The following is a 131,418-nucleotide window of genomic DNA, read 5'->3' on the forward strand; positions in this document are numbered from 1 at the left end:
ATTTTAAAATTACGTTTTTAAATATGACCTTCAAACAATTACAATTTAGACTAGCCTTGGGCGAAGGTTTTTTTTATTGCCGGGTTGCTGGCTTAACGATACACCCATTTCAGAATTACTACTTGATGAGGGTCTAGAGCTAAATCTGCTGACTAATGGGTGTATTTCTAAGTTGGCTTTCTAAATTTTTATTGCGATTTCCGGCCAGGCTATTGACTAATTATTTAAGGTCTAATAATATCCGACTGCCGCCTTGCGTGTAAAATCACAGAGACAAATGCTGGAGCACGTGTTCACTTTGGTCTTTCTGTGAATTCAAGTCACGTAGATACCTAGGGACATATCAAACAGAGAGATAAATTATAATCATATAAATCGGCAGCACTTTTCTTTTGTTGAGAGGGGTTAATCGGGTTGGAGGTCTGTCGTTTAAAATACATACAAATTATAGGAATCAATAAAACCTAAAAGATTACGACCAGAACGGTTTGTTAATTCATTGCCCCTAGAGGAAGAATGAGCGTTAAAGTCACCCAGTAACATAAACGGGGGACGAATCTGAGATATACATGATGACAGTAGAGGGAGCGATATATCTGAAAATTGTTAGAGAGAGTGTGAAAAATGATTTGTTTGAAAGGGATGAAGAGTCATGGATAATTAGAGCAGCGCCACCTTTACCATCCAGTCTACAATGTCTAAGACGATGATATCCAGAATTCTTATGTTGATACAAGGGTTTCGTTTCGGAAATGGCGGCAACTGACATGTCATGTTCATTGAGTAATTGTACAAGCTCAAATTTATTACAGAATAGACTTTTGATATTCCACTGAAGTATTCTCTTCAGTTTCGGTGACATTGGGAAGACAGGAAAATAAAGATTTAATACAATCGGCAGCGTTGAACGGTATATTATTGTTTTTTGAAAGAATAGAAATTAAGAGGGTAATTAAAGTCTGAATAAATAAATTAGAATATTCATTCACCACTTTAGTGAAAATAGGGGAATAGGGGGAACTATTTAAAGCACTCCCATTGAGTGTCTGAGATTTATAATTCGCATCCGGGTTAAACAAAATATCATTATGTTGATTTTTATCAATAGAAGCAACCAAATTTGTTTTGATTTTAGTGGTTTAAAAATTGTTTCCCTGTGGGAAGATGATGGAAGAGGTTTAGGGTAAGATAGATTGAAAAGAATTGAGGTAGTTGTTTTTTTTTTTTTTTTTTTTTCCATTATTTCTGGCTTTCACCCTTCAAGGGTGTTCTTGGCCATCATTTAAAATTATTGAGAAAGGTGTATTGAAAGGTGAATTTAAATATTAATTTTATTTAAATAGGCAAATTTCAAAATTATAATGAAAATTGGAGTCGAGTTCAGACTTAAAAGAGATGAAATGTTGAATGGAGGGGAGGCAATTTTAGTTAAGGCTTGATAGAAGAGAGGATATTTGTTTAGAGAGGGACAACCAAAAAATATGTGATCTAAAGTTCCCACTTCTAGACCACAGAATGTACAATCTGGGGAGTCAAGGACGTGAATTTTAAAAAGATGGGAAGGAACGGAACAATGACCGATCCTCATTCGAATGAGTGAAGAAATTTCTTTTTTGGAAAAATGAGGGAATTGCTGAAACCACGGTTTTGATGGTATAGTCCTTTGTATTGAGGCATAGCAGGCTCCCTTGGATTGACTAGCAATGTGCCAATACTCTGACCAAACATTGCGGGATCTTTCTTTGATGATGGAAAAAATGTCAGATAAGGGAATGTGGTTTACGAGGGTAACAACAGGGTTGGACGCTCCTTGTTTTGCCAAGGCATCCGCAATATCATTACCCATGATACCAACATGTCCAGGAATCCAAATCAGGGTTACAGATTTACCAGAGCTTTGAATGGATGCTATCATCACTCGAATAAGGCATACAAAATGATCATCAGGATGAAGAAGAGGACTGGATTTAAGTTTTTGGAGGGAACTGAGAGAGTCAGAGAGAACGAGGGAATGTTCAAAATTATTTTTGATTATATATTTGAGAGATTCTATTATTGCAACGCACTCAGCTGAAAATATTGAAAATTGATTTGAAATTGAATGAAATATTCTATCATTAGAATTATTGTGGTAAACGTTAATACCTATACCACAGTTAGGAGAGTCGGGAGATTTGGATCCATCAGTAAATAAAAGAGAAAAGTTGGGCCATTTAGATAAAATAATGTCATTGAACATATTATTGACAGTTCGGGCCGGGAGATTGGAATGACTTTTAAAGATTCCGATCCCTTCTAATATTGTTGGGGATAGGGTGACGTGACTATATTTTAGTTTGTATAAGGGAAGTAGATCATTTTGGATGATGTGGAGCTCTGAGAGAGACTTAAAATTTTTACAGATGTCAGGAATAGGTTTAGTTGAAGCTCTGATTGTAGATGAATGGTTTGAGTCAATGAACAAAGAGACGCTGGGGATAACCTGATGACATTTAGAATTTAAACATTTAAGAACAAATTTGTCAGCAAATAGTTGACGCCTTAAATAAAGAGGATGATCAGAACATTCTACTTGAAGGGAATTGATGGGTGACGATTGCATCGCTCCAGTTATTATTCGCAAAGATTTAGATTGAATTTTGTCTAATTTATTAAGTACATTTTTTGAGGCAGTACTAAAAAGTGGGCAGGCATAGTCGAGATGGCTTCGAATAAGTGCATTGTAAAGCAACTTAATGCAAGTAGGGTGAGCTCCCCACCAAACGCCAGATAATGATCTGATGATATTTAAATTTTTTTCGCATTTAGTAACTAAATTATTAATATGGGAAGACCATTTAAGTTTCCTATCAAATGTTACTCCCAAAAATTTTACTTCAGAAGCGTTGGAGATTGGAGAATTTTTAAATAAAATTTGAACGGGGGGGTTTTTATGGCGGTTTGAGAAGGTGACACACTGAGCCTTTTGGATTGAAAGTTCAAGACCATGTAACGTGAGCCATGTGCAAAGGGCATTCATGGCTTCGTTAAGATATTTGACGGCAAGAGGGATGATTTTGGATGATAAGAAGAAAGCTATGTCATCTGCGAACTCGATAATTTTTATTTGTGGGGGAATAGTGACATGCATATCATATGTGTATATATTATACAGTAAGGGGGACAATACATCGCCTTGTGGTAAACCCTTCCAAATAGACCTACTTTGAGGAGAAATATCTGGAAGTTCAATGAAAATTTTTCTATCTAGAAATAGATTAATAATTGATTGGACAAACATGGGGGGAAGGCCAAGGCCTAGAAGTTTTTTTTTCAGGATTGGGATGGAAACATTGTCAAAGGCGCCTTCTATATCTATAAAGACGGCAAGACAAACTTCCTGTTTAGAAATTGATAAATTAATATCAGTGCTGATGATGGCAAGGTTATCCTGAGTGGATTTTTTTTTCCTAAATCCAAATTGAGATGGAGAGAGAAGCTGTTTACTCTCGACAAAAAATTCTAATCGGTTTTTAATTAATTTTTCATAAAGTTTACTGAGGGTGGATGAAAGAGCGATTGGCCTGTAGTTGGATCCAAAATTTGGAGATTTGTTTGTTTTTAAAATAGGGATGATTATTTGAGAACTCCAGTCATCAGGCATTATACCAGTCTGGAAGATTTTATTTAAGATGCTTAAGAAGTGGTTTAGAACATTATCATTACTATTTTTGATTATGCTGTAAGGTATACCATCTCTGCCTGGAGATGAGTCCTTGACTGTTGATAAACCATTTTTTAGCTCAATTAAGGTGAATGGAGAGTCTAGCCAATGATTAGACATGGGAGTATTATAGATGGGCGTTATTTCATCTAAGTTAGGAACAGAAGGGGGGGCAATTTTGTCCAAGAATTCATCTATCCATTTAGAATGAGACGCTCGAGGAGATGGTGAACTGAAGGAGGATCGAAATCTTCGGATCATAGACCAAACTTCCGAAATTGGAGTGTTCGGAGATACTGAACTGCAAAAGTTGTACCACCCGGATCTTTTTTTTGACCTCAATACCCTTTTGGCATTGGATTCAGCGTTTTTGTATATAAGATAGTTCTCCATAGTCATATTGTAACGATAGGAAAGAGATTTAGCTTTCCGAATTCTTACTACTTTGGAACATTCCTCATCCCACCAGGGAGTTGGAGGGAGTTTTTTGAGAGATTTAGTTTTAGGGGGAGGATTTGATTTATTTATTGCAGTTATGAGCATTGATTTGAAGTTATTATAATCATCTTTGACGGAAAATATATCGGTGGCGGGTGAATTTAGTAGGAACTTGTCCATATGAGAGTTAAATTCATCCCATTTGGTGTGTTTCGTTTTAATCTTTGTCGAAATATGAGACTTGTCTGATTGGAAAGAAGTTTGATAAGTAATGATGATCGGGAAATGATCACTGGAGCAAGGGTCGGGGGACACCACCCACGAGGAGAGAGAAGCCAGACTAGTAGAACATATCGAGAGATCCACTGCACTGGGGTTTGTGCTGGGGCGTGAGATCCTAGTAGGAGATCCGTCATTCAAAAGGAAAAGGTTGGATTGATCTAGGAAATCCATCACACTTCGACCATCTCGGTCGGAGAAAGCAGAACCCCAGACGGGGGAATGGGCATTAAAATCGCCTAATATAAAGAAAGGAGGGCTTAGTTGACTTACAATTTGCAACCAAGTTTGTTTATTGAAGTGGGCTGTTGGGGGAAGATAGACTGAAATAAAGGATGTGTCCTTTATTTTAGCTGCAACCATTTGGAAGTCAGCATTGGGGGGTTTGATATTATTTATTGGGGAAAATGATATGGATTTTTTAATAAAAAGGGCAGCACCGCCGCCCGAACCTTCCGGGCGATCGTCGCGGAGACAGGAATACCCTCCCACATTAAAGTGGGTGGATGGAGTAAACCAAGTCTCCGAGATAGCAGCCAAAGAAATAAAGTTGGAATTTAATAGGTTAAGGAGATCAGATTTGTTAGAAATAGCACTTCGGCTATTCCACTGAAGTATTCTGACATCCTGAAGAGCCATTTTGAATAAATGATTTTAATGTGGAAATAATAGTAGCAGCGTTGGACGGTGAGGTAGTTGTTATCTGTGCAAATATTTTTTTTGCAGGTGGAAATAATTTTGATGCCTGTAAATAGGAAATGTTGTCTGAAGCCATTGATTGTTTAATATTCTTTTGTCTGGTCAATTCAGGACAGGCCACACTAACCGCTGTATGATTGCCCTTGCAGTTAATGCAATATGGATCATTCGATGATTTTTGGCAAAGATCAAAAGGATGGTCCTCTCCACAATGAAAATCACGTGGAGGGGAACGACACATGGGTTTTGAGTGTCCAAAACGGCAGCAGTTAAAACATTGGATCGTCGGGAATTTATATACTTCCACAGGGAGTGCGATGTAATAAATAAATACCCGAGATGGCAAAGTTTGGCCTTCAAAAGTAATAACAATCATCTTATTTCCATCAATCATACTTTTGATAAGGACACAGGGGTTAAAATTCTTCACCGTAATAATAAAAGCAAAAGATTGGATAACTTAGAAGCTCTTGAAATCAAAAAATCCCTAAATAATAACGCTAGTATATTGAATAACAAAATAAATTTATTGTTTAGTCCCATTCTAGATATATTTCCAGTAAACCGCTCTGTTATTTCTGGAATTCCCCCAATTACCCGTCCCCCTTTGTTAACCTCCCACTCAAACACCTAAATTATATTTTTTGTGTATATACCTGTCAATATTTTATATCATAGGTTAGTTTTAATATTCTCCTGACGAAGGAAGGGTGCTTCCGAAACCGGTAGAGTACAATTAAAATTAAAGTGGTCTAAAACAAATTTATATATTTTATTGTAATAAAAACCGATTGCGAGGGTTTCCATGTAGTGGTTCCATTAGATATATCTATCTATGTATCTTTGTAAATTAATCTACGTGCTTTTAATACCTTGTGGGTCAGTTGAGAATCATTAAGTGCATCTACACTTTCAGATTCTGAGAAATCGGTTGGTATACCTCTCATTCGGCCCATTCTTGTAAGGTTGTATGTCGGAATATATTTGAAAGTGCATCAATGTTTTTAACAAATTCATTTGAAATTTTAGCGGATTTAAATTCCGTGGATAATTTATAACGGCCTTCCGATTTAATCGATCCGTTAACTATGCCAAGGTTACTGTTTTTAGAACTACAAATGAATTTCCCAAAATCACGATTTTCCCTTGTTCAGTTCTTTGGACATCAACAATGAATGGAGCCGAGGAGAACAGAGAAGAAGTTAGTTCAGTATTTTTAGTTTCTGGTATTATGGTATCCTTACGATTTCCCTAAGAGTTTGAAGTTTCATTGGATTGAGAAAGAGATTTAATTTTGGGTGGTACATCAGGACAGATCGATGGTCTTCGTTTTCTGTAAGGGAGTGTTGTAGAAACATGACAGCATCAGATTCACAGCCATCTCCAATATTAAATATGGACTCGGGGCCAGGAGGTCCATGTTTATAAATTAATTAATCAGAAAAATTATAACAATACAGTATATTTGATTGACTCCAACACGAATTTATCGAAAACTAAATAAAACAAACCAAAAATGTAACAATAATTTGTTATCTGTGTAATGTTTCGTCTTTTTTTTGGTGTATAATTCTTTTTCTCCTTTTGAGGTTTTAGAAGGCTTCAAACGTGAGCTTGGCTGGGGAGTGGAAATACCACCTACCCGGTCCACATATGCTCTCGTATGAAACCATTCCTCCCTCGTCGCGCTCCACCATTATTCAGTATGTAAATTAAACACCCTTATTTGAGACACTCCCTTGTTTAAGCAGAGACCCCTAACTAAGATCACATAGTTACGACTTTTAACGTAATCTCTCATGTGGTCATTATTTTTGCATAATTAAATTTCTCCACTACGTTGTGTTTATTTTTTGTTTCAGTTGTTTATAACTTAATTATCATGTTTTGTGGTAACCTTGGTTCTTTTCAGGTTAGTGATTGACGCAAGGAGGTGGTTTACGTCGAGATATTGCGTACATCGGTATCATTTAACCTAACTAAAGTCTGCCCAAGAATCCCTATCTCCTAACGCTAGTTCCTTTCGAAACCGTTGATCCTGTGGAAGGTACATAACATTTAAGCTAATGCCATAGCATACATATATAGTTAAATCAATCGAATATAGGTTAGTACAATATTAGTTATGAATCATATGTTCTCCAAAATTCTCTCCAGTCCTACGACGACCTGTGGGGTACATACATGTAAATTTAATTTTTGTAAGTGTGGTTAGTGTTTATCTTTATTTTCTATCTTCCTCTGGTTATTATGTTTCTTTAAATTCGTTCCCATTCTCATGTGATGTGTGAAAACCTTCCCGATATAGTATTATTGTTGTATCTACCTGAAATCAATCTCATAGTACTGTTATTCTCGTGTATATTCTAGTTCTTGTCAATCTTTCAGTCTGTATGCGTCCTTCCTTCCAAGACCAAACTTTCTATTTAAATTTCACTTGGAAAACAGAGCTCAAATGTTTTCATTTATACCCTTATGCGAAATTTATGTACTCATTGTTAAAATTCAATATCCTGTGTATTCCAATATCATTTCTCTCAGTTTTCTTATCGCGCAAAATACGAACAGTTTATTATTACTTTCTCATTTATTGAGGCGGTCTACATTTCCCTTCCCCGATCTCTGCTGTAATTCTGCCTCCAGCCACATGTGTAACATATTCGAGACTCTATGCTAATACCTATTCCCTTCTAGGAGTCCTGTAATTCTTATCTGCCCTATTATGTGGTATAATTTAACATTAGGTATTGTGCATAGGCTCTCCCACACCTACCTCAGGTTAAGCGTACAAGGCAGTACTTCTAAGCATCTCAATTCTTTATCCACTTTCATGTCATTAGACCTGAAATGAACATTATTTTTGCCCTTTTCACCGGTTCGCCACTGTAAAGTAATTAAATATTAAGGTGTTACCCGTATTGCATCTTGTTCTCTCAAAAATAGTCATTAATTTTTGATTAATATGGAGCCATTATCATGAAATTTTTGTACCTCAGTCATCAATCCTAGCTAATGTGTCTGCCTGTCATTTTAATGTATTTGGTTTTATGTAAACAGCCTCATACATGTTGTGTAGTTTAAATTGCTCTATTTCAACTTAATCATCTCCATAACGACCGTGGGTCTTGTATTGTTTATTTCAATGTAAACACGTATTTTTATGAATCAAGCTATTGTATTTACTGTCACCGATCCAAAACCTTTTGTTCCTTGTCTGATAATTGTCTAGTACGAACTTCTCAGATTTGCATATCGATTGTGCGTGTTTCTTATTGATCTGTAGGTGTAGTTTCCCCCCATCATCCCAAACTCCAAATAAATCACTTTGTTTTGTTTTGTTTTCACTTCCCAACACAGTTTTTTTCAAGCTCTCCTGAGTCCATTTCACTCCCACGCGTCAATTTTACTAATTAATTAGCCTATTGCTTTCTCTAGATAACAGTTTATGGTACTTTATTCGATTTTAAATTACAATCAATCCTTTTTTGTCATTTTTATCAATCTCTCCTCGTTCCTTATACCGCAAGTTTTCGACCAATGGATTCTCTATGTGAACTTGTTTAGGTTATAGTATGTTGACCTCTCAAGTTGATTCTAGCGTTCCCTTGTCATAAATAATGTAGCTTACTCCTTTGTCCTGTCAAAAGCCCTCCATGATTGGTTAATTTTAATCATAAATCTGGATAGACACATCCCACTAGACTTAAGACGTTTTTAAGCCTTCGAAGCCTACCATGGGGAAATACCCGTAAACAAGTGCGCCCTCTGTATGTAGATGAACTAAGTTACGTCAGTCCCTACATACAGTTTCCTACACGTCAATTACAATCCCTCCATAGGTGTCTCTAGTGTAATGATTTCTACGTAATTGAGGTTTAGCTTTCATTCAATACATTTTCTTTTGGGGAAAGTCTATTTCATCACATCTGTAAGAAGTCCGTAACAGTAGGTAGGTAATTCGTCAAACACAGAGCACGACTATCTACTACTGTGGTTCGATGACTAATCGGTAAATAAGTAAATAAGGTAAAGGAAAAAAATATTCATTTATGGGAAAATATTGTCAAAAGAGAGATTAATAGAGATGTGGGGGGGGGCGTTGATAAAAAAATATCTGGAAAGTGGGTGGTGATCCCGATAAGGTTGGGAACCTCTCCTCTACTGAGACCACACCATCCCCTTACCTCACTCCCACCATCTCATCCCCATAGGCTAAAGTAACTCCTATCTCTTTAAAATTTATTGAGTAAAGATACATAAGTGAAAACCTTTTATTGTTTCAATTAATGTACATATTTTACCTTATAAAATATTGAAAATTGTTGTTTTTTTCCAATAAAATAAAATAATTATAAAACATTTAATTAATTCATTTTTCGGTAGAAATTGACGCTTTCGTGGCCAACTGAAGGAAGTCATCTTCGACCTGAAATTAAAATGATCTAAATTAATCCGTATTCAAATAATATAATAATTATTGTAACAAGTATGATATAACTACACGAAAATACAAGGAATTAATACATTTTAGTAGTATAATGTCAAAGGTGGCAATCTGACTAACGTAACCGTCAGTTTTCAACAGACTAAAAATAAAAAACACACTCATAATACTTGAAAAAAATCACATGTTTCTTTTGCTTTTGTGTAGCATATTTTCTTTCTGGTTAAGGCGACGCACTACGTAGTAATTCAAAATCATGTGTTTTTGGTTTGAAAATTTGGTCGCCTAGAAATGTTTCAGATGCTTTAATTAAATACTGCGAGTAGAATACATCTTGACCTTTCAAATAATCGAGTATTTTTTAGATAATTTTTTTAAAGCCAAGAAAAAAATAATGTCCTATGAAAACTGCTTTAAAGTTCAAAATCTCCTACTTACGAACCCATTTTGGCAAATTAAGTTATTTACAAAAAGGTCGGAAAAAAATATTTATGCCTGAACATCCACAAAATAAAATAAAAGGCACTTTTTGGCCATGTTTTTTTCTTGCATAAATCAAAACAGGCGGATGGTGTTAAGCGGGAATTTAAACCTTATCGCCATCTACGTAAGGGGTGTTATTGAAAGCGGCTCGATTTAAGATATTACACTACGCAGTGCATCGCCTTAATTTAAAAGTTTCTTTGCTGATGAGGTATTTTTACAAACTAAGAATACCGTTGAAAATGTATGGAAGATTTAAAGTTTATTTTTCTGTACGCAGATAATGTTGGTAATTTAAGTTTTCCGTTTTCATATTTTGTTTGAAAACTTATATTGTCTTCAATTATTAAAATTTCAATTTGAGGTTTTACTCATTAAGTTATTCCAAAAATAAACAAATTTTAAATATTTAGAACTTTATGTTTTCATTCATAATTATTGATTTGAAAAACCGAAATTCCGAAACGGTTCCAAATGGCTACAACGTTATTACGACATAAAAATCGCTACTGGCTGGTACGACGGCTGTCACCAAAGATGCTAAAACCAGCATGTCAAAAAAAACCTTTTTTAATCCTAATTTTTTTAGAGAATAAAAAAACAGTGAAAATACCTTTTACAGTGAATTTGTGTTAAAAAAATCTAAAACAATTTCACAGAATGCCGTCTTTGACAGCGACATTCATTGCCGTATTTGAAAGCGACATTCATTGCTGACTTTGACAGCGACATTCATTGCCGTCTTTGACAGCGACATTCATTGCCGTATTTGAAAGCGACATACATTCATTGCCGTCTTTGACAGCGACATTCATTGCTGTATTTGAAAGCGACATTCATTGCTGACTTTGATGGCGACATTCATTGCCGTCTTTGACAGCGACATTCATTGCCGTATTTGAAAGCGACATTCATTGCTGTATTTGAAAGCGACATTCATTGCTGACTTTGATAGCGACATTCATTGCCGTCTTTGACAGCGACATTCATTGCCGTATTTGAAAGCGACATTTATTGCCGTCTTTGACAGCGACATTCATTGCCATATTTGAAAGCGACATTCATTGCCGTCTTTGACAGCGACATTCATTGCTGTATTTGAAAGCGACATTCATTGCTGACTTTGATAGCGACATTCATTGCCGTCTTTGACAGCGACATTCATTGCCGTATTTGAAAGCGACATTCATTGCTGACTTTGATAGCGACATTCATTGCCGTATTTGAAAGCGACATTCATTGCCATCTTTGACAGCGACATTCATTTCCGTATTTGAAAGCGACATTCATTGCTGACTTTGACAGCGACATTCATTGCCGTCTTTGACAGCGACATTCATTGCCGTCTTTGACAGCGACATTTATTGCCGTATTTGAAAGCGACATTCATTGCCGTCTTTGACAGCGACATTCATTGCCGTATTTGAAAGTGACATTCATTGCCGTCTTTGACAGCGACATTCATTGCTGTATTTGAAAGCGACATTCATTGCTGACTTTTTTAATAGCGACATTCATTGCCGTATTTGAAAGCGACATTCATTGCTGACTTTGATAGCGACATTCATTGCCGTATTTGAAAGCGACATTCATTGCCGTCTTTGACAGCGACATTCATTGCCGTATTTGAAAGCTACATTCATTGCTGACTTTGACAGCGACATTCATTGCCGTCTTTGACAGCGACATTCATTGCCGTCTTTGACAGCGACATTCATTGCCGTCTTTGACAGCGAAATTCATTGCCGTATTTGAAAGCTATTTACTAGAAAATGCACAAAGAGACCTAGAAAAAATTAACAGCTGGCTCCAATCAAATATCCTAGTTATGAATGTTAAAAAAACAGGATACATGATTTTAAGCTCGACCCGTAAAATCATTCCTCCTCATGTACCCTTAAAAATTGAATATAACCTAAATGCTAACAGGAGAAATATCTTGGACTGTGCATTGATAAACACTTCAAGGTATTAAAGATAAAATCACCCCCTTAATTAGCGTATTTATCTGGTTATCATATCTTTTACCTAACAAAATTTTAAAAAGGTCTATATTATAGTCTCGTACATTCACATTTAAACTAATTGATTGAAATCTGGGGAAACGCACATGAACAGACATAAATGAACTACAGGTAACACAAAACAAAGTAATCAAAAAGCTATTTCACTTCTAACCCAGAACATCCATAAAAAAAATTATATATGGAAACAAAACTGTTAACATTAAGAAAACTATATGAATATAATACATGTCTCCTTATATACAAAATAAATAATGAATTCATATATACAAACACAGAATTCATTAAAACGTCCCTAGTACACACACACGGCAACACGATAACATAATTTATTACACCATACATATTCACAATTGCAAGCAATCCATTGGTTACGAGAGTGGGAACATATATAATTGCCTTCCAGACAACATTAAAAATGAAAAAGTGTAGACACATTTAAAAAAAAATTGTTCACTTTTATGATCAATCAGCAAAACACTGAAAGTTTATAATATTGTTATGTTATGTATTTATGCGTAATGTAATTTAAAAAATGTATTTATTTTAGTTATTTCTAGTTAAATAAGTGAAAATGTAATTTTCGTTTATCCGGAAAAATAGTGTATGCTGGTTGTGGAGGATATTTTTACAGTATTGTATAACAGTTTTTAGTTTTCAATGAGATTTGTTTCTGCTTTCAAAGCCATCATTAGAACCTACTAAATCTTGTACCAATTATTTATACTGAATACCATCATCAATACTTGAGACATTTATCCTTATTCTTCCAATTCCATGGCCAGTTCCATTAGATTCTTTTTCTTCTCCGGCTTTGGACGCGCTGCCTCTAAGGCGTCGGCCATAGCGTACAGTTCATAGCAGGTGGAGGTGGGCTGCCAGGAGTTTATGGGGACCAGGAGAGATCGGGAGGGATTTTATGAAATTAGATACAGGATTAGAGAATTACAGTTCATTCTTATCTCTGCCCAGGGCAATCAGCTATTTTCTATTGTTGATAGGAGGGACCAGGAGGGATTAAATGAAATTAAAGGATAACAGCTTATTCTTATCTCTGCCTGAGTCCATCTGCAGCTATTTACTATTGTTGATAGGAGGGACCAGGAGAGACCAGGAGGGATTATATGAAATTAAAGCATAACAGTTTATTCTTATCTCTGTCCGGGTCCGTCTGTAGCTATTTACTGTTCTTTACAGGAGACCAGGAGAGACCAGGAGCGATTATATGAAATTAAAGGATAACAGCTTATTTTTATATCTGTCTGGGTCCATCTGCAGCTATTTACTATTGTTGATAGGAGGGACCAGGAGAGACCAGAAGGTATTATATGAAATTAAAGAATAACAGTTTATTCTTATCTCTGTCCGGGTCCGTCTGTAGCTATTTACTGTTCTTGACAGGAGACCAGGAGAGACCAGGAGCGATTATATGAAATTAAAGGATAACAGCTTATTCTTATATCTGTCTGGGTCCATCTGCAGCTATTTACTATTGTTGATAGGGGGGACCAGGAGAGACCAGGGTGGATTATATAAAATTAAAGGATAACAGTTTATTCTTATCTCTGCCTGGGTCTATCTGCGGCTATTTACTATTGTTGACAGGAGGGACCAGGAGAGACCAGGAGGTATTATATGAAATTAAAGAATAACAGTTTATTCTTATCTCTGTCCGGGTCCGTCTGTAGCTATTTACTGTTCTTGACAGGAGACCAGGAGAGACCAGGAGCGATTATATGAAATTAAAGGATAACAGCTTATTCTTATATCTGTCTGGGTTCATCTGCAGCTATTTACTATTGTTGATAGGAGGGACCAGGAGAGACCAGGAGGGATAATATAAAATTAAAAGATAACAGCTTATTTTTATCTTTGCCTAAAGAAAGAAGAAAAATTGAGTCGATACCTCCTAGATATAGTAGGTGAAATGTTTGTTATTTCGGATTCCTAAATCAGGATGCAGAACAGTATCAAACAAGTAGACGGTTGGAGGTGAAAGGAAGATCCAATCTCCAGCCAAACTAGAAAATGGTCTCTGGTGGACTAAGAGTTAGATAGGTACAAGCATGAGTTCTACTAACTGTGGGCTGGACACTGAGGACATGTAACAAGAATGGGAGAAAACCTAGGCCTAGTTGTGTGTTGTAGGTATACTTTGAAATGCCCACCATAAGTTGATTGATGTAATGCTCGAATGGTATTGTATCCGTTACCGGGTCGAGTGCTACCTGCATCATCTCGTCGTACTCCTCCTGAAAATCAAATATACTTGTTATGAAGACGGTCGGTAAGCTTTTGAGTTGGACTAACCAGAATAAAAAGATTTCGGCAAGTCCACAGATTGAACGCCGCCGGAATAAAGAGATGAAGATAAATAAATAAATAATATTAAAAAATAGTCCTTACAACAGACCGACAGAAATGGTCCTCACTCTTAAACATACTCAAAGACATAGTTAAGAAACTAACAGATTTCTAATGTCTTAAAGAAAGACGTACTTTTTCTTCTGGCAATCAATAATTCAACATGGCATTGTAAGATGGGGTGAACGAGGAAAATATTAAAAAAGAAAACATTTTCAAATCATAAAATAAAAAGACAAGTATCAATTTATATCTGAAAACCGTACTCGACTTAAATATATTTTTCCATGCCCAAAATTAAACACTTCCTTTGCACAAAATTATTACACTTACCGAGCAAGATTTTTTTTCAATCGAAGAAATTAGAAACATTAATGATAACATCCAAATAATAAACACTGTGAAAAAATATTTTAAAGACAAACTTACAAAAAAATAAAAATGTTTCCAATTGAATTAATGTTAAGAATAACTCACTTCAAATAAGTTTAAAATCATTTTATTTTTAATTACTTACTTATTGTAATAAAACAATGTACACTCCTCTTCCAGCCACAAGCTAATGCTTCTATGGAAGAGGAGTCTTGAAATATTTGATCATATATTGTAACAAATAAATAAAAATGTACTTATATAATAATTATAATAAATAAAAAAATAAAAAAAAAATAAAAAATGACAGGAAACCAAAATTTCATATACATTTTTTACTCCAAATAATGTCAGGAATCACTGGTAGGTCCTTTAAGGCGAAGCTTAATGCCAAATCATTATTTTGATTAATCTTTATAACGAATTGGTGAACATTATGAATACCAAAAAATATGCTTCAGATAAATTGAAGGTTTTTCTATCGCTTCGCTTGAGTAGAATACAAATAAAATAATAATTTACTAAAAAAAAACATAAATGTAAACTACAAAAAAAAAAAATATTTTTCAATAGAAATTTATGAAGGCATAAAGGAAACGACTTTCAAAAAATACATTATTATAGCTTAGATTATCTGTGACAGTTTCACTTGATTAACTTTTTTGCTTTCTTATAAAATTATTTAGAAAATAAATTAAAAAAAAAGTTTTTAGCTTGAAATCGAACGCTTTTAGACTCCGTTTGTCAAGCGATTTTAATGCCTATTACCTACAATATAAGGTATACCAAGAATATACACATTTTTGGCTTGAAGCTTTCTCTTAACACCCTGTATAAATTGTAAAATATTTTTTTGTAAATGATGTAGCATGACTTTTATGAATAAATATATTGTAAAAACATGTGTAGAACCTGTGTAAACATTTCTTCTTCTTCCATGATGAGCTGAGTGATTCTCTCCTTGGTGATGCGTTCCTTATCTCCGTCTTCTAACACCTTAAAGGCCGCCAGGAGCGTCTCAGGGTCTGCTGGGTAAAACCTGACGACACAAATAAATACATTCCAAATTGTATCGGACGAGAGCTGTCGCGTTTTGAGGAACAAACCCAAATACCCAGCGATATACGAGTATATAATGATAATAGATTATCATTATATACTACTCCATGTTGCAGATTGGAAGACGACGGCCGAGGACAGAGGGCGGTGGAGGCTCATGTTAAAGGAGGCCAAGGCTCGAAATGGGCTGTAGCGCCATTGAAGAAGAAGAAGAAGAAGAATGATAATAGATTAACCTTCTCATACTTATATTAAATCTAAAAATAACACCGCCTGTAATCGCAAGGCGAATCAAGAATGGACTGTAAAATTAATTGTGAACATGAAGTTGACACAACGATGGTTAGAGATGGTGAACAGGAGGGAGTAAGGAAGGAATCCGACTTACCCCTTTGATGTTCGTCAACGATGTTGCTGGTTGGTTTAACTCACAGGAGATGATTTATTTCACACGCAACTTCTACAACATCTGGGTTGGATAAGAAACACACTGAGGGAACTGAATATGTTCACGTCACAGTATTTTACCCCGAGTTGATATCAATAAAAGCAATGATCACAAAGAGATGTTCATCAAACCGGCTTCATCAATAAACTGATTTGACAGTTACGTTTATTGTTGTAAATGTCACACAAACGTGGGTAATTCCATAATACAACTAACTCCCCATCAAATTCCGATGTTTCTACAAATCCCATGTTGTAATTTGTTAATTTTATCGGCCAATAGCCAGCCTGAAAGGCATCGCGTCACAAGATATAGAGATGAACAATCTAACTCGATGTGAACTTGTTGAACAAGCTTTTAAAAACGTAATGTGTAAAACCAGCGAAGATCGTTCATTTTGTGGCAAAAGTGTCGTCGTAATTTATTGCGTGACGTAGTTATTTTGCTAGAAATAAATGTAAGATTTTCTATCAATGATTTAATCGATGCGCCGCCTGGTAGCTATCTACATAGTGGTGAAGTAATATTAATATTCACATATCTGATCATATTGTTAATGATAAAGTCCACTAGAGCCCCCACCTAAAATATTTCAACTGCCTGAAATTCGTGTTTGAAAAATAATCTTCACAACTAGTCTATTAAGCATTGGGACGAACTTGCTTGAAGACAAATTTGCTCCGTGCAGACCAACAAAGTGTAAAAAGCAATGCTTCTTCCGATCTTTCGACTGTGAGATAATGCATTTTCTTTGTTATAAATGATTTCTTACTTATATTTTTTGCTTCGGTATCAATTTTAATATACTGTCTTGGTCGACCCAAATACCCAATTGATATAACAGTGGAATATTGATGCAGTTCATGACTTTGAAATCTACGTGACTGGTACTACTTACATGTCTAGTGCTGTCTGCTGCGCAGAATTCTTCCGCGCTGAAGCCTTCAAGGTGAAGATCCCCGGGATTGGAACGGACGGGACAGAACAGGGTCGGAACCGGGACGGAACCGGGACGGAACCGGGACGGAACCGGGACGGCACCGGGACGGAACCGGGACGGAACCGGGACGGAACCGGGACGGAACCGGGACGGAACCGGGACGGAACCGGGACGGAACCGGGACGGAACCGGGACGGAACCGGGACAAAGGGAACGGAAGAAGAATAGCACACACTTGTACAAATAAACATGATTACCTGTGTTCCGTAATCTTTTGACACATGTAAGGGAGGAAATTGGAAAGATGGACGCTGCCGGTCGCCTCTTTTTCCTCGGTCGCCAGCAGGACTTCTTGAATTTCCTCTTCCGACGGGCAGCAGCCTTAAACAATCATTTACTTAATATTTATTAAATAAATACATTGCTAAAGTTGCCGAATTCCGATGCACGCTTACGAAGTAAACATTATATCTCTAAAAAACAAAATTTTAATATCATACACGAACATTTTAACAAATTGACTCGAAATGTCCATAATTATGGATATGTTCAGAACACATTCTTTTTGTGTAGGGAATTAGTAAGAAAACGGTTACTTCACTTTTAATGCCTTTCATACAATAAAAATATAAAAACAATGTTTTTTAACTTTCAATAAAAATCAATAAAAAAATTTCGCCAATTTGTAATAATGCCTTTCACAAGTTTTTGCATTTTAATCATAATATCATGTACAAATATTTGAGACAAACTAAGAAGAATAATTAATTCTAATTAATTTATCTTTACAAAGACGAACAAATCACATTTCTACGTATTATTAAAAAAAAAAATACTCTTATAATGTATGGATGCCCCGGTCAGATCTGTCCTTAAGAGCCTCTAATGGAGTATAAGGTTTGTGGCTAGTAATGTATGGACGCCCCGGTAAGATCTGTCCTTAAGAGCCTCTAATGGAGTATAAGGTTTGTGGCTAGTAATGTATGGACGCCTCGGTCAGATCTGTCCTTCAGAGGGTCTACTGGAGTATAAGGTTTGTGGCTAGTAATGTATGGACGCCTCGGTCAGATCTGTCCTTCAGAGGGTCTAATGGAGTATAAGGTTTGTGGCTAGTAATGTATGGACGCCCCGGTCAGATCTGTCCTTCAGAGGGTCTAATGGAGTATAAGGTTTGTGGCTAGTAATGTATGGACGCCCCGGTCAGATCTGTCCTTCAGAGGGTCTAATGGAGTATAAGGTTTGTGGCCGGTAATTTATGGACGCCCCGGTCAGATCTGTCCTTCAGAGGGTCTAATGGAGTATAAGGTTTGTGGCCAGTAATTTATGGACGTCCCGGTCAGATCTGTCCTTCAGAGGCTCTAATGGAGTATAAGGTTTGTGGCCAGTAATTTATGGACGCCCCGGTCAGATCTGTCCTTCAGAGCCTCTAATGGAGTATAAGGTTTGTGGCCAGTAATTTATGGACGCCCCGGTCAGATCTGTCCTTCAGAGCCTCTAATGGAGTATAAGGTTTGTGGCTAGTAATATATGGACGCCCCGGTCAGATCTGTCCTTCAGAGGGTCTAATGGAGTATAAGGTTTGTGGCTAGTAATGTATGGACGCCCCGGCCAGATCTGTCCTTCAGAGGGTCTAATGGAGTATAAGGTTTGTGGCTAGTAATGTATGGACGCCTCGGTCAGATCTGTCCTTCAGAGGGTCTAATGGAGTATAAGGTTTGTGGCTAGTAATGTATGGACGCCCCGTTCAGATCTGTCCTTCAGAGCCTCTAATGGAGTATAAGGTTTGTGGCTAGTAATGTATGGACGCCTCGGTCAGATCTGTCCTTCAGAGGGTCTAATGGAGTATAAGGTTTGTGGCTAGTAATTTATGGACGCCCCGATCAGATCTGTCCTTCAGAGGGTCTAATGGAGTATAAGGTTTGTGGCCGGTAATTTATGGACGCCCCGGTCAGATCTGTCCTTCAGAGCCTCTAATGGAGTATAAGGTTTGTGGCCAGTAATTTATGGACGCCCCGGTCAGATCTGTCCTTCAGAGCCTCTAATGGAGTATAAGGTTTGTGGCCAGTAATTTATGGACGCCCCGGTCAGATCTGTCCTTCAGAGCCTGTAATGGAATATATGGTTTGTGGCTAGTAATGTATGGACGCCCCGTTCAGATCTGTCCTTCAGAGCCTGTAATGGAATATATGGTTTGTGGCTAGTAATGTATGGACGCCCCGGTCAGATCTGTCCTTCAGAGCCTGTAATGGAATATATGGTTTGTGGCTAGTAATGTATGGACGCCCCGTTCAGATCTGTCCTTCAGAGCCTCTAATGGAGTATAAGGTTTGTGGCCAGTAATTTATGGACGCCCCGGTCAGATCTGTCCTTCAGAGCCTGTAATGGAATATATGGTTTGTGGCTAGTAATGTATGGACGCCCCGTTCAGATCTGTCCTTCAGAGCCTGTAATGGAATATATGGTTTGTGGCTAGTAATGTATGGACGCCCCGGTCAGATCTGTCCTTCAGAGCCTGTAATGGAATATATGGTTTGTGGCTAGTAATGTATGGACGCCCCGTTCAGATCTGTCCTTCAGATCCTATAATGGAGTATAAGGTTTGTGGCCAGTAATTTATGGACGCCCCGGTCAGATCTGTCCTTCAGAGCCTGTAATGGAATATATGGTTTGTGGCTAGTAATGTATGGACGCCCCGTTCAGATCTGTCCTTCAGAGCCTCTAATGGAGTATAAGGTTTGTGTCTAGTAATGTATGGACGCCCCGGTCAGATCTGTCCTTCAGAGTAATGATAAAATTATGACGAATATTTCGGTGAGATTGGAGTACGTAATTAATTAACTAAACCTCATATTTGACATTTGTTATTGCTAGCCACCTCGGCGTCTAAAAAATATTCTGCGACTTACCAAGGCTTAAGCGGCCGATTTAGTACACTTAAAATTTACGCGAGGAATGTTGCACATAGCGACGATACGGACTGACTGGGACTGACTGATATACCGGCCCATAAATAAGCCACTCGCTATTTAGACAAATTTTAATTATAGGCCAGTGCAATTAGCGCCAAAAAGGGGGTCGCGATCGTAATTATTCCGCTAGTCCCAATTTTTTAATATGTTTTTTAAACTTATCCCCTGATATAAAATCTGAGTTTCCGACCTTGGCGCATCTCTGCTCGCCCCGCCATTTTGAAAAAACCGGCCGAAATCGCGCCAAAATCTAATTTTTCCAAAATATCCTATTTCCAATGCTAATTTCGGCTAAAGTAGCTTTACAAGTATAATAGAACATAAAATTACCTACAACTTTTTGAGAACAATTTTCTTCTATCTTTAATAGGTACCGAGCATAGACATATGAATATTAGGTAGACCTGCCCTAAGTGATTAAAAGCGTATTATCCCCACTCCCCATACCGGTTCCATTGAGCCGGCTGGGCTCGCGTACGGCCTCAAGTGATATTTGAAAACGTGACGTCATCATTCTTGTGCGAACTATGGTCGAGGCATCATCGGTTCATTTTACGAAATAACACGGCAAAATGTTTACTTGTACTATGAAAACTGGTAAAAATAGATGCGAAAAAAGAGAATAAACCCAATTGTCGTATTACATTCCATATATAAGCATTATTTTATTTTATTTTAAGCATATTCACATCGTATAATATGAATCAGTTGTTACTATCACATCGAGAAACGTCTGGACGCGAAACACAAAGCTGGTTGGTTGCTGGGAAGTAAATTATGAACATTTATAAAAGTGTCTTAACTAAATACTCTGAAACTAACTACGACTCTGAATATAGAAGCTGCCTTACTTTGCCGAATTTGGACTTCGCAAATTTGTTCATAACGTGGCGAGTAATTTGCGCTCCCATGTAAAAATGTCTATTCATTCAAAGCAGATTTTACTTTTAAGAAGTAAATGGTGATATTATAATGCGAGATGCCTATTTACTGTCAGATTGATTTATTGACGAATCACAGTCATCTTCACTCCCTTCGTTCTTCAATAGTTGATTTTACCCCTCGCCTTTATCTTCTCGTCTATTAATTCCTATGTCTGTGGTACCGAGGTAGAAAGTCGTAAAGGTGCGTATATTTTTGAAAAAACATTTTTTTGCGCTACTAGATTTGGTTTTTTGTAAATATGTACATCGTTTCCAGTGGAATTTCATTAAAATTTTATTTTATATCTTTCTTATTATTTTTATCTTTCAATTGCGCTATCGTTGTTTCCGCGGAATTAAAGCGGGTAACCTCTTTTTCTGTTACACGGTTCTTATGAAAGAGAGATCAAACCACGACGGGTTTTCATTGCTGGATAGCCAAGGGCTGTAAAGACGTCATTAAATAACCATAGAAATTTCCGTGTTCTTTCTTCGATTTTAAATTTGTATCGGAGTTATACCGCCTGTACTAGTGGTGGTCGGTTTACTCGATCTTTTTGTTCATCGAAATATTTCTATTCATTTTTACATCCGAGACAATCGTTTTAAAACGTCATCGAACAATGAATCGATTCTGTCAAAAATCATCACGTAGTCCGAGACAATTGTTTTAAAACGTAATCAAACAATGAATCGATTCTGTCAAAAATCATCACGTAGTCCGAGACAATCGTTTTTAAAATAATTCGAAACCACAGCCGTCACGTCATTGGTCAGAATTCCAGTAGTACATTGTGTTACGTACTACCTAATATGATTTGATATCCACTGGGAACTGGGATTACGAAATTATTCTTTGCTAATTGTCAAACGTTTAATTATGAAATTATCAACCAACCAAAGAAGCTACGAGTGTGTTAACAATTCATTCATATTTTAGGTTGGGATTTGCGACGCCCGTGCATGTAGTGTGTGTAAGAAATGGCGTTTTGATTTTTAATAAGTTGGAAAGGTTATTAATAAACATAAATCATTTTATATCCTTTTTGTGAAAAATCACCTAGAAGGTGCTCCGTAAAGAATCTTGTTGAATGTATTTTAAGGTTATGTATGTATTTTATGTGAAAGATGCAATCGGCTCGATATATAAATATTATGTTTGGTATTGTTTTATTGTCCAAGTTTTTATGTCCGCGGGAATATTTCTTATATTGAAGAATTACTTCACGGAATAATGAGAAATAACACGACCCACAATATTTTCGTGTCTTCTAATGCATTGAAGACAAAAAATTCCGAAAAAATTTTGAATATTTCAAAATTTTTACCGAACATATTAAAATTTCCCTAGAATATTTTAACTCCCCACAATTTGCCCTTATTCGTAATTTCCCTAGATTTTCGCGTATTTTCCCTTTTCTATATAAATATATTTTTCCACTAGATCTAGAGAAATTTGTCTAGACATCACATCCCTGTGGGCAATCCAGATACCTTACCAGCGATATGGTTCAGGCCACGGGCTTGGTAGAGATGAAACTTACAATAGGTAGTTAACAAGAATAAGTGAAGAAGTTACCTAAGGATCTGATGATGGTGCCGATTTCTCTGACATCCACAGTTTGTTTGCCGGAATGATCAAATATTTCGAAGGCCTCAGCGATTTTTTTCTCCAAATCGTTATTGATTATTACTGAAAGAAATAGCAATGTGTTGTTAATAATAATCTTAAAAATAGCACTATTTTGCCTCTCCCCTTACTGAAATAATCTTTTTTTAAATTTTCATTAAGTTGAATGAAAGGTTTGTTTTTTTTAATGCGTATTCAAAACGGTAGTTGTAGGTAAAAGTTAAGGCGAAGCTTAATGCTAAATCACTATTTTGATTTATCTTTATAACGAATTGGTGTACATTATGAATACAAAAAAATATGCTTTAGATAAATTGAAGGTTTTCTTATCGTTTCGCTTGAGTAGAATACAAATAAAAAAAATAATTCCTAAATAAAAAAAATATAAATGTTATGTTTTTTAATAGAAATGTATGAACGCGTAAAGGAAACAACTATTAAAAAATGCAGTATTATAGCTAAGAGTATCTGTAACAGTTTCATTTGATTAACTTTTTTGCTTTCTTATGAAATTATTTACAAAATAAATAAAAACCAGTTTTGTGCTTGAAATCGAACGTTTCTAGACTCCGTTTGTCAATCGATTTTAATGCAGATATTTATAGCCCAAGATATTTCTCCTGATACAGGAGAAATATCTTGGGCTGTGCATTGATAAACACCTAACTTTTAAACAGCATATTCAAGATATTAAAGATAAAATCACCCCCTTAATTAGCGTATTTAGCCGGATATCATATCTGTTACCAAATAAAATTAAAAAAGGTCTATATTATAGCCTCGTACACTCACATTTAAACTACTTGGTTGAAATCTGGGAAAATACATGTGAAACAAATATAAATGAACTACAGGTAACACAAAACAAAGTAATCAAAAAGCTATTTCACTTCAAACCCAGAACATCCATAAAAAATATATATATGGAAACAAAACTATTAAAATTAAGAAAACTATATGAATATAATACATGTCTCCTAATTTACAAAATAAATAATAAACTCATACATACAAATACAGAACTCATTAAAACGTCCCAAGTACACACATACTTTACACGGCAACACGATAAAATACATTTAAACACCATACATACTCATTATGGCTAGCAATCCATTGGTTACGAGGGAAACAACATATATAATTGCCTCCCAGACGAAATTAAAAATTTAAAAAAATAGGTACATTTAAAAAAAAATTGTTCAGTTTTATGCTCAATCAACAAAACAATGAAAGTGAATAATATCGGTGTGTAATATATTTATGTGTAATATATATGTTATTACTAGTTAAATAAGTGAAAAATGTAATTTTCTTTTATCTAGAATAAAAAAAATATTTTTAAAAAATGCCTATTACCTACAATATAAGGTATACCAAGAAGATACACATTTTTGGCTTGTCGCTTCCTCTTAATTTAAGTTAAGTGTAGGTACCAGCTCCATCGTCACACTGTACCTATAGGTCTCGATACGAAATCGACAATAATCGGAGACACTGCAAATAAAAGTTTCACCATGGCTGCCCCACGAATCGTTCTGAACTTTATTTTTCTGCACAGGGTCTACGATTTTTATCGATTGGATACAAATACCGACCTAGAGGGACAGCGGGGAATTTTTGGCCAAATATTGTTTTAACGAAAGAGATGAGATAAGAGATTATGCCTTTTGGATCTATCACAGTCACAAGCGGTTTGGACATTGACAAATAATAGAGATCTGCATTTGAAGAGGTACGCTTGTTATGTATGTTTGAATAGGTGCGATATAGGTAAATATTAAATATGAATAAGTATCACTGATTTTCAATACCTTTTGGTGGATCTGTTGCCATTTTTTACAAAATAACGAACGAACGAGAATTTACTAGATAATTTTATTATGATTATCGACCAAAGAGTGACATTGCGTATCCATGACAACCAAACCAATAAAATAACTGAAATAAGCTCGACAATGAAAACTTTGTAGGCGGGCAGAAGAAGAACTAAAGACGCCGATTTTATTATTGCTGTACAAAAATATTTTTATTTTTGGAATAACTTAATGAGTAAAACCTCAAATTGAATTATTTATGCCGGGATCACACGAGGACGGTACAATACTGCTTTGTCCCAGCTCCGGACCCATTGTCCTAGTGTGAACAGTAATTTGCAAGACGGGACATTGGAGGGGCCCCACCATTTTTCCAACGACGGTATAAGGAAACTGATTGTTTACCTCTTTCGTCGTACACATAACTATTATTAACGACTCTAGACCCTCCAGTGTCCTTGCATCCATCGTTTGTTATTACATCTAGGTACATATTACTCGATAACAAATGTACAGTAAATAAAAACAATTTTAATAATTTCTCCTCACTATTGCCGGATCTAAAAAAAACAAATGTAAAAAGTTTAAGATTAAATTTCAATGCACATTTTAAAAGTAAAAAGAAGATAGATAGGTCAGTTTAATTCACTATCACAGGGCTGTTCCGTCGTGAATATGCGTTGGAATTAGCCTGGACTGCCTAGTAACGAACAAATCTAATGCTTACCCCCTAAAACCAGTTCACCGAGAGTTGTTATGAAGAAATCTGAATTCACGAAGAGGACAAAGACTCCTGAAAACTAGGGGAAATATAGTGATTCTACAAGACATGACAGCAAACCAAGACACTGTCACAGAGATAGACTGGCAAGCTATCTTCGCAGGGTAGTGCCTTACCCCCACCAACGAGCCCGTGTTGCGTGTCTGCGTGTTGACAATACACGCGTTTTGACAAGACAGTAGGATACATTATTTATGGAACGATATTAGCCAGCCATTTCGACTTAAAAACGTCGCGTAAATGGAACACTACACCTTGGTACAAAAGATCTAATATTTTTCCTGAATTCGCTGGTAACGCGTATCGTCGTGTATCAACAATATTCGCAGCGTTTCGCTTTTGAACTACGATAGAATTGTCCCATTGTCCTGCTCTGTGCGGTCGAGGCTGTTCATGCAGCAGGTACAGGACAGTATTGTACTGTCCTCGTGTTATCCCGGCATTAAAAATTGAAGAAAACATTAGCTACTGAAACGAAAATTTGAAAAAGACAAATCAGAAAAAGATTCGATCATATCTAGAAATGCGACTCTAGGAATGCGGCCTAGCAATGCGACTTCAAGTGGTACGTACACATTTGCGAACCGAACGCGAGCCGAGCCACACGGATTACGGGAAAGGAACGAGGCAACTGTATGCGGCGTTTCGCGCCATTTGCGGTTGCTTTGTTCCTTTCGCATAAATTGAGGTTCAGATCGACAGTTCGACTCGCGTATGTGTACGTAGCATAAAAATGTGAAATCTAGGAAAGCGAGCAATTCGTAGATGTGACCGAACCTTTTTCTGTAGGAAATTAGTGGTTCCATGATATTTCATCAAAATTCAACACATCTTTGAAAAGTGACAGATTCATTAAAAATGATGAAACAAAAACTACGTAACCTATTTAACCTAGTTTTTGTTTCATCACTTTTTATGACGTTGTATGGCTTTTTCTGGGTATTTTGAATTGTCATTTTGATGATATACCCGGTCACCCAAATTAGTTAGTTCTTATTCGAAGTATGATACAGTTAAATATGACCGAAGGGGATAGGGTCCCATTAGCTCAGTTGGTAGAGAGGTGCCCCGGCAAGGCAAGGGTCCTGGGTTCGAGTCCTAAATGTGACCGTTTCTTTTCTGATTTTTCTGTTTCAAATTTTCGTTTAGGAATCGCTAATATTGTCTTTATAATAGGTTTTACACAAAAGTTATTCCAAAAAATAAAAATAAATTCTGCTCAAAGCTCTAAAAAGATAACGCGCTATAAGTGTGGTTCTGAACTTCGCTAACCGAATTTATTTTACGTAACCGCTCTCGACGCGATATTTGAAAAGTTATGCGTCCCCCTCTCCGCCGTAAAAAGGAGAGGGGGTCATTTTAATTACGGAGCTACCAACTAAGTTCCGTGTTCCCTTTGACAGCCATGACATAAGCAGCCTAATAATGCATTTCTTATTTATTATGTTAGCTCATATCGTCATGCGTGCTAGTAAATTTAGAAACATAAAAAAAAACTTTATTTGGCAAACATACTTAACATATATTTAAAATATAAATATAATCAATATTTGAATTTGACGTAAACAAATTTTCGTCCTTTCAAAATTAATCATATTTTTAATCTCAGTATGTTTATATGGTAATATCATTCGGTTTTTTGATCAAGTTGGACGGCCTACATAGAGAAGCTTCTAGTTTGTTCGTTTGTTGATTGTTTTCATTGTTGTCCAACAGATCCAGCAATAGGCGACAAGTATCATCCATTTCGAAAACGTGCTCAAGCTGTCAGTAAGTAAAGTTGTCACTTTGACAGATGAAATTATGTTCCTCGGCCGCTCTCGAATTCAACTGACCCCCTCTCCTACCATAGGAAAAAATATTTGATAGCGTCGTGTGTCGGTAGAAAAGATGATGCGCTGTACATTAACTTTTGATGTGAGCTTTGCGTGTGGCAGCAGCTTCAAGATTATAAACAAACGAATATTAACATTTTTATTTATATAGATAGTGTTTTTTGTAGAAGTCGTAGAGACCTGAAATTTGGTGTAACTCTACATTTTTAAATAGGTTACCTGTTACCGAGATATGGGGTCGATTTTCGAGTTGTTAAACTTTACACCCAAGGCTCATCAAAAATATACTTTTTTATATTAGCTCCACACAGAAGATCCTGATGAAAATAATTTCCTTCAGGGCCTATGTCATCTTTGGGGATGCTGTGTGGAGGGTGTTTTTAAGGAGAGTAATGAAAGGACGTTCTGGGAAGGAAAAAGGTATGAGAGGTGGGTAGGAATCTAGGGATTAGTGTGTTCGGGAGTGACGGACATATGAACATATCCCCCCCACTATGGCGCAAAGCAATGGATCGAGAGACCTCCCCAAACCAGCCTCTTCCGATCTGGCACGCCACGCAGCTGGTGGGCAGGCTCATCCTGAACCCACCTCACCCGATGAACCCCGGCACCCCTGCTAAATCACCAAACGCAGCAAACCACTTGGGGTGACCTATGGCAGAGGTGTTGGTTATCCAACAAATGTTTCCCAGGGCGGCGGTACCCAAGCCCACCTCCCAAATTGTAAATAATTTTAATTTTTTTTCTACAAACCTTGCTGTAAGGAGAAAGGAAGTTTTTTTGGAAAAAAGTAAGAAATCTGGGATATTGTGTCCCCTAGCAATGGCAATCTGTGAGCAATCTGTGATAAATTGCAGGTTTTCCCATCGTTTTGCTTTAGTAGAATACAAATAAAATGATAAATTAATAAAAATATAAATGTAAACTACTAAAAAAAAAAAATTCTATAGAAATGTATGAACGCATAAAGGAAACAACTTTTAAAAAATACTCTATTATAGTTTAGATTATCTGTGACAGTTTGACTTGATTTACTTTTTTGCTTTCTTATAAAATTATTTACAAAATAAATAAAACCAAGTTTTGTGCTTGAAATCGAACGTTTTTAGACTCCGTTTGTCAAGCGATTTTAATGCCTATTACCTACAATATAAGGTATACCAAGAATATACACATTTATGGCTTGTAGTTTCATCTTAATATTAACTGGAATGGTTTGTGTTCATGAAATATTACATGTTGGTAAGGGGATTTCCAATGTTTTCATAAACTCAACTGACTATAGCCCGGTATCTCAGTATTTTTTAGTAATGGTATCACTAGGCTTATCTTGCCAGGGCTCCTACCAGAGAGCAACTTGACAGACGTGTATCTCTCTCATGGCGAACATAAACTGGGCCGGTATATCAGGTGCATTTTAAGTTTTGTTTGAGAGATATTTACGTCTGTCAGGTTTTTTTTATCTGGAACCGTAGCAAGATAAGCCTAGTGAACCATAGTAAAGTAAGCCTAGTGAAACATAGCAAGATAAGCCTAGGAACCATAGCAAGATAAGCCTAGTGAAACATAGCAAGATAAACCTAGTGAAACATAGCAAGATAAGCCTAGGAACAATAGTAAGATAAGCCTAGCGAAACCATTACAAAAAAATACTGCCACCCCGGTTCTAACCAGAGATGTGCAAAATGGGTACCCAAAACCATTTGAAATGCAAAATGGAAATGGGTCAAAACTTTTCCATTTGAAAATGCAAAATGCAAAATGGTTTTTAGAAAAGCATTTCAAATGCAAAATGCAAAATACCTATTTTCAAAATGCATTGAAAATGCAAAATGGTTTCTCAGGTCAAACAATTAAAATAATTATAGAATTTTTAAACAATTTTGTCATTTAATAATGGACATCAATGTAGAACAAACATATTACATGATGGTAAATCCAAAAACATCACGACTACAGATTATGAAACCACAAAAAAATTGCGCGGGACTAATGTTGCCAACGTAAAAACATAGAAACTGCTATCTAACATTTAATATTACAGCGTCATGGCCCCATGTTCAGTATTTGAATCAGTATTTTTTGTAATGGTATCACTCAATTGCCAGGGCTCCTACCAGGGAGCAACTTGACAAATGTTAATTATCTCTCATAGCGAGGTTGAGGACCGACTGATATTTGGGGCTTATGAAAAAAAGATGAGTGGAGATAGTAGGAAGAATGTTGCAAAAAAGCATTTAAAATGGAAAATGCATTGAGAAAAGCATTTAAAATGCAAAATGCAAAATGGTTTTTAGAAAAGCATTTAAAATGCAAAATGGAAAATACCCATTTTGCATTTTGCATTTCCATTTGAAATGGATTTATTTGAAATAAAGCACATCTCTGGTTCTAACTTATTATATTTTTGTAATTTTCTTTGCTCCTTTTACATTTAATTTTAATGTACCAACAGTTTTTTTTTGTGTATTACAGACTGTGTGTCCATTTACAATACACATGTAACATTAACTACATATAGATGATACGAAACAATGAAATAAAAAAGAATAGAAATAACAAGTTATGAATAGTGATTTTTGGCATTGACATGCCTCTTGAATTCTTCAAGGCTACTATTAAAAATATCTATAGTCTTGGAGGCGTTGTTTAACAGCGCCATACCTCGTGTCATGCTATGCCGAGCCAGTACGTCCGTTCTGCCACGTGGGATACATAGCAGATCATGGTGCCGTCCCTGGCTGTAGTTGTTCGGTACGTATAACTTATATCATTCCAGAAGGTATGGGCTATCTATTAAATTATTAAGAATTTTGTACGCCGTTACTGCAAGGGCCCCACTCCTCCTCGAGTGGAGACTTTGGTAGCGCGTTTCGGCTAGCAAATCTTCGTGATGCATGAATCGCGGGTACTCTACGTGCATTCTCAAATACATGTATCTCAAAAACTTTTTTTGAATCTGTTGAATTTTTCAATGTATTTTTGTTGGTATGGGGCCCATACAGCAGAGGCGTATTCAATTTTAGACCTTATAATGCAGTTGTATAAAGTTGTTTAGCACGACATATACAATATACATATTCAAATGTTTGTAAGAAGTATTAACTTTCATTATAAAATTTATTAAAATTATTTAAAAAAAATAAATTATACCACATGATATATGTTCATAATTAAATTCATATGTAACTTTGATGTAATATTAATTTTCTTATAATTAAATTATACATAATATTTAAATGAAATCCTCAGCACGGGAGATCCCAGTGAGGATATCATTATATCTATTTGTTACACAAAAATATATAATAAAACACTATTATTATTATTATTGTTTTGCAAAAATATTAGGAAATAAAAGATTATTTATAACAGGAAAAAATGTATACCCCCCCTCCCTCCCCCGACGGTCGAATTGTCAGTCCTACCCAATTGGGATTTGACTCGGTTGTTAGTGCAGTTGGCTCCAGTCTCTGGGAAGGAAGGTTCAGTCGAACCAAAAAATATACATTTTAAGTTTTATAAGTCATTTTAAAAGTTCACATCAGTTAAGAGCCAGTCCCTAGGGATGAAGGTTCTACTTCTATGTGTATCAGGTAAGCGACACATTACGCTTTACGCATCATGGCTACTTCAGCATATCGCTCGCCATACACTACCAATGGGAATGTATGGCAAGCGATAAGCTGAAAAAGGCCAAGCAACTAAAATATAACAATTATTTTTATAAGCAATAATTATTAGCCTGAAACACTCATCCACATTGAAAAATCTCATGATAAAAGATACATGACGCCAACGGGACTCGAACCCGTGTCCCTTCGATTTCCGGTCGACAGCTCTGACCACTGAGCTATGGCGGCTTATCTCTTATCCACGAAATAATTCAATATATACTAGTGATTCATTCAACAATTACTGCTTATTACATTTTTTTTATCACCTGAAAACAACCAACTTTATTTTATATGAGAAAATATTGTAATTGCTAACTCTCTCACTAGATGGCGTCGAGACAAATTGTCTAAATAAAAAATCTTGTCTTAAACATTAGTTTACCAAAAAATAATAACTAAAACATAGCTTGGTTTTTATGGATTAATTTTTTACTTCAAGTAACCTCAGGAATCACTGATTAAAGTAATTCAGGTATGTCTCTCCCTGTATATAAAGAAGAGTGTCCCGGATTGGCTATGTTTTTTATACAAATTTACAGTTTTATTCCCAGATTGATGAAATTTTGCTCACTTTCATCTCGTACACCCCATTTTTTTTATTATTGACGTAGACCACTTTGGGAATGACTGCTTTAAATCATCCCATCTGAAGTTATTTTTACTGAAACTGACTACAGCAACTGAATTAATTGTTGTACGAACTTGTCCTGAATTAATTTATTTAGTAAAAATAATATAACTTTTTGTTTTTGTATTTATTTAATAGAAATTTTATATATTAATACAAAACAAATTGAATTAATTTTTAAAAATATAAGAATAAATGCCGTAAGATGGCAAGGCATAATACTTTTTACTTAAAAATAAACTATAGAGAATTAAATTGTGGCGGCTAGGACGGAATGGGTTAAATATTAAGACAATTTATTTTTTTGAGCCCGTACATACGCTATGTAAATATGAATAAATAGTTATGTCCGTATAAAAACTTATTTCTTTCAAGAAAGGCATACAGATACAATATTGTATTGGTGATTCAATTCAATATTGTACGCCTTATACTCCTTGTTACATATAAGATTTGTAACAAGGTGTGTGTGCATCACTTTACTTACATCGCATCTATGGTCTTGGTGTGTGGGACCTTTAAGTACCTACACATTGTCATTTTGCTATTGTAGTCCAGTCAGTGGGGGATAAAAAAGGTCTCCACCTTGCAAAAGGTTAGGTAGTAGCGATTTTCACATATGTTGTTAAGATTGGGACTCTAAAGAAAAAAAATAAGTTTTCGACCTTCGAATTTTTTTTTTTGTAAGACTAATAAGTAACGAGTTACAGTGGTTGAAAGAAGAAAATTTTGACAAAAAATTGTAAAACTCCAGTTTTCTTGATAAATTTTGTATGAACATATTACACAATATCATTTTAACGTATTTCTACGTTACAATATACTTATATAGCATCATCCGTTTGCTCAATGACGTTGATTTGTTATAGTGGGATCCTAGTCTACAGCTGACTTGGCAACACTGATTGAGTCCTGGTTACAGGACGTTGCCTGGATGCTCATGTCTGCAGATGTTCTTTTCGATGAAACAATGCCAGTTCAAGTTTCACAAGAACGATTTTTAGCCAATGAAAATAACAAAGTCCGTCTGATTTCGATGCTTACAAAGCAATTTATACAGGATAATTTTACAGTTAAGCAGGCTGAAGAAGATGCTGATTAGTTGATTGTCAATACTGCGATTTCCTTGTGTTCATCATATGACGCTGTTTCCATTATTGGCGAAGACGTTGATCTCCTAGTTCTGCTGACAGCATTAGCACCACCCAAAAGTAGTATATATCTTCGCAAACCCGGGAGAGGCAAAACTTTTGAAAGACTGTATTCTGCAAATAGTGTGAAATACAAAGAGGCGGCTGAGAATATTCTGTTTCTTCATGCCTTTAGCGGCTGCGATACAACATCGTCCTTCTTCAACCAAGGAAAAACAAAAATTTGTTCGCTTGTGCAAAACGACACAAGACCCAATGCCATGATAGGAATCTTCAAACAACATGATGCAACACCAGAAGACATAGCAGTTGCAGGAACACGCTTTCTTGTTGCTTTGTACGGGGGTGACATGGATAAGGAAACTTTGGAAGAAGTCCGCTACAAACGTTTCGCAAAGTCGACAACAAAAAGCAAATTCAATCTTGCCTCTTTGCCACCAACGAACGACGCTGCACGGTACCATGCATTTAGAACGTACCATCAAGTCCAAAAATGGTATGGAATACAAAAAAATCCAGAAAACTGGGGCTGGAAACGTGACACCAACGGGCTTGTTCCAGTAAGAATGACAAAGAAACCAGCACCCGAGACTTTATTAAAATTTATTTAATGCAATTGTAAAAAAGGATGCGGCGTAGGAATGGATGGAAGGATGTAGCTGCAGGAAAGCTGGATTGAAGTGTTCTATTGTATGTGGGTGCTGTAATGGTCAAACATGCCGAAATTCGCCAGAAGTTCACACATCGATGTCGAGGACGAAGAAAAAGAGATTTTGTCAATGGAAGCCCAGAATCTCAGTATCACAGGCAATGAGTTAGATGATGACATTGATGACGAAGACTGTTATTAAGTAACATAATTTATAGTAACATAATTCATAGTAATGTAACATAATTTCGAAATCTACCATCGCTGGTATATCTGTGGAGTAGACCTACTGGGGATACCACAATAAAAAAATGCGCCATGTTCTCTACCTCATGGTGATGTGGAAATGAGTTAACAAAATTATTATAATTATGTAATGAATAACCCGAAAAAATTACAAAGTTGGGAATTTCATCATTTTTTTGAAAAATATTCACATTTCCGCGACTGTAACTCGTTACCTATTAGACTTACAAAAAAAAACTTTCTACAAAAAAATGTAGGTAATTTAGTTGTCTTTAAGTTTGCCTTCAACAATTTGGTTGTAAAAACGACCACTTCACAATTATTTTGAAAAAAACAAATTTTGGCACCTTCAATCCAAGATGGCGGGTCGAGCTCGACCCTCCCAAGGTTGAAAACTTTTTTTTTTCCTTAAGAGTCCCAATCTTAACAACATATATCAAAATCGCTACTACCTAACCTTTTGCAAGGTAAAACTCCCCACTGACTGGACTATTGGTCAAATTGACAGCCCTGGAATTCTGACTTGGAGAGTTGACAAACCTGAGGGAGCAAGGATCTGTGATTTGCATTGGAAGCAGTCGTCATTCTTTGATCACCAGCCCAGAGCAGCAGGCATTCCTCTTGGCTGAGGTTCGACGAACACATTCGCCAATTTTTGCGAGCACCGGCTTTGCATATGGAGCATTGACCATTGGATTGATGGAATCGGATGGCATCTGCCGATCCTCATTGGTTAAGAGGGACCCTTTTGGAGACCAGCAGCGTGAGGCTGTTTTGCATTGGACTACAAGATTATTTTTTGGATAAATTATAAACTGGGAGCTGCTGTGAAGAACCGGAATCTACTACTTCTCATCAAGAACGAACTGGTATCACACCTTCATTTTACCTATGCAAGCCCAGCGCCAGAAAGATTATACACGGTGTCCGGAAACTCGTAGTACAAGCGGGAAACTGGAGAATCTACACCACATGGGGAACCCAAAAAAACATAAAGTTTTTTTAATTTGAGCATTTTCAAAAAAAAAAAAAAAAAACCAAAAAAAAATATTTTTCGGCTATTTTAGGGTTAAAGTTTTTTCTGGTGTTTAGGGTTGAATAACAGATGTTTTAACCCTGCAGAGCAGAAATATTTTATGATTACACCGGATTAAATGAAGGGTGATTTCAAAATAATGCTTCAAATCCGAGTTTCTTCATTTGTTTTACTTTCAAATAGTTTTAATTAGTTGGGTACTTTGATCTTCAGTAATAATTTATAAGAATTTGATTAAAAAAAAAAATCAACTTCAAACTCGATTTACTCGATAACGAAAGCTCAAATAAAAAAAAAAATACTACAAAATCGACTCCAAATGTGATGTAGATTCACCAGTTTCCCGCTTGTACTACGAGTTTCCGGACACCCTGTATATTAGGATGCTAATTAATTTCTTTTTTATTATGTCTTTTTTGTGGTAATACATTTTTAATATTTTTAAATACTTTTTTATTTCTAGATAATAAACCCATCCTTACTTTTATTTGTTGCCACTTAATCATTTAATTACACGTAATCAATAACAACAATTCAAATACAAAATAAAATATTAGAATCAATAATTTAATAAAAACCCCTTTGTAACTACGTCCTCCAACTAAATGCATTTATTTTTCATATATATATTTATAATATTGTCGTACCTGTACCTACTCATTCTATTATCTATCTATTGACTCCATAGTTTAAAGTGTATACAACTTTGTAATTTGTATTTTGATTTAGTTATGCATGTAAATATTCTTTGAGTATCTGTATACGTCTGTCTCGACACAGGTGTACCCTAGTGAGACAGATGTCGATAAATACACGTAAAAAACTTTATATTGATAGATAAATAAATAAAAAATAAAAATTCCCACGGTAACAGCCTTTCTTGAAAGAATTGAGTTTTTATACGGACAAAACTATTTATTTATATTCATATTGCGTATGTACAACGGCAAACAAATAATTGAATCCTATAATTTCTATACCCGCTATATCCGATTTTTTGACAAAATAATCTGAATATGACATCTTGTTCACATTTTTGCGAGCAACAAGAGGAGCCTAAAATTGAGTTTCAAAACCCTCCTTATCATAAACCACCATCACCCTCACCACCAAAAACCATGTTAAAACTGCGAGTGAGAAACCAAATCCGCTATATCAAACAGAAAGTTACTATCAAAACGCGCTATATCGGATTCAACCAATCACAAGCAGTTATTTTGCCAAAATACAATATGGCCGCCGCTCTGACGCCACGCTCGTGTGTCAAAATGATCTACGTGTGTGTTTCTAAACCCGCCATGTCGGCTCAGTTGACTTTCGAAAGCTTCTATATCACGAAGTGAGTATCAAAATCCGCTTTATCCATTTTATTTATCGAAATAACTTAATTATTGCTAGACATATATAGAAAAATAAATGCTTTTCGAAATTTTACTACTCCAATTCATATAAAAAATTGTAATGCAATTACTTATGTACGCTAGAGATGTGACAGTTTTTTGCGGTTTTCTCCAAATCAATGAAAGTTGATATAGCGGGTATAGAAATTACACGACTCAATTTGTCTTAATATTTTAAAGCATAACTTGCAAAAAGTGTAGTTTCATAAAATAAATTAAATTAACATCATCTATGAATGCTTATATTACATTGTACGCTACATTTACCCCGACTCTAAATGAAAATATTTAATCATCAAATGAGTGATGAGGGAGGTTGAGTTGGGTTAGGTTAGGTTAGGTTGGGAAAGGAATCAAATAAAAGTGCAGTAATTTGTTTGTAAATATATTTGAGGGGTGATTTTTGTTTGTTATTCTGTGATCATGGCCGCCTCGGGCCCTAGTTCCCCGTCTCGACACTGGGCGCTCTGCAGTTCTCTTCTTATCTGCAAAATTAAACACATAGGTTATAAGCAGACAATCAGTGTATTATCGCCACACCCTTACATACAGTCGTCAACTCCGGATGACGAATGAGAAAATACGCTCTACAATTCAACTGCCGAAATAACATTTTTAAGAAGAGATGCACGAGTTACAAATTAGAATCGAATGAGAAACTCGGCGATCCAAGACCGAAATAACATTTTTAAGAAGAGATGCACGAGTTACAAATTAGAATCGAATGAGAAACTTGGCGATCAAAGACGAGCTTAAGGCTCCGTAGTAAGCGTTAAAATAAAAAGGAGATAATGGTTTGAAAGAGTGATATGTAAATACAAATGTTAGAGGGAGCGCACTAATATTAAAAAACGATAATAATTGAGCGTAAATTGTGAAAATATTTAATAAAACACGACTCGTTTAAAATAGTTCAAAAATATCTAGACAAATGCCTAAGTTGCATTTAAAGATACACTGTGAATTTTTTCATGATGTGTTTAATAACGGGACAAAATGTGTTTTTAATAATTTTCGGAGCACACTTTGCGATTTTTTTCTATCGAGGGAATTTTATATAATTACTGTTTCGGCTTTACAAATGTATAAAAATTATTTTCAAAAACAACATAGTATATTTTATGGGGAAGTTAAAAACTTAAATTGTTCAAGAGAAATGTGTTATAAATCGGTATGCGGGGCTTAATATCAAACCTTGATAGAAAAGTCGCTGAGATAAACTGAGGTGGCTTGGTAATGAATTAAGAGATTCGGTTATATTATTTTTATGTGAGACTATGGCATCCTCAATTGGGTGAGGCTGAAGGTAGCGGAGAGGGGAGGGAGATGGGGGAGAGGAAGGTGGGGTTGTACCTGGCTATTCAGATCTGGTCACCAAACATGGTCAAAGCCATTTTAAACAACGTTTTAATTCTGAATGGTGGCCTTACACCAGGGCGATACTGAGAGTATCTTCCACTCTAGAACGTGCCACAAATACACTACATATATTATTTGAAATAAGTCTTGTGAAAACACAATCGGGATTTGCACCCGCAACCTCCAGGTTGCTAGTCGAGGCCTTACCCCTTGACCACATACAAAACTTTTGTTAATAATGTTGTTCGATTTGCAAAATTACTGGCTTATTAAAGAACGGAGGCAGACTAACGAAGATCGTAGAATTGAAAAATTTTATATACGCAATCATGTATGTATCTTCGTTTTAACATACTTATTTTATCTAGTCTTAAATCCTGTATTCGTCTAGGATAACTTGAAACCTGCAAATTCGACTGTCCTAAAACGGGAATCCTTCCTAGTTGGACAGTCAAAAGCATAAAATGTAATCAATATTATAAAAAAAAATTTATCCGTTCGAGCTTAGATAAATGAATTCAGAAAGTTGTTCAGAATGTTTTCAGAAGTTACGGCTAAAGAGCTCATTGACCATTTAACTCCCTTTTTGTGTTTAAAGCACATTCAGACTGTCAATTTATGTTAAAGTGAGTGTATTTCAAAACTGAATCAAGGTATACAGGGTGTTTAAGGGACGTACATGACTGCAAACTTTAACCAGTGATTCCTGACATTGTTTGGAGTGAAAATGTTAATTAAATAATCTAACTCTGTCATCGGAAACTCCAATTCCCCTATGGTGCCAATGAAGGTTCAGATCTGGGTCTGGGACAACACATTGTGGAATCAGAAGATGATAATTTGGATTTCTGATCATTTGCAAACAGTAAAACATAATGAAAGTGACTCAGGCCATTATACAAATGGCCTTATACTAACAGCTCGTCCGGTAAGGTTTTGTGCTAAAAGCCGGGCGATGTAGAAACGAGATGAGCTTTACGAAAGCCACTAGTTCACTGCTACGGACTATGTAAAGTAGTTGGTAGGTTGGTGGCTCACCTCGGCAGTGATGGTCGGGTGGGACTGTTTCCTCAGCAGGGCTAGCAGCGCCTCCCGCTGCTCCAGGGAGATGTCGGCCTTGTAGCGCTGCGAGAAGGTCAGCAGCGCCTGGTGCCACAGGACGGGCAGCTCGCGCTTGTCTCGCTCGAATCTGCATTACATATTTCAAAACATTTAACTTTGGGTTTATAGTTACACCTGACAGGCAATTTCAGTTCTACTTAAGTACTTTAATCACAGACATATGAATATATAGACTAGAAATTAAAGGTGAGGGGTAAAATCAACTGTTGAAGAACGAAGGGGGTAAAGCTGACTGTGATTCGTCAATAAATCAATCTGACAGTATATAGGCATCTCGCATTATAATATCACCATTTAGTTCTTAAAAGTAAAATCTGCTTTTGAATGAATAGACATTTTTACATGGGAGCGCAAATTACTCGCCACGTTATGAACAAATTTGCGAAGTCCAAATTCGGCAAAAAAAATTTCTTCTATTTTCAGAGTCGAATATTTTGTTTACGTATTTAGTTAAGACACTTTTATAAGTGTTCATAATTTACTTCCCAGTAACAACGATGCGCACACTTGAGAATCGCTGCATTCGACCAATGTTGGCTCGATGTGATAGTATATGTTTCTACAACTGATTCATATATTATACGACGTGAATAAGCTTAAAATGATGCTTACATATGGAATGTAATACGACAATTGGGTTTATTCTCTTTTTCACATCTATTTTTACAAGTTTTCATATCACAAGCCACTATTTTGCCGTGTTATTTCATAAAATGCCTCGACCATAGCTCGACGCTAGTTCGAACAAGAATGATGACGTCACATTCTCAAGATTCACGGGAAGCCATACGCGAGCCCAGCCGGCTCCAATGGAACCGGTATGGGGAGTGGGGAATAATACGCTTTTAATCACTTAGGGCAGGTCTACTAATATTCATATGTCTATGACTTTAATGTATTTTAAAATGTGAAGTCTTTTGTGAGAAAGAATATTTTATCAAAAAAGAAATTATTTAAACACATAGAAATACTAATTTAAAGTAAATATATAATTAGCCATGAATTATAAAGAGCGATGCATACCTCAAGAAGTGGAAGACGGAGGCATCTACTACTCGGTAGGGCAGCGCGTACTTCTTGTCGAAGAATACGCGCAGGATGATGGAATTGGCTCCTGTGTAGTCCATCTCTGCCACCTTCAGCAGCGCTGCGCACGAGTGCAGAATAGGCACCGAGTTGCGCGCCAGCACCGACCCTATGATGATGGCTTCCCGAAGGGTGCAGTTGCCAGACTGGAAATCAAACAATCAAGATATAATGTTTTCGTGAAAGGGGGTAGCGTGCAAGCGAGGGAATTTTTCTTCCGTATATTTTAACAAGCCATAAAATTTTTATATTTTATATCTATTTTAATGCCCTTTGTAGGCAGAGTTACGTAACTGTGACGCAACCACAAGTAGCAACCGATATGCTACTCTTTAAAACTGATTTCCGTACTCGGCGCTACCCGAATTATGTATATTGAACTTGATCATTTTTTCAAGTGCAGTCGTTGAATTAATACAATGTCAAGTGACTCTAGCGATGAAGACAGTAATATTGTTCTCGCTACCCGCGTCTGTCTGTTTTTGCGCTTAGTTCTTCTAAACTATGCAACGGATTTTGATAGGGTTTTCACTATCATTTAGAGAATTTCTTCCGGAAGATTTATGTATATTATAAATGCATATTATATTTGTAGAAAGTAGAGAAAAGTCCATGTTTTTTAATCAAGTGGTAAAAATATATATTTTTGGGCGCTTCCATTGCTAACGCTGGCTAAACCTTATGAGATACATCAAAACAATGTACTACGGAATTGTATATCTTAAAAAGAGCTACAGAAAAGTCCTTAATAGCATACGTCTATCTCCTAAGGTTAACCTCCAGCAACACCGTGTACACGTTAGCTAGTCGTTAAATAAACAAGAATATTTCCCACACCTACAGAACAAATTTAGCATTCAAATCATGTTCGGATGTGTAAGTACCTCAGTATAAGAATGGCCTAAAACTATAATAATATTCTATTAACTACAAACCAGAATTTGGACTTCACAACAATGAGACATTTTAGCAAATTATTTAGACGCCATGAAAATTCTGGCAATATTCCCCATTTAAGGCCCCGTAGTAAGCGTTCAAAAATGGTTTGAGAGAGAGATATATAAATACAAATGTTACGGGAATGCGCTAATAATTAAGCGAAAATGGTGAAAATATTTAATAAAACACGACTCGTTTGAAATAGAGCAAAAATCTCTCAACAAATGCTTTAATTGCATTTAAAGATACACTGGGAATATTTTCATGCCTATAATATATTAAATAACAGAACAAAACGTGTTTTTAATAATTTTCGGAGCTTGCTTTGTGATTTTTTTTCATCGAGGGATTTTCATGTAATTTCGGCATAAGAAATGTATGGATATTATCTTCAGAAATAATTTCTTCTTTTTTTGAAACTTTAGGAGTTGACGAGAAACTTGTTATAAATCATTGTTGTTTTTTTTTGGGGTGTTATGCCGTGTTGCGCTAACTCCTTCTTTAGCCAACGTTTCGGAGAGCATTGCAGTGTCCATCATCAGGGCAGATGTGTTAAGATAACACCCCAAAAACAAATGAATCCTATAATTTCTATACCCGCTATATCCGATTTTTTGACAAAATGATCTGAGTATGACATCTTGTTCACATTTTTGCGAGCAACAAGAGGAGCCTAAAATTGAGTTTCAAAACCCTCCTTATCACGACCAAAAACCATGTTAAAACTGCGAGTGAGAAACCAAATCCGCTATATCATACAGAAAGTCACTATCAAAACCCGCTATATCGGATTCAACGAATCACAAGCAGTTATTTTGCCAAAATACAATATGGCCGCCGCTCTGACGCCACGCTCGTGTGTCAAAATGATCTACGCGTGAGTTTCTAAACCCGCCATGTCGCCTCAGTTGACTTTCAAAATCACGAAGTGAGTATCAAAATCCGCTATATCCATTTTATTTATCGAAATTACTTAATTATTGCTAGACATATATTGAAAAATAAATGCTTTTCGAAATTTTATTACTCCAATTCATTATATAAAAAATTTTAATGCATTTACTTATGTACGCTAGAGATGTGACAGTTTTTTGCGGTTTTCTCCAAATCAATGAAAGTTGATATAGCGGGTATAGAAATTACACGACTCAAATAACAAAAATACTTTTGGCCGTGAAAATCTTAGATCATTATTCGTTATAAATCAGTAGAAATTGGGCTTAAGGAATATTCCCCAAAATAAGTTGCCAGGTGCAATGTGTCTGATTGATCCGCTCACATATCTTACCTCTAAAAGTGGTAAGAGAATGCCCTTCATGAATGCGCCGGGCTTGTATAGGGCCTTTCTGAGGGACTGATACAAGTGGAAGTTGATCTTCTTGTATTCTGCAATGTCATCCCGAACTCTCGGCAGCAGGACGAGGTTGTAGAATCTTTGGGCCATCTTCTCTTTCAAGTTTGATGCAAATATTCTGGTGGCCTGGGAACAACATTGACAGAACATTGTATGTAATGGGAAAAAATAACTAAGCCAATGTAAACAAATTTTAAATCAACTAATATGTACACAGCGCAGAAAAATAATATTTCTCTTAATGACTCTCCACCACTTTAACTCTTTACCAAAAAAGTGGCATAAAAGCAGTTATTTATCTATCTATCAGCCGTCTCAATAAATCCATAATCAATCGAGTAATCCATTATTTGAGATCATAACTTTATGACATTCAAATACAGTTACTCTTTCATTAATCCGCCACCCCTAAAGTCTCCAATTAGTAAAAGCATATACATATATACAGGGTTTTCCAATAAAAGGTGTTATTTTGAATAGCCCGCTATTTCGGTAGATGTTACTTTTGAAGATGTCATTTTTTGACATTTGACAAGTAGAAACTACGCCATTAATAAAAATGGAACGATACACGCTTCAACAATGCATTGAAATTATTAAAATTCACTTGAGTGAATCAAATGCAAATCATCTTGAGTGATGAGGCCCATTTTCACCTCGGTGGCTTCGTCAACAAGCAAAATTGTCGCATCTGGGGCTCGGAAAACCCAAGAGTTATTGTTGAAAAGCCTCTCTATCCTCGACGTGTGACTGTTTGGTGCGGTTTATGGTCCGGCGGAGTCATTGGACCTTACTTTTTCGAAAATGAGGCTGGAGCAACAGTTACGGTGAATAGATTGCGCTATCGAGAGATGATTAATGATTTTTTATGGCCGGAATTGGATGGTATTGATCTGGACAACGTTTACTTTCAACAAGACGGCGCTACGTGCCACACAAGCAACGAAACCATTGATCTTTTACGATTGAATATCAAAATAACACCTCTTATTGGAAAACCCTGTATATACAGGGTCCTTCACGGGAATCGCATGGTTTTCAAATAAGATGTACACGGTCAGTTTAGTTCAAAATAGATTTTGATTTATGATACAACATAGTGTAAGTAGGGAATTATGCATGATTTTAGGTTCTGAAAACTTAAAGTAGCGTCAATTAACATCTGACATGGAATCCAAACCATTTCCCCCTGGATTTTCATCTTGAGATCTTCAAGGCAGTCTGGCTTGTCAACATATACTCGGGACTTGAGTTATCCCCACAAAAAGAAGTCACATAAGCTTAGATCGGGGGAGCGAGGAGGCCAGTGAATATTGCCATATCTGATAATATAAGGATAAGATAAGGTTGCATGGAAACTAATCGCATAATACAGCCATTGAATTGAGAGCTGTGCGTAGTTGCACCGGTAGTTCTCCAAAAAATTTCGATTGTTTTTCACAAATTTAAAAAAGTTTTATACATTTTCTGCGTAATAAAAAATATGCAATTTCCGTGATGGACCCTTTAAATATATGGAACACACAGAGGACAAACAACAATAATGCCTGCCTTTCTTAACTTTGTTTACTGGGACATGTTTTGCATCGCCTTTAGATGGGAATTTGTTCCAATAATATGGAATGTTATCCCAGATAACCAAAGAAAATTAGTATTGGTGTTTCTGTTCTCGTGGTACGAGAACACGCCGTCAGATGGAATGCAGGAAAACACTTCTTCTTCTTGACATATAAATTTATTAATTCACAATATAATTGCAGAGGATCTTATTTTCCTCTGCCAAAACTTAAACTGAAAGAAATAAAGGTCTAGTTTCCTTTATTCTTCAGTTTTCCCTAGGTTTACATAAACCTAGTAATTATCTCACGACTGACTGCCTAGGTACGCATGTACCTACCAGTTATAGCAACACTGCAATACTGTCCTTTTTCTGGGAGGTATCTGTATTTAAACTAAATTCTGAAGGACATTTTACCAAAATAAAGATGTTCCACCCGCTCGTTGGCAAACAACATTCTTAACATAAATAAAATGCACTTAACTATTTTTAATGTTACAAACGTGACTTAAACAATACAAATATTTTAAAGGAATTATTTTAAGGGAGATGAAACTTTATTTGGGGCTTTTATTACTATGGGACAGGGGTGGGAAAGGTATTGGAAAATATTTTTAGGCATAATGGTTTAACTAGGGTCATCATAAAATAGAAAGCGAACAGCTCTATTTGAAAGCCGCCGCCGCTTGCAGTAAAATGTCACCAATTCTTAAATCATAAATGATACAAACAAGGCAATATGTTTATAAAAATACCAGGCCAAAGAATTGTTTTATTGTAGGGTCGAATCTGCAAATGTGGGAAGCTACACTAACTTTAAAAATACGAACTGTGAGAACTGGCCTGAAGGTTAAATTTTACTGAGCAATATGTAATAGTCGCATTCTGGAAGATACAATTGGATTCTGCATTTGGTTTCTGTTCCTTGGGTTTTGTCCCAAATAACGGGCTGTCATGATAAACCGGTGTACTAATTAAGCTGAATCAACTGTATATGTGTTATACAGTGTGCTGTGCGTACCTGGTAAACTGATGCGGCGGACCAGGCCGCGGGTTCAGTGATGTAGAGAATCTGCTCCCAGTTGCGGAGGTTCGGGATCATCTTAAAGGCCTTGGGAAGCTTTCCCGATCGGTAGCGCTTCAGCACGTCGCGCACGCCCTCATATAACTGCTTCACCCTGGGAGAGTACAAACAATACATTACATATTGAGCTACACCAGACAGTCTCCTTCGTCTCTATAATAATTAGAATAAAATAACCTTGTTTTATGTTCACAATTTTTTATACAGGGTGTCCGGAAACTCGTAGTACAAGTGGGAAACTGGTGAATCTACATCACATTTGGAGTCGATTTTGTAGTATTTTTTTTTTTTATTTGAGCTTTCGTTATCGAGTAAATCGAGTTTGAAGTTGATTTTTTTTTTTTTTTTTAATCAAATTCTTATAAATTATTACTGAAGATCAAAGTACCCAACTAATTAAAACTATTTGAAAGTAAAACAAATGAAGAAACTCGGATTTGAAGCATTATTTTGAAATCACCCTTCATTTAACCCGGTGTAATCATAAAATATTTCTGCTCTGCAGGGTTAAAACATATGTTATTCAACCCTAAACACCAGAAAAAACTTTAACCCTAAAATAGCCGAAAAATATTTTTTTTGGTTTTTTTTTTTTTTTTGAAAATGCTCAAATCAAAAAACTTTATGTTTTTTTGGGTTCCCCATGTGGTGTAGATTCTCCAGTTTCCCGCTTGTACTACGAGTTTCCGGACACCGTGTATAGACGTGGACATTTGGCATTTGACACCAACTGGCGGACATTTCTTACATCTGTCATTATTTTACGTAACTTTATTATGCGGGAAAAAGTTACATGTTTTTTTTGTTTTATATTTGAAATGTTGAGAAAAAGATTATAATATATAATGATGTATTTATTACAAAAAAAAACAACAACAGTAATAACTACATAAAAAAACAACAGTAATCACTAAAGGAAAAAAACAACAGTAATCAATAGATATTATAAAAGTAAGTACACAATGTGCGTGCTGCCAAAACTCAGAAATGAGTTCCGGAACGATCAAGGGATGGTGTGGTAGCCCTCTATCCCCCATCCATGAAGTCGGTTCCAGTTTGTACTTGAAGGGCGTGCTTTTGAAGATATAAGGGCTGGAAGTTTTGCCCTCTAGAACAGTCCAGAACATTCAAGAGTATTTTCAAGAGCATTCCACAACATTCCAGAACATCCCGGAACATTCTAGAATGTTGTGAAATATTCAGGAATACTCTGGAATGTTCCGGAACATCCCAGATCATAATGAACTAAAAACGGGATTAGAGGCCGTTTCCTGATAAACTTTTAGTAAATTAGTAATCGTGACAATACATTGGTATATCTAAATGTGCTGACCGGATAAATCATCAAAATGATAATTCATCACATCTTTATAAAAAGTTATATAAAGTCATGGAAAGCGATGAAACAAAAACTTTATTAATTGGGTAGTAGGTTAGGTTAGGTTAGGTTTAAATTTTATTTTTTTCATCGTTTCTTATCACTTTATAACACTTTTTACAAGTGTGTTGAATTGTCACTGTGTTGAGTTATCATGGAACCCTAAATAGTATAAGTCACTATCCACGACTGTCTGTTTGAACTTTTAGTTCTTCTAAACTATGCAACAGAGTTTGAGAGGGTTTTCACTATCATATAGAGAATTTCTTCCAGAAGGTTTATATATATATAATACATGGATATTATATTTATTGAAAGTAGAGAAAAGTCGTGCAACGCCGGGTGCACGTCAGCTAGTAACTAAATAAAGAACAACAACAGTAATACAAATCTTCTTAATAACTAAATAAATAACAATTACCTGGGATCCAAATCTTGCAGCTGCATGTCCGTGTCACTGAACTGCGACTGCAACTCGGTCTGCTTCTCGGTGATCTTGTCGAGGATGATGTCGGCGAGGGTGCGCGTGGGTTGTGGCTCCCGGGACATGAACATCTGCAGCGCGCGCTCGTCTTCCTCCTCCACCAGGATATTCTCGTAGAATAGGTCCGGTTCCTCATGACCCACCGGCTCTGCTTCCTCCTCGCTCTCGCTTTGGCTGTCTGGAAATACAAAACGACAAGGCCATACATAACAAAATATTAGTGTTGCCGTCGTAGGAAGATTTTTAACCGACTTTAATAAATGCGATGTTTGTTTTGATGCCTTGTTTTTTTTTACATAACTCTCCCCTGAAGATAATAATTTCCCTCGGGTTATTTCTCGTTTATAATATTTTGCATTTGAGTTTTATTTCAGAGTAAGTTTTTTAGTTTTCAGATTGATAGTGAATGACAAGGATGTGGTGAAACCGGTAGCAAATAAGATTGCTAGTGAATGACACGGATGTGGTGAAACCAGTAGCAATTAAGATTGCTAATGAATTACAATGATGTGGCAAAACCGGTAGCAAATAAGATTGCTATTGAATGACACGGATGTGGTGAAACCGGTAGCAAATAAGATTGCTAGTGAATGACACGGATGTGGTGAAACCAGTAGCAATTAAGATTGCTAATGAATTACAATGATGTGGCAAAACCGGTAGCAAATAAGATTGCTAGTGAATGACACGGATGTGGTGAAACCGGTAGCAAATAAGATTGCTAGTGAATGACATGGATGTGGCGAAACCGGTAGCAAATAAGATTGCTAGTGAATGACACGGATGTGGCGAAACCGGTAGCAAATAAGATTGCTAGTGAATGACACGGATGTGGTGAAACCAGTAGCAAATAAGATTGCTAGTGAATGACATGGATGTGGCAAAACCGGTAGCAAATAAGATTGCTAGTGAATGACACGGATGTGGTGAAACCAGTAGCAAATAAGATTGCTAGTGAATGACACGGATGTGGCGAAACCGGTAGCAAATAAGATTGCTAGTGAATGACACGGATGTGGCGAAACCGGTAGCAAATAAGATTGCTAGTGAATGACACGGATGTGGTGAAACCAGTAGCAAATAAGATTGCTAGTGAATGACACGGATGTGGCGAAACCGGTAGCAAATAAGATTGCTAGTGAATGACACGGATGTGGTGAAACCAGTAGCAAATAGGATTGCTAGTGAATGACATGGATGTGGTGAAACCGTTGGCAAATAAGGTTGCTAGTGAATGACACGGATTTGGCGAAACCGGTAGCAAATAAATAAATATCATCAGAGATGCTGTTTTAGAGTGGTAGAAATAAAGGATTTAACATGGGTCTTGAAGAGACCCATGTTGTAACGTTGTTAACCCATGTTGTACCCCCAACGTGTAAGTTTGTAGAATGAATTTCGTTTGTTGATATGGCAAAATAAAAAAATGCCAAAATTGAGCCGCGCACAGTGAATGCACAAACTGATTTATTGGGCACTGTACGGGTTATCCCAATAAGAAGACTTGGTAAACTTTCGCGATAGCTGGCCATCGTCCCGAATGCAAATAGTTGGCTTTTACAGATTTTTTCTAAAAAATATTCATTTTAAGTGTGGCCAGCGATCCCGAAACTTTACCGAAAATCTCAATTCACGTTGAAACAGAGTTATATTGTTTATTCCAGACTTCAAATGTTTAATCGGTATATCTCCTCGATCGTCAACACATAGAGGCATGTATTTCCCATACACGTTGAAACAGAGTTGTATGGTTTATTTCAGACATCAAACGTTTAATCGGTATATCTCCTCGTTCGTCAACACATAGAGGCATGTATTTCCCATACACGTTGAAACAGAGTTGTATTGTTTATTTCAAACATCAAACGTTTAATCGGTATATCTCCTCGTTCGTCAACACATAGAGGCATGTATTTCCCATACACCTTGAAACAGAGTTGTATTGTTTATTTCAGACATCAAACGTTTAATCGGTATATCTCCTCGTTCGTCAACACATAGAGGCATGTATTTCCCATACACGTTGAAACAGAGTTGTATTGTTTATTTCAAACATCAAACGTTTAATCGGTATATCTCCTCGTTCGTCAACACATAGAGGCATGTATTTCCCATACACCTTGAAACAGAGTTGTATTGTTTATTTCAGACATCAAACGTTTAATCGGTATATCTCCTCGTTCGTCAACACATAGAGGCATGTATTTCCCATACACCTTGAAACAGAGTTGTATTGTTTATTTCAGACATCAAACGTTTAATCGGTATATCTCCTCGTTCGTCAACACATAGAGGCATGTATTTCCCATACACCTTGAAACAGAGTTGTATTGTTTATTTCAGACATCAAACGTTTAATCGGTATATCTCCTCGTTCGTCAACACATAGAGGCATGTATTTCCCATACACCTTGAAACAGAGTTGTATTGTTTATTTCAGACATCAAACGTTTAATCGGTATATCTCCTCGTTCGTCAACACATAGAGGCATGTATTTCCCATACACCTTGAAACAGAGTTGTATTGTTTATTTCAGACATCAAACGTTTAATCGGTATATCTCCTCGTTCGTCAACACATAGAGGCATGTATTTCCCATACACCTTGAAACAGAGTTGTATTGTTTATTTCAGACATCAAACGTTTAATCGGTATATCTCCTCGTTCGTCAACACATAGAGGCATGTATTTCCCATACACCTTGAAACAGAGTTGTATTGTTTATTTCAGACATCAAACGTTTAATCGGTATATCTCCTCGTTCGTCAACACATAGAGGCATGTATTTCCCATACACGTTGAAACAGAGTTGTATTGTTTATTTCAAACATCAAACGTTTAATCGGTATATCTCCTCGTTCGTCAACACATAGAGGCATGTATTTCCCATACACGTTGAAACAGAGTTGTATTGTTTATTTCAAACATCAAACGTTTAATCGGTATATCTCCTCGTTCGTCAACACATAGAGGCATGTATTTCCCATACACCTTGAAACAGAGTTGTATTGTTTATTTCAGACATCAAAAGTTTAATCGGTATATCTCCTCGTTCGTCAACACATAGAGGCATGTATTTCCCATACACGTTGAAACAGAGTTGTATTGTTTATTTCAAACATCAAACGTTTAATCGGTATATCTCCTCGTTCGTCAACACATAGAGGCATGTATTTCCCATACACCTTGAAACAGAGTTGTATTGTTTATTTCAGACATCAAACGTTTAATCGGTATATCTCCTCGTTCGTCAACACATAGAGGCATGTATTTCCCATACACCTTGAAACAGAGTTGTATTGTTTATTTCAGACATCAAACGTTTAATCGGTATATCTCCTCGTTCGTCAACACATAGAGGCATGTATTTCCCATACACGTTGAAACAGAGTTGTATTGTTTATTTCAAACATCAAACGTTTAATCGGTATATCTCCTCGTTCGTCAACACATAGAGGCATGTATTTCCCATACACCTTGAAACAGAGTTGTATTGTTTATTTCAGACATCAAACGTTTAATCGGTATATCTCCTCGTTCGTCAACACATAGAGGCATGTATTTCCCATACACCTTGAAACAGAGTTGTATTGTTTATTTCAGACATCAAACGTTTAATCGGTATATCTCCTCGTTCGTCAACACATAGAGGCATGTATTTCCCATACACGTTGAAACAGAGTTGTATTGTTTATTTCAGACATCAAACGTTTAATCGGTATATCTCCTCGTTCGTCAACACATAGAGGCATGTATTTCCCATACACATTGAAACAGAGTTGTATTGTTTATTTCAGACATCAAACGTTTAATCGGTATATCTCCTCATTCGTCAACACATAGAGGCATGTATTTCCCATACACATTGAAACAGAGTTGTATTGTTTATTTCAGACATCAAACGTTTAATCGGTATATCTCCTCATTCGTCAACACATAAAGGCGATTATTTCCCTAACCGCCGCACTTTTAGGCACAGATTATGGAAATTATACTTACTTTTTTAAACTTTACATTAACTCCACATCTCTGGGGATGCTGTGTGGAGGGTATATTTGAGGAGAGGAAGAAGTGAAGGAGTGAGGAAACAGCCGAGCTGCTGAACTTAAGAACGAGTAATAGAAGCGAACCAGTTCTCATGTGACAAATGTCAACCGTGTACATTTGTTGGGCGCGCGTTTGGTTACTACAAGAAACAACTATTTACAGGCACAAAACAGGTTGTTAGGTTCTTAGTTTGGGTTAGTAAAGTAATTTACCATTTTTAGAAGATCGTGTGAGAAGCGAAAGAGATGTGACGGGGGTTATTGTCTCTTGTAGCTCTCTCTGTTGCTCCCGGGCAGCCGACAGGATTTTCTTTGATAATCCTGCATCTATATACTAAGAAAAAAATACATTTCGAGATTAAAAATAATAACAATAATGAAAAACACATTATATGTATTTAACAAATAGTTTCTAACCTCTTCGTCCTCATCTTTGTGCTTCCGTATTTTACTTCTAGATTTGTTTTTGGCTACGTTGGAGTCGTGGATCTGTTCGTCTAGCGGACCATTCTTTGATATTTTAGCGGGTTTAATTTTCTTTGATTTCCCCATTGTTGAGATTTATTTATATAATTTACGTCTCAAGATTGTGACAGCCGAGCACATGCACATGGACGTTTTGTTGACAACTGGAACTTGAGGCGGTTTATCTATGGTATGGATAAAACATGAGCATAGGGGTCATTCCGCCGTTTCGTTCAAATCGCATGTTCTTGCAAAAAAGTCATATGAAAAATAATGTTTTTCAAGAAAGTTTTATTGGAAAATGTAGTTATTTAAAAAAGGAAAAAGTAGTATTTACCGGATTAGGCATTTGTTACTTAATAACTTTATGGTATACAAAAAACATGCTAAAATCTCATTACCTTCCCCGTGTAAATGAGGGACCGGTAAATTGATCAATAAATAAGAACATTTTACACTAGTAAAATCACTACATTCATTAATCGACCTGAATGTACAACTAATTTTGCATATTTATTGGTGTTTAATTTATTTTTAAAGTTACTGTATCATAGAAAGAATTGAGATTTTGTTTTTGTCCAGAAAAAATCGCTGTCGTCTTCCGCCAAAGCGGTAATTAAAATTGTGACCGTGTTTGTCACTGTTCGTCAGCTGTACCCCACCCCGCGCCTCCGTTACTAATCAGTGTACCGCTATATCTGGACGGGGGAGGACGTGCGTCGCTGAATAAAGAAATATCTGCGATCTCCGTGCTCGAAAACGACTTTGTCACCGACCAGGCATCATTACCTTCCAGCATTTTTTAAAGTAAGTACATGTTTTAAAAATTCGAATCATGAACCTATAAACTATAATTAGTCATACTATTTTTTATTGAAACATAAAGATTTGTAATGTCATTATTAAGCGAGTTATTAAGGAAAGATTGTCAAAACCTCATTACCCTCCGTCTCATTACCTTCCGTATCGTAAAATTTTTTGCCGGATGGTAATTTAGAGGTGTGGAGGGTAGTGATAAATTTGTAAGGGTTATTTTTACGTGCATCTGGGACCATGTTTGGGGGTTCATAAAAGTTAATATTATCAATAAAAGCAGTTTCTTGCGTTCTAGCGTCGGACAATTTCAGTTTTGGTGAAATACATATTTTCGTTTTATCTATTTACTGATATGGAAAAACAATCTGTTAAAATTTACCCTGCGAATTTTTATTTGAAAATCGATTTTTTTATACAATGATATAATTACGGAGAATTTAATAACAGCACAAACATTAACTACTATGAGTGGACAATAGAAAAACAAACCTACAGGGGAAAGGATGGAATCCAGAAAATGAAAACCATAACAACTAAAAAGAAGCTCGAGGACAACCCTCGTAAAATAATCGAAAAGTTAGATGCCACCATGGATGTTTTCTTAAAACACACACGAAACATCGTAATGCAGTACTCCGCTATCAGAGAATTGAAAGATAATCTGACAGACACGGAGGTTCTCATACATGTTGATTTTAGCGAGAACTATTGGTTGAAATACCATGAAGAAATTCAGTCCTTTCATTTTGGTGGCAGCCGAGGACAAGTCTCTCTTCATACAGGAGTACTTTACTATGTAGACAGCCAGACGGGTAGATGTCACAGTTGACATGAATATTGAAAACTTAAGCCTACAAATTGACTCGTCTACTATTTTCAATAATATTGATGACAATATGCTATTGAGCGAATTCGACGGCTCCATGTTTTTGGACGATACTATTGCTTCAACGCCAGAGCCTGCTAAAACTATAGAAAAGAAATGTAAAGTGAAAATACTCTCAAACGTCCCGTTCGCTATCAGCATTATTCCCTTTATAAAAATAGTACGCAAGAATTCAATCCTTTCGATCAATGTGAGTTCGAGAAGTTCATCCGATCCCTAAGAGTAGAATATCCTGATTTCGATGAATCAAAACAGCAGTCCCCCAAAACTGTGGAACTCCCACACATGGACATTGACGAGGAAACCAACAAAGAGGATAAGGAGGCGCCATTCAAATACTACTTAGATGACTGGATAATGGTTCAATATAAAATAACTAACACGACACATCATTTCATTGGGAAAATTATTGGAAAACATGCGTACACACTAGAGTACAAAGTATTTTTTTTGAAAAAAGCTCAAGGGAATTCCAAAAAATTTGTCTGGCCAACAATTAGTGACGACGATTTCATTTTGGAATCACAAATTCTTCAGCGCTTGCAAGATCCAGATGAGAATGAAAGAGGACAATTCACTTTCAAAAATTTGCCGAACTTTGATTTGAAATAGTTTTCCAGCAAAAACTTTCACAAGAATGATCTCAAGTTCCTTAAATATTATGTTCCTATTTAGATGTAAGACCTTTATCTTGTACTTATTAGTTACATATGTTGTGTTTGTTTTAAGTATCTCTGATTTTATTTTAAACTGCATTTCAATTGACTTCTGATTTTTTCTTATTTTTAATTATTATTTTTATTATTTCTATTTTTCAAATATTACAATGTTTGCTTAGGAATGTGAAAATTTTGTATTTCTTGTGTACAAACCTACTTATAAAACGTAATTATAAAGAATTTGACTATTCCTTATAATTTCTGGGTAAGTAGTATAATAGGAAAATTTTAGTTGTGTTGGGTTTGATGTTCCAGCTGCCTTTTCTTAATTTGTATTTTGATATTTTTTTCCATTATTTTTTAACAATTCATACAGATATTGCAAAAGCATAAGTAAGCAGAACTGATTACGTATGAAAAAATGTATTTCTTGTCTCCAATGTTCAAAAGTCTGAATAAAGCATTTAGTTTTTCACTATAATAGGTTTTTCTTCTTTTTCCTAATCCGCTCACCACGTCAAATGATACTTAGCATGATTTGAAATCTATTTTATTATTCAATTTCTATTCAAATTTCATTATTCACAGACATTTTAAGAACCTTAAACATGTTCACTACCATCTATTAATATTTCATTACCAAACTTCATTACCATCCAAATTTTTAAATTACCATCCAACAGTTTTTCATTACCATCCACACCTTCATTACCTTCCATCAATTTTCTTCGAATCCAAGTGTCGCACAAAGGTGCCCTTTTCACTTTTATACATCTGATAGGTACGGGAACCCATTTCTATAAAAATATATAGTAAAAAGGCAAAAAAAAAAAAATCCGCGGAAACAGGCAAATTTGAACGAAACGGCGGAATGACCCATAGACATATACGTGAACATAAATGTTTGTGCCTTCAAGGCGGGTCTCCTGAGTAAAAAATGTTTTGCTTTTCAAAACATTACACAACAAGTAAAAAACAAATGTTTGCAATCAAAAACATTATGGTCAGTGGCCACATCCCAATGGTTCAATTTTTTGTGTTTCTAAAGAAAAAAACATTTTGTGCGTAGGAGATGTAATTTAACTAGTCGGTCTCCAGCGGCAAAATGTGTTCAAAACAACAAACAAAAACAAACACATTGGTTATCCATCGGCCACGTAAAACAAAAACATTGAGGCCCTGCCCCAATTTCTTTATTTTTACTGGATATTTTGGAAACATTTGGCCGCAGGAGATACCCTTTAAAAAAACAAGACATTGTCGTTGAGCAGAAAGACATTAGTGTAATTATTTTCCAAACAATAAAAACAGTAAGCCCGTCGTCCCACGGGTCTGTAAGCATTGACATAATCTGAATGATGCAAGACTCTGCGAAAAAAAATTCCACAATGAACTGCTCTGCAGACGGTTACCGAAAGGCATAGCGAACTTAATTTTCTGCGCTGGGTCTAGCAGCATTCGATTTATGTTGAGTGCTTACCGACCCGTGGGACGACGGCCTAAGAAGGAAAAAATATCACCAGACCGACTTCATTTTCACTGTGGCATATTATTAACTTAATTTTGGCTTCATAACACAGGTTCCAGAAAACTGTTTTTTTCACAATATTTATTTGTTTTCATTTCTTGCTGAAAATGCTGCATCAAATTGTATTTTCCCATGAAGTTAGGTTGCTGACTTTACTCTAAATATTTGAGATTTTATCATGCCATGAAAAAGCTCCGAGGATTATGTACGCCCACATGCCTATCGCAATGCCTAAACCTCTTTATATTTGGCCATTTTAGACAAAATGTTTTGTCCAAATTTACATACTTAAATGATATCGACACATAATGAACTTATAAATAATGAGTGAACTATTCAATTTTATTCAGCTTAAATTCAATCCGCATTTTTAATTCATTGGCAAAATTATAAAAAAGAACAAAAAATATGTGAAATATTTTGTATTTTATTGAGGAAACGATGACAATAAAAGAGTGAGGAAATAATGTTTTATTGCAAATTTAAGTAGGCAGGTACTAGGTAGGTCAGTAAACCTTTGTGTATTTTTTGTCTGCGGTGCGTTTCTATGGAAAACCAAAAGTCGGGTATTTTCAACTCGCCATTATTGTCTTTGACTATAACGACACATTTTTGCCACCCGCAGGTTATGTGCAAATAATAATTCTTTTCATGAAGAAAGTACAATAGGATATCCCCGAAGATGTTTCGCAACAAGGTCGACGTGGATCGTCACGTTGTCAAGACTTTGGCGAAGGTGAAGAGCGAAAGAGACGTAAGTGACGTGCGGCCCTTTGATTCCAACCGTTTGCCAATATTTCACCGGTTCTCGCGAGATCGATACATGATACATGATATTGCTTTGTTTTTCAGCGTAATTTTAGATCATATTCGTTTGCGAGGCTCTACTTTGACGTGGGGGATTTCGAGAGCTGTGTTAAGTATGTCGAGATGTACCTGAGTGTAAAGGACAACAACCCGGCTGCCCATACTCTCCTGGGTCAAGCTTACCAGAAATTGGGCAAAGTCGAGAAGGCCCTTGGAGCCTTCAAGACCTCCTTGGAGTTCGACTCTAACCAGAGTAACCTCATACTGAAAGGTAAATAAACCAGTTCTCCGACACATCGATTTGACAGCATGACGAAAATAAAATATATAATATTGTAGAATTCTATTCCTAGTAACCGTTTCATGTTCAAATTCCGAGCATCTGGTTATGAATACACCTAAAAGCCTTTATTTTTGCCTGACCGATGGATGATAATAATTGATTGTGCAATTGTGTGCTATTTTCGTGCATGACATTGCAACTATTTATTGACAAGGTTGAATTACAATTTCAGTGCATCTAACCAAAAGAGAGAGAAAAGATTTCAGTAATATATTCGTTCACAGATAATTAGCGTTTTTTATTAGCAGCACGTTGGATTCTATTTTTAATTATCCGACATGTATAATATTTATTTGGTGTTTTCTTTTGTGGGTATCTTGGTTTTTGAACTGCCAGAATGATAACAGATATTTTGCCTTGTTTCTGTAAATCCTAAAAATTCAGTAAATTAGTCCCAGAGAGAGCTCATATGTACATCATCGACGATCATCCTTTTCCTTCTCGCACGTCTTGTGTGAAAACGAAAAAGCCAGAAGATACTAAATGGATGATGACACCTACAACCTTTCTCTGGGACTGCTATATTATACAGGGTGTATCGGCACGTACCCGACAAACTTTAACCAGCTATTCCTTAGCATATTTGGAGTAAAAAATCTTATGTGCACTTTGCTGTCCGGTAACGTTTTTTTTTAATAAAAAAATTATTATTCATATTTTCACCACATGTCACCACTGTTTTACCCTTTGACAAAGTTTGAAAACCCATCTGGCAAATATTTTATTCGAATTCCGTTGAATAATGCACGTGTGTACCTATATTGGCGCACGTTTACAGTCACAACGAAATAGCACGGCACCATTCGTTTCATTTTTAACTATTATTATTTAGTGTGTGCGAAAGAGCGAATACGCTTTTTGACATACTTGCTTATAACAGCTGTTGAACACGAAACGCAATGCCAATGACAGTGATGTAGTGTGGAAATTTATTTTTTTTTGTTTTTAATTGAAAAAAAAAATGCTACCGGACAGCAAAGTGCCCATAACATTTTTTACTCCAAATGTGCTAAGGAATAGCTGGTTAAAGTTTGTCGGGTTAGTGCCGATACACCCTGTATAGTAGCTCATACATATTTTCGGCCTTATCAAACTGAAAAGAGATATTTACCCAATTAGTACCCAGTCATGTATCAGTTTTTCTAACAGTGTTTTTTTCTGTTTAGTATGCGAGTTGCTGGGCTCGGAGAACTATCCCCTGGAGGCCGGCAGCGCGCGCTACTGGGCCGAGCGTGCTGCCTCCGCCTTCCCCGACCACCCCGCACTCTACACCCTACGCGCCCGCCTGCTGAGCGCCGAGGGGGCGGGTGCCCCAGCCACCACCGCCCTGCTGCGCACTGAGACTGCCGCGCGCCCCCGGGACCCTGCGCCCCATGCCCGCCTGCTGCGCCACCTCGCGTCTACACCCCAGGAGGCCTTCGCATACGCCTTTCAGAACATCGACAACTTTGCAGACTCCATTGTGTGGAACGAGGCCGTGCACGAAATTTTGGAACAATCCAACAATAATGAACCAGGATGGGAGTTTTGGCTTCTGAAACTTACCGTGTTGGAGAGGTTGGCGGAACTTTCGCTTGCTGAGGGAAGGCGTCCGCAAGAAGCCGCTTGCGCTATTTGGAAGCTGGATCGCGCTCTGTACAAAGCGGCGGAGACCATTATCGGTGTTGCTCCGTCGAGAACGCTGGGCGCTGAGACTTTGTCGCATTTTGGAGCCCAGTTCTGTCTGCACATGGCTACACTCCTGTTGAAGAAGGCGGGACGGGAAGCCGGCGAATGGAGGGAGTCTGTGCGTGCCGCCGCTCCGTTACTTCTGTTGGCGCTCCAACCCCCTGTGCGTCCCAAAGCACCTCCGGCACCAGCCCCCTCAGCCGCCCCGGGCTCCTCTCAGAGACTACTGTCCTCCTGGTATCTGGCAGCCGCTTATAGAAGTTCCCAGGCCGGACACACGTTGAACACTTGCGCCAAAGACAAGAAGAAGGTGTTCCTGGAGAAGATATCGCAATATTGCTCTGGCGCTCACTGGAGAGACAAGCTGTACAGAAAAGTGTTCACCAGCAAGGAACACTTGGACAAGATGTCGGCTTCCTTCTTACTCACTAATTCCAATCTTGCGGAAGTAGCTCTAGTCTTTCCCAGGTCCCAGGACTTGCAACAGATAGATAGAGTTGCCGCCCTGTTGAGACCGGGATCTCTGCATCATCAGGCCTGGCTGGGAAGTAATTCAAAAAGTCTAGCGGACTTCAGCTGCGTGGGAATGGATGAACTGAGGATTTCCGTTAACAATCTGTCCAACTGCGGCGCCGAAACTCTGAACAAACTAGACCTGGATACCTTCCTCTACTGCACCATACTCACTGCTAGAAAGACTCAAGAGAGTGAATACAAGTCGGGATATTGGGACAATGACAGACCCAAAGTGCTCCCACCTGTCCTGACTCCTCAGCTGTGCACTCCGGCCCAGGCCAAATGGTGGGAAGCGGCGTGTCGCATCAAAGTAGCGGCGGGCACTGATCTCAACGATAGCCGACTCACCCTCACCAGAGGCATTGAGACTGTTCGCTGCGTTGGCAGCCACGGACTAGATCCCGAACTGCTGGTGGAAGTTGCCCGAGCCTTCTCTCGCAGAGCCGAAGAATGTACGGATTCTGCTCAGCGAAGGTTCTTGGAGGCGCGAGCCAACCTCTGCTACTCCACTGGAGTTCCTCTTCTGGAGCGCATCCGTAATAACATCTCCATTCGACCTCCGGAGAAGCGGCTGTTTGATTACACCCGCGGAGAACTGCCACAAGAGAAGTTGGAAACTCTCATTGAGGAAGGAAAGCTTTACCTCGCCGAGCAATGTGTGAATGATAAAGATGACGACAAGGCCATTGAAATATTGGAAACTATCAAGTCTCCCTATGCCAGCTTCTACCTATACAAAATCTATAAGAAGTTGGCTGATGAGATAACCCCCGAAAGGGAACGGTCAGATCCTGAAAAGAGAACTAAACGAGCGTTGTGTCTAACCAAAGCCAGAGAGTTTGTCTACCTAACTTCGGATAGACTTAAAGCCATGCGCGCTGACAATGAACATCCTCTTTACCTTGAACTAGGAGACAACATTCAAAACATCGAATTATCCTTCTCCAGAATGGAACCCGCTGATAGTATACAAGCCGAAGAAAACAATGCATGTTCGAGTGATGAAGAATCATGGCCCGGTAGCAGCTTTGCAGTAAGGAATTCATCTCTGGTTGCTTTGACTCCTCGATCTGCCCGCTCTCGTCGTGTGGGACGTCGAGCCGAACCCCAGCCCAGCCCGGAAAGTTTGGAAGCTCAAATAAGGCAACTGCAGAAAAAGAACTCTGTTATATCCGCCTTTGTTGAACAGACCAAGGTGTTGGTAGAATCCAACAGGACCCTTGTCGATGAAGTGAGAGAGATGAAAAAAGCACTGGGTGAAATGAAGAGCCACAACATCGAAGACACCGTGGACCAATTCAGGAGCTTAAAGTTGTCAGTGGACGAAGTCAAAAGCAAGATCAACGAATATCGAGATGAGAGTGCAGCCAATGTGGCTGATCTCAAAAAGGAGATTACGGAGCTGAAGAATGAGCTGGGAAAAATCAAGAGCTCGCCGGTGGAGAGACCCAGAGAAATGGACGAAAACGAACTTTACATGCTGGAGGAAGAAGCGGGCGCTTATTTACAAAGACAACAACCCGCCCCTGTTCTACCGGCTCAAGCCTACCCCATATATCCACCCGGGGCGCTGTATCCACTGTACGGCCAGTACCCCGGTGTGCCCCAGCTTCCCATGTTTCCTGGTGCCTTATTCCAAGACCAGCCGCTGTATTCTGAACTCCTGGCTCAGAGGTCTCTCCCAGCCCCTCAGCCCGTCCAGGCGCAGGCTGTCCAGGCAGCTTTCCCCAGCCAGGTGGTTCCTCCCGCAGTAGTGGCGGTGGCGCCCCCGCCTGTGCACGACTACCATATTCCTCTCCCGCAGAGAACCACCTCCTTCCCCGCAGGCACATCCACCTCCACCCCAAACAACAAACCATTTGGAGCTATTCCGTTGGAGCAAAACACTCCCAAACCATTCAGCTTGTTTGACTCTCCCAAAGCTGGCACTGCTCTGGGATCTGAAGCAGCCAAGCCTTTTAGTTTCTTGGGATCGCCGGGAACCTTTGATTTCTCTGTGCAAAACAACCAAAGCAGCGTGAACAAATCTCGAACGCTTTCCGAAAGAAGTACAGACAGTTATGATCCAATCCCAGATTTTAAGCCCATCATCAATTTGCCTGACGAAGTGGCTGTCATGACAGGAGAGGAAGGGGAAGAGGTATTGTTCGATGCGAGAGCCAAGTTGTTTAGATTCATTTCTAAAGAATGGAAGGAGAGGGGGTTGGGGCAGATCAAGTTGCTCAGGAATAACACCACTGGCAAAATTAGAGTTCTGATGAGACGGGAGCGTGTTCACACCATCTGTGCCAATCATTTCATCACGCCCGAAATTGAAATCAGCCCCATGAAAGACAGAGAGAAGGCGTACTTCTGGGGAGCCAACGATTTCGCAGACGAAACTCTGAATTATGAAATGTTCTGCATTCGGTTCAAGACTGTCGACACCGGCAATGAGTTCTATGAAAAGTTCTGTGTAGCCATCACCGAAAGCACCGCCTTCCAGACTCACAATAACACCGAGCTATCTGATAGTTCCCGGCAGGATGAGAGTGCAATTCATGAGGAGAATGATAACAAACACACCTCTCAAGAAATAACCGTTGGAGGATTGAAATTCTTCAATACTCCTACGTTCAAGTCTGTTCCCGATTCAACGGCTACTACTGTCTCCAGCATTCCCGAAGCTACCAAACCTAACCCATTTGCCGGTTTCACTTTCAACAAGAACACTAGTGCGTCCAATCCCTTGGTTACTGTGTTTCCTCCGGCTAAAGTAACCGAGGCTCCAAAAGCAGAAATGAAGCCTGCACCGGTCAACCCTAATGAAAATGTTTTTTACGAAGCGTATGCCAGTGTGTTCATGACTGACCCGAATTCCATGGTCTATAGAGACAAAGGGGTGAGCAGAGTTAAAATATTTGCCCCAAAGAAGGAAAGTAAGAAGTGCAAGTTGTTGCTGGTCCAAGAACACAACGGTAATGTGCTGTGCGACATTCCACTGACCAAAGAACTGACATTCGATGAACTGATGCTCCAGCCCAACACGCTGATCCTGTCCTTGCCTGAGGCCGTTTCAGTGAGAATCACATTCCCGTCTCCAGACGTGTACTCGCACTTTAAAACAGTGTCGAGCACGGCACACATTGTGGCAGCTGAAAGCGCAACCTTAGCTCAAACAATAGCCAAAGCAGAAAAGAAACCTGTCAAGAAACCAGTACCAATAGCCAAAACGGAATCCGTGATACCAACAATGGTTTCTGGATGGGGAGACCAGTTCAAACCTAAAGCTGGATCTTGGGATTGCAAGTCTTGTTACATTAATAATGTGGACGCAGCAGACACTTGCGTTGCCTGTAACACTCCTAAAAACCCTGTCGCACCCAAGACAGAAACCAAACCAGTCATAGTACCCGCCGCGCCAGCAGCAGTCTCCGGGTGGGGAGATCAATTCAAACCTAAATCCGGATCTTGGGATTGCAAGTCCTGTTACATCAATAATGTTGGTACAGCAGACACCTGCGTCGCTTGCAACACTCCCAAAATCCCTGTCACACCCAAGACAGAAAGCAAAGAAACTTTCGTATCCACCGCACCAGCAGTGGTCTCTGGGTGGGGAGATCAGTTCAAACCTAAATCCGGATCTTGGGATTGCAAGTCTTGTTACATTAACAATGCTGGTACGACGGATTACTGCATTGCGTGCGACACACCCAAAGACCCGAGCATGCCCAAGAAGGAGAACAAAGCTGCCGCAGTTACCGCTCCTGTTCACACATTTACCTTCGGTATCCCCAGTGTTCCCGCTCCGAACAGCGCAGCCAATCCGACACCGGCACCGTCAATATTTGGCGGACTAACGACGACCTCCAAAGCTCCAACCACCTTTACATTCGGATTTCCAACAGCTACTGTGGAAAAGACTACAGAGCCTAACAAGGAGGCGCCAAAGACGGTATCTTTTGCAGACTTAGCAGCGCAGAAGTCCTCTCCGTTTGGCTTCCCTCAGAAGAATACATTTGAGTTCTCGCTGAAGCCAAAGTCTCCCCCTAAAGAAACCCCCGGCACGCTGGACAAGAGCCACGACAGTGACAATGAATACGCAGCGGAAGATGACGGAGACCACATCACTTTTACGCCCATTATCCCGCTGCCTGATATGGTGAGTAGTAATGATGTGTATTTAGTCCCGCCTGTCAAAGTCTGAATGCTGTAAACACTTTTGACAACGGCATCCAACGCACAAAAATGTATTTAATGCGTATCGGTGTATTGCACGAAATAGCATATCAACATATTAATGCGAATCCAGTGGTTCATTTTCAGTACAATTCGTAATCTGCGTAACGAATTATTCAAAGTATTGAAATATTCAATCATTGAAAACAATATTAACGACGTTCAAACGAAAAACAGAAAAATATTCGGTTGCATCTAGGAATTGAACCCAGGACTTTAGCCTTGCCTTTGCTCTACCACTGAGCTAAATCGACCCTATCCTCTTCGCTCATATCTGACTGTATCATAGTTTACATTATCTTAATTTTCTCGCATATTTTTATTGGTATGCTATCTGTATGTATGTTTGCAAAGATTCTTCCCGAACTAAATGCAATCTAGATACTTTATTGGTCCAAACGAAATATTCAATTTTCTTCGATTACCTACCTTTTAAATAATTCAATTTTTGATCTGTAATGTTGTGAGTGTATGGACGGGTTGTTTCGGAGAATTTGAACAATTCATCAAATTTCAACGTTCATTTTCGGGTTCTGTGAAAGTCCTATTTAAGTTCTGTCATTATATCATTATAGGCTAGTTGCTTGAGAACACTGAAATAAAAACAGAACTTGAAAAAATCTTTCACAGAACTTGAAAATGAACGTTGAAATTTGATGAATTGTTCAAATTCTCCGAAACAACCCGTCCTAAATGTTTATAGAGCTAATTTGAAACACTATTTTTGTTAATACATATGTAATTGCATCTTGTTGATGGGCTAGTTAAAGATTTGTATATTATTTGATAGTAGGTACATACTTATTGTCCAACCTCCACTGCCACCTAGCTCTCATCAGACTGCCATTCCCATTGCTATTGATAGAACAATAATGAATAATGTTTTTCAGGTGGAGGTGAAGACTGGGGAAGAGGAAGAAGAGGTGCTGTACAAACACCTGGCTAAGCTGTACCGCTTTGCCAGTGGGGAGTGGAAAGAGTGCGGCGTCGGAGACATCAAAATCCTCAAACACCCCGACACCGGTAAACTCAGGGTGCTGATGCGTCGAGAGCCCATTCACAAGATTTGCCTGAACCACGCTCTCACGGCTGACGTGGAATACCTCCACAAGGATGACAAAACATGGCTCTTCAGCGCAAACGACTTCAGCTCGGGAGAAATCACCCCCACACGATTCTGCGTGAGGTTCAAGACTCCCGACATAGCAAACGGCTTCCTCTCCGCCATCAAGGAGGCCCGGGCTGGATTACCTTCTCCAACTCCGATTGATATAGCTGCAATAGTCACACCTACAACTGATGATGTGGACGAAGTGGTATTTGTCACCGAGTCAACAGTTTCGGAAGAGGAAAAGGCCTTGGCTAAGAAATTCCTCTTACCGGAAAACTTCTACGCCTATAAGCAAAAGGCTCCCTGCAAAGGCTGCGTCGGATGTAACCCTGATGATTATGTTTTCGTTGCAACCAAAGAGATTAAAGGAGAGAAGAAGGAGGAACCGAAACCGATCAAGACTGAAAAGGAAGTAAAGAAGCCCGAAGAAAAGAAACCCGAAGAAGTTAAAAAGTTTGATGAAAAACCAGCACCGGCTCTGAATGCTTTCATCTTTGGGCAAAAACCTTCTCTAACTCCCATCGGGAATAACACTACGCCCGCTTCTGTCGCCTCGCTGTTTTCCTCTCCCACCTCCATGTTCGGCGGAAGCGGAACCAATGTATTCCACGGGAAGAACGAATCCGTCAGCATATTTAGTGGAAAGTCGCCCGAATCTGACAAAAAAGGGTCCATCATCGCTGTGCCCAAGTTCACCCCAGCTACAGAACCACCGCCAGCATCCGTTGCCCCCATCATCAGCACTCTATTTGGCGGGCAGCCGCTGTTCTCCACAAATGTGTTTTCGGCAAACAACACGAGCATATTTGGCAACAGCCCTGCCAAAACAGAAGTAGGGAGCAACCCGGTAGCAGCTCCCACCTTTAGCTTCAACACCAACACGGATAGTGGAAGTATATTTGGCACTCCGAAAGCCAAAGACCAAAATAGCCTTTTCAAGGTTCCAAATCCGGTATCAACGGTATCTTCCCCCCAAGCGAATACTCTCTTTGGTAACGCCGTAAAGAGCCAATCTCTGTTCGCCTCATCCAACGCCAGTCTCTTCTCCCCGCAGCCGGCCGGCGGAACCATCTTTGGAGGAAATGCTTTCGGAGCCAGCGATCCGGCTAAACCTGCAATGTTATTCGGCCAAGGAAATAACACGTCCATATTTGGAGGTCCTCCTGTGGATGTAAATAAAATCACAGAGATTAAAACAGAAGGGGAAAATGGAGAAAAAGAAGCCCCGCCAATTATTCTAAAGGCGACAAATCCTGATATGTCCTTTGCCGCTTTGGCAGCCCAGAATTCAGAGGTGCTATTCAAAACTACTACCAGTAAGTGAACACAGTTTTGTTTTTTTTTTATAATATTCTCAAGTTTTCCTACCTCTCTTGTTAACAGCACAAAAAACTAATTTTGTTTACGATTTCGTTCCATTTTTCAGCATACGTTCTATTTTTGTATTTTCGCTAGAGTCAAATACAAACCGCTTACCATTGTGCAATTAACTATAATTTTATATACAGCCTTTGGCTTGCATTTAATCATTAAAGAAAATAATATTGACAAATCTCCATGGAACATAGTCTTTTTGCGGAAAGGTTTTGATATGTTAATCAGTCTTTATGAATTATCTTCCAGCCGAAGCGGGAGTGGCCGACAATTCGAAGAACTTCAACTGGGCCGGAGCGGGCACGCCCCTGTTTGGCGCGGGCAAGGGCCAGACACCCGGACCCAAGGCCGCCGGGCACGACGACAGCCAGGAGGATGGGGCGGCCCACGAAGACTCTGAGTACGACCCACACTATGAACCAGTTGTGCCCATGCCCGATGAAATCAAAGTGGTCACTGGGGAGGAAGATGAGGTAATAACAATATTCCACAAGGAAGCCATTTAGGTCCACTTCTGTTTCTATTTACATATTAGAAATTATTATTTGGTTTAAATTTAAGGTGTCATTTACGAGAAGACTCCATTTTCTAAACGTTTTCAAACAGAATAGAAACACATGCAACAGTTGCTAGATTAGCTCTAGAAAGCTGCATAGTAACTGAGTGTATAAGAGTAAGATACTCATACAACTCGTCGATGTACTTGGCTCTCGGGTCTTGGCATGCGGCGGATTACGAATACCAAACTAGTGAAAATAACTAATTTGTGGTTTTATTGTGGACTGTAATCAATATTTGACACAACTATTGGGGAGCTGTGGCTAACAGTTAGAATTGGAAATGGATTCTGACTTACCCTTGGCCTTTGGTATATGTTTTGTTGCAAATCGATATTATGGTCAGCAGGCGATCACCGCACAAGCTGCCGTAATAGACTCGAATTAAATGCACTGAGATAACATGTTCACTGCACGGGTTTGCGTAACAGACTGGTAATATATATAATAAATTGTTGCAATGTCACTGATAGGTTGAATAGGTATGTATGTACTCCAAACTGTCAGACAGGGACAAGTAATTGGGTGGAGGAACGCAAGAGCATATGTTAAGGGGAGATGCATACAGTTGCGTTAACAATGACAGTATATTAATGAAAGTATTCCCTTTGGTTTCAGACTGTCAAATTTGAGCAGAAAGTCAAACTGTTCAGGTTTGTTGGCACCGAGTGGAAGGAGAGAGCTATCGGATCATTCCGGCTGCTCTTCCATCCCGAGAGGAGGACCTACCGCCTTCTCATGAGACAGAGTCAGGTAAATACACACTTATTGGCATACGCTGCCATCGGCTAGACTTGTAGAAAGAATGCCAGACACGGGCCAGAGGCAGACCAGAAGTCTTGAGGTAAATGGTTAGGGGCCGGAACCAGTAGAACATTTGTATCTGTACAGGACCAGTTCAATCTTTCTGTTATATCTCACAGGATCTTGGATTACTCTTCAATAAAACTCCACAAACATTTTTTATTAAACCTAATTAAATATACTAATTTTCAAATACTTATAAGCAATAATTAGTCGCCTGAAATACTAATACAAATTGAAAATATCTCCCGAGTAAAAATAAATGCCGCCAACGGGAATTGAACCCGTGCCTTCTGATGTCCGGTCACGTGCTCTAAATCACTGAGCTATGTCGGCCTATTTCCAACCCGCCAAATGATTCAATATGTACTAGTACCTCAATCAACAACTATTGCTTATTATATTTTTTCCACCTGTAAACAACCAACTTTATTTTTGTAGGAAAGGCTTTGTTAGTGCTAAATTTCTCACTAGATGGCGTCGTGACATATGATATGTTCATTTATTTATTCATTTTAATAAAAGTGAGATATTTTCAATTTGTATTAATATTTCGGGTGACTAATTATTGCTTATAATTATTTTTTATCCTTTATGCTATGCATAAAACCTTGTCTTATAAACATTAGTTTTATCATTAAAAAATAATACTAATTTTCGATTATCGGTGCGTGATGTGAAATATCCCTGCGTAATGCGTAAAATTATTCAAGTTTAGTGAAGTGTTAATTTTCAAAATTTGAATCGCGCACCCATGCACCGACAACTGAAATTAGTATGTTTAATAAGGTGCCGTTCAAGTATTACGTAAGCAGATTTATTACAATTATTTACCCCCTCTTCCCCCTTGTCACCAAAAGTAACCCCCCCCCCTCCCATGCTTACGTAAAAATTGGTACCTATATGCATTTTTCTGTTAATGTATTCTGTTTTTTAAGCGAGTACCTAAACATATTAATTATTTGTGGGAATCCCCGAATGTGTGTTCGGTTTTCAAACATAGACAATGTGTGGGTTGCCAATGTGTAAAAAAAAATAACTACTGCTGAGCAGTGCTGACGTAATCACTATCTCGACCCCCCCCCTATAGTGCTTACATAATACTTGAACTGCCCCTAATGAAAGATTATACAATAATAAAATACATGGTTCCAATAGCCGCTGTGTAAGACGCTGCATAAGTCTGTCGTATACATGGTAGCTAAAAATTGCTGCCATCTATAATTTTCAAAGAGAACTATTGAATTTTTCAATATAATAAATGATGTTAACCATTTATTTAAATTGTGTCCAGGTGCACAAAGTGGTGTTAAACCAGCTGATCACGCGCGAACTTCAGCTGATGCCCATGGCCAAGAGCGAGCGCGCCTTCATGTGGGCCGGCCTGAACTATACAGAAGACAACCCGGCCGGCGAGGTGGAGAAACTGGCGGTGCGCTTCACAAACCAGGACCAGGCCAAGGACTTTAGCAGCCGCGTGCAGACCATCCTCGCTGAACTGGAGGAGAGGGCCCAACAGGACGCTAGCAAGGAGGAAGGGGAGTTGGGGGGCGATGCCTACGCAGAGGACCAGCACCAAGAACATGAGACTGATGAAGAGGATGAAGATGACGAGGACGATCCCTATGCTGTGAGGAAACTATCTTTATTAATTCATTATTGGAGCATCTCTGAGAGATCTCCTATTACATGGTTGGGTACAGATCTAAGCTATACATGTATGTTTAATTTTGGTGTCCAGAAACACATAGTAAATGCGGAAAACTAACTAACTATTCACGCCGTTTCGTAGGCAGAGATGACGGACTGCCAAACAACTCGGTCTTGGCACTCACTCCTTGCCTCATTCACATTCATACATACTCTTCTATTATTCTGACTCTTGACATGGCCCGACTCAAGTATCTGATTCACTTGGTCATGCCATGTCTTCCTCGGGCGTCCTCTACTTCTGCTACCATTCACATTTGCATCATACATTCTCCTTACTCTCCTTTCTTCGCTCATTCGCTGTACATGTCCAAACCATCTAAGCAGAAAACCTATATGCATTAACTCCACACAGGAGGCCCTGAAGAAAATAATTTCCCTCAGGGCCTATGTCATCTTTGGGGATGCTGTGTGGAGGGTCTTTTGGTGGAGAGGAAGGAGTGAACATGGGTCTTGAAGAGTCTCATGTTGTAGGAGGGAGGAAACACAGAGGCCGGCAGTTCGTTCCACAGCCGAGCTGTTGAACTTACGAACGAATCGTAGAAGCGACCCGTTCTCATGTGACAAATGTCAACCGTGTACAAATGTTGGGCGCGCGTTTGGCGTGTATCCCAACTACGCACCGGTGCCGAAGGGATCAATGACGCTAGTTCCTCAGAATATGGAAACTCTGGAATCACATAAGTTTCGGTCATTTTGTTCCAATTATTTGGCTCACTATGACTTTCGACATTTGTTGTACTGTCATCATTATCATTGTTATTTTCTGTGCTCTTAACACTATCATCATCAGGATCTTCAAAATCACAAGCAACAGGCTCATACTCACTGTCATTTTCATAAGATTCATCTTCCGAAAACACTTGGTATTCAGATTCCATATCACTCCAAGTTCCCGCCATTTTAGGTTATGTGAATTTGCAAAGGTTATTTTATAGTAAAATAAAAATGGAAAGCAGTCAAAATCTTATGAAAACGTGAATAATCACAAGAAACAACGTCATGTGTCAAGTTTTGCCCACGAAAATACACCACGTGCGCACGTCTTATCTTGTCGGCCGCCAGCCGACAACTGAGTTGCAGCGTACAAATAGTGATGTCGGCTGGCACCCGATAAATGAATGGTAAGGGTTAATATTGTTTGTTTGTGTTGTTTAGAGGGACAACATGCACCTGATGTTTGAGAGCCAGGCGGACATGGGGGGCATGGAGTGCTCCGTTGTGCTGCTGTCCACCAGCGACGCCGGCTACCTGAGGGTCTACAACGGCAAGGACATCATCTCCGAGACATACGTCACCGAGGGGGCCTACATGGAGGTTAGTTAAACGTTCCCTAGTCGTTACCTCTAACTAATCTCATATTTCCCTGTTGAACAAGGCTCCTCTACTACTCACATTCATCCTCTGCGATCATAGGTGATTTTCATTTGATAGCCTTGCACATGGGTCCCAATATTATTATTCCGCCTTTTTGGTTGTTAATGCACATCCCAGCCATTTTATTCCTTCAGCCCTGTAAGTCTTTGACATATTGACCATTATATTTCATAAAGAAGCCGTCGGAAAGTCAGAGAACTTGTGTGTTTTCCACTTCTCAATAAAATTTTAAAAAATGGCTCGCTTTACGTTTTTTCGTCTAAACACTGAACAAAAATAACTGATTTTAATAAACAAATGTATGTTAAACATCATAGCCATGTTAGGGGGGTTGATATGATGATGTCTCATCGGACCGACTTTCCTAAAAAAATGGTGCGCCAAAACCTGATTTATCAATCAGGCTTTGTCCGTCTGATGAGTCACGAGCTCAGGATAGCAAGAGTAAATGACTCCATACTCAGGAGGTGGGAACTGTTGTCAATATTATTTGGACACTGTGTAGAGGAGTTAGGGAACAGGTTTAAAATAAAATAGTTTAAATGGGTCTCAAGAAAATAAGGTTATATTTAAAATATTTCATAACAGGATTATATAGCTACTCACCCGAGATCGACCATTGTGGTGTTAAACTAGCTAGCTAATACATCAGCGAGGTATGCGAGTTTTAAATGCTTGTGATGAAGACGGAACGTCTCCGTACATCCCGATGAGATGTTGGCCGCCTCCAAGAGGACCACGGCGCCCTTGGGAAATGGTAGGCTGCGAGATGGCTTCCGTGATGAATTCCCACCCGTCATCAGCCCAGGTTCTGGCAATCCGGATTATAAGTGACTCCCACTGGGTAGAGGAAGGCGAACATTAGTATTGCATCAGGATCAACACAGAGATGGCCGTGATAACCATCAGATTCAAAGTATTCCGATACGCTGCTTACAAGGCCATTACCATAGACATATGAATATTAGTAGACCTGCCCTAAGTGATTAAAAGCGTATTATCCCCACTCCCCATACCGGTTCCATTGGAGCCGGCTGTGCTCGCGTATGGCCTCAAGTGAAATTTGAAAACGTGACGTCATCATTCTTGTGCGAACTATGGTCGAGGCATCATCGGTTCATTTTACGAAATAACACGGCAAAATGTTGACTTGTACTATGAAAACTTGTAAAAATAGATTTGAAAAAGAGAATAAACCCAATTGTCGTATTACATTCCATATGTATCATACGTATCCAGACCTCCAGAATATTTCAAGAGAATTCATATTTACGCCAAAATCACAAAAACACTCAAACCCCGAAACCGCTTGATACCGTGTCGCCGACACATTTGGAGATCTTTACATCAAAATAACTCAATCAAATGATGTATTATATGTGATTAATCAAGATAATTACATAGCAATATAATAGCAGAACCTGAAACACATCTGAAAATAATCATCCATCACCTCCCTCGGACACACCAACCCACGAAGTGACCGCGGCTAGGAAGGCTACTCAGTATTTACGTAGGACCCCCTCCACTACTCCCCGGATGGAATTCCATGATGGCCGCCGTCTCCAACCAATCACAGCCCAGCATGTCACCTTGACTTTCTTATCAAACACTGATAACAGATTCAAATGTGATTAATTGTGATATCATCAGACTGGATTTACGGGAAAATGATGCAAGATATAACTACGAAATAAATATCAACATCAAGAGATGATTATATACTAATACAATAACATGAATAATTATATCTAACTATATTTGTTACCCTTTGGGAAATGTTCAAACCAAAGATATTTAACTTCAAACCCAATATGAAAATTTGTATAATTATTTATAAAATAAATAAACGGGACTGCGGGAGATGGTTTTGGTAGATTGAACTGACTTGGTTAAAGGTATCATATTAAAATATAACTTTCCTCTCAACAAGATAATTGCAGAGAGGAAAAATACCTAACCACTTTACTCCTCACGAAAGAGGATAGAACGCCTCCGAGAGGGTTCGATTTGAAAACGTTCTATAAATAGAGAACCGAATTCCATACAAAGTCAGTTCAACAACTACCTCTGAAAGAGAAACCTCTCTCCTGAAGAACCATCTCCAAGTCTCCAAAAGTCTCAAGAAATATTTTCAAGTGTTTTATTCAGTAGTAAATTCAGTTTTGCCAAGTATTAAATTCTTTTCGTCAGTTCAGATCTGGAAATAAATTCCTCTCTGATCGTGGCTTTAAACTCTACCACGAACTTCTACAACATCTACAACCTCTACCAAGACTGAGAACGCTGACAAGTGTACCCAGCTACCTTCGTATCTACACTTATTGTACGGACAGTATATTGTTTCGTACACCATATATAAGCATTATTTTACTTTATTTTAAGCATATTCACATCGTATAATATAGATCAGTTTTAGAAACATATACTATCACATCGAGAAACGTCTGGACGCGAAACACAAAGCTGGTTGGTTGCTGGGAAGTAAATTATGAACATTTATAAAAGTGTCTTAACTAAATACTTAAACGAAATATTCGACTCTGAAAATAGAACCGAATTTTTTTGCTGAATTTGGACTTCGCAAATTTGTTCATAACGTGGCGAGTAATTTGCGCTCCCATGTAAAAATGTCTATTCATTCAAAAGCAGATTTTACTTTTAAGAAGTAAATGGTGATATTATAATGCGAGATGCCTATTTACTGTCAGATTGATTTATTGACGAATCACAGTCAGCCTTACTCCCTTCGTTCTTCAACAGTTGATTTTACCCCTCGCCATTATCATCTCGTCTATTAATTCCTATGTCTGTGGCCATTACGTTTTTTCCCATATAATGCCAAAAGGTTAGAAAATCACACAAATGATTTAATCGCGTCTGTACCCATCAGGGAAAATATTTTTCCGAATAATTAAACTGTACACTACATAATTGTAGGCTACTTGAAAATAAAAAGCGTGACTGTCGTTACCGAATTCGGTGTCCTGGCGAAATCCGTAACAAGAGTGCCCCCGGAAACCGCCCACCTTTCTCTGTGTTGCCTGTATAATTAATTAATTCCCTAGTAAGTGCCTATTCAATGGTTATGAAATATTGTTTCATAACAGCCATCTCACTTTTTTGTCATTTCATATAAAAATAATTAATAAAAAATTCTCATGTTGCGGTCGGAACCTTTGATTTGATATAGCTGTACATTTTTAATTATTCTGTGGTTAACTTCTATATTTGATTTGTGTTTTCTCTTTTTAATCTTTCCTTATCTGTGGTGTGTATTTACTACACATTGCTTTTAATAACTCTATAAATATAATAAATTTTGGGTTCAGATTTTAGGTATTCCTCCGTTATACATTTATGCACTGAATTAAAAAATAATATTTTACATAGTTTTCAAATTCAATTAAAAATCAGAGATTTTTGTCAAAAATCGGGAACAAATACACCAATACAACCAACCGTGTGATACTAATTCGCGAAGAGTGTGCAAGGAAATGACACGCTATTGATGTCCCGCTTTAATTCGCTATGCGAAAACATGAGACATCCACACGTCTGCGGTTGTAATTTGGTTTAGACCATTGATACCTACGACCGCACAGCTGTGTTTGTGCCAGCCGCCAGCCGCTAGCCAGTTGGCTGCGAACCGTCGTTAGATGTGAACCCCTCGCACGTTTCTTTAGCATCTGCCGTTGGTTTTTTCATGTTTTCAGCAATCAAATTACAATTATTATCACTTTTGATATAAAATATAATAAACATAATCGATTAGCTATGAATATTCATATTTTTCCGATATTAAATCGCTTATTTTGAGATGTATGTGTATTGACTACACAGCACCGGAACGTGTGGATTTTTTTAGCACAGTAAGGGAAAGGTTAATAACATTTAGTTAATCTTTCTTACTATAACGGTAAGGGAAACACAATGAATTCTATACCATATGAGTTGTTAAAAAAAGCGAACAATGTCAGAATATGATTCCGACATTCAGTAGACAAAAGCCACTACTTTTAGCGCGGCCTCCAAGGTGTCGGATAAGCTGTCAATATACACAACTTTTTGGATAATGGCGTTCACTATGCAAAATAACTGGGTTATTAATTAATGGAGGTGAACTAACTAAGCTCTTAGAATTGAAAGAAATCGTATACACAATCCATAGACTGAAGTAATTCTTCTAAGATGTGATCAATTGATTCTGTTCCAACAGAAACACCGGAAGTTGGAGAAACAAAAGTTGTTGGTCATAACTAAAGACATCATGAACTAATTAATTAACTCCCGTTTTAGTGTAAAAAAGTACAAGCGGACTGCCAATATATATTAAATTTATTATTTCAATTTGACACTGTCAATTTATTAGAATTTTTAACTTTTACATAGCTGTCTGACGTTTGGGAATATCAATTCATAGACAGATGCGCCAGTGTTGCCAGCGTGCTCGGGAAATCGGTGTAATATCATCAGTAGCTACACCAATCAATCCGGCATTGTAAAGTTATCGATTTCGCCATGCTAGGACCCCCAGGATTTGCTATTTGTTTAATTTATTTAGGCTAGCCTCGGGTAAGTATAAAAACCCATGAAATGAGAGTGCTGAAGGCAAGTGTGGATAGGCATTTATCGGCACACCGAGGTTGAGCATCTTTTTTTAATTTTTCTTGATATTTTGCTGACTTTGAGTTTGTCTTTGTGTTGCAGCGCGAGAAGACGACCTTGCGCTGGACGGCGGTATGTGACGCAGAGGGAGAGGACGAGACCATGACGGTGGATATGCCGGATGAGGAGACAGCCACCGAGCTGCTGGAGAACTTCTACGTAAGTATTATTATACAGGGTCGATCAATCGTTCCCTGAATAATCGTTTTTCTGCATGTGTTGTTTATTTATTTCAGTCCCGAATTAATTTCACACACAACTCCAAATAGATATTTTCTCTGCATCATTTTAATGTATAGTTATCATTAGACATTCAAACACAGTGGTGTGAATGTGCCGTTATTTTTTTTACTTTCTTATTTTCGAAAATTTAACCTTCAAAATGAACCATCCATAGACAATTAATTTTTAATTTACATTGTTCCTCTAAGTTTTCCCTTTTTATCTGACTTAAACCTTACCAAACAAAGTCGCAGACGTCAACAGTACACAATGGATAGAGCAAACGCTACATACCATCTTAGTAATGCAAAATGTCTGCTTAATTATTTTTATTTGGTTTTTAATCCCGCAATTTTGCGGGATTTCACCAATATTTCATCCCACAGATTTGCAGGAATTTGCGGGAACTAAATTTATACCAAAAACATGTATTTTGTTAATTATGTAAAACCCATATGGGCGTTAATAATAAATAAATATGTTTATACTTTCAAAGCTGGGATTGCAGAGGGCTCATGAAAAAGAAGATTGTATAATTTTTTTTTTTCTGTTGCAGGAACTGATCAACTATAAATAAAACTTCTGGGGCTCAAGCCCGCTCCAGAGTATTCCCCCGCCATTGGCGTCTAGTGTCACGCTTGACCTGCTCACCGCGCCATCCACCAATCCGCAATGTATTATATATTCTGTAGTTGTAATGTATGTTTGTCTGACGACGGACCACCGAGTGCATCAGCAGTGTGATTCTATTTTTTAAGTATGCTTCTACATAACCATAGAATATACTGTAAAGAGAAAACAACTTTTTTCTGTATTCAGAACATACATAGTCCAATTTCTCCTTCATTCTAGTGAGAAAACAGTAATTTTCCATATTCGGAACATAGATAATCTAGGTTCTTCATTCTAATGAGAAAACAGTGATTTTCCATATTTAGAATATAGTAAATCCAGGTTCTTCTTCATTCTAGTGAGAAAACAGTGATTTTCTATATTCAGAATATAAATAATCCAGTTTCTTCTTCATTCTAATGAGAAAACAGTGATTTTCCATTTTCAGAATATAGATAATCCAGTTTCTTCTTCACTCTGGTGAGAACAGAGTAATTTTCCATGTTCAGAACAAAGATTATCCAGTTTCTCCTTCATTCTAGAAAGAAAACAGTAGTTTTCCACATTTAGAATACAGACATTCAAGTTTCACATTTGACACATAATATGTATTTCCATGTTTTGAATACAGAGAAACGTTTCTAAGTTTTTCTTTGTTCTGAACATAAATAGATCTTTTCGTGTTCCAATGACAATTTTATGAACATTTGTAGAATTTTCATAGTTACAACATTTTTACTTTCTGAACAACGCATATTCTCCTTCCAATCCGTCTCTGATTTAGCATAGACAATTTGATTGATTTCCTATGTTTTCTACATTTAGAACATGGAAAAAGAATGCTTAAATTACATACTACAATTCTATGGTTATGTTCTAGAACCTTTGTGAACTCAAATGCTCCATTCTTAAATATATTTAAAATTACAAATTCCATCGCAATTGACTTGTACCATTTTTAATTTACATTGTTCCTCTAAGTTTTCCCTTTTTATCTGACTTAAACCTTACGAAACAAGTCGCAGACGTCAATAGTACACAATGGATAGAGCAAACGCTACATACCATCTTAGTAACCCCAAATGTCTGCTTAATTTTTTTATTCTTTCAGGTTTTTGTCAATGGTAAATGTGGGAGACATTTTCATATGTAATAAATAAAGTACACCACTAAGCTCAAAATTTCATCTGTGCTTTGGAGTTAATTTATCTTTAGTTTTTGTAAAATAACCATCTATAATATTACCTTATAATATAAATAAATGCGTAAGTGTTATAAAATGTAATCATAAAATTATTGTACTTCTCGATTATAATGCAGTAAAATCCCAAAGTAACAACGTAATTGAGGTGTGATCATCGTACTGAAATGGTTTTGTAAATATTAAAAAGGAAATTTCATTTAATGTGTATTCTCAAATTATCAAGTATATTATGCAACAGAAAATAAACAATAAAAACATTATGTAGTAGAACTGAGTTCTTAAGAGATCCACCGTACTTTGCAGTTTGTTTTGTTCAACAACAATGCCGTTAACCCATAGCAGCTGGAGTCCTGCATTTGCAGTGCTGAAGAATTGTGCCCACGGACGTAACGAAGCACTGCAATTACAGTGTTGATCTTATACATTCATTTTGCCTTTGGATCTTACTTATACTGGTTTTTTAAACACAAAAATCAAAATATTGCTTTATCAAGTATGGTATTATTTATTGAATATTCTTGCCAGGCTAACATCAGTAACCAACAACAATAAAACTCATATTCGTCAAAATAAAAGAGTGACTCAAAAACACCGCACATTTTTTAACTTCTATGTGCATTTGTATGGCAACTTTCGACACTGGTATTATTTGTCTCTTTCGTTTTCACGCAAGACGTGTGAGAAAGAGGAAACGCCAAATCATAAATTTATTTCATTCAATTTCAAATAGATTCAGATCCGCTGTTTTTTTTAAATATCCCAAAATTAAGTATTGTTCTTGAGACTCTCACATTTTAATACTACAGACATGTACAATTAAAAAATTTGAACGCAACTGAAGTTTTTTTTAAATAGTTCACTGATGGTTTTTTGTTATAAACTTATCATTTTATACGCAACTCAAAACATATTTAATTAAACAATTTTAAAGGTTATTGTCACATCCACTTTTTTTAAATTATTTATAAAAACAATTGATAAACCTTGACCGAGTGAACTGTTAGGCTGTTGTCGTTGTGTTCGGGAATGAATATGGTAAACTTTTAAACGCAAAGATAAAGCCTGGTGTTCCCTCTTTCCAAAACTGTTTAAATCCTGTGTTTGATCATAATAGAAACGGAGATAGAATGACTTTTATGAAGATGTGTCATTTGATATCAGAAATAGCACTACATGGCTCTACTGATTTTAATTTTCGTGACAAATATAGCACCATGTGGCTCGAAGGGTTAAAAATACAGTTGGACAAAATCAAATGTAAATGGACACTTAAAAATGAAAAATTCTTGGCAAAAAAATTACTCACTCTAACCAGATTTAAACACTTGTACGACAGGCTTTCTTGTGCATGTTTATAAGTAGGTATTGTTTTTAATATCTCTGACATTGTGAGAATTATTTTAGTATTTTAAGAATATTGTAATCAAAACGTAAATGTTTATGGTTTTCTTTTAAGTTTAAACAATATTACAATGTTGATTTGAGACTAAAATACATTTGAAAAAATAATCTGTTTTCCATCAAACGAAACTTGAAATAAAGTATGTTTAGATTTAGATAATTTTTTTTATCATCTTAGGGCGCCTGCAGACACGAGACTTTACATGCGGCGACAGTTCCAAAATTGATACAAATTCAAAAAACCCTCCAGGAATACCGTAATAGATTTTGAACTGTCTCCGTAACTAAGGTCTCTCGTCTGCGAGCGCTCTTGGTTTTTAAAGCAGAATTCTAAACACGCAATTATTCCATTCTTATACTTGATAATTTTTAATTTCTCTCATCTTTGCTCAGTTCGAAATTAATAATTTGTTTACGTAATATTACTATCTTTATTTGCCATTGGATTGTTTTTATTTTTTAAATAATATAGCTTGACACACTTAGCAGGTATACAAAGTTAGGTGTGTACAGCGATAGACCCACCGTATTTTGTTGTCGCACTGCCAAACTTTAGGAGGTTATGAAATTTTTTTTTAAATAAACTTACCTCTCATTTCATAGTTTTTTTAAATTGTTTTTAACATAGCTCCACACATGTCATTGTCATCTTGGTGGATGCTGTGTGGAGGGTCGTTTTAGGGAAGTAAGGAGAGATAGTTAGTGAGGGGAGGATAGGAATCAGGGGGTCAGTGTGTCCAGGAGTGACGCACGTATGAATCCGTTCCTTCAACTGCGTTGCAAGGCGATGTTCCGAGAGAGTCTGCTGGAGATAAGGTCAATAGGTCTCCATCAACCAGTCTCTCGTAATCTGGCCGCCTGCCACACAGTTTGTGGGCAGACGCACCCACCACCAAGACCCAGATAATCCTCACTAAACGTATTGAACCACTTGGAGTGACGTATGGCAGAGGTGTTGGTTATCCAAGAAATGAGACGTTGACATGATTCCACGTCTATTCTTTGCTTAAATTTCTTACAAACTAAAAATTCATTTCGATCAAATGTAATTGCGATATACAATGTCAGGCAGTGTAATAGAGTTAGTTAAATGACCTAGAAAAAGTAGTAAGTCAGTGGCAACGTTGGTTTCCATTCAAATGAGGCGTGTTGAAACAAAGACAGCAATCTCCACTTCTTTTCATTTTGAGTAAAATGCAATAAATGTTTTTTTTTTGTATTTTTCCAATACCTTATTTATCACACCAGCTGTTCACACTTTGTATGGGGTGGCGGTTTTAAATATCATATTTCTGGGTCTCTGATTGGCTCAAACAAAAACTGCTGTTTTTGTTCCGTAACCTGAAGGAAATCGCCATGTTTGTTGTGGAACTAAATATTAAAATTCAAAAATGTATGCAATATTGTCGTTATGCTCCGAAACCTTTGCAGCAGTCGATAGTATTTTTGATTCTCTATCCATCGCCATATCTAACTCATTTTACACCAATGGTGGAGATTGCTGTCTTTGTTTCAACACGCCTCAAATATACTTGGAACGCTTTTCTAGTGTGTATCATCCATTCACTGTCTCAATAATTAGATTCTTATAGGCTGGTTTGGGAAGATCCTTTGACCCATCCAACTAGTCTCTCAATCGATCGCCTCGAACCACAGCAGGAGGAATAGATTCATACATCCTTCGCTCCTGGACACACTGATCCCTAGATTCCTACCCACCCCTCATACAAAAAGTAAGCCAAAAGTAAAGCAGGGCTCACACTACATTTTTCTCGATGGAAATCCACCACAGCGTTCACGATTCATATTATGATCCAGTATTTGACCAATTTGCAGAAGAGCTAAAGCAAACGGAGGGCACTTTTTTGCGATGTGCAGTAAAAGTGACGATGTTACGGTTTTAGGGATGACTTACAGTGGGTAAGTTTTTAGATTTTCACAGCCAAAAGCATTTTTGTTGTTTGTTTTTGGGGTGTTATGCCGTGTTGCGCTAACTCCTTCTTTAGCCGACGTTTCGGACAGCTTTGCAGTGTCCATCATCAGGGCAGATCCGGATCCGGATCAGGGCAGATCCGGATCATCTTCGGATCTACCGGATCTGCCCTGATGATGGACACTGCAACGCTGTCCGAAACGTCGGCTAAAGAAGGAGTTAGCGCAACACGGCATAACACCCCAAAAACAAACAACAAAAATGACTTACATTGTTTGATGAATTGTAGCCGATATATATATATTACTTAAATACTTATTTCTAATCACTCTCTGAAAGTTTGGCAGAATTTCTCAAAACACATTGTACAGAATTTTGTTGGTTATAATCACGAGATTATAAATTTTTATTATTGTTTCTTCAAACTAGACTGGATTAGATAGATAGCATTTTAAAATATTACTGCATATTATTAATCTTGTGAATTTAAGATATTCTTTGTTTAATTTTGGAGGGTTGCGTTTTATAAAAAACATATTTAAGAATAATAATTTCGTGACTGATTTAATTATTGACCGTATATTTGTTTTTCCATGTTTTTAAGTAAATACTATTTAGAAATGAATGTGTTGTTATTTCATTTTAATCTCCTATTTATTTTACGTAATACTCTTTGTTGACCCAAAGAAAATTACCCTTAAACAGCTGTCTCTGATGGCCTCCGTCTGGATTTGATGTCCTTGATGGATTTATCCGTGGTCGAGGGGTAAGGCTCTCGACTAGCAAATCCAAAGGTCGCAGGTTCAAATCCCGGCATGTGCAAATAAATTTTATTTGTGTTATTTCACAATTTATTCATTTATTATAACATAGTATAGTTACAGCACGTTCCAGAGAGGAAGATACTCTCAGTATGGCTCTGGTGTAAGACCACCATTCAGAATTGAAACGTTGCTTGTAATGGCTTTAGACGTGTTTGGTGACCAGATCTGAATAGCTAGGTACTCCCCCATCTCCTTCCCCACCCCACTACTCGCAACATACTGCAATTGGAAATGCCATAGTCTCACTCGCTCTAGATGGTTGGGACTCTTGTACGAAATTCATGAAGATGGGATTACTGTGCTTGTAAGGTGCTCCAAGGAACTAGCATCATTGATCCCTTTGGCACCAGTTTACAGCTGAGAAACATGACAAACCCAACATCTCTACAAGATCCCGGTTCACTCTTTCCATTTCTTAAAAAACACCTTTTTATTTTATAAATTTAAAAAAATTACAACTTTAGTGATTTTCTCAACTACCATACATAGCAGTCGTACATGATTTATGTAATAATAACAATAATAAAACATAACGGAAAAGGAAAAAAATGCATATTATTATAGAAACCATATTAGAAGTAAAAATAAGACTGACTGATAAAGATATTGAAAATAGAAAAAAAAAATTAAAGTAAGAATATCCTACTTAAAAATATCTTATTTACTTGTACTATCATCCGGGACATCCTGTATGTCTTTTTAAACCACCGTCTAACATACACGCGGCCAATGGGTTTCATCTAATTTCAGAAAGGTTAGAAATAAAAATACTTGTATGTTCATTGTGAAATATACTTCCAAATCATTTATTTTATTAAAAAAAGGACTAACCTAACCCTTACACAAGTAATACACTTTCTTAACAGCAGGTAAGGTTTGACCGTGCAGAATTAATATTTAAAGTACTTAAAATTACAATCTTCACACAAAAGATGTCTTATAATATAAAATTCACTTACACATACTAGGCGTCTTAAATCTAAAGCAGTGATTCCCAAAGTCAGCTGATATCAAGGTGGAGGAGGGAAAAAAATTGTGTGCAATCTATTATTTGTTTTATTATTATCAACAATATTAGCGATTCCTAAACGAAAATTTAAATCATTAACCGGTCAGCAACGTAAGCAGATATACACGATAAAATAACGATAGCAGTCAAGTACAATAAGCGTGTTTACACGTCAACGCGTGTGTTTCCACAAAAATCGTCATAACTCCGTTATTCTTCTAGTGACATCCCTAAAACAAAAAGTAGAATATTCGTATTGAATGAAGCTTCACATCTCTATTCAAAGTTATCCATAGAAACCCGTAAAAAGACCTACTCAGTGGAAGCAAATTTTACCCGCCAAATCGTAAAACGACGCCAAGAAAGCCGTTTGACGTGCCGACCCGCCTCGCAAGTTTAATTATTTTTTTAAAAATATATTTTGTATGAAATGGTCAAAAAGTGAAGTGACAGAATTGTTTATTGTACATTTGTACGATGAAATAAGTGTTTTTTTTTTTACATTATCCGTGATTTTAGTATCGTTTTTACATAAAACATTACAGGTGAGTCATTTTTACAATTTTTTCATGTTTCCATTCTAAATTTAAATATTTACAAATGTTAATATTTATTTATGATACAACAATTTGAAAGCCTATTTTGTAACCTTTCTAAAACAGTTTTTACTATTCGGCTCCGTTCAGTAATGTTTCATTTATAGAGCTTTGATTGTGAGGCGGTAATAACACAACGTTTTCGTGAAATTGACATTTCGGTAAAGACATCTTAGCTTCAAGTTCGCGAAAAGTCGGAGGGGTTAAGTTATTCCAAAAATAAAATATTCATCATAGACTTGCAGAAAAAGTCAATAGATGTCACACATTAAAATTAAAAAAAGATATATTTATCTAAGACACTGTTTAGATTGCATTTAGTTCGGGTTGAATCTTGCGATCATACATAAATATAGCTGCCAATAAAAATGTGCGGTGAGAAAAATGAAGACAATGTTGGTAGTTCTTATTCGAAGTATGATACAGTTAAATATGACAGAAGGAGATAGAGTCCCATTAGCTCAGTTGGTAGAGCAGTGCCCCGGCAAGGGTCCTGGGTTCAAGTCGTAGATGTGAAGAAGTTCAGATCTAGTTATTAAACATAGATAAAGCCATTTTAAGCAACATTTCACACAAAAAGTTTTGGAATCACTGCACTAAGAGGAAAAAATTATAACTATAAGTAGATTGTAAGATAGTTATTATCTTGTTGATTTTATTCTATACTTAATTCAATCAGTCTGATATTATATGGGAACGAAAAGACAAATACATTAATTTTACAACCGTGGTCCAAAATTCCTCCATTTTTGATTTTACATTATAGCTTCTAAAACAGTTATATTCAACCTTTTTAGCTGGAGGATCAATTGATTAGTTTTTAGAATGTTCGCAGGCTATTTACAACAATACATCTACTTGAATTTTGATTTTGTTTTAATATATGAATAAATGAATGAAAAGGAATCTTGAAAGTGGAAATTAACCCACTTCCCGATATCCAATAAGGGGCCGTTCAAGTATTACGTAAGCAGATTTATTACAATTATTTACCCCCTCTTCCCCCTTGTCACCAAAAGTAAGCAAAACTCTTACCCCCCCCTCTCATGCTTACGTAAAAATTGGTACCTATATGCATTTTTCTGTTAATGTATTCTGTTTTTTTTAAGCGAGTACCTAAACGTATTAATTATTTGTGGGAATGGGGATTCGGGGGAATATGTATTCGGTTTTCAAACATAGACAAATATGTGGGTTGCCAATGTGTAAAACAAAATAACTACTGCTGAGCAGTGCTGACGTAATCACTATCTCGACCCCCCCACCCCCACATGTCATCAAAAATAAGCAAAGCAAAGACCCCCCTGCCCCCCTATAGTGCTTACATAATACTTGAACGGCCCCTAAACCGTTGTCGATGACAATGCATTCTATCGACTTTTGGTGGCATACATGCATTTCTCTGAAATTGGATAACATTAAAAAAATTTACAGCAGTTAATATACAAAATAAATACCATCCAATTAGGATTTAGCTTAAGTGATAGCGGTGTTCACTCATTTTAGTCAGTCCCTGGGGACGAAGGTTCAATCCTAAGTCAAACCAAAAAAATAAGAAGATTTATAACTTTGAAGAAAGCAGTTTTCCACTAAAACCTTGTGCAAAACTAAAAAATATAAAAATTAAATATTTTGATATTTTATTTAGTGGGCTGCAAGAAAAGGACTCGCAGGCATGTCTTTAAAAAGGTTTTCATTGTTGATATTATCTGTAGGATTGGAAAATGATTAAAAACATGTGTTATTCTATATATATAGTTGAAATCTATAAAAACAAAAAAATTGTCTTTGGACTATAGTTGATATGAAGTACATGGTCCATCAAATTTTCAAGTTAGCTGTTGATTATGTGAAATACTCGCCCACACTGACTGTTGACAAATGAACAGATATGGCAGACAAAGGTTCCTATACCATAACAATATCATCAAATCTATTGTCTGTCATTTAGTGTGTAAACTGTTCACTAGATGTCACTGTTTTATATTATAATATATCGGTGTTTTTGTGCGTGTGGGTATTTGGACCATAGTAGTGTGAAATTGCAGTATACAAAAGGAAAAATACATTCAAAAAGATGTACAGCAACAAATGACATTACAAACATATAGACATATTATTGTCTCACAAAATGAACATAAAACATGACAAGTAACAAACACACTTCCGTTGCAAGTAAATTCTTAATTCAAACATTCATTCATGTATGAAAAAGATACACATACAAAGAATGTGTGTTTGAACGATATAGATATAGGAGCATGTATTTAAAAGTTGCGACAAATACTACATTCTAGATCACAGGTGTAATTGAGATGACAAGATACGTTTACTCGCTTACACTGAGACGAATTCGAAACAGCATATTAAACGACTTATTGCCAGCAGGTTGTTCTCACTTTCTCTAATGGCACTGAAAATATTTGGGAAACAATTGTATTATTTATAATAACAAGTTATTTATGTGTACAGTATATATTTTCATATGATAATGTTGGTGTACATTTTCAACGAAATACTATTCAATCATAGAAGACAATATTAGCAGCTCTCAAACGGAAATTTTAAATAGAGAAAAAGATTTGGTCGAATCTAGGAATTGAACCCAGGACTTCAGCCTTGCCGGGGCTTTGCTCTACCACTGAGCTAATTCGACCCCATCCCCTTTGGTCATATTTAATTGTATCATACTTCGACTAAGAACTACCAAAATTATCTTCATTTTCTTAACCTCACGTGATACAATACAATACTTAATCGAAAGGACGACAATTGCCGTTTCTTTGGCTTGTTCACTTTGAGATCTATACAATGTGTCTATATGTTTTGTAATGTTGTTAACAGGAATCAAATCATAATGAATTTCAGTCTTACAAAAATAACAATGAAAAGAGGAAAGGGTTATGTATTATCACAACCTGTACCACTGAAGAGAAAATCGTTAGAGATGTGCCCAAAGTAAGTTAAATTTTTCCTTACTTCTAGTGAAATCGCATCGAAATTCTTGCCTGTCTGGAGCATAAATAAAAGGTCTGGACAACGTCAGTTTTCTATAGAACCGGAATAAATCACACTTCTAAGAATTTTACATTCAGTGGCCTCTTTTATTGTCTTTATTACAATATAATAATCAGTCTGCACTTAAAACTATTTACTAAATTAAAATTTAAAAACACCCGTAATAGGTTTTCAATAATAATTGTATTAATTATTAATAAAATCAAGCATATCTGTAAGTCATTTGAGGTAACAAGATGGTCAAATGATTTCATATTGATAAAAATTCAAATATTAGTTTTAGATAATTAACCCCTCACGTCAATTTGTCCGTTTTTTCAAACAGACGGCTATTAACCAGCTATTTATTTTTCGTATTCATTCAGAAATATTACATTCATTAGGATTTTATTGCGAAGCGGAAATACACACAAATTCTTCAAATTTTCTAACAGCATCAAAGAAATATAATGGTCAATATGCCCTGAGGGGTTAAATATTATATTTGACTTTAAAAACTTATTGCATTTGGCAAATTTCTGTCATCTTTTTTTGCTATTCAATTATGCTCTACAATATTTTGGTGTTATTTTTAAGAATATTAAATAAAATTAGAAAATAATGCTCAATTTTTTTTAAAGAAAGTAAAACATTTGGAGGTTACGAATAACCTAACAATACTTGAAAATCTCCTACTACCACCACAGTAAGCGGAAAATGTTGCTTGTGTTGTGATGGAGGACTTAGTCAGCCGAGGAATTGAACACACTACACCTGGGTAGGACCCAAACGCAATGTCAACTCAGCCACTGACCGGTCACCGGCCACAAATAGGTTCTTCAAACCAGGGATTTGAAGAACATGTTGTGGACAAGAACTGAACATGTTCAAGCATCATATTAATTTTAAATTTGGAATAGAATACTCCGTTATCATGATTTATTTTTGGGTTATCATGCCTTATTGTACTTCCTCCATCTTTAGCCAACATTTCGGAGAGCATTACAGTGTCTACCATCGGGACAGATGTTATCTACCCATCTGCCCCGATGATGGAGATTGTAATGCTGCCCGAAACATTGGCTAAAGAGGAGGAAGTGCAACAAGGCATAAGAGCTCAAAAATAAATCACAATATTACTTTTGTCTGTGAAAATATCAAATCACAAAAGAAAACAAATTATTGACTTTTTGATAGCAAAATTCACCTGTTCACAATAGTATCTGGTAAATATAAACAAAAGTAGAAAACAGTAAATAGGAACATTTTATTTTTTAAATACTTTGTATCGGTTAGATAACAATGAGAAATAAAATAGAAAATAATTAATTTTAGTAGCTATTTCGTAAAAAAAATTATCATAATAATAATTTTTTTATTTTATTTTTTATTAAGGGTTTATTATCTTTTTTGTTTTGTAACAAATAGATATAATGATATCCTTACTAGGATCTCCCATGCTGAGGATTTCATTTACATATGATTATAATTTGACGTCTTTTCTTCACGCCATGTTTTGACAAAATAATATTAAATAGTTTTGGTAAACTTTTAGGATCGCTGGCCACGCAATATACGAATATATTTTTGAAAAACACTTTGATTCAACTTAATTACTATAAAATACAACTATTTGCATACTCATACCAAGAAAATTTTCATTTTACATGGTTGTAAAGTTAATTGCAGTATTTTCCATTCCTCAGAATGAAAAGAGTTGTATTTTATAGTAATTAAGTTTAATCAAAGTGTTTTTTCAATAATATATTTGTCACCAGCAATCCTTAACTTTACCATGGCTTTTGATTATTTATTTTATCAAACCCATAGTTTGGGATGAATAAGAGAAGAAAAAACTAACCTTAAAACTTTCAAATCAACAACAATGGCCAAGTGAACAATCAGTTTTAATTTTAACGAAATAACTATTAAAATGCATTATTTTTAATTTTCGTTTGCAGAAATAGTTGTTTTTCATTGTTATCTAACTGATACAAGGTGTCTTTGTACTTATTAACTCGTGTATCTGTATATTTACCACACAAATCACAAAAAAGGTTTTTCTATAGTAAGCCTACAGGTAGGTACTTCGGTGAGGAGGTGATGAAGACCTTTACACATACACATATAAATAAACAGCAGGAGGTAGAGGCGGCCAGCATATTTTCAGAGGATTGTAGCGCAGATGAATGAACCAGCAAGAGACCGGCAGGAGTGAAGGACTTCACTTTACCCCTCTCTCCTAGCATTCCAGTGTGTCACCTTCGGGATTACCTTCAAGCACGAGACGTGGTCGTAAGTCTCCCACGGCTTTGGGTTTTCAGAATATCCCTTGCATTTTACACAAGCTATTGTCTTCGGACACGGAGTTTCCTCGTCGACTCCTTCACATATAGAATTACCCCATAGCATACGGAATAGCCTAGGTCGTTTACGCAATGAGACCGTGTTGCAAAAGGAACTTGATATGTTACAATACCAAGAGTCTTTAACGCAAATTAAACCTTTAAAGGTTTTCAAGAACCGTGCCGTAAATACATGTCTGGGTGGAACTACACTATCATCAAAATTACTTAAATCTTCTTCACCATCCCTTACCACGGGTAGTGACATTTCAAATCTGATTTAATTTAAAATAACACTGACCTTAAGTGAGCCACTGAATAAATTAAAAAACGTTACTCAAGTTTGATATTCCCGTTTTGATGTTCTCCTTGTAGCCGACAAAAATAACAACACTGCCAAAAGTCAAAACAAAATGGACATGCTGGACATGGACAACAATGTCAACAACATAAATCAACTATCTGCAACTATCTGTCAACAATCGAACAATCGGTCTAAACTAGTGATGGGCATGATCGAAACATTTACATGATCGAAATATTTTGATCGAAATATCGAAAAATCGACTGATTAGTCGATTTAATCGCTCGGAGTTCAACGGGAGCAGTAGCTGCGGACAGACAGATTTTTATCTGGGAGGGGGGGGGAGATTCTTTATGATTTTTCACAAAAAACGGCACTTTAAAAATGATCAATTTATGCTCATTAATTACCTTCCCAACTTAAACTAAATCTGAATGCCATTACTCACACTAAATGTACGGGCGTCGTAAATCCCAACCTAAAATATGTAAACATACTCGTAGTTTCTTCGGTTGGTAGATAATATCATAATTAAACATTTGACATTAAGCAAAGAATAATTGCGTAATTCCAGTTCCCAGTGGATATCAAATCATATTAGGTAGTATGTAACACAATGTACCACGGGAATAACATCTCGTTTCTCAAGCAATCCGAGATATTATATGTGTGATGATTTTTGACAGAATCGATTCCTTGTTCGATGACGTTTCAAAACGATTGTCTCGGACTGTGTGATGATTTTTTACACAATCGATTAAATCTGTCCATGATAATGAATCGAAATATTTCGATGATCAAAAAGATCGAGTAAATCATTAATGATTCATCGATTGTGCCCATCGCTAGTCGGAACGGTCGGAAGTTGGTAAAACTGGGTACAACCAGCTACCCATAAATATACCACTCTCCAGCTATCATATAGTTTTTTCTATAAATCAAGTTTTAAAAAGTACTTATTTATGGAGATTATTTTAAAACTAACTATAGTATTTTTTTAACTCTCAACCAACCACCATAAAATTTACGCTACCAGCAGAAAATAGGGCATGTTAATTAACTCTTACGCTGTTAATTAAATCATTGTACATTATATAAAAGCTGTTTGTTTCTTACAAAATAAATAAATAAACTCTGCCTCGATAGAAAATCCTTACTTCATCCACATTCATACATCTCACGGTTATTACTTTCTTGACATTATTTGACTGTCAAAATATTTATTAGATTTACTTTCAATTTTCTGAAATAATTTCAAATATAATTGTGAGATATTTAAAATTAGTTTACTGAAAATTCGAAGTAAATCTAATAAATATTATTTCTATATATAAAAGCTATTGATATATAAATATCTCAATAGCTTGAGCGTCGGTAACTTGTTATTATTATAGAATAGGGGGCCTCAGCATAGATAAATACGCAGTAAGGCTCACATTACCAAATAACGTTTTGTAAAATAATAATGCAAGTTTTATTAAATTGAAAATATATATTATTGAGTTCCGAGAGCAAACTATACTACTAAAATTTAAACGAGTCTCAAGTACATAATATTTATTAATTAAATGCTAAATTAATATTTGACAAGAAGTTGAAAATATTGCGAACAGAGGCAAAAACTTGACCGATAAGTGTGTTTTCCAATGCCTCTTTATTTGATAAATTATTTTTTTATAATATATTATCTTAGTAAGAATCTGGTCGCTAAAACGATGATTATTACATTCGAAATACATTTTTAATTTTGGCTAAGCTTGTTCACGATTGCAGGCAGGTTATTTCAATACTCCATTCAGGTACAGGATGTTCACAAAGTTGACACATTCTGTAGGTATTGCAGTTGTAGGCCTGGGTGTGTGGGGGTTGTTATTAGCATCAAATGATAAATGGCAAACGCACCGTACTCTTTCTCACTCCCACGCAATGAAAAAGTGAGAGTAAGAACTATACGTGTCCTTGTATTATATATTTTTCTGTCAATATCACGCAATGGCGGTTAGTCATATCTATCCGAGTTATTTTGCAAGTGATTCGACGCGTTTTTCTCGATAAGCGATGCACATTCCCGGTGTTGTTGCGCTCTCACGTCATTTATAATAAGAGTGATTTTCGGTGGATTCAGCGCGACTCCGATATAATGTGCGGGTTTAACATTTCGCCAAATGTCAGTTCGCCAGTCGCCTAGCAGACATGTCGGGATGTTCTTTGACGCATAGCTCTCCTAGCCAAGGAGCGCCCGTTCATAATTATACATGTCGCATACGCGTCCTTTTAAGGGCATGAAATATAATTTGTCGGGGTTAAGCGTACATTTGCAGTCACCTTTCGGAGCAGAGTTTGGTTTGAGGCCGCGGTTCCTGCAGCGGTAGCATGTCTAGCGATGAGGAAAAGCCCCCGGCCCCTCCGGTCAGGCTGACCAGCAACCGGGGCACCGACAGGGTGGACTCTGCCCCTCCGGTGGACATGAGGCCTCTTCCCAAAGGTACCCCCAACTCACACTCTGATTCCACTAACCAACCAACACATAATGTAATCATTTCCTTCTCCACTGTCTGTCGTTTATTGTAATAACACCAGTAATCCTTTCGTTTTAACCCTACCCTCTTCAGTCAAGACATTGCTTTATGCTATTTGTCTATTTTATTTGTTTTTTTTTTTTTTTTGTTATTTGTTTTTGGGGTATTATGCCGTGTTGCGCTAACTCCTTCTTTAGCCAACGTTTCGGACAGCATTGCAGTGTCCATCATCAGGGCAGATGTCTTATTTGAGGTTGTGTTAAAATGTGAGCTTAAGTATGAGGTTGTGATACCGTGTTGCCAGCTCCAACCTGATGATGGACACTGCAATGCTGTCCGAAACGTTGGCTAAAGAAGGAGTTAGCGCAACACGGCATAATACCCCAAAAACAAATAACAAAAATACTTTTGGCCGTGAAAATCTTAAATCATATTTTATTTGTTGTTCATGAATAAGTACAGAGGTTTAATAATTAATGAAATAACCAACCACCAACATTTTTCTGGTCACATACACAATAAGCGATTAAATGCCTCTGCTTTATCACTCGAGTGATTTGTATAGATAATGTCAATACCACGCAAGAGTTTCAACTGTCAAGAGTCAAAGGGACTATGGCATCCACAATAAGGAAATCCAGTCCATTTAATTTTTTTTTATCAATACCTTCTGACTGAAATACCAGCATATTTTTTAATTGTTAAAATAATTTTGTTTTAATTTTTCGGGTCTCCCGAAAACGCACCAAATCTATTGACGTTACCTGCGACATCATCAGTCTCAAAATGCCTACGTTTTTTTTGGTAAAATTTTACTTACAACCACCAGTTTTATTTTTCATTAAAAGAAAACCTTTGATTCAACTTAACGACAATAAACAATAACTTTTTGCATTTACGATTTAGAAACTTAGTGCTATTTAATATCAATTTACACGACAATCTGCAGACTGATTTGCATTTGTTTGTTTGTACGCACTACCAACCTAACAGAAGACAACACGAAACACATAACGAGAAGCTAGAAACGCAAAAATCTAAATATAATTAATAATAATTGATTGTAAAATTAGCCAACAAATCACGCTGACTGAGCTGTAGACTCATTATCTTCGTTGTTGAATGGATAATAGGCTATACTGGTTATTTTAAGAAATGCGTGCACTCTGTAGTCATGTGAAAATTATCTTTTCGAGCGGAATTCACATAGGTATCTTTAGTAGGGTAGTTTTCTAAATTTAAATATAATTAATAATAATTGATTGTAAAATTAGTCTACAAATCTCTAATCACATGCACCCTCAAATCTTTAAATATTATAAAATAAATTCGCTTTCCGCATCTGTCTGTTGGTGCACTTAGTTATTCTAAACTATGCAACGGATTTTCATAGGTTTTTCACTATCATTTAGAGAATTTCTTCCAGAAGGTTTATACAGGGTGTATCGGCACGTACCCGACAAACTTTAACCAGCTATTCCTTAGCACATTTGGAGTAAAAAATGCTATGGGCACTTTGCTGTCATTCATTCGTCTCATTTTTAACTATTATTATTTAGTGTGTATGAAAGAGCGAAGACGCTTTTTGACACACTTGTTAATAACAGCTGTTGAACACGAGAAACAATGCCAATGACAGTGACGGAGTGTGGATTTTTTTTATATTTTTTGTTTTTAATTGAAAAAAAATGTTACCGGACAGCAAAGTGCCCATAACATTTTTTACTCCAAATGTGCTAAAGAAAAGCTGGTTAAAGTTTGTCGAGTACGTGCCGATACACCCTGTATAGTAAGTATATAAAAGTATATAAAGTACACAAAACATACATATTATAATTATAGAAATTAGAGAAAAGTCTTCCATTGCTAACGCTGGCTAAACCTTATGAGATACATCAAAATAATGTACTACGGAGTTGTACAGAGTTTTTCAATAAGAGGTGTTATTTTGATATTCAATCGTAAAAGATCAATGGTTTCGTTGCTTGTGTGGCACGTAGCGCCGTCTTGTTGAAAGTAAACGTTGTCCAGATCAATACCATCCAATTCCGGCCATAAAAATCATTAATCATCTCTCGATAGCGATCCATTCACCGTAACTGTTGCTCCAGCCTCATTTTCGAAAAAGTAAGGTCCAATGAATCCGCCGGACCATAAACCGCACCAAACAGTCACACGTTGAGGATAGAGAGGCTTTTCAACAATAACTCTTGGGTTTTCCGAGCCCCAGATGTAACAATTTTGCTTGTTGACGAAGCCACCGAGGTGGAAATGGGCCTCATCACTCAAGATGATTTGCATTTGATTTACTCAAGTGAATTTTAATAATTTCAATGCGTTGTTGAAGCGTGTATCGTTCCATTTTTATTAATGGCGTAGTTTCTACTTGTCAAATGTCAAAAAATGACAGCTTCAAAAGTAACATCTACCGAAATAGTGGGCTATTCATAATAACACCTCTTATAAAACAACAATTTAATATATATAAAATAAAAAAATCACACTTCTTTATTTATACATTAAAAAATGATGTAAATTTAACATTGAAGAACATCAGGTAAAATGTTAGCATCTCGTCACTAATGTTATTGTATTGAAACAAAGTGCAAAATACATCTGTGACCGCACCCGATAAACAATTTACTGATGTTTAAAAATCTGCAATAATACAAAAGAAAAAGACCATAGATATATTACTCACGTAGACTGGTTGTGATGTCAGAATCAGCAGATTCAGTCGTACCAACCAAACAGTATGTTTTAATGTGATGGTGTTTTATTAGTTTTTAAATGACGATTTATAAATTGTACAAAAAATAAATCTTATATATTCAGAATCAGCGTTTATTGATCTCTATAAATATATTTTTCACTGGAGTTCCTTATTGGGGTTATGTTATGTGACTGAAGACATGGATAGATGGACATTTAGAAGTACCTGGCTATTCAAATCTGGTCACTAAACACGGCTACTGTCATTTCAAGCAACATTACGATTCTGTATGGTGTTCTTTACCTTTGTCACCAGTGCATTACTTGAACTATCTACCACTATTCCATGTCCACAGTTTGTAGGTAAAATTTAATTCCTTATGGCCCATTAAATTAATACTTTGCCATTCGGATATCCTGTTAACAGGAAGGTTTGAATATAAAACAATTGAATAACTTATCACCATTTTAAAAACTTACACACATATTTGGTGGTGTCCATATTTAAAACATTCTGAATATGGTGTATAGAATGTCTTCCATTGTTTCCTTATGAAGCGAATGTAGACATCTTTTTCTTTCTCTTTTCCTTGGATGACGATTCCATCACCTTATCAGGACCTTAAAGTTCTTGATTTTATTATTGACTTGAGTGTAGCGACGTCCTGTTTTAATTGTACAAGTTTTGACTGGTTTAAGATGGTGGCCATTTTAGTGGCAAATACCCCGTAATACTAATAGTGGCCCTGTAATAAATTCAGTGAAATAGTGGCAATATCAACAACTCTGGTCGCTAGAGGTGGTAGTGTAGCATATTGACTTTGACATTCCGTTCAATGGCGGAAAATTGAATTTATTTACTTGGTGGTGGTGTTTCGCACTTTCTAATTTGTATTTTTATCAATATTGATAAAAATATATTAAAAAAATGTCCCAAAAAATAGGATCTGTGTGTGCAGTTTACGGATGTAATAATTACAAACAACAAAAAAACTCTAAGTCCTTTTCAGGATGCCAAAAAACATTGACAGGTTAGCTGGTGAAATATTTATAGAGTTCGGTAAATCCTAGCAAATAAAATGTTCTTACAAGCTAACTAACTAACTATCACGTCGCTTCCCCCCAGGGGTAGGCAGAGAGGACGGACTGCCAAACAACTCGGTCTTGGCACACACTTCTTGCCTCATTCATATTCATACATCGTCTCATACATACTCTTCTATTATTCTGACTCTTGACATGGCCCGACTCAAGTATCTGATTCACTTGGTCGTGCCATGTCTTCCTCGAACATCCCCGTCTTCTGCTAACATTCGCATTTGGATCATATATTCTCCTTACACTCCTTTCTTTGCTCATTCGCTCTACATGCCCAAACCATCTAAGCGTCCCTTTGTTAATCTTACTCATTATGCTTACATCAGCCTTGCACTCTTTGCGAATCTCCACATTTCTTACACGATCATACATCGTTTTACCACACATAAGCCTCAGGGACCTCATTTCAACAGCATACAATCTACTTTCATCCTTTCTCTGCCAGTTCCATGCCTCACTTCCATCCATCAGAATAGGTACCAGAACTCGATTGTGGACTGCTAACATTTGGATAATTTTTTGTTAGCGCCAACTGCGTTCAGTCCTCCATTAATGGAGTTAGCTGCATTTACCCTTCTTTCGATATCTCTGTCAGCCTTCCCATCTCTCATAATCGAACGTACTTCCTAAATACACAAACTCATCCACCTGCTCCAAGTATTCCTCATTCACAACTAAATTGTACACTGTTCTTGATTACATAAAAAGTGAAATCTACAAATAAGAAGTAAAAAATTCTTCAATTATATAAGTATTTTGTTACATTTGTAAGCCATGGACAGAGTTAATAACCGCTTTACTATTTTTCACGTATGAGCAAAAAAAGAGGTAAAATCTTACGGAGGTTACCTAATTATTTATTTATTTATGTCTATTGACATTGTTTTAGAGGATTTTTATGTGAAATGAAACAACTTCTATTGATGTTGTTTTAGAGGAGATATGAAATGAAACAACTTCTATTGATGTTGTTTTAGAGGAGATGTGATATGAAACAACTTCTATTGATGTTGTTTTAGAGGAGATGTGATATGATACAACGTCTATTGATGTTGTTTTAGAGGAGATGTGATATGAAACAACGTCTATTGATGTTGTTTTAGAGGAGATATGAAATGAAACAACTTCTATTGATGTTGTTTTAGAGGAGATGTGATATGAAACAACTTCTATTGATGTTGTTTTAGAGGAGATGTGATATGATACAACGTCTATTGATGTTGTTTTAGAGGAGATATGAAATGAAACAACTTCTATTGATGTTGTTTTAGAGGAGATGTGATATGAAACAATGTCTATTGATGTCGTTTTAGAGGAGATGTGTTGAAACAACTTCTATTGATGTTGTTTTAGAGGAGATGTGATATGAAACAACTTCTATTGATGTTGTTTTAGAGGAGATGTGATATGAAACAACTTCTATTGATGTTGTTTTAGAGGAGATGTGTTATGAAACAACGTCTATTGATGTCGTTTTAGAGGAGATGTGAAATGAAACAACGTCTGTTGATGTCGTTTAGCTTAGCTAATTTGTAGAAATTAGCAATAATTTAATGATATCACTGTCATTTCTTTGTGAAAAAAATTATGTATTTCAATTATTGTCTGGCCAGATTAAAGTCATTATCGCTTCCTAAATGATATTGAAATCTGTGACTCTTCCATTCAATAATAAATTTGTCAGAAATTGACCAATTTTCGGCATGTTTCATGGTATTCATTTATTATTGATTTTATCAATATTTTACTTCGTATGATGTTGAATCACCTATGATAAGATTATATTTATCGTGACATTTTAGATATAATACTTGTAATCTAAGTCAGTCTCATATTATTGGGTCTTTTATACGTGACTTATCCACATAAGAGATAACCGATAGAAGCGAGTTGTGGGCGGGTCCGTGTGCCCGAAGTAAGGTCAGTTTTTCCCTACTTCTACAGAAATTGATTAGCTGAATATTTTATATGTATGCACTATAATCCACCGTTTTCACTAATTGGACACTTGCCCGGTTTTTGGGGTGGCGGATTAGTTAGAAAGTAATGTAATAAAAATGTCCTTGTAAATTTCAGAACCCGACGACTCCGGTGACCGCAAGAAGAAGACCCTGAAGGCGAAGATGAAGGGTTCCAAGAGTCAGTCCTCGCACAACGACAGCAAACCCAACATCAGCTACCCAACCAACTTCGAGCATACCATTCATGTTGGCTTCGATGCCGTCACTGGTGAATTCACTGTAAGTCCTAAAATCATTCGATCCTCTTTAAAAACATATTTTTTCCCTATTTTAATTGATTTTAAAAGATCAGAAGTGGTATTATATGTAAAGTGTCAGCTACACTACTCGCTTCGACGAAGTTAGCCGAAGTTCGAAGTGCGTGCCCACACACTCGTGCAACTTCGCGAGTAACTCAGTCCAACTCAGTCTCTCGGACTCGAGTCCTTTGACTCGGGCGCATTTACCGACAACAATCGGAAGTCGGGCGAAGCGAAGCGAAGTTGCCCGAAGCGAAGTGAAGTTCGTGCCCACACTATCGTATTCGGTCAACTTCGATCAACTTCGCGAGTAGTGTAGCTGGGCTTTAAGGAAAAGGCCAAAATAAATACTTTTCCACTCTCCTTTCGAGCAGTTGAAATTATCTATCCTAGAATACAGTGTCCGGAAACTCATAGTGCAAGCGGGAAAACTACGTCGGTTCCATGATAACTCAACATAGTGACAATTCAACACACCTTTAAAAAGTGAAATAAAGTAAAAAATACATACAGGGTGTCCAGGGGAAAAGTGCGCAAACTTTTTTCGACATTCAAATTTAAATATTTTTTGCCATATTAAAATATTTATTTTCCCTCACAAACAATCCAACTTTTAACCTTAAAACAGTGGAATTTCGGAAAAATTTATTTATCTTTTTTACTTCTAAAATCATGTAGAATCACCCCCCGAAGTTAGCGCACTTTACTACCGTACACCCTGTATAAACCTAACCCAAGTAACCTATTTAATCTACTTTTTGTTTCATCACTTTTCTTGACTTGATTTCACTTTTTAAAGGTGTGTTGAATTGTCATTTTGATGAGTTTTCAGATCACCATCACGTGGAGTTTTTTTTCGATCTGAGCATTTTTAATTTTTTTCGGCAAATAATGTGTTAACCTTTTGGTGCTGATTCTACGCATCCACCCACTGTACAAGACATTAACAACAGCAGATAATTGACCAAAAAAATTTCATTCCGGTTTAAAACAAAAAGTTATACCACAAAATTGACTCCAAATGTTGTGTAGATTCACCAATTTCCCGCTTGTACTAGTTTCCGAGTTTCCGGATACCGTTTATAATGGTTTGAGTTTTGGATAATTTTATTTTCTTATGGTGATTTATTTTTGAGGTATTATGCCATGTTGCGTTACCTCCTTCTTTAGCCAATATTTCGGAAAGCATTACAGTGTCCACCATCATAGCATGTAAACTCGGCCACCCTGACAAATCGGCAATTGCCGAGAATTTAATTGTAACCTGTCATTACTTTGGATTTGTTACTGAAGTCCTTGGAAGATCCGAAACGCAAATATCCATTAATATTAATAAAGACGAAGGGGCTAAAGCTTAATGGTTCTTCGTATCCGGTAATTGACGGCTACACCAAAACTAAACGCAGAAAACCATTCTAAATTATACTGTAATACCAGCTCTTAAGAGGATTGGAGTTGGAGTGTGTGTGTTTATCTACATTCATAAACACAAACAATCTTCGATTACACTCGCTCTGATGAATGCAACACTGTAATGCTATCTGAAACGTTGGCTACAGAAGGAGGTAGCGTAACATGGCGTAATACCTCAAAAATTAATCACTATGGCCGTGAAAATCTCAATCAATTTTATTATCTGTTTATTTTTTTAAATTTAGCTGTGCTTTGCAATTTGCAATAATTTGTTTTGACGGTATATATTATATTTAGCAGAAATGCGCAAAGGAATGGCAAAGCTAAAATATATATATAAACCATTTTTATTTTGAGATACATATTTCCTGGTGTAATGGAAACATATCTTTTTATTTATTTTTTAAAATTTGATTATTTAGAGGAGTGGGTGATAAGTTTGTTGTATCTAATATTAATTATAATCCATAGTTAGTGATTTATAATTAGGTGTTATTTGATTTTGCATGGACCTCATGTCTTGGAATTGACATATAATCAGTTCATAAAAATTTTAAACACGTTAAACTTAAAACTCACATTCATAAACAATATATAATGCGTCATGTATTTTGAAATAACAAAGATTAAATTAAAACAATAGGTCGCATTGATATTGTTGTACAAACAATTTTGTTACAAAGTAAATGCCATTGATACAATTTTATATTATGTTTGGAAATACAAAATTCGATTTGGTAAAAATCTTTTTCAGTTATCAACACACTTCCTATGGGAAGGGTATTTCTACCTTTTACGCCGGTACTACTTGAATGGCCGTCTGATAATTCTACATGAATTTTGTATACCAATCTTTTTGTAAGGGTCTCAACTTTAAATATGTACATGTTTTGATGACACCCATGGTCAAGGGGTAAGTTTGTCGACTAGTAAGCCAGTGGTCGCGTTCAAATTCCGGCGCGCGCAAGTGAATGTTATTTGATTAATTTGTGTTATTTCACAATTTACTCATTTACAATAATATAGGATTTTTTAATAAGAGGTGTTATTTTAAATAGCCCGCTATTTCGGTAGATGTTACTTTTGAAGATGTCATTTTTTGACATTTGACAAGTAGAAACTACGCCATTAATAAAAATGGAAAGATACACGCTTCAACAACGCATTGAAATTATTAAAATTCACTTGAGTGAATCAAATGCAAATCATCTTGAGTGATGAGGCCCATTTCCACCTCGGTGGCTTCGTCAACAAGCAAAATTTGTCGCATCTGAGACTCGGAAAACCCAAGAGTTTTTGTCGAAAAGCCTCTCTATTTTCAACGTGTGACTGTTTTGTGCGGTTTATGGTCCGGCGGAGTCATTGGACCTTACTTTTCGAAAATGAGGCTGGAGCAACAGTTACGGTGAATGGATTGCGCTATTGAGAGATGATTAATGATTTTTTATGGCCGGAATTGGATGGTATTGATCTGGACAGCGTTTACTTTCAACAAGACTGCGCTACGTGCCACACAAGAAACGAAACCATTGATCTTTTACGGGAAAAATATCAAAATAACACCTCTTATTGGAAAACTCGTATATAGTATATTTACGGCACGTTCCAGAGTGGAAGATACTCTCAGTATCGCTCTGGTGTAAGACCACCATTCAGAATTGAAACGTTGCTTGAAATGGCTTTGGCCGTGTTTGGTGACCAGATCTGAATAGCTAGGTACTTCCCCATCTCTTTCCCCTCCCCACTTCTCCCAACATACCGCAATTGGAAATGCCATAGTTTCACTGGCTCCCGACGGTTGGGAGGAGTTCACTATTATGTGGTTTTACATGTATAAACAATGTGGTGTCCCATTTAGTTATCTTCTTGTATCTTGTGTAGAAGAACGATATAAAAGGAGATTATACTAAATCTAAACCTTTAGAATAGGAACTTTGCTCTTTAGACCAGGAAATTCTTCTTTCTTAATAATTTGTGCTAAAGTGAAAACCGGATTTTTTCTAACGTAATGTATGTAAATACATACATCACCAAATGGCCCAAAACTGACATTAACTTCAGTTTATGGAGTTTTAAAGCCAGCTATAATTTCAGACAGTAATTTTATAGTTAAGGTGTGATGACAACTATGTAAAAAAAAAATAAAAATCATTCAATTAAATGTATTATTTTTAAAGATATAGCGGTGTAAAGTAAAATCCACTATCTCGAACGCGACCCTATAATCCCTGTAGTGTGTTAATATAGTAATATAAAAGTAAATCTAAAATTAATTATCGATTTGTTTTAAAATTAATTATCCATTTGTTTTAAAATATTAAATATGAAAATAGATTGAATGGAGTATTTGTGAAATCAGCATAAACACTAAATATGCACTGAAAACTAGACAAAAAATGGCATTTTTTAAAATTATTTTTTTTTCTCTTTTCTACTAATTTTGGTTTTTTTTCCTTTTAAAATTTTTTTATCAGTATTTTTTAACATATCCGTGATGCAAAGTTTAGCGTTTTGTGTGCCACCAATCAGTGTCGTAAAACTAAACATAACCAAGTATGTATTATTGTGTATCAACCGGTGGTGTGCCATGAATTTGTTTTTCCGATTTAACATACAAATAGTTTTTGTATGTTAAAAGTATTTATAGCCGAAATAATATTTGTATGAAAAAACTTTTTCCATACATTTTTCGTGTATTTTTTGTATGGAAAAATATTTTGTATGAAATAATAATTTTACATACAAAAAAGTTTTTTTGATGGTAAATCAGAAAAAAAACGTCATGGTAAACTGTCGGTATCTACTATGTATTTGAGAAATGTATTGAGCTTTCGTGTCGTATTTTTGTTTCAAGCTACCGCTCACAGTAAGTACAGCTTTGATGTATTCCACAGTGTTTAGTTATGTACATGTGCTTTGTCCTTTTGTGCAGCACTCAATGGCATTTACTCTGGCTTTTATTTTTTTAATAGCACATTATTGAAAATATATATTATATTAATATAATAATAATAATATTTGGACGATTTGTATACCTCTGTTTTTGTGCAAAATCACCTCAAGGGCTGTCATTCCATGTATTTATAACAATGATTTCAGTTCATTCACTTGAAAAATCATGCCAAGAATCGGAATAACGGAATAGTGTGCATGAGATGATGTATAAATGTAAATGAAGCGAGGCATTCCATTTTCTTTGCCTCTCTCTGTTGTAGAGATGGCACGTTGGTTAGATAAACAATGTTTACAACTTGCAGTTACAATAGCATTTAAATTGTAAGTGTCAGTGTTAAATATTTGTTACTTCTGCATCAGTATTTATAGATTTAGTTGCTTGATATTTTATAAAAAATAAATGTTTACATAATATGAAAACGTATTTGTTTATTTTTGTTGCAAATATATTATGTTGTATCTAATACATACTTTTATTGCTATAGTTACTAGATTTTATTAATAGTATGAGTGCCTATGACCAAAATTTTTATCTCACATTGTATTACGGCCAAAATCTGTAAAATCTATAGAGATTCGATTACTCTAAACCCAAAAATACTACATTATTTTTGTCTCGCAATATATTACGGCCAAAATCTGTAAAATCCATAGAGATTCGATTACTCTAAACCCAAAAATACTACATTATTTTTGTCTCGCAATATATTACGGCCAAAATCTGTAAAATCCATAGAGATTCGATTACTCTAAACCCAAAAATACTACATTATTTTTGTCTCGCAATATATTACGGCCAAAATCTGTAAAATCCATAGAGATTCGATTACTCTAAACCCAAAAATACTACATTATTTTTGTCTCGCAATATATTACGGCCAAAATCTGTAAAATCCATAGAGATTCGATCACTCTAAACCCAAAAATACTACATTATTTTTGTCTCGCAATATATTACGGCCAAAATCTGTAAAATCCATAGAGATTCGATTACTCTGAACCCAAAAATACTACATAATTTTTGTCTCGCAATGAATTACGGCCAAAATCTGTAAAATCCAAAGAGATTCGATTACTCTGAACCCAAAAATACTACATAATTTGAGAAATTACCTGCGCAGTATTCTGTCTGATTTTCGGAATTTACTTGAATGACAGATCTAAGATACCAAGAAAATGCTTTTTAGACGCCAGTAATTTAGTGCATACCTGGGAAACCATTTTAAAAATTAAAAACGAGAATTTTTGTTTTTCGTAATAAAATGACAAAATCTATGTACATTTTTAATATCAGACAGAATGTGATATAATACCGTCTGCCATTTTTTTTTTTTCATAGCAGAAATGCTCCGACACGAAGCTGCTATTACGTTACTGCCCACCTAGTCAGGTTCAGGATTCTTTAATCTAACGAGTTTATACGGTTTTGGTTGTAAAACTTTGAGACATGGTTTTGGTCGTGGGCTCTCGTGCTATAACATTTATCCTATATTTATAATAATTGAATGCTTGTTTATAGTTATAGAATTTAAAAAAAATAACTGTTCATGCTTAGTAAACCAAATAATATGATATATGACACTCAGTGTGTTTTTTACTTTGTCTTATAAAGGGTTTTCCAATAAGAGGTGTTATTTTGAATAGCCCGCTATTTCGGTAGATGTTACTTTTGAAGCTGTCATTTTTTGACATTTGACAAGTAGAAACTACGCCATTAATAAAAATGGAACGATACACGCTTCAACAACGCACTGAAATTATTAAAATTCACCTGAGTGAATCAAATGCCAGTCATCTTGAGTGATGAGGCCCATTTCCATCTCGGTGGCTTCGTCAACAAGCAAAATTGTCGCATCCGGAGCTCGGAAAACCCAAGAGTTATTGTTGAAAAGCCTCTCTATCCTCAACGTGTGACTGTTTGGTGCGGTTTATGGTCCGGCGGAGTCATTGGACCTTACTTTTTCGAAAATGAGGCTGGAGCAACAGTTACGGTGAATGGATTGCGCTATCGAGAGATGATTAATAATTTTTTATGGCCGGAATTGGATGGTATTGATCTGGACAACATTTACTTTCAACAAGACGGTGCTACGTGCCACACAAGCAACGAAACCATTGATCTTTTACGGGAAAAGTTTCTTTGAAAAAATAACACCTCTTATTGGAAAACCCTGTGTCTTAGCCGTCATTTAATTTTTATTTATTTATTTTATTAGTGTACATAATATTACATCATTACAGGATATATAACATTATTTAATTGGTTGTAAAAGTACCGTTGATATGTTTAGTATGTATTATTAAATGAGCGGACAACATCATGCTGATGCGCTCATATCTGATTTCACAATACGCTTAACACTAATTGAGTTGCTTTAAATTTAAAATAAGTTTTATTATATTTTATTTGCTATACGCCAAGCCGTGCTTTTACATGATTTTTAAAAACAAAAAATATTAGTGAGCTATCGAAAATTTTACAACTAAATTTAAAGCATGATATAACAGTAAACTGAAAAACTGAATATAAAACAATATTAGCAAAACATGTAACAGTGGCATAAAATAATATAGAAACTAGAACAATACTACATTTAAGAGAAATCACAAAAATTACATTATCAACGCTACTCTATTTTGTAGGATTTTGTTGGTATAGATTACGCTTAATTGATTAAAGGAGTTAATAAATATATCAATAGTACCCCCAAACTTGTTACCCAGATCATGCATCCTATTGCTTAGTGAGTGTGTCTGATAGTTGGTTGTGTATGTATTGCAGAAGAATGTTATATATTGTCTTGTATTCTTAGTCGGTACATGGAATTTAATAGTGGCAACAGTGGCAGGACTGTCAATTAAGTTGTTAATCCTTTCGTCTCTCCAAATAAGAATCCAGTCGAGCTTTATATTGGTTGGATACGATTTTTTGAATGTCGATTTATATTTTTGTTGGTAATGTAGATTTCTTGGATGCCAGGGCAACTATAATGACCAGATAGAATTTTAAAAGTCTTAACCAAGTCACCCTTTCTCTTCTTTCTCTTAATGTAGATCCAAAAATCTTGTAAACTCACTGTAGGTTTCAAAGAATATGTTAACCGTCTGGGTGCCAATCGTCGATTTTCGTCGATTCGTGTTTTAACGAAGATTGCCGATCGTCGATTTCCGTCGATTGCGTCAGTCGTGTTCTGATTCGCGCGTACGTCTGTACGTAAAATTCTCATTTTTTCGAAACGCCTGGACTTTGGGATCCTCCTCCGCGTGATTCTAAACCAATATTCTTTAATAAAACACCGAAAAAATCATCGAAATCCTTGAAAATTCAAAGAATTTATGGGGTTTTAAAAAAATATATAGTTTCATAAAAAATAATGAATTTTTGGTGGCATTTTACAAGCAACTGTATGAATTTTTTTGGCACTCAAACGGTTAAATTTGCCATCTACTGTATTTAGATAACGGGTAGCTCTTCCCATGTGTAAATTCTGATACAGATTTGAACGACTCGCTCGACAGTACAGCAAGTTGTGGCGACCTTAATTTGTCCCCTGCCTTAATATTTCACCTGCGATTTCAAACTCATTTGAACAAGTTCACTGGCAACTCCGCCATTTGGCGTTGTTTGTATGTTTCGAGAAACCCGCACAGCCAATTGGCGTGTGCACCGTAACTTTTCATTTGCAGTTTATTCGGCAACTGTCTCGACTTGTTGTTTTTATGTTGGCGTATTTGCTTGAGTAAAGCAAAAATTGTTCTCTGCCTGCGGTTTTTTACTGCCTACTGTGGTTTAAAAGTTATATCATGTTGAATATGGGTGACTGAGATTACATATCGTTTTTTTTTTTACCCGGACTTGTGTTGGGCTCGTACCAGGACATGTGGGAAGCATGAATTAACACTGAAATCTCCATGGACACTAAAAAACTTTAAGAAAACACCTTTTCCATCTAATCGTAGGAAACACTTACTTGCAAATAGAGTAGTGGATGCATAATAATGATTGGATCATTTATATAGCGCCGTTTTCGTGAGAAAATCACCTCAAGATATACAGTTCTTATATACAGACACTGTTTAATTCGGAATATAATAAACTGAGAATACAAGTAACAAGTTGCCCAAAGGCTGTCTAGCGAAAGAGTGGGCTCTCTTCGCGACCCGACAATGTAACCGGAGGGGGGTGGTAGCGTTCGGTTATGTTCGGTAGAACCCGAACCTACCCGAACCTTTTAAATCACCAAATACTACAGTTTCATGAGAGATGGAGAGGAACTAACTTCCTCAACATGTCATAGATTCTACTAATATAAACCTATTTAAAGCTCCATTGGATTCTTATTTGGAGAGAAGAAAGGATTAACCTATTTTAAATTTAAAACAACTCAATTACTGTTAAAATTATTGTGAAATCAAATATGAGCGCATCAGCAGAATGCTGCCTGCTCATTAAATAATAATGCTGGAAACATGAGTTAACTGTTGTGTTTTTTTAACCCTGTCTTGACCTTTGTTCTATCCTTTTCCAGGGTATGCCGGAAGCGTGGGCGCGTCTGCTGGTGTCGTCTAACATCAGCAAGCAGGAGCAGAAGAGCAACCCGCAGGCCGTGCTGGACGTGCTCAAGTGGTACGATGCCAGCAGCAACCAGCCACCGCTGTCCAAGTACATGACGCACGCGCATGTGCACCACACCACGCACTCTGGTGAGTCAGGTAGCCCTGTCAATTGATTAATTTGTCATACTAACTAATATTCATACACTGAAGATCAAAGTTACCCCATTGATGAATAGGGTTTCCCCATTGATAGAAAATTATGCCTTACTAAATTCAACAATAGCTAAAGAGCGATGAGGCACATTAATGCCCCTATTAAGCTTTGTGATGTAACCGCATTATGTTATGTGCGCACAGGCTCGTCCTTGTCCCGCGTGTCGTCGAGCAGCCCCTCGAGCAGCACGCCCACGGACTCAGAGCAGCACCCCGACCCGCCTCCGCCCCCCCCGCCTTCCAGACCCGACCGCACCAAGAGTATTGTGAGTATAATCGCACCCACCCCATTCAATATGCGTTATACAACACGCATACTAACTCCTCAGATATATTTTGTCAGAAGGTCTAACAGAATATCTGTTCTGAATTGTTTTAAAGCGGTGTTTAGTTCATATTTCTCACCATGACAGTAAGGGAGACCGTACGAGTTGTTCCCAAAAGCGCACAATTGAGCCTGAAGGCTTGGCGCCAAATTTTTCAACAATTCGACTATCAAACCATTTTTCAAACCTGTCGTGTAACTTTTTTACAAGAAAGAAAAAGATTCCCGGGTTACAAATTACCCGACAATATTTGAAAAACTTTAGGACTTGGCTAATTGAGGAACTGAACCCACAATGCCTGGTTGGGAACCCGACGCATTTATCCAACCAGCCACTGACCGGTTTAAAGTTTCTTATGTTTTATTATTCATTTATTTGAACGCCCATAAGGCATTTACAGACATAATACAAGTCGAAATTTTACATAATACTTTTCAATTGATTTCAAATTTCTTCTCCTGCCCCATGGTCAGAAAGCTGCTTTGCGCTGCTTTTGGATTGCATTCACGTTCCATACATCGTCATAGAATTTAATCTAAACTTCAACAATTTCTGTTGAACTTGCCGCACCGTCAGCAGTCTTGGGAAATTCCTTCATCGAGGTGATAGACGGTCGTCGGTTGGTAACCCAGTGAATTCTACGAATCAGCATATTAGTGGACATTGCCTTCTGACTAATATTGATATTATTGTGTTCCAGTATACAAAGCCTATCGAAGAAGAGTTGGCCCCGAGCGGCGGGAGCAGGCATATTCCCGCAGTGCCTTCTCCGCCGTGTGCCTCCCCCAGCCCTGGCCCCGGGCCCCAGGTGGCCAACAGCACGAGCCTGTCCCCCGTGGCGTGCCCCCAGCAGCCGCTGCTGGACCGCAACAAGAACAGCGTTGCGCCCCTGCTGCCTGCCCCCGCCCCTCCGGCAGCCACCCCACCGCCCCCCAGTCCTGCCAACGGGGCCACCACCACTACCACCACACACCAGGACTCCAGGTACGCCGCTAGTGTTGTCCTTTGTCCGTTACAACCAACCCTCGGAGAGTCTTGGCCTTCACTCGTGCTGTTTCCTACTGGCTGTGCATTTAGACTACTGTAGTCGCACATTGTGTGCGAATCAATTTTTTGGGACTGTAATCAATATTTTTCTCAACCTTTTAAATTGACACAACTATTTGGAAGCTGGTTAACATTTAGTTAGAATTGGGAACTTACCTCTGGTCCTTTAAAACACGTCTTGTGAGAGCACACGTGAACCTTTGTGGTTCCTGTTGTGTTCGTACAACAGGTCTCCAACTCGTCTTGGAAGGAGTTAATAAATAAGTGGTTCTTTTAGATTAATCAGTGATTTATTAATACTCCGCGTATTATAAAGGTGACTCGATAGTCGACCTAACTAGTAGCTGGCTAATTGGAATCTGAAACAGTAAGTTTCTCTGAGAGCCTTACCACTGGCCCTGGCGACTACTGGCCACTGGCTCCATCTTGCGGACTTCCACGCAAGATCTACGCACTGCCATCTGTGCGTACATCTATGAAGCTCTTACTTCCCAACAGTTCCCTTAGCAGACTCGATGTTAAATACACTACACTGGAAAGAAGGTTTAAGAGTGTAGTCATTCTCCCTGATGATGTTATTGGGGACATAAAGTGTAATACTTTCCAGAAAATCAGAATTATAAATGTGCCCAATGAACAACTTGTGCGCTGCTAACACTCAGTGGTGGCTAGCTCTAAGGAGCGTTGGAGCAACTCACACCCAAAATTTCAGTCAGTCTAAAAATAATTATAATCAAACGGTAAAAATATCACCGAAAATTACGGCAAATAACAGTAATAATTGTAATACTATAAAAGTATTAAGTTAAATTTAACCAGCTCTGATTTTCATTCTTTGTATCATGTGTCATAAGTTATATCTTGCGCGCAAATTCCATATCGCTCGTCGAGAAACGTCACCCGGGAACATCAATTATCTATAAGCGAATAAGCATTGAAATTACTCCGAAACATGAATGGCGCTCGCCAATGCCTCTTAAATACTTGGGCAAGATGGCACCACTTTAGTTGACAGTTTGTATACCGATCATTCCAGCAGGTCAGTATAAGCTTCAAAATTGCTAGTTGCTAGTATCCTTTACTGCTAAAGGTTTACCCAACCTGATGTAGGAATAGACTGGCAATATTTTTAGCTCACTACCCATTTTTAGTACAAGCCGCCATTACTAACACTATTGCAATTTTCCTCCAAATGTATAGACAATCCAGTCTTAGCAATCTATTATTATTGGCCTCCACGCCATCCAGCCACCTGAACAGCGGTATTGGCTTTCACGCCATCCAGCCACCTAAACAGCGGTATCGGCTTTCACGTCATCCGATGACGTGGGTATTTTCCTTAACACCATATGGCCATCTATGCAGAGATATTGGCTTTCACACCTTCCAGCCTCCTAAACAGTGGTGTTGGCCTTCCAACAGTGTTTTCAACATAGTTTGTTACCGTCTCTGCCTAGTGAATATTTCTTATTTCCACAGTTTAGGTATAGTTAAACCAGCCTTAAACCAGGTTTAAGACTGTCTTTACTATACCAATGCTGAACCTAATATGTAAGATGGTAGTAGTACACTAGTAGACACATCTATATTACTATATTAAATGTCTCTATTAAATGTACTCTAACTGCGTATATTCAATGTCTGGATGTACTCTAACTGTGTATATTCAATGTCTGGATGTACTCTAACTGTGTATATTCAATGTTTATATGTACACTAACTGTGTATATTCAATGTCTGGATGTACTCTAACTGTGTATATTCAATGTTTAGATGTACTCTAACTGTGTATATTCAATGTCTGGATGTACTCTAACTGCGTATCAATTTATATTTGAGAAAAAAAAAATTAAATTTCATTTGTAACTTTTCAGAGCGGCAGCACAAAGGAAAAAGAAGATGTCCGACGAAGAGATCTTGGAAAAGCTTCGCACCATCGTCAGCGTGGGCGATCCCAACAGGAAGTACACCAAAATGGAGAAGATCGGACAGGGGTAAATTTAGAAATACATATTGTATATTGCTTCTGTTTGGTTGGCTAACCACTTAGCTTTATCACCCTTTTAATTTCGATACTAATGATATCTGACTGGCGATGGAACTTAGGCCCTATTAAAGGGAAAAGGCGGTCGGGAGTTCATAGTTGGAACCGATGCCATCTTCCTGAATTTTTAAGAACTTTTTCAGCGGAATATGTACCCTTCTGTAGAACATTTGCCTTAGCACATGCTATCCATTTCTTAAATAATATCGTTTTTGGTATTTTTGGCACTTACAGCCTTTTATCTTTCCGGTATTCAATTATACAATTGGAAAGAAACGTACGAAAGGAATGTGATTAACGAATTTGGACATTCTAGTATCTTTTTCATTTTCATACAAGACATGTGAGAAGGAAGATTTTTATGAATGGCTTTTAGGACTATCATCAGTGACGCGCAGACGATCTCTGCCTGGGACAAGTATATCACACCACTATTGTGGCATTTCTCGTTTGCGTATTCTGACGGGTGTTTTGGATGTTTGCAGCGCGTCCGGCACAGTGTACACTGCCATCGAGACGTCCACCGGCATGGAGGTGGCCATCAAGCAGATGAACCTCGGCCAGCAGCCCAAGAAGGAGCTGATCATCAATGAGATCCTTGTCATGCGGGAGAACAAGCACAACAACGTCGTCAACTATCTGGACAGCTATCTCGTCTCCGAGGTGGGAAATGCACTTATTTTATATTACCTCCAGTCCAAAAGATCTTGAAATAGAAAAAAAAAGAGAAAGAAAACAATAAGAAACTCCTTCATCCATCCCATTATACCTGCCCATACTACGGTCTTATATTGGCTCAAGGTTGCCTGTATACTGGCTGAATAAACAACAACCTCCTTCCCATCTAATGATGGATGATATTTATACATGAAATAATAAACAACCTATTACCAAAATACTTTTCAATGAAAATTATATGCAACAAAAACATTCACAGCCATAACACAAGAACATGCAATAAAATTAGGTTACCAAAAAAGGACAAAGCCAATACACAAAATAGGGAATCCAATATTATAATGCGCTGTCGGAAACCAAAAAGTCACCAATTAATAAATTAATATACTAAAAAAAATGTAATTAACAATAAATTAGACATTTGTAAACTTGGATGTACAAATGGCTAAAATAAAATTAATAAATAAAATAAATCTTAAGAGCGTATGCTCCAAGTCTTAACAGTGCCCTCTCGGGTACCGGTCGCACCGGGACAGGAGTGCTCCTGGCTGAGGTGGTACAATTGTATTGTATCTCCAGTCTGAAGGCTTTGTTATCTTTGGGGATGCTGTGTGAAAGGTCTTAGTGAACCTGGGTGTTTGAAGAGTTCATAGAATAAAGAACAACACTAGAAATGTCTTCCATATAGATTTGAATGAACAGCAGCCACCACTGACTTAGTATCTTTTACTTCTAACCTGATATTGTATCGCCATTGTTTTTTATTCTATGGAAGGGACACATTCTTGTTATAGGAAGGAAGAATTATTCTATGGAAAGGACCCATTCTAGTTGTAGGAGGGAAGAATTATTCTATGGAAGGGACCCATTCTTGTTGTAGGAGGGAAGAATTATTCTATGGAAAGGACCCATTCTAGTTGTAGGAGGGAAGAATTATTCTATGGAAGGGACCCATTCTAGTTGTAGGAGGGAAGAATTATTCTATGGAAGGGACCCATTCTAGTTGTAGGAGGGAAGAATTATTCTATGGAAAGGACCCATTCTAGTTGTAGGAGGGAAGAATTATTCTATGGAAGGGACCCATTCTTGTTGTAGGAGGGAAGAATTATTCTATGGAAAGGACCCATTCTAGTTGTAGGAGGGAAGAATTATTCTATGGAAGGGACCCATTCTAGTTGTAGGAGGGAAGAATTATTCTATGGAAGGGACCCATTCTAGTTGTAGAAGGGAAGAATCTTTTGTTATTTAAACGGTATTATTTATTATGTGTGTGTGCTGTGTAGGAACTTTGGGTGGTGATGGAGTACCTGGCCGGGGGCTCCCTGACGGACGTGGTAACGGAGACGTGCATGGACGAGGGGCAAATCGCCGCCGTGTGCCGCGAGGTGCTGCAGGCCCTGCGCTTCCTGCACGCCAACCACGTCATCCATCGCGACATCAAGAGCGACAACATCCTGCTCGGCCTCGACGGCAGTGTCAAGCTCAGTAAGCCCTTCTTATACTCGTACTTACCCACCTTCCTCTTCCCTATCTCACAACATACCCCAACTATGAACATTGTTAAAAAATGAGCCGAAGATTTTATTACTTAATTTTTACGATTCTGATCATCGTACTAAAAATGTGTAATTTTATTATTATCATTCGTAATTATTGTAAACAGTTCCGACTGGCAACGACGTCATTATGACGTAGAAAACGCATTGGCTGGTAAGACCACTGTCACCGACATAGGCCGGTGTGACATCAGAAATGCCATATTCATGAACAAAAACAAACTTGTCATTATGGTAGCAAAACAAAAATGGGACATTTCATGTGGGAGAGGAGTGCCTTGATCGAGACTATTTTTTTATGGACATTATAGTTTCCTTTACCGCCAACAAAAATATAAATCTCCATGGATACTCAAAAAAAAAAAACAAAACACCTTTTGCATCCAATTCTAGGAAACACTCCCTTGCAAATATCCCGAGTAGTAGATGCATGTAACAAACTTCCACATGTCATAGATGCGACTAATATAAACCAATTTAAAGCTCAATTGAATTCTTATTTGGAGAGAAGAAAGACTTAACTTATGTTTAATTTAAAACAACTCAATTACTGTTATGCTTATTGTGAAATCAGATATGAGCAGAGAGCAGGGTCCAGAGTCAAGGAGATTTCCGCATCGATAGTCCTCAATTGTGGCCGCCTTTACCACAATGAATGAGCTCGTAATCATCTGTTATTTGTTTTTAACACTGGTTTATTGTTGTGATTGCAGCGGACTTTGGGTTCTGTGCGCAGATCTCGCCCGAGCAGTCCAAGAGGACCACCATGGTGGGCACTCCCTACTGGATGGCACCCGAAGTCGTTACCCGGAAGCAGTACGGACCTAAGGTAAACAGACACCAGACGCCAGTCACCAGACACCGCTGCAAACAATCATATTAACACACTTCATGCAGGCGAAAACAAGGGCCCTATAAGATGCAATAGACTATATTTGAAACAGATGTATCTTTTAAAATAATACATATATTTTAATGAATTATTTTACATATTGCTCACCACACCCTAGCTTTAAAATTAATGTCCGAAATTGAGTGGTTGGGCCATGTTTTTTTTGTAAAAACGTATAATTTATTAATTTACAAATTTTTTTGCTCAAATCATTACAAAAAAAAAAACTCTTCCGCAAAAAATATGTATTACCCGTCCCACAGGTTTAAGGGGTAAATAAATTTTGACACAGCTATGAAATATATAAAATAATTTTTATTTTACAGGTATACACGGTAGTTTTATGAATAATTTTAAATAATAATAAATAATTTTTTTTAATAAATAATGGATATATGAGCCATCAAGTAGGACCCTCTTTTGAAAATCTCTGTCGATGGTGTACTTATTTTCTGTCAGGCATTGTCTAAAATTTATTTTTTGTAGAAATGATAGATGCTCGAAAAAAAAAATTCTATCAAATTTTGAGTTTAAAAAATTCATAACTTATGAACAAGGCACCGATTAAAAAAAAAAACTTGGATAATATTACTAAAAATATGTGTTTATTTTTATCAAAATTGGTTAAGTAGATCTTTAGATATCTTGTACATCAGTTTGAAAAAAGTAGTTTAAAATAAAACGCAAAAGAAAAAACTACAGCGTCAGCGTTTTAGAGATTATCTCTATTTACCTGGAGATTATCTCTTTTACCTTGAAATTATTTCATCTTTCTTTGATACCACTGTATACATACACTTATGCTATGAATGTATGTATAAACCTGCAAGTTCCAATCGTTATCCAGGTGGACGTGTGGTCCCTTGGCATCATGGCCATTGAGATGATCGAGGGTGAGCCGCCCTACCTGAACGAGAACCCGCTGCGAGCGCTGTATCTCATCGCCACCAACGGCAAGCCCGAGGTGCGCGAGCGGGAACGCCTCAGCCCCGCCTTCCGCGACTTCCTGGACCGCTGCCTCGAGGTGGACGTGGATGCCCGCGCCCCCGCGCACGACCTGCTCAAGGTAACCAACATATTCAGATCTGGTTACCAAAACAACTCTTGGGCTGATATCTGAATTGCAACAATCAGCCAACACAAGATTGTACATAGATTTCACCGAAACAAAAATAATTCTAATTCATATACCTTTCAACGTTGTTTACAATCCTTACAAGTTCACTTTTGAGAAAACCATGTAAGAAGTTCATGGTTGTAACATATGTGATACTTCGGCAGCTATCCCCGTGAACAAGATATGTTGCATATTGTGGATCAATGATATTTCAAGTACATTAAAAGGCCAGAGTTATAAAGGCTAATCAAAATCCAAAAAAAACTATGAAGCATACAAAAACATGTTTTAAATACTTCCATTTGAATATCACTTTTGTATTAGGTAATGAATGAATACAAATCTTAGAAGTAGAAATTAACCCACTTCCCGACATCCAATCGAGCTGAAACTCGGCAGATATACTCGTTGACGATGACAACGTATTCTGTCAACTTTTGGTGGCAATCACGCATACACATGCAGACATAAACGAATTACTCTGAAATAGGATGAATTACGGTAGTTAATTTACAAAAATAAATGTCAGTCCTAATCGGGATTTGATTCAGTTGTTAGCGCAGTTGACTCCAGTCTCTAGGGAGGAAAGTTCAATCTTCAGTCAAACCAAAAAATAAACATATAAATATTTTTTTACAAAAGACATTTTGAAAGTCACAGCAGTTCCGAGCCAATCAAAATTTTATATATTTTAAAATACTTATAATGTACGGGTTGATTTTTTCTACTTCCCTTCCTTGTTTTTGTTTCCTCTTAACCCAATATTAAAAGTGTGCCACTATACACAGTGTTTGGAAACTCACAGAACAAGTGGGAAACTGGTGAATCTACATCACTCAACTTTTTCTTTATTTTAGCAAAACTTTTTTCCATTTTTTTCATTGATACATTTTAAATACGTTAAACATCTGATCTAAACCCCCCAGTGACCACCTTTTTAAAAAATTGACCTAAAAACTTCCAACTACAGACTTGATTTACTCCAAAACAAAAGCTCAAATAAAAAAAAATTATACAACAAAATCGATTCCAAATGTGGTGTAAATTCACCAGTTTCCTGTGTGTACTACGAGTTTCTGGACACCGTGTATAATAAATGTATTGTAAAGTGTATTTATGATGTCTAATTCGTTTGTTTTCTCTTGTAGCATCCATTCCTCAAGCTGGCCAGGCCGCTAGCAAGCCTCACACCCCTTATCATGGCTGCCAAGGAAGCCGCCAAGAGTCACTAGCGATTACACATATCCCCGCACCGGCAGCAGCAGACCATAACCCCGGGACCCCGCCACATCCACTCGACGCCACTTCGCCGGAGAGGCTGGAACCAATTATGCATTCGGACTGCCATCATCACGTGACAAAGATCATCTTTGCGGTGGCTTCTTGTGTTTTATCCCGTTTCTAAGACTGTAATATGATTCGTCAACGCGTGGAATGTAAAAATACAAATTACCGTCAAGATGTGAAAACTGATGTGTAAACCAAATATATATAAGATCTTTCGATGCCTAGGTGCTTTTTCGGTCAGCAGGTACGATTGTACCGTTTTTGGGTAAGATTGTACCATCAGAAGGTACGATTGTACCATCAGTGGTTATGTTTGTACAGTGAATAGTCCAATGAAATTGATTATCCATTGAAGAATTTCAATGTTTGAAAAAATATGATCATTTCTACGGAAGTAAAGAAAAATTGAGGCCTCAACACACTTATCGCTTCAGAGGTTTTAATAATGTTTTTAGCAGCTGAATGCTGTTTTAACAAACAGATTGATTTGTTGGAAGACACAGAGTCAAATGAACAAAGTAGTTTTAAACAATATCCGATGAACAAATGTATAGTTTTATCGTAGATCTCAAAAGGCGGCTTTTACCGGATATTTGTTTTGGCAGCGATATAATAAAACATTATGATTGCGACGCTACAGACTAAGATGATTTTGGATTGTGATTGTAAAGTTATTTTGATTACCACCGAGACGTTGAGCTATCTGTCGCATACTATTGAATTAAGGGATATAATGCAGAGGCCGTGTGTAAAGGTAATACGAAGATTACGTTGCGGCCGGGTTTATTTCGACCCTGCGAACTAACACCAAACAGTCCAAGCGGCGTGCTTCTACATTAATATTATATAAATTGAAATGATTCTAAATTAGTGCAACTAGAAATGTTATTACAAACAAACGAAATGTGATTCTGATGAAATGAAATTATATGCCTATTTCGAGATGTTCATGAGATGATGTTGTGATGACAAAGAAGAATTTTGTCTATTACGGGATGGGAAAATCTATCTATTACCCGATTGTGAAGAAGAAATACTATATCTTTAGATAATGGCGCAGAAGGACTATATGTGTATCTATTTCCAAAGATGGTGAATAGAACTTAGTACTAGAGGTACATAATATTACTATTTCCCTAATATACATCTTTCAAGAATGTGAATGCACATATTTCAATTGAATCAATTCACCCGAAGAAAAAAATTAATCTATTTCAAAATGTTGGCGAAGTAATAATTTATTCATCTATTTCACGATGGTGAAGAAGAAATTCATCTATTTCACAATGGTGAAGAAGAAATTCATCTATTTCACAATGGTGAAGAAGAAATTCATCTATTTCACGATGGTGAAGAAGAAATTCATCTATTTCACAATGGTGAAGAAGAAATTCATCTATTTCACGATGGTGAAGAAGAAATTCACTTATTTCACGATGGCGAAGAAGATCATCTATTTAACGACATTGAATATATATGTTTATTTCAAATGATCTCGAGATAATACATCTATTTCAAGACGGCGAAGAAGAAATATATTTATTTTATTCCGGAGACGTTGCGGCGGCGGTTGTGCGATAGACATTTTTATAAATAGTGTAACGTTAATTAGCCAGCGCTAGAGCTGCTTTAGGTTATTAGCTGTCAGTGGGTACAATTGTTCCATCAGTGGGTACGATTGTACCATCAGTGTGTACGGTTGTATCGCCAGTGGGTACGATTGTACCATCAGTGGGTACAATTGTACTATCAGTGGGTACGATTGTACTATCAGTGGGTACGATTGTACCGTCAGTGAGTATGTAAGCGCGATGAATAGTTTGGGACCACATGGTGCGCAACTTTGCTTTGCCGTGCAAAGGAGCTGCGCGCGCCGGTCTGAGAGTGTCGGGTGCAGTTACTAATAGACAATTATTTCCGTTACGCACCTAGAACTAATAAAATGGACATGTGATAAGTTTAATGATTCCACTGTGCGATATATGTTTTATTTTTATTTTAAACAATGCAACACTTCCAGGCTAGGAATATCATAGACAATATTATATACATATATTATTTTTTAAATGTTAATTAATTGAAACAATATTAAACTTTCTGGTCTCTCGGCTTAAATATACCCAAATGTTAATCTCTTCTACATGGCTGTCCTATGTGTGATCTATCGCCGATTATCCCCGTACGCGAATCTCGCTTAAGAAGTTGAGATTCCATACAAAAAAACTGCAAAAAAATCAATTAGTTTTAGCTAAAACTACTTGCGCGTAAGAAGTTTTAGTTACACAGTGGCAGCTCCAAATTTTTGTGTTGGTAAAAATATAAAAGTATTGATGGAAACGATAAAATATGTTTTAGTAATTTTTTTGAAATTTAAAAATACATAATACTAATAACTATGTATGTGTACAATACTAGAAAAAAACCTTGGAAAACTTCTAATCTAAAGAGATTTTGTAATATGAATTTATTTGGATGATAAAAGATTCCTCTACTGAACTTTTCTTGTTTCATGGCGTTTCCTACGTCATAGTCTTTTACGACGAAAGAAAGACCATGAAAGTGTGACAGCTGGGTATTGTGATTCATTCAGCACTGTCTAGGCGGCGCCCATATTTCAATATCTGAGACTAACAGGCTAAAAGACATGAAAATGTACAGGAAAGAAATAAGATTTGTCAGATAACGATTCCGACAGTCAGGAGACAAAAGTCGCTACTTTTAGCGACTAATTTGTTAGTTTGTTAAACTTTTTCCCTTATCGTCAAAGTTAGAAATATGAACTATATAGTTTTAGAAAGAGAAAACACCAAGCTTTATATTTAAATATTGAAGTTAACTGTAAAACAATTAAAATGTACACCTTTACGAAACCAAAGGTTCTGACCGCAATTTGAGAAAAATTTACTTAAGATTAATTTTTTATTTTTTTATTATTTTTATATGAAATGACAAAATGTGAGGTGGCAGTAATGTTTATAATACAGTCTGATAAAATGTCTATTTTTTTTTCGATTTTATATTTGATTTCAAAATTTTAATATTTCAAAACTGATGTGTTCATTTCAAATAATATAATTTCAAATCGTTTTTCATCACTTTTAAAAACAGTTTTAAGTTTTCGGATACGTTCAGAAATATTCCATTTATTTGGATTTTTTTGAAAAGCAGAAATACACATAAATTCTCCGACTTTCTGACAGCATTTTAAAGATAGATAACGGTCAATATGCCAGAGGCCTGAAGGGGTAATATTGTTTCATTTATTAATATCTTAATTTGAATTATTTTTTATATTAGTTTTCGATTTTTGAAAGTGGATCGAGTAAAAATCTACATTATCTGTAGCGGAAAGACTTTTGAGTAAAATAACCTCATTTCAGAGCGCAGAACACTCGAGTGAGGTTATTCTTGTTAACAATCGAAAACTAATATATACATATATATATTACAATGGAACTGGCTTAAGGTTCGCATGTTCCTTGTATGTTTCCCCGCTTGTGTTAAAAATACTATCCTTGTAGTCTTAAGCCAGTTGCACATTTTTATTTCAAATTTGTTTTATTTTAGGAATCAAATTATTATTGTTTGAGTGTGCTTTTACAAAAATGTTTAAAACGTTAGACTGTTTGTGATGCTGCCGTTAGTTTTGGACGCATGTATTTAAATATATATTTTTTAAAGCGTAATTTAATTTTCTTTAACTTCTTTCTCATGTATATATTTGCTTTGCATAAATTTGTTTATTTGGTATAAACTTTTGTCGGCTTTGTGATAATAATTGTGTTTTATTCACCGATGCTTTGTTTTTCATAATTGTGACTTGATCTTTTATTTAATCGAAGATTTTTTTGTAAAGAAGTCATGTATTCGTCATACGCTCAGTATTATGTCAGAGAAGTGAGGCAGATTTAATCTATGGTTAATTTTTGCAGAGTTTTATCACTTTTCTATTCCATACAAAAAAAACTAAATTCCGTAGAAAAAATTATTCCTAAAGCATCCAAAATTTTCAAATAATTTGGAATGTTTCAATTGTTTTGTTATTATAAATACATTATTTGATTCAGTACCGGAAGATTCATAAAATTATGTGCAGGCTTTGTATACGTTGAAATATCCATAAGAAAAGTGCAAAGCGACAATTTTTTACAGAATTTTTAGCATTCGATCATTAGCCCCTAGATTGTAAAAGTGCAAATTGTAATTTGTTTGAAAATAAATCTGCTTAAAAAGTTTAACCGCAAATCCCAAAACGGGTAAACAAAAGTTCGGGCTTGTTTACAAAACCGCATAACTTGTACTATTTATTTAAGACACTTCATTCATACGTGTTATAATTTACCCACCTCACTCATTTTTGTCGGTTCGGCTAAAACAAACGTTCAAATCTTACGCCGAAAAGTCCCCCAATGGACTATGTTGCAACCGGTCGCCTTATTTTAGCCAACTTTAGTTTTCTCCTCAGCGTCTGCTTATTTCAATGTGCGCTCTTCGGCGGTCAACGTACGACTTGTCGTAGTTTATTCAAAGCGTTCTGGAACCCTTCTGGTTCCAAAAATATGGTCACGTGGTTTGCCACCAATTCGTCGAAATGATACCCATATTTCATGCTAGGGCAAGTCTACTCTTTTGTAATGTCTTTGGTAAAACTTTATCTGTACATTTTCTTACAACTCTATGTGGGAACCTTTTACATGGCTTTCACTGTGCACATTTTCATAATAATATTTTATCGTGGCTTATTTTAGTCCATTTCCTAGGGGTTAATGATTTTAAATGCGAGATTCAACATTATACCTTCCTGGTACAACATTGTACCAGGCTTGTTGCAGCTTTTCTCGATGACATTGTACGTTTATATATTATCAAAATAACTTGCTGTTTTATTTGGTGCAATCCTAATTTTTAAGCTAGGTTGATTTCAAAATTTTAATGCAGGTATCGGCAATGCTTTGTATATATTACGGAATGATTTGTAATACGCAACAAATCGAGATGTAAATGTTATCTTTATTCTTCTTTGGTTAGGAAATGTTATCACTCACGGGTGTGATGAGAAGAGCAATGATAATCATTTACATTTTGAATCACTCGGTATTATGTTTATAATTATTATTTTAAGTTAAGTTTTTGTGTCGGACGTAAAGATAAATTTTTAGATTGCAAAACGGACGCGGAGCATTACTGCCACGAATCATTCTTTTACTGTATTATATTTAAAACGTTTTTATTTCGTAATTTTTATAAAAGCCTGCCTAACTGAATCATTTAGGTACATATTTAGAAAGAAAAAAAATGTCAGCCATCATTTAATTTGAAAAAATAAATAATTTAATAATATTATACAGATATGCAGAAAAAAATATACTCCGATAAATATATAATTACTAAATAGGTTTTAAAAATAATTTCGGCAATAAAAAAATATAAAAAATTATTTCATTAAAATATTCAGAATTGATTTTTTTGTTATGGCAAACTTTTGTTATTAAATATTATGGTTGCTAATTTTATCTTTATTTCGTGATTTGTTTGTTCATTAATCTATTTAGTTTTTTATTTAAATTTTAAATGCATCGACAAGTGCATTGCGAAACGCGTTTTTACTTGAAATATCAAATCTGCAACTGCTTTTGATTTATTTTTGTCAATATCTAAATAATTCGGCGTTCAATATTCCAAAGAGTTTTGACAAAACGTCAGCCGTGTGTTGTGAAAGAGAAAGATGCTATTTTTAACATTCATTTATACATTCTAATAATTTTGTTTTTTTAGCAGAATATATTTTATTTTTTTATTATTATTTTTGTATTGCAATTTGAGTAGCCAACTTTACTGGGATGTACTGACTCCCATTTGTGACATTCTGATTATTAGTACATAAACTATTGTTCATTTCCATACACATTGTGGCTTTTTCTATAAATTCGATCACTTTTCATTGGTACATTTGTAACATCCATAAGTAAATTAGTGATTTTCACATGTTAACATTTGAGTTTTCATAAGCTTATTAGACTTCATCGGTAAATAAGTGAATTTCACATGTTAACATTTGAATTTTCATTAGTTTGTTAGACTTTTCATTGGTAAACTCGTGACTTTCATAAGTAAATCAGTGAATTTCACATGTTAACATTTGAATTTTCATTAGTTTGTTAGACTTTTCATTGGTAAACTCGTGACTTTCATAAGTAAATCAGTGAATTTCACATGTTAACATTTAAGTTTTTCATAAGTTTATTTAGACTTTTCATTGATAAACTCGTGGCTTTCATAAGTAAAGTGAATTTCACATGTTAACATTTGAGTTTTTCATAAGTTTAATAGAATTCATTCAAATAAGTAAATTTCACATGTTAACTTTTGAGTTTTCATAAGTTTATTTGACTGTTCGACTAGTCGTGACTTTCATAAGTTTATCAGACTTTTCATTTGTAAACTTGTGACTTTCATAATAAATCAAGTGCATTTCACATTTTAACATTTGAGTTGTTCTAGAAATTGATCAGTTTTCATAAATTTATTATACTTTTCATTGGTAAACTTGTGACTTTAATAATTTCACATGTAACATTTGAGTTGTTCTAGAAATTGATCACTTTTCATAAGTTTATTATACTTTTCATTGGTAAACTTGTGACTTTCATAAGTAAACGAGTGAATTTCACAAGTCAACATTTGAGTTGTTCTTGAAATTGGTCACTTTTCATAAGTAAAGTTCTTTTAATTGAAATCATAACATTTTCACTAGTTAAATAGTGTGTCCCAACAGATTACGTGAATCTTTTCATTAGTAAACTATTGATTTTATCTTTTGTAAGTTTTTATCAACAATACGTAATGTTGCAACAACTATCCTATTAAATGAATGTACCATTCTTGTATTTACAACCGAATATAGTATTTTACCCAGTCCTAGTGTCTTAGTCACATTATTTTTTAATCTATAAATTCTTAGTAACGTATGTATAGTTTTATCGAACCAGTATTTTTTTGTCGTTTTCTTATTTTTTTGTACGCTATTATAATGTTTTTGTATTTTTCTATTATCATTAATATTACATAGAATTATTTTGTGATTTTGTTACATACTTATACAATAACCGAAAACATTTTACTAATAAAATTGAAGACTCGCTCTTTTAAAACCGTTTTTTTTATTTTTTATCTCATTTTACCTTTTATTTTACTCGTTAATAAATTATAATTTGTTTTTCTTCAGAAAAAACATTAAACATAGCTGAGATTACAGTAACATGTTGCTAAGGATATCTGTTGCTTTTTATTCTGCTGAATTTTCGTGTACAATTTTTTTTTTATCTTACAGCTTTTGAATTTGAAACAAACTTTTAACCGCAAATATCTTACGAATTTGGCTGATATTTACCCCTAGAAATTTGAAATCAGCATTTTTTTTCAAACACTTAAAATATTTGTAAGTACCTAACCAGTGTTTATTATGTAGCTTTGAGATTGCAAAGGAAAGATTTTTCCTTATAACATTGTTAATTTCAACTTAATCTTAATATTTATACTTATTTGTGCAATTTTCCAGAACAGAAAGGTGCTTTAACTCTTCAAGCCAAAGAATATATATGTTTAGTTTAGATAACTCCACGCTCGCTCATGCTCAATGGTTTTACGTTCATTCGAACATGTCTCAACCATGCGTGGCTCGCGCCAACGTTCACTCGTGCGCAGAACCGCCAACAAAATTGAACAACATTTTGTAGCTCAACGTATTCCTACATAATATTTTCAATTATAAAATTGCACACAATCTTAAGAATATGTTAAAAATAAAAATGAAAATTATTGTGGACACAAGTTTTGCTTCCCGCACGCCAGTTATGACGGCTACGAACTGCGGTACACACCATTTCTGGCGATAGAGTTAAATGCCCCGCTTGGAAATGGTCATTTTGTATGAAGCTCCTAGTATACATCGCTAAACCGTCATATCACTCAAAATGTAGTGAAAGAATTGCCGCTGGACATACGGCGTGAAAATGACACGAAGAGAATCGAAAGTATCCGAAGAAAGGGCTCCAGCGAATAATTATTCTTGATCTACAGTTTGAAGAAGATAGTAATAATATTTCTCTTTTAAAATGCAATCATGAGTCAACTGGTCAGCTATGCGTCTCGTCTAATATTATCTTGTAATACAGTCCTTGGGTAATGTAACCTTTAAAAAGTTACCTTTTGTTCATGTGTGTTTTTTGTCACTTATCGCAAACTTCGTACTAAAGCTCATTAGCTCAGTAACAACCGCGCTGTAAAGTGAAACGTTTCTTAATTACTGTGTTATTATCAGATCTGTTATATAGAATTATTCTGGTATTTCCATTCTCATATAATAATAATCTCTTCATATAATTATAATAATCTTTAAAAACGAGTGACATAATAATAAAAGGGTCGAAGAATTGATCTTCTCTATAATGTAAGATACCACACTTATACAACTATATCTTTATATATATTACGGTTTGATGAATTGCTCCGGGATCCGGGATTTAAGGCACCGACTGCGCCTGGTCTCAATGTGTGCACCGCTCAATGCTTTTTTGTTTGATGCGAAAATGAATCAAGTTCCGTAATTCTTGCTCGATGTTCGACAGAAATTTACGATTTGATTGACTAGCAACTTGGTGGTATATCTATGACTTCTTGTGTCGAGCTTGTAGATGCAACGACAAGCATGGTTCCATGTACACATATTTGATCGAGCCAAACCATTGGACATGAATACATAGCACTAGACTAGACTAGACTAGTGGCCAATAACGACTGCTTTAGAAATACTAGCTTTTTTCTAGCGCTTAAAACACCAACCAGATACTTACTGCCACTTTCACTAATAAAACTAAGCATTCACTAAGTTAAAATGTAGCTCAGATGCACAATGTTTATCACCAACGTGACTGACTGCAATTTTTCTTAGTCTGATTTTTCTTAGACGGTGAAATGGAATCGAGTAATCTTTCGCTAAGTCTTCTGCTAAGGGTCAATTTTTTGCTCACATTTTTTTCATCGGTAAAAGTGAGGTAATAGAGAAAATTGGAACACGCTTAATATGCACATTTTATTTTGAAAATACTAATGTAATGTAAGTATTTCAGTTTCCGGAAATAGAAAATAATACATTTTTGTGGCTATTTGAAAAAAAAAAATTTTTTATCTATATAACTGATATAAAGTATTTTAAAAATAAAACATGCGTATTAAGCGTGTTCCTATTTTCTATATATTTACTAAAGTAGTAACTGTTCTTGGAAATTGCATCGATCAGTTTTCTTTCTTTGCTACTAAACTTCTGATTATGGCGGACTTATTTAGAAAACACACTAAAAAATGGAATAATTTTACAAAACTTATATGATAATAATGTAAAACTATGTAATTATAATTATTGTATGTACAAAATATATGTGTAACAATGTTTATTATTTATTATAGCAAAGACTTATAGTATGCTTTTGTGGATTATTCAGATAATAAATCCACTTTTCCAATCAACAATGTCGTTTGTGCAAAGGAACTTATTTGCATATCCGACATTGTTCATCGGGAGATTCCAAATGGTATTTCATATGTTTCTATATTTTAATGGAACAAAGTAAAGAGTGGCCTAAAACTTGTAGACATTTAAGTAGAAATATATCAAGAGGAACAAAATAGTAGTTCATTTTAGAGAAGAGGATGTCATATAGATTTTTTTTTTAAACCGAACCGGGCTTTACTTTGTTTTAGTGCGTATTTTTTGCAACACCCTATTGTATAATTGCATATATACATCTGAAAACTCGTGGTATATTCAAAACTGGAGATTTTTTTCACCTGCAAAATAATTGTTTAAAGAATGTCAAAGAGCATGAATTAGGACGGGTTGTTTGGGAGAATTTGAACAATTCATCAAATTTCAACGTTCATTTTCGGGTTCTGTGAAAGTCCTATTTAAGTTCTGTCATTATATCATTATAGGCTAGTTGCTTGAGAACACTGAAATAAAAACAGAACTTGAAAAAATCTTTCACAGAACTTGAAAATGAACGTTGAAATTTGATGAATTGTTCAAATTCTCCGAAACAACCCGTCCTTAGTGCGCTGTGGAGAACTTTGCAATATGTCAAGTCCATTCACTATTAAGGTTGTTGTTACACCAAAGGGGCTTTTGCATCATTTAGGTTGTTGCACAGTTGCGGCTTTTACACCATGCAACATTATGGTCTTTGCACTGTGGAGACCTTTGCACCATTGTGGCACTTGCAACATCCAAGCCTTTTTACCAAGGGCCCAATGCAAAATTATAGTTATGGTTACACCGTGGAGTCTCAATATATAACTTTGCATCACTTTCACCCTAAAAGCATTTGTGCTATGTGGCGTAGAGGCTACTGCATCATTTATTTTAATATTTCCCTAATCTTCCCACTTTTAATAGGCACAGATTATAGAAATTAAATTTTGTTTCAACTTAATAACTACGAGAAACAACAATTTACATTTGGATATATAGTTAAAGATTCGTTATAATTCCATTTTTATTCAATCAAATTTAAAAAATTTTCCTTATAGAACGATCCGCAATTTTGGACTTTTTTGTATGACGCTTGCGAAAGTTTTGTTCCAATATAAATATTCATAAATTTTTTTTATTTTATTAAAACACAAATAACATTGTTTACATCACTTTATTTCGATACAAAATCTCAACATGTTTCATGAACCAAGTTCACTTCATCAGGAGCACAAGTATACTAAAGTTATAATTAAAATTAGGTCTAGAAAGAAGAGGTAGAAGGAGCGGGGAGGGGTAAGAGTGGGGGAGGGTTATTCAAAGTAGGAATTAAAATGTCATTAGACGGGAAAGACCGGGTAATTGGGAAAATATTTAAAATGGGGTTTATAAAAAAAAATAAAATAAAAAAAAAAAAAAAAAAAAAAAAATTTTTTTTTTTTTTTTTTTTATAAACCCCATTTTAAATATTTTCCCAATTACCCGGTCTTTCCCGTCTAATGACATTTTAATTCCTACTTTGAATAACCCTCCCCCACTCTTACCCCTCCCCGCTCCTTCTACCTCTTCTTTCTAGACCTAATTTTAATTATAACTTTAGTATACTTGTGCTCCTGATGAAGTGAACTTGGTTCATGAAACATGTTGAGATTTTGTATCGAAATAAAGTGATGTAAACAATGTTATTTGTGTTTTAATAAAAAATAAATAATGCCATCACAAAGTGAAAAGCAGTTAGAAGAAGTTTTCTTCGAAAAATATTCATAAATTATTTATTTAACCCAATCTAAGAACCTAATAACTTATTTTGTGCATATAAATAGTTGTTTCTTGTAGAAATTGTTGAAACAAAGTGTAATTTCCATAATCCGTGCTTAAAAGTGCAAATAACTACCGAAAGCATTTTTACCGTGAACACCCATGGAGACCTTTGCACCACGCAGGTCTTTGAATAATAGAGCCCCTATCACCATGAAAAATGTTACAATATTGAGGCCTTAGTAGCATGCACAATAGAGGCCGTTGCAGTAGTTCACTATGGAGACCTTTGCACCGCCTTACATTATGCCTAGAATCCCCAGTTAATTGCTTATACCACTAGATTTCAGAAACCATGTACGTAACTCGCTACATAAAACCTATTTCTCTATAATATATATTGAGTAAACTCAGCATTCCTAAATGAATCAACATGCAAGAAGCAATCTTGCAACTTTAATTGCTGCTGCCATTTTGTCAAAGGTATTATTAAAAACATCGTTAGCTTTTTGCTTTCGCTTACATTTATTATATAATATCCAAAGTTCCCATTGAAGCCATTTTTCTTAAATACGTATATTAATATGAAACAAGCAAGCTATTTAAAATAATATATAAATTTTTGTCGTTTTAATAACTTTTGACAGAATGAGGCTAATTTGTAACTGTAACCAAATATTTGCCCTTTACTAAATTAAAAAATTTTAAGCCGGGTTGCCATAATAAAAAATATTAATGAATTAATATGGAAAATAATGTTATTGCTCGCTATTAGCACACTGGGATTAATTTTAATGAATAGTAGAACAAAGTCAACAGAAGTCCTAAATAGAGGTGTAATTATTAATCATTTTCACCAGATGTCGCATTGTGAAAAGCTTTAGAAAACTTTGATATTTTACTAATAATGTCATTGTATTTCATACTCGATACAACTATCAAAACTTTTGATGGATATAGCTGGAAATAAATCAACATTTCAGTGAATCCACCAATAAACACAACAACAATGCTGTCAATACAGTTTTTTTTGTCAGTATTGATTGACTTAAAACAGCCCTACATGGAGCACTAGTGCAATTTTGTATGAATGGCATTCAAGTCAAATCTAGAGTGAGGGGAAATCGTCCGGCAGCCGTAATCTATCGTAACAAAAAACATTTGTAATGAACTATTGTAATTTTATTTGTGTGTTTTTAATGCAGTTATAACAGCTTATGATTTTTTTGGGTATTTGATGAGACAGGGAATGGAATATGTCATTAAAAATTAGGTTTTAGCATTTTTTATACATCTTCCCCCTCACCCTGCGGCTTCAAATTGTTCTCAAATAGCTCCGTCCAGGACTTTTTATGTTCATGCTGTCAATATATATATTTTTTGTCGTTATTGATGATTGTCTATGGGCTGCAAAAGAGTTAGCATTCTTTTTATCATTTTATCTCTGGAATTAGCATTCAAAATGGCAACCCTGGTTAAATACCATCCATTTTACTATTATTATTATATACCAATAATATAATAATTATAAAGTGTTTATCAACTCGTGTATATTTAATGTTTATCACGTATGTCAAATAATAATTGATTTGTTCATAAATTGGAAAGACAATTTTTTCCAATGTCCTTATGCTGATTTGTGCCATTAACTTTGTGGGAGAACTTCCATGTATTTATGTCATTACAATTCTCTATGTATTCTTCTTCTTAAAAATGTCTCTTCACTTTCATGTCTGGTTTCTCAAACCAAATTGAACAACTTATTAATTTGATGTGACGAAAACTATCAATTTTCAAAGTGCATAGACAAACATAACCTAACCTAACATTGAACATTGCACTAACAGGGAAAGAGTGAATATTCAGTTAACTTGAGGAAACATTGCGATTCTCAAATATGTATGTGAATAAAAATGAAACCAGACATCCAAGTGACAAAATGACTGCGTTTTTTTCTATACCAGTTGTACACTTCTAACGTGATATTTTTGTTTAAATTTCTAACCGAAGACATAATAACGCATCAGTCTTCTCTTATTAGTTAAGTGGGTAAACGATTAGTTCTGACTTTCTTGTTACGTGGGAACGGGTTCTTGTGTTCAACAGCTCGGCTGTGTAATGATTTGCTGGCCTCTGTGTTTCCTCCCTCCTACAATATGAGTCTCTTCAGGGCCCAGGTTCACTCCTTTCTTCCTCGAAAAGGACCTCCACAAGTTAACACCCTTAAAGATGACGTAGGTCCCTGAAGGGAAATATTCCCCCCGATGGTTTCCTGTTTGTTGGGGCTAATTTAAAAATAATATTTAATAATAATAATAACACCAGATCATCAAATTTGTTTTCTTTTTTTGAGTGTAATAATTGTTCTCAGGGCCTATGTCATCTTTGGGAATGAGGGGTTCCCACTACGGTGCAAGAGAGAGTCTGGCTGGAGACCGCAGATAGTGAGCAGACAAATCCGCCACCGAGACCTGGACAAACCTTACCCCTTGTCACCAAACGTAGCGATCAACTTGCAGAGGGGTTACCCATACCTAATTGAAAACCTAAAATAATACGCTGGTATTTGAACCCTCGTCACATTTGACTGCATCATCAAATCGACAATCAATAGCTCTAAAATATAAATAGCGCTCCCACTAACCACAGATTTTTGGCCCGTCAGTGTTTGGTCGAATTTTAAGTTAAGTTTGCCATTAAGCGTAACGGTCACCAACATTTTACCATACAGACTGAGAATCGGCAGTTATTTGAAGAGGTAAGTGTAAAAAAAAATGGCGCCGATTTCCGAATTGATGAATTCGTCAAATGTAACGAGTATTCGAATAACCAGGCCTTAAAGTTATTAGATGATCTAAAAGAAAGTGCGTACAACTGGTATTGAAATAAGCGAGCTTTAGAATTATGAATAATGTGTCATTCTAATATAATCAAAAACAAACCTGTTACTGAAAGAGTAAAAAATACTAGATTTTGACAAAGAATAGATTTTTCTATCTAGATTAGGTATTGCCTATGAGAAATAATATTCTTAGTGAGCAGATAAAACAAATTGTTAAAAAGCTAGTTTTGGTATTATTAATAAACAGACAATTAACGTAAGCGTTTAGTGGTAGGATATTGTGAATTTATAATGCAAAGAAGAGAAAACTGACTACGGGAATGCGCGATGTGGTCGCGCTGCAATGTATATAATATTCGTAAAGATAATAAAAAACATATTGTTATATTGTGTTTGTTTATTGAATTTATCCCGTGTGCATGTCTGCTTGTGGAATACCTATTCAAAGCAATAATTAGTAGCCGGAACCAATTGACGTTGTATTTAGTCAATGCCTGAACTCATCACACAAATTGAGAAAATCTTCCGAGATAAAATAAATGCCGCTGACAGGAATTGAACCGTCAGCCTTCTGATTATCAGTCAGCTGCTCTGCTCTCTTTTGAGTGTTTCAGGCTAATAATTATCGCTTGTAATAATTTGTTATCCTTTGTGCTATGCACAAAAACCTTGTCTATACATATATGTGTTACAGTCATAGTGATTAAATAGCTATTACATATACATAATGACTGGTCATTATATATAATAACTTAATTGTTTAGACAATGTGATAAATTAATCACTTTATCCGGATATTATTCATAATATCGGGTCAAAGTTAGCCAAAGTAATAAATACGGTCCAACTGACTTGTTACCCCCTATCCTAACCCAACCTAACCTAACCTATTATAACCCAACCTAACCTAACCCAACCTAATCTAACCTATAATAACCCAACCTAACCTAACCTAAAATAACCCAACCTAACCTAAAATAACCCAACCCATCCTAACCTAATCTAACCTATAAAAACCCAACTTTATAAATTAAAGGAAAATTGAAATATAATTTTATAATCTTTACCTATTCCTACTGTTTTATTACTTTATCTAAGTCTTCGAAGATATTATATAAAATTGCTAGTTAATGTGATTAACTCTGTGTCAATTATCACTTTGTCTAAATTGGGTAGACATTATAAATAATGGCTGGATAGTATATATAATATAAGGATTTATTACTTTGGCTGTAACATATCGTCGCATTAATTCGTAGACTGCGTAACTCCAAATTTTTCGAAAATACGTTTTTAATGCCATCTGGTGTTAAAATTAGACCCGCATCGACTAGTTAAACTCGAAAATTTAAAAAAAAATTAACCTTTTAGATAAACACAAATTAGGAAACTGTAACTATATTCACTTGCGCAGAAGGGTGTCTCCACGAGTGTGAAGTGTGAACTATACTAGACAGCGCAATACCTCGATCATCCTGACTTTTTGCAGCCAAAGATTGTACCGAAACACTGCCTGCAGGGGATCGCTTCCACTTCTGGCTGCAGTTCTCTTTATTGTTTGATGATGTCGTTCAACTATACCGTTTCCAGCTGGTCGGTATGCCGCGCAAAATCTTTAACGAACATTCCATCTCTTACACTTATCTGTAACACTGTAGGAACAAAATGCAGTACCATTGTCCATGAGAACTACTTTGGGCGGGCCTCTTTCCCGAAACACTTCTTCCAAATGTCTGATAATCGAAGGTGCATTATCTGACTCGATTTCCCGCCACACGGCAAATCTACTTGGACCGCAATCGATAAATGTGAGTAAACATTTCCTACCGAAATGAGTAACATCAACTGCCAAGCGACTCCAGGTTGTCACAACATTAAGATTACCCGCTTCATGGGATGATGGTGGAGGGTCAATTGTCCTGCATTGTACGCAGGAACGCACGCATCTATCGACGTCCTTTCTTCTTGCCTCGGGATCGACCAGCCGGGCAAGATGAAGCGTTCACTTTACTCCAAAGTGATGCTGAGCATGAAGAGTTTCTACGCTTAAAGCACATGTTTGCTCACCAGTTCCACTTTCAAGTCTCTCCCACCTATCTTCACACTCTGAGGAGTCTCTTTCACAACGTTTCCTGTCATGGCTACTCTTTGCCCGGGTCTTGCAATCCCTAGTAAGTACATCAGTTTTATTTCTACAGGACAACAAGGGTGATCGACAATGTCAGATCAAATTCTTCTACAATCTCCTTCATCAACTCCAAGCGTCACTTTAGATCATCTCTGACACGACTACTCCCGGTCAGTGTAATCTCACCCAGCACAAAACCGTCGCCGAATCTGTAATGATCTCCAGAGTTTGAAGATTTCACTTGAGAGTCAGATTTAATCCCTTAAGGAAGGAAAAGTACCAGCATTTACAAGACTTAAAACAGACATTAGAAAAGGATTACCACTCCTTTAACGATAACCTTCCGCATCATTAAAATCATTAAAATGCATCTAAATAGACTGCCTCGACATACACATACATTGTTGTGTTTTATTTTGTAAATGTAAAATTCCTATCTCCCAAATTTTCCGCTAGGTTGTTCATAAAACTGTTCGCAGAAAAGTATGTATCTTTTGTAAAATGCGTATCTCCATTCTCGGTTTTTACGTAAACTTCCTAACTCCGATTTGAAATAGAAAGCCTAAACTTACAGAAGTTTAATGACTGAAAATAAATTTCCAAATATATTATATGTTCGAAACATAAATAAAAAGAAAAAGCCGTCTTTCATTTTTTTTCAATACGAGGTTTTTTGTGCCTCCTGTAAAATTTTACATTTGGGAGTTACGCATTCTACGAATTAATGCGACGATATATATAAATGTTTGTTTGTTCAAAAACTTAAATCTCGAAAAGTTCTTCAGCGTTTACTTAAATATGTGTGTGTTTTTATATACCTATAATATGTAGGTGTCGCCTGTGAGAGGTGAAAACATGATTTAAAAAAAAAATAGAATTATCTGTTGGACAGATATGCTTTTTTAGAAAAAAAACAGTGCCTTGGCGGTACAGCTAGTAAAAAAATAAGAATACCTATTCTCCTTTAGTCATATTGTCAATTGCCCTGATGAACAAGGCTCCTCCTTTCCGGCGCTGCACGGAAACCGGTGATACTTAAGTCACTCCAGCACATTGGTGGCCTTCCTCTACTGCTCCTGCCGAACATTTTGCCAGTGACTATGAGTTTCTCCAAGTCCTCCTCAGTTTGA

The 131,418-nt window shown here is 36.4% G+C and overlaps 4 protein-coding genes across 4 annotated transcripts; 2 read left to right on the plus strand and 2 right to left on the minus strand.

The window, feature by feature from the left end:
* Window positions 1–9,461: 9,461 nt before the first annotated feature.
* On the minus strand, window positions 9,462–24,693 carry LOC149410951 (dynein regulatory complex protein 8-like). Its single transcript, XM_089647297.1, has 6 exons — window positions 24,590–24,693; window positions 22,725–22,838; window positions 17,511–17,634; window positions 15,719–15,845; window positions 14,239–14,322; window positions 9,462–9,545 (listed from the first exon to the last, which is right to left on the minus strand). Exons 1-6 carry the CDS (start codon window positions 24,609–24,611, stop codon window positions 9,489–9,491), a joined length of 528 nt encoding a protein of 175 aa, XP_089503423.1. The 5' UTR covers window positions 24,612–24,693; the 3' UTR covers window positions 9,462–9,488.
* An 11,674-nt stretch (window positions 24,694–36,367) lies between these two features.
* bys (Bystin) lies at window positions 36,368–51,045 on the minus strand. Its single transcript, XM_089647480.1, has 8 exons — window positions 50,824–51,045; window positions 50,620–50,740; window positions 46,297–46,537; window positions 44,435–44,591; window positions 41,790–41,981; window positions 39,500–39,708; window positions 38,393–38,543; window positions 36,368–36,480 (listed from the first exon to the last, which is right to left on the minus strand). Exons 1-8 carry the CDS (start codon window positions 50,956–50,958, stop codon window positions 36,406–36,408), a joined length of 1,281 nt encoding a protein of 426 aa, XP_089503606.1. The 5' UTR covers window positions 50,959–51,045; the 3' UTR covers window positions 36,368–36,405.
* A 4,309-nt stretch (window positions 51,046–55,354) lies between these two features.
* Window positions 55,355–77,460, plus strand: LOC149410953 (E3 SUMO-protein ligase RanBP2-like). The gene is made up of 10 exons (XM_089647458.1): window positions 55,355–55,514; window positions 55,613–55,838; window positions 57,077–62,235; window positions 63,203–64,739; window positions 65,047–65,270; window positions 65,973–66,107; window positions 67,453–67,788; window positions 69,027–69,185; window positions 73,956–74,072; window positions 74,692–77,460. Exons 1-10 carry the CDS (start codon window positions 55,443–55,445, stop codon window positions 74,710–74,712), a joined length of 7,986 nt encoding a protein of 2,661 aa, XP_089503584.1. The 5' UTR covers window positions 55,355–55,442; the 3' UTR covers window positions 74,713–77,460.
* Window positions 77,461–89,362: 11,902 nt separating this feature from the next.
* On the plus strand, window positions 89,363–120,389 carry Pak (serine/threonine-protein kinase PAK 3-like protein). The gene is made up of 11 exons (XM_089647063.1): window positions 89,363–89,845; window positions 95,766–95,929; window positions 104,847–105,021; window positions 105,232–105,353; window positions 106,114–106,397; window positions 108,335–108,454; window positions 108,990–109,167; window positions 110,466–110,667; window positions 111,452–111,567; window positions 112,478–112,696; window positions 113,896–120,389. The coding sequence occupies exons 1-11, from the start codon at window positions 89,734–89,736 to the stop codon at window positions 113,977–113,979; spliced, it is 1,776 nt and encodes a 591-aa protein (XP_089503189.1). The 5' UTR covers window positions 89,363–89,733; the 3' UTR covers window positions 113,980–120,389.
* The last annotated feature ends 11,029 nt before the right edge of the window (window positions 120,390–131,418 follow it).

Source organism: Hesperophylax consimilis, chromosome 26 (genome assembly GCF_061612785.1).
Source record: "Hesperophylax consimilis isolate HC1 chromosome 26, BYU_Hcon_1.0, whole genome shotgun sequence".
NCBI lineage: Eukaryota > Metazoa > Arthropoda > Insecta > Trichoptera > Limnephilidae > Hesperophylax > Hesperophylax consimilis.

Coding starts and splice junctions, on each gene's coding strand:
- LOC149410951 (XM_089647297.1), bottom strand. CDS start 24,611: ATGGCAACAGATCCACCAAAAG. Junction 17,635..22,724: donor CACCATCATCAGATCCTTAG/GTAACTTCTTCA, acceptor TGATTGTTTAAG/GCTGCTGCCCGTCGGAAGAG. Junction 9,546..14,238: donor ATTACATCAATCAACTTATG/GTGGGCATTTCA, acceptor TTTTAATTTCAG/GTCGAAGATGACTTCCTTCA.
- bys (XM_089647480.1), bottom strand. CDS start 50,958: ATGGGGAAATCAAAGAAAATTAAACCCGCTAAAATATCAAAGAATGGT. Junction 46,538..50,619: donor CACACGATCTTCTAAAAATG/GTAAATTACTTT, acceptor TTGTATTTCCAG/ACAGCCAAAGCGAGAGCGAG. Junction 44,592..46,296: donor CTGCAAGATTTGGATCCCAG/GTAATTGTTATT, acceptor GTACTCTCCCAG/GGTGAAGCAGTTATATGAGG.
- LOC149410953 (XM_089647458.1), top strand. CDS start 55,443: ATGTTTCGCAACAAGGTCGACGTGGATCGTCACGTTGTCAAGACTTTG. Junction 62,236..63,202: donor TTATCCCGCTGCCTGATATG/GTGAGTAGTAAT, acceptor AATGTTTTTCAG/GTGGAGGTGAAGACTGGGGA. Junction 74,073..74,691: donor AGCTGCTGGAGAACTTCTAC/GTAAGTATTATT, acceptor TTTCTGTTGCAG/GAACTGATCAACTATAAATA.
- Pak (XM_089647063.1), top strand. CDS start 89,734: ATGTCTAGCGATGAGGAAAAGCCCCCGGCCCCTCCGGTCAGGCTGACC. Junction 105,022..105,231: donor GCACCACACCACGCACTCTG/GTGAGTCAGGTA, acceptor ATGTGCGCACAG/GCTCGTCCTTGTCCCGCGTG. Junction 112,697..113,895: donor CCGCGCACGACCTGCTCAAG/GTAACCAACATA, acceptor TTTCTCTTGTAG/CATCCATTCCTCAAGCTGGC.